General features: G+C 37.7%; 5 protein-coding genes and 1 long non-coding RNA gene across 13 annotated transcripts; 5 read left to right on the plus strand and 1 right to left on the minus strand.

Annotated features, from left to right (window-relative positions):
- The first annotated feature begins 8,168 nt into the window (after positions 1–8,168).
- On the plus strand, positions 8,169–66,946 carry LOC116718960 (ephrin type-A receptor 6-like). Its single transcript, XM_032561271.1, has 20 exons — positions 8,169–8,712; positions 23,433–23,497; positions 33,015–33,143; positions 33,632–33,781; positions 33,869–34,030; positions 34,141–34,369; positions 42,204–42,359; positions 43,503–43,847; positions 55,201–55,325; positions 55,491–55,653; positions 57,125–57,230; positions 58,296–58,363; positions 62,711–62,836; positions 63,506–63,691; positions 63,919–63,980; positions 64,094–64,303; positions 64,392–64,541; positions 64,656–64,849; positions 65,473–65,622; positions 66,160–66,946. Exons 1-20 carry the CDS (start codon positions 8,544–8,546, stop codon positions 66,272–66,274), a joined length of 3,060 nt encoding a protein of 1,019 aa, XP_032417162.1. The 5' UTR covers positions 8,169–8,543; the 3' UTR covers positions 66,275–66,946.
- LOC116718961 (uncharacterized) lies at positions 16,565–17,230 on the plus strand. Its single transcript, XR_004339038.1, has 2 exons — positions 16,565–16,755; positions 16,846–17,230. It is a non-coding gene; the product is annotated as an uncharacterized LOC116718961 (long non-coding RNA).
- An 877-nt stretch (positions 66,947–67,823) lies between the features above and the next one.
- Positions 67,824–74,776, plus strand: arl6 (ARF like GTPase 6). Its single transcript, XM_032561120.1, has 8 exons — positions 67,824–68,027; positions 69,292–69,440; positions 69,715–69,776; positions 69,936–70,004; positions 70,079–70,173; positions 70,499–70,628; positions 70,845–70,900; positions 72,503–74,776. The coding sequence occupies exons 2-8, from the start codon at positions 69,321–69,323 to the stop codon at positions 72,526–72,528; spliced, it is 558 nt and encodes a 185-aa protein (XP_032417011.1). The 5' UTR covers positions 67,824–68,027; positions 69,292–69,320; the 3' UTR covers positions 72,529–74,776.
- Positions 74,777–76,675: 1,899 nt separating this feature from the next.
- On the plus strand, positions 76,676–83,606 carry LOC116718866 (high-affinity choline transporter 1-like). Its single transcript, XM_032561119.1, has 9 exons — positions 76,676–76,980; positions 77,649–77,874; positions 78,120–78,233; positions 78,524–78,679; positions 78,798–78,946; positions 79,142–79,285; positions 79,760–79,913; positions 81,390–81,607; positions 81,702–83,606. The coding sequence occupies exons 2-9, from the start codon at positions 77,691–77,693 to the stop codon at positions 82,371–82,373; spliced, it is 1,791 nt and encodes a 596-aa protein (XP_032417010.1). The 5' UTR covers positions 76,676–76,980; positions 77,649–77,690; the 3' UTR covers positions 82,374–83,606.
- A 9,070-nt stretch (positions 83,607–92,676) lies between these two features.
- Positions 92,677–94,167, plus strand: LOC116719035 (BTB/POZ domain-containing protein KCTD12-like). Its single transcript, XM_032561391.1, has one exon. The coding sequence runs from the start codon at positions 92,762–92,764 to the stop codon at positions 93,548–93,550; it is 789 nt and encodes a 262-aa protein (XP_032417282.1). The 5' UTR covers positions 92,677–92,761; the 3' UTR covers positions 93,551–94,167.
- Positions 94,168–107,897: 13,730 nt separating this feature from the next.
- Positions 107,898–131,613, minus strand: LOC116718991 (LIM domain only protein 7-like). 8 transcript variants are annotated; one of them, XM_032561312.1, is made up of 32 exons: positions 131,474–131,612; positions 131,204–131,304; positions 128,761–128,831; positions 128,332–128,401; positions 125,953–126,059; positions 125,569–125,599; positions 125,081–125,194; positions 124,813–124,978; positions 123,619–123,760; positions 120,742–120,801; positions 119,622–119,790; positions 119,157–119,305; positions 118,869–119,022; positions 118,163–118,792; positions 116,730–117,011; positions 114,677–114,791; positions 113,885–114,046; positions 113,568–113,743; positions 113,415–113,478; positions 113,280–113,339; positions 112,700–112,735; positions 112,063–112,088; positions 111,833–111,940; positions 111,669–111,752; positions 110,538–110,725; positions 110,333–110,377; positions 110,030–110,082; positions 109,784–109,961; positions 109,512–109,700; positions 109,297–109,405; positions 108,607–108,709; positions 107,898–108,387 (listed from the first exon to the last, which is right to left on the minus strand). In XM_032561312.1, exons 2-32 carry the CDS (start codon positions 131,270–131,272, stop codon positions 108,368–108,370), a joined length of 3,930 nt encoding a protein of 1,309 aa, XP_032417203.1. In that variant the 5' UTR covers positions 131,273–131,304; positions 131,474–131,612; the 3' UTR covers positions 107,898–108,367. The 8 variants fall into 8 exon arrangements, with proteins under 8 accessions (XP_032417203.1, XP_032417202.1, XP_032417205.1 ...); XM_032561311.1 differs by having other exon boundaries at positions 107,898–108,709; positions 131,474–131,613; XM_032561314.1 differs by lacking the exon at positions 112,700–112,735.
- Between the last annotated feature and the right edge of the window lie 2,784 nt (positions 131,614–134,397).

The following is a 134,397-nucleotide window of genomic DNA, read 5'->3' on the forward strand; positions in this document are numbered from 1 at the left end:
TATCACAAATCAGAGGTTCCTATGCTTGTGCTATACTGTTACCCACCCAACTTTACTTTTCCCATTTTCTCCTGAGTTCTTGAGGTCATTCTGCATACTTACAGCATTGATTGCCTTCCCAAGAGTTTCATCCAGAACTGTTCAGCAAATTTGTTTTAGGGTGCTGCTTTGAATGCAATAAACTAAATAGATCTTTAAAAAATAAAATAAAGTACATAAAACAGGCTGAAGTGTAGAAGAGAAGCACCAAGCAGCAAAACGAGAAGCAGAAACAAATATCATGATCACCTCTGAGTCCCTTGTTGACTAAGTGTGTAACTAAAGCCCTCACAGAGATATCCTCATGTTGCAGTGATACATTTATCAGAGTTTTTCTGTTATCAGAGTAAGAGAAAAAAAGAGCACCAGAACTGTCTCCCAGAAATGAGATGCAAGGCCTTCATCATCTCATCTTCAAATTGAGCCATAAGCCTAATCCTTGTCTGGACTGAAATTGACGTAAGATGGAGAAAAAGCTGCTGTGAGAACTTTTCATTACTGCATTCTGTCATTACTTACTACAGCTATTTGGAGTTTTATTAACTCTTGTGTCTCTTCACATAGACACACACTGTATTCTGCAGTATCAGAGCTTTAAACACAGGTTCTTTTCTTTTTTTAAAATTTGTAGTTTAGATGATGTCTGTGGGCCTTACTGGGATTAGTGTGAGCAGAGCTGTTGCTATCAAATACTTTTGAAGGGCATGAATCCTTTCACATCCCTTAATCACTGCGAGGATCCTGCCTCCCACTGGGCCTCTTAGGCACAGCTTCAATCCAATTCCTCAACCGCAAATCTGGGTTTCCCCTCCTGCCACCGAGATCGATCTTTTAACAACAGGTGCTCAGGTGTTCAAATGTGTCCATGCATCGACGGAAAGCTTTTCTGAGCTTTAGAACAAAGGAAATCGGCTCAGTAGGCAGCAGGAGAGGAAGAATCACAGTTTATGAGATGTCCTTTGTAAATGTTTGATGTGTCACCTTCTCTTTGACCCTGAGATGTTGGATTGAATATCTAACATGTCAGCTGATGTGACCGTTTCACACGGTTTTGGCCTTGTCGAGTCAAGCTCAATGTCTTCACAAATGAGGTTGTTTCTGTCGGTGCTCAGAAATCCATTTAAAAATGTTTTCACATTACTAATGCAAAAGGAAAAGTGTATGTGCAGCAATTAAAACCCAATAATCTGCAGCCCAGTAGTCTGAAGACTAAAGCTTCCGCTCTGAGATTATTAATCTTGTCATGGCTTTACCTTAAATCTTACAAGGTCACACACGTTTGCATTAAAAAAAGGTTTGAATTAACTTTGTTCAAACTTTTAGATGTTTTTAAAGTGTTTTAATAGTTTAATGATAGTGTGTGATGCCTTCATGAAGCATGTCCTGCTTTGCATATCCGTCAGAAGATTGAAATGTATGTTATCTGTGTTGTTTAGTGTGTATCTATTTATTTGCCATGGTTATAACTATTCTTCCCAGGGATCACAAAAGAACATTAACAAAATGTTAATTGTGACCTTTTTCAAACTTGCCCCTGAAGGGAAAAAAGATTTATCAATCAAGTACTACAAGCTTGCAAAAGGGCAGAACAAGACTAGAATGGATATTAAACTTAACATATATATGCATTCATATGGCAAATGCCATATTTTCTTTCTTTTTAAGTTTAATCATGTTCACTTTGCCATTTAACTGAAAAGTGGTCGCTTAAATGGTTGTGGAGCTTTGCTAAAGTTTTGTTAAATAGTAACAGGAAAGATGGATTTGTTTTCTCTATATTCTTTCTGTTTCCACTACAGCTGTTTTTGTTTTGTAAATTTTCAGGTAACAAGAAAATGTTCAGGTTTTTTTAACTTAAAATTCAAACCTGTAATTTACAACAATCTCCACATTTGAGACACACACTTAAAGGGGGCGTATTGTGCAAAATAACAACAAATATTGAATTAACATTAACAGTCCCCTCATATGGATCAGCTCTTCTCTCTTCGCGGTGCAGGATGGATGATTGCAGTGCAGCCAATTTCCCGTAAGCTTCCGAACGTCGAACTGGTGCATTACGTACGTCAGAAGTAAACATTAGCAATTGGGTAAAATTTAAGACCTCAACACACTCCACGCCACCAGGAAGCAATTGTTTCTCAATAACAGAGAGCCCAGACCCTCTGTAGGAAGCAAAATGTAGTAAAATAGGTTGTTTTGTTACCAGTCTATGTTGATACATACAGCATTTTAAACCATTGAAGGCAACTTAATTACTTGATTGTGCTATAAAGTGGCACTATGTGCCTGGGAAATACCTAATACTGCTCTTTAAGAGTCAGTGAAGTGAGGCTTTTCATTAAAAATGTTTTATTTACCTCTTATAGCAGTAATACTTCCAGTGTTTCAATCTAATAGTAATCTGAATAGTTGTGCTTACATTTAAATGCTCAGGCAACAATGTCTTCAGAATGTGTGGGTGTGGAAACTACACAGCACTCTTTCATTTACACCTCGAAAAAGAGCACTTCACAAATTTCAAGTTATTTTTCACTTCTCAACCTTATTCTTTATCTTGAAGAGGTTTCTACACCACTCGCACTATTATGATAGTAAACTGATTCACCCAACAAAGTCATTACAAACCCACATATAACATTTCACTCTTAAAATTTACATAAACCTGTTAATTCTAATTATACAATTTCAAGTATTTCCAGGTAGTGACAACCACTGAGAAAACAAACATGTCTTTCTCTTTCTGTTTTCAGACGCCTTGCTGCCTGTCCTCCACTGAGCACTTCTCCTCCTTCCAGTTCCTCTTCTTCTTCCTGTGTCCTCGCTCTTCTGCATGACCAGCCCCATGTCAGCCCTTAATTGTGTTTTGATGTTCTTCCAGACCTGCAATTGAGCTCCACTCTTGGCAGCCAAAACAGAGGAGACATTTGCAAATGTAAAACAGTGTCTATCTATCTATCTATCTATCTATCTATCTATCTATCTATCTATCTATCTATCTATCTATCTATCTATCTATCTATCTATCTATCTATCTATCTATCTATCTATCTATCTATCTATCTATCTATCTATCTATCTATCTATCTATCTATCTATCTATCTATCTATCTATCTATCTATCTATCTATCTATCTATCTATCTATCTATCTATCTATCTATCTATGCTGCAAACAGGGAGTAACATCAATGTAGGCTACAATGAAAGACGTCCCTCACGCTCTGGGGCCAGTGTCACATGTAATCACTGTGACTTATAAGGCAAACACACCCCCACACGCACACACACACAATGTTAGCCTTTTCTAACGCTCAACTAAGCTCAGCTCGGGGAGTAAATATTTGTGCAGTGCGAGCTCTAGACTGTGGAAGGTTCCTCACCTCAGCAGTGTGCCACCATATCATGAAATATTCAGAAAGAGGATGGTGGGAGCAAGGAGAGAGGGAAAGGGAAGAGTTGAAAAGAGAAGAGAATGAGAGGAGGAGGAGGAGAGAGGTCACATAACAGGACAAGGCAGATAAGTTAGTGGCTGGGTGACTCTAAAAACAGCAGAAGATATGAAGGGCGATTTGTGCTGAGAAAGAGAAGAGAAACAGAGACGCTGTTCAGGAAGTTAGAGGGATGAACAACAGAGCTGAAGGCTAATGAGATACAGAAAGGAAAGATGCTACAGAGTGTGACAGGATGAAGAAATGATCAAAAAGGAAGATAGGACAAATGTGGATGGCAAGCAAAGATTGGGATCGACAAGGCAAACTACATTAGGAACAATCAGGCATGTTTGTCTGACAAAATCTGTGTTGTCCCACAGCAATTTGAGTAAATTGACTAGAGCAACGATGCTCTGAAGCTCTTAATGGTCCCAGTCAGTCTGCAAGTGGAGAGTGATAATCCCTGCCCGCAGCTTAATGAGGGTTTATTCTTTCACAGGTCATACAATCCTGTGATGCTGGAAGATCACAGGACTGTATTTATTATTTGTCTGCTGCAGCCACTTACTTTTACCTACAACTTCAAAAGACCTAAGTGCATTTCAAAGTATTCTGCTCTGTGTAATAGTCAGGTTTTAACCAGGCTTTTAAAGTCAGGAGCAACCATGACAATTAGTTGCTACGTAGGTATAGATTTGAAATATTTCTTTTTTTTTTTTTTTTAGTTTTTCAAAGGTCTTAGGTTAATTTATCCATTTGATTATTTATTGTGTGATTTTGTGTGTACCTTCTCTGGTCCAGTGTTTGTACCACTGCACAGCAATTTGTATTACACCTGACTGTATGAAAAATAAAATCGCTGAGATTGGGAACAATCTTAATAATGTGACACACACGCATTATTTTTGATATGACTGACTTAAATTGTAGAGAAAAGGACTTACCCTTCTTTCAAATGTTGTCTTATATTTTAGCAGGAGTTACAAAACCATTGTTAATAAAGTTAATATCCTTAAAAGCTCTAGTTAACTTTCCTTCATAAGAGTCCCTCAGCAGTGATCAATGACAGTGACATTACTTAATCATATCCTTTCAAGGATGATTAAGACCTAAAGCTACACATTATTCAATTCAATCTCTATTACGTTTCGAAAACACCCGCAGTGCAGCCAATAGCAAGATGTTAATCATTTACATTTAATTTAACCTTTAATCTTTCTGTGGGCATATTTTTGTCAAATATGACTTATTGTAAGAAATGGTATCTGTAATGCTTTTGCTTGAAGATAAGGGATTGCGTGCTATTTTTAAAAGAAAAAAAAGTTAGTTTAAATGTTACTAATGTTACTAGCAGAAAAAGTAAAGAATGAAATATGGTGGAAATATAAAGATTACAGCCATGTTGAAAAAGTACATTTTCTCTCAATCTTACACACATGTAAGTTGTGTAGGTCTTACCAGGCTGTAAAAAAACCCTAACTTCAAGTGCATAAAACCACACACTAATGATTACAGCTATTTATTAAAAAACAATCAAGCTCAACTAAAACACTTGTGAAAAAATGGTGTACGTTTTTTAAACATTCACTTCAAATTTCAATTTGTAGCAAAAAGATTCAGACAAAGGTGTTGCCTGTATATTGAGATAGAAAAAAAAGGGAAGTTTATTTTGTAGCAATCACCTCAAAAGTTCAACAACTCTATTTCACTGCTCTCTGCTATAATACATTATGCACAACAAGATTAAGGGAACCTGTTACTAACAGTATACACTCAGTGATTTATTTATTTGTGTGTGTGTGATAATATGACATGATTAAATTTCAATTTTCAACCAGTTTAATGTTTCAAGAATGAAGCTTAAAGCTGAACATAAAGCCTGGTTAGGTTGGTTATGTTTGGGATTAAACAATGTCATTTTCACAGACTGAATGATTAGTTGCAGTTAAAATGATAAATGGTATTTCAGCATAAATCCCCACTTTGTTTTATAAACATCTTTATAACGCATCTTTGCCCCATAGCTAGAAATAATTCACTGGAAAAACTACAAATACTATACAGTGTTTCTCAGAACCTTTCAGGGCATTATCAGGGCATTGTGCTTTAAACAATGCCACGTCTACGACAAATAGACGGCGCTTAAAGATCAAAAATAGTACAAACACATCTGCAGAAACTGTTCTCCTTTCTCTTTCTGTTGCAGAAAAAGATCCACTGTTGACCACAGGAATCAATAGCCTTTTACTTGGAGTTTTTCAAACAGTCAAAAATGATTATATAGAGTGAGAAAGATGAAACGGAAAGAAGAATATTAAACAAAAACCAGGTCTCTGGGTTAATTATATTTGCACTATCGAGATATAGTTTTATATGAAGAGAATGTTTGATATAGACATGAAAGATTTAACATAATCCCTTAAAACCTGAAGTGGGAAACTGTAATTTAGTTAGCCAACTCAAATATTTGCAAGTGGAGCACATACAGCTGCAATCTTTGGCAACTGTCACTGGAAGGAGAGTGAATGTAATACATACTGATAATTTTAGGGAAATCTATTAGTCTTATTTAAACAAAGAATTTTCTCTATTCCACTGAGGATAGAGTGAAACTTGCAGAGGCAAAGCAGCTTGAAGGTCGATGTAACTGTCCTTGGTGCTGAAGCATATTCTGTTCCCACTGAATGACATGGAGAGAAGAGGAGGGATTGTTTTATCTGAAAATCTCCATTGAGCTGTGTACAGGGCTGTGTCGAAACTAGAGATGTACAGAAACAGGGTGGCATGACGGTGGGAATATATTGCGTAATTGTGCTATTAATTTTAACCTTAAGATTATTGTGAAGAGAAGCCAAGAGTTCAAATGGCATTCACAAGGCGTCTCAATAGCCTTATAGTGCACAAAGATGCATCCAGGACACAAGCTACAACTGTCATGTCAAACCACTTCTGAACTACAGACAACATCAGAAACATCTTAACTGAGATAAGGAGGAAAGAAAAGATTGAACTGCTGCTCAGTGATCCAACTTAATCTTTTCAGATGAAAGTAGATTTTCAGTTTTTGTTGTAAAATCCAGGTGTGGAGCGGAGAGACACAGAATCGAAGTTGCTTGAGACCCAATGAGAAGCTTCCACTGTTAGTGAGGATTTGGGCAGCCTGCTGGTTTTGGTCAACTAATGTCCAAAGTAGGACATTTTGATTTATTATTTTTAATCTTTTGATTGATTTCACTATTCAGCTCTAATTTTTTAGATGCAAATTGGCAAATAAATATTGTCAAGTAGTGTTTAAATAAAATATTCTAGATTATTTATAATTCCATCCAAGGCGTATTTTGTCATGGTGATTTTGCTCACACTGGAACTGTGATGATGACTGTGATATATTGCATAGCTATATTTGGAACGGTTTTATCAACCATCAAGGAACTGCATATGTGAATTAGCAATAGTTTCCTGGTGCAACACTTCAATTGGTGATATTTATGTTTGGGTTTTAGATAGCCCCTGTTTAAATAAAGCCAAAGTTCAAGTTCAGGCAGAAAAAGCAGCTCATGCGGGGGTTTTTTTTTAATTGAGTTTCATAATGATTAGAATAGGTTTGTGATTACATGTTTGCTTTCATCTAAAATGGCTAAATTGTCAACAACCACAGATAAAGGTCAATGCAAAGCCTGACACAAAACCAAGAAATCCATTTAATTTCTCTTTTTATGTCTTTGACCTTTATTTAACCAGGAATCCAACTGAGACTCAACATTTCTGTCTTTTTTTTATTTTTTATAAACTCACCAAGATAGCAATGCAGCAGCTTGACTTCAACAAGAAGCCAAGAAAAACCTTGCCAAGTACATGTTATGTTTGTTTTCTTTCGTGAATTCTTTGTGAGTGCGCTTTTCCCAACTTCAGAGCAACCAGCAATTTCACCCCCCTCTCAGCCAAACAGAGGAGAGTGACTAATGTGACCCCCAGCACCTTATCAGCTGAGCTCTTACTTTGGAGTCCAAAAGGTCACTGCATCTCCTCCCTGACTGGGGATCTCAGTTGACTTTTATAAAGAGCCACCTCTGGTTTTGCGAAAGCTTGTGGGGTAATCAGCCAGGACTGGTTGAAGAGAAGATAAAAACTGGTCTTTGTTTCGACTAATCCTTAAACCAAACTCAAAAATGTTGGTCGTTTCCCCACTGCTCTGTGTGCACCCTGAACCCACCGTCGAATTAGTTGCAACCCATCTGCCTCGTCTGCCTCCCTTCCTCTTCCACCACCACAAATAGAAAGTGCCCCAGACACATTACTATTCCTACAACATAATTCAATGCAGGTAAAACCCAGAACACAGGCTTGATATGTCAGTGTAATAACGGCTTCATATTTCCCCACCCCCCCTCCTTCATCTCTGCAGCCGCTGTGCCCTGCTCAAATCAATAACCCCGCAGACTTTCCGTCTGATGGAAACAACGCGTTTTCAGCGACGAACAGTGAGAAATATCGCTAAGGACAAATTATTTTTGCACGTCTGGACTTGGCTCCAGAATCTCTGGCTGTGGAGTGAGGGGTAGAGGGAGGGGGGACGAGTTGTTAGCCTGCGCAGGAGCATTTCTCCCATCCTGAGAAGAGAGAGGGAGAGAGAGAGAGAGAAATAAAGAGAGTGAGAGAAAGAGAGAGAGAAAGAGAGAGAGATGCAAGAATTGATACAGAGCCACAGCGAGGGATGCACTGGCCGAAAGTGAGGCGGAAAGTCCGGATTTTTCCCTCCTCATGTCTTCCAATTTATAACATATTTTGAAATAATAATAATAAAAACCAAATTAGTAAAGTGACTCTTCATAGCCTTTGTTGACATCAACTCTAGAGTGTTTTTCTTAGGTTTAAATTGATCTGTTTTTATAACTTACTGCAACTCAAGCAGCCATTTTTGCACTTATTTTTTTGGGGGGGGGGGGGTCATTTGTCAGGGGAATCCGGGATGCCCGACAGAAGAAGAAGAAGAAGAAGAAGACAAGTCCTGTGGATTCAGCCGTGACTTCCCGACTCTGGATATTGGAAAGCTATTTTCACCCCGCTCTTTATGAAACCCCCATCAACTTTTCATTTCGTGGATCTATTCGGGAGATTGTGCGACGGTGTAGTTCAAAGCGCGCTTGTGTCTGACTCAACGATGCGCTCCGCTGGGAAATACTGCGTGTTTCTCCTCCTGCTTAAAAGTGTCCTGGCGGACCCGGGAGCCTCTAACCAAGGTGAGTGGTGCCGTGCAACAACAGCGCACTCAGAGCGAGGCTGTAAGCCAGATGTAACCATTTAAAGTAATTAAAGACTTTTCAACTATGCGCAGACACGTCAAAATAGAAGCAGACTACAGTTTGTTGATCAAGCTCGATCACGAATCGGGACTCTGTCACGCAACAAAGCATGGAGTGCCGCAGAAATACAAATATCTGCACCCTGGTGGAACACGTGCTTTGTTATTATTAAATGCAATGTTTGTCTAATTTCGGTGTATCTCAGTTTTATTTTATGTATTTTTTGTAGTATTTTCCAGGAATTAATAAACAAACAAACAAAAAAGCAATTACAGTCTCAGCTCACAAAATAGACCAGGATAATGTAAAAACACTGATACATTATCAGAATAATCAAATCAGACGTACTCCTTCACCTCCACAGTCTGAGAGCAGTAAACATCCCCACTGCAATAGGGGCCACTGAATGCTACAGTAGATGTAAGCCTCTGGCAAACTCTGTCAGCTGGTGCTGTGGAGGTGCATCTGTCTTCCTCCTGATGAGTTCATAGAGAGAATAAAAATATCAGAGGTTTCTCCCAGTCTGAAGAGGATTGCTCATACATGAAGACACACCATCTGACTCTGTTTTTACTTCTTTATGTTTGCCTACTTTTGACAAAATTCACTTGAGCAATCTCTCACCCGCCTCCCCTGCTGTCTCTTGGATGTAGCTTGTGCAGCTGCATATGCATGAGAAACACAGGACATAATAATGTTATCCCTCCTCATCCGCAGCGTCACACGGGCAAAAAAAGTTGCCGTAATGTAATCTGTTCTCGACATCTTCCACTTTGCACATTTGCGAGGGTGAGTTCAGCATTCCTCCTTTGAATGCTTAATTTTTAGGACACACATTTTCCAAGACGACATGAGCCTTCTCACTACAGCCAAATGTCAAAGTCTCTTTTACTTGTTTTCTTTTTTTCTTGTGAGTGTATGTGTATTTTCCCACCAGGACGCCTGTCTGCCGGTGACAGGTTGGAAGAAGAGCAGGTACACTCAGGGGAAACTTGGAAAAAAAAAAAAAAAAGACAACGTGAGATGTTTAAAATGAAGTGAGAAAGAGTCAATATGTGCCACTTAGCTTTGTAATGAATGCGATTTCCTCCTCGTGATTTGAGGAGTTGAGGGAGGAGAATCATTTGTTTTTATATAACCGGTTATTTATAGGTGGTTTAGATTTTTGAGGTCAGGAACACTTTAGGTGGTTTTACCGTGTATAAATAAATGTTGAACCTGAAATTGTCTTTGTAATAATAGCAGCCTACTTCAAGGTCAAGATGGGACATTTGAAAACACACTCATTTCTGGAGTTTATGTTATTATGTCAAACCAGTATAAATAGGTCATACATCCCTTTGCTTCTGCACATTTGAAATATTGGCTATAAAAGCATGATCTAACGCAGCATATTCTGGCTAAAAAGTTTGTGTTTTCATTAATCAAGTCTCCGTAATGCCAAACCACAGAAAAGCAGTTTTTTATAGTTATGCAACAGATCCATTAAGAATTTACGTACTGGTCTGCTCAAGTCACCTACCTGTTCTAAGGGCTTTTCGCCGTGTTTTTGCATTGTACTGCAAATGGACTCTTAAAAAGCATTTTGTCAGCGGGAATGGTTCTGAGTGTCTTTGTGTTTAAACGACGTTGTCTAAAAGCCCAAGGTTCTGGCCTTAAACATTGGTAGACCTCATTGTTATTCATACATGTTGACCCAAAGTTCATTTCCCCTCTACAGCACTCCACGCATTTCGGTATAAGATTAAAAAAAAGGCTGCATAGCCACAACACAAGATTTTTGCATTGTTATTTTGTTAACGACAAACGTATTTCAGCTAAGACGCTCAACCTTTCATGTTCTAAGCCCTTTCAGTCATTCTCTTTTACATTTGCAGAACAACGCTGCAGTCATCTCTAATTCATTTTTACATGATAGTAATTAACATCTTCTGTTTCTAAAGGTTAGCATTTTATTCATGGATTTCCCCTATTTCTGATTTTTTGGGTTTATGACGCAGAAAATAGGCATCTGCGATGACTCTGAAAGGCTCCTGAGGGACCCAGTGTCTTGAAATTCACTCCTTTTAAACTTTTTCACATTTTATTAGAACACTTCACTTTATTTTATTGAGATTGTATGTGAAAGACCAACAAAGACCTGTAATTAGTGTGGTCTATGATTGGTCCACTCTTGTGTTAATCCTTTGTAGAATCACCTTTTCCTTATAGGTTCAGTTCTTTTGGGGTTTGTCTCTGCCAGGTTAGCATTTTAACAAACACAAATCTTTGTCTTTTACAGCTCAGTTTCAGTCAAACTGGATGAAGAGTTCATGTAGGTCTAGAACTTCTGTCTTATTTTATCACATAGTTATGGTGTTATCTAAAGCCTTCAATCGTTGCTCTGACTTTATGTTAAAGGTTCATATTTTACTGTCTTTCATAAACTTAAACACTAATATATTTTCTCTTCCAAGATTACATCACAGACCAACTCCCCTGTCTCTGCTGCAAGGGTTGACATGATGCAGCCACTACCATGTTTCACTGACTGACTGGAGCTCAAGCTGATGCTTAGTGTTTCTTTATCCCCATGGCATTTGGCGTGAATCTTGTGCAGCTTTTCTATTCAAGCAGCTTTAATCGGTCCGGTTCTGTTCCAGTCCATCCCAGCCAGATTCATTACTATCCTCAGGGCTAGGAGATGCCGAACCAAAACATGCTCTTGATTGACAATAAACTTCATTTGATGACTGACCCTTGATTTATGTCCCTGCAAACTACAAACAACATTTCAGCCACTGCATTGCATTGGCAGACATGCCATCTGCCATCAGAGAGCTGCTCAGTGTGGAGGAGCGTAATTATGAGTTTAATCTTAAGCAGCGCCAGGAACAAATGCGTCAACTTTTGCAGCAGAATGACTGTGATTTCAAAGCCCTGCAAGCAGCACTTCTCTCTGAACAACAGGCGTGCAACGGAGAAGTGAGGAACTGTGCAGCTCCGGCCAACTTTCTGTCAGATTTATAATTTTGCGCCTACCAGTGTGAAACTCAGGAACTACATAATATTAGTTTGGTGTGCAGTTTGGATTTCACCTGACAGTTCTTGGTAAAATAGTTTTTTTTCCACAACACTATTCTTTGGAATTTTCTTTTAAATAAAGTTCATTTATGAATATTGGTTTACGTCTTTTGACATTGTATAAATCAAAGGTTGCATGTTGAAAAACAATAAAGTGTTGCAGCCTGGATATATTTATATCTACAGCAACATAATCAACTAATCTGAAATGTTTTCATTATGTTTGAGCCATCACTGAACTTCTTTTGGGCAAGTTGATAATGTTTAGTTTGCTGAGTGTTGCTGCTAAGATCATCAACTAATAGACCAAAACTCCTGCGTGATCCCGACCCGCCGACATTACACGCCCACAGTAGTGAGGAACAGAATATAACGAAGATGCTCAGAACTGGGACCAAACCAGACATTAACTGGTTAGAGTGAGATTTGACAATGGAGAAGCAACTTTAATCTGACAAGTTCCCATTTTCCCACATTTGATGTGTTCCCCTACATGGCCGTTGTCACGGCTTTCCTCTCAACGTTGGCTCACTTCCTGCCTCTCTTCTGTAAAGGTCATATTTATGAACTGCATGACTAATAGTTGTCCTGCAATCAGATTCTCCCACCTGAGCTTTAGGTCTGTGCAGCTCAACCAGTTACCATTGGTCTCTTGATGTCTTTAATTAATGCCCAATCTGTCGGTTTGGGTGGACAATCATGCATAAGTAGGTTTACAAATATGTTATATTCTTTCCATTTTCAAGTTATAGACTGAACATTGATCAGTGAGATAATCAAAGATTTGTATATTGTTTGAACATCTAAACCTGCTTTAAACTTACATTGTTTAAGTCACAGCTTGACCTCTGACCTGGGTGTGTGCTTGTTGTGCTCTTTTGTCTTGATGCCATATGTTTACCCATGTTCTCCAACAATAGAGTGTAATTAAGTGAGACGCAGGTGGATTGTATTTATCAGTTAGATGACATCTGAAAGCATTTGGTTGTGCTGGATTTTATTAGTAAAATGGCTGAATACTTACCTACTACACAATTTTTACATTTTTATTTTTTATTTCACTTCAAAATTGAGGTCTATATCAAATTACAATGAAACAAGTTGGAGATCGCTGTTACAACATGCCAAAATGTGACGTTGTGCAGGAATGTGAATACTTCTGCAAGTCACTGTACACAGCTTAACTGACTAAAAGATGTTGCCTTAAATAAAAAATAAATTAAACTGAAGACCTGATGCATAAGTCAAAAAGTCTTCAGGTCCTTAGTTTGTCTCTTAATAGTGTAACCCACTTCACATGTGAACTTTTCCTTCTGGCTCAGCCTGTGGCTCAGTGTTCAACTGCTACACTTCAGTTAGTTTTAACACCTCAAAAATAAAACCTTCAATGTGTATAAAGTCTCACCTTACAGCTTGTGGTTAAAGGTGTGATGCTGTAAACACTGCAGATATGTTCTTCATCGCTGATTTGGGGGAAAGAGTTTTCTTTTAATAAGCGTTGTGTTAATCAGTCAGAAAATAAAATGATAAGGGGATTTTGAAATTTTCAAAACATTACCTTTGTCTTGGCTTGTAACGTTTTAGGTTTCCCTTGCTGTTAAGCTTAGAAAGTAAAGAGTATTTCCTAAATTTACAAAAAAAAACCTAAATCCGGTTATATATCTGTAGACTGCTGAGGTTAAAACATCCACTCCAAACTCATTAACATATACTTTTTGATTGATTACTTTTGTTTTCTGCAGAACAGGAAACAAAACACAGATCAAATTATTTTAACCTGTTTTACTTAAAAAAGTTGTGTTTAAAAAATATAAAATGCATGAGAGGCTGTTGTTTTTTTAATTGTGTAAAACAATGCGTTAAAGGAATTTCTGTAATTTATCACTTCCTGTCAGCTCTTTTTAAAAAAGTTTATTTTTATAAACTCATGAAGCTAAGCTCATTTTAAATGCACATGTAATATTTCATAATTTAACCACTTACAAGTCTTATACTTATCTTAATAAGTATAAGACTTTAATTATACTTATTACAAAAACTAATCGTGTTTTTTTTGTTGATCACATCCTAAATTATGTTGACACTTAATTGAATATAGCACCAATAAAATACAAATATAAAAAATTGTGTTTTTATATTTGTATCCAAATTGGTAATGTAATAATTGTGTGCACTAAATGGTGGTAAAGTTCTGCATATGTGTATGTGTAGAATATACATGAAGAGGCATTATACATAAATGCCACCTGGTTGGTTTGAATACAAATTCAAGACAATCATCTATAAGGGATTAAACCAATTTAGATAACTTTTCTCGATCTGTTCTTTAGCTGTTTACATCATACATCATCTGCATGATGTAGATTCTTTATGAGGATACAACATGTCTACTGGAAAACAACATGAAGCAAGACAGTGTTAATTTTGAAAGTTATATGGTCAGACACAAAATGTTTTATTTTTATATTCTGTTCATTACCAGCTGTAAAAATTAGGGAGAATAAATGTGAAACCAATCAGAATCAATTAAACTTGGGAGTCTGTTTATATAAATGCCTTTATATGAATTCATAGGACTGTTTGTACTGTTTCACGTTGTGATTTAATAACAGTAACAGACAATGGGGTGATAATTTACAGGCAGGTAGAGGCAATGTAAAATATGTGGCCTTTGACAAACTACCACCAAAATGAAATATCCAGTGAATCAGAAAATATTTTGACTATGAGGATTTAATCTACAGTACAAGCTCACACTGGACATCCCAGTACATCCTGTTGTACGTCCAAGAGTAAAAGATTTTTTGAGCATACCACTGTTTCCAAAACACTTAGTAAACCTCTGAAGAGACAGTGGCAGAAACTTATTCTTCCAGATAAAATACTCAGAAGAAACTAACGTGACTTAGCCTCTTGCTGTATTATGTGTGTCTGTGATCACTTTAAAAAGTCTGTGCATTATATGTACCACTTCAGTCTTGCTTCATTATTTCTTGGCTCCATAGATATTTTCTGTATTAAATAATTTTCTGACTGCATTGCTGTGCAAGTATATTGGTATATATTTGAGTAGGAAAAGGATGTACAAAGAGAATAAGTGGAAAAATTTGCTACTGTCAAACATGTCATGGGACATTGCTCCTGATTATGAAAGATTGTTCTAATTTGGTCAAGAAATCAATATGATTGTGTCTCTCTGTCTGTCTCTCCCTCCCCTGTCTCTCTTTTTGTCCTCCTTTCAACATAGGGAAGGAAATCTTATTATTATTCACTACTTAATTACCAGCAGGGAATTCAGGTTAAGTGAAGTCTCTGTAAATACTAAAGTGGTTAATTTAGTCTCTCACTGCGTTTATCTTCTCTGGTTATCTAGGCGGTTCTTAAAACAGCCCGGCCCCCATTAAAGAATCTGGGTTTGCCAAAGTCTGTGGTGCACCGGAGCGACGGGTCATCTGAAGATGTGACTCTTTGGTCTATAATGTCGACCACTGAAGTGGGACATACTTTATTGATAGAGATTGTAATTAACTGGCTGTGGGGAGACAAAGGAAATTGCACATTCATCACATCAAATTGGCTCAGGGGGCTTATAGCAGGGGCCCTATAATGGTTCTCCTCATGCCGGAGCCGTGACCAGAGTGCAGACAGCTACAGGCGTTATGTTTGTATGTACGCCATGCCAGTTTGGATTCAAGAGAACAGACGCTAGTTAACATGCTCATGCGAAAACACCGGCAGGCATTAATACTGAGATCAGACTCTGCTGTTTGTGCCTTTTTGAAATGATCAGCGTGTCAGATTAGCTTTGAGAGGCATGAATTATTGGCATGGCTGTACGGTGGTTAATGATGCCACCCCAGAGCACCAACTGATGTTCGTGTTTGTGATCACAGCGTCATGAATAAAAGCAAGACACAAGGTAAGCCTGTAGCTGTGGGGCTTTAATATGCACTCACAGCAGGTAAAGGCGCACCCACAGGTGTGATTTAATGGATTAATTTTCCCAACTGGCGGGTAATACTGTCACACAGATTTGTTAGATGCTAAACAAAGCCAATCTCCTTTTTTATTATTATAGCACACTACACCTAATTGTCCTGCTATGGGTTATCAATGAAATCAATAAAAATAATGTCAGATATCATTAATAAGCGTTTTTTTTTATCTTTAAGCATAAAATTTTTGTCATCTTTTTTGTTTTCCTCTAATCAAAATCACCAGTGTAATTAGATTATGTTGCAGGAACCCGCTGCTTTTAGTTCATTCTCAAGTTTGACAAATTTTTCTGCCTCTTCCATCTCATGAAACAATCTACAGTCAAACTTTGACATGAGTGTTATTTATTTTTAAATGTTTTAATCTAATCTGTTTAATAGTCTTTGCGTAGTATCTTCATTATGGCTTAAAATGATATATTAATTTATAATTTATCATCTGTTAAGTGTTTAATTTATATTTTTTCTTTGGTCTGTTGTACCAAAGTCTTTGTATCTCTTCTATCTGTAGTAAATTCGAATTAAGTCACAACTTGGTGTTTACATTGTAATTAGAAAGAGGTTTTGCATGAGTTTTAAAGATTCATTTAAAGGTGAAGAGCTGGCAGGTTTATAGAAGGTTTGGATATTTGACAATAACTATAGTTGGTTAAAACCATGTATTCTTTGTAAAACATTTAAAGCTTTAGTGGAGTTAGCTTTTTTATTTCAGGGTAGCCTACCTTCTGTTATGTTCCGGGGTTCTGGCTGCATGGTGGGAGTTCCTGTGCACCCTTATTACCTTTTACCACCAGATGGCGACAGGTTCCGGCTGGAGTGCGGTGCATTATTATCCGCAGCTGTTCGTGATCATCCTCATCAGCGGCGCAGACTTAAGGAGTTGGCCGCCAGTCCAGCGTCGCCTGAGTGTTAGCCAGTCACGGTACCTCTGAGCCCCCCTGAGCCTGTCTCTGTGTTTCTAGTTGTCTTGAACATTCTAGTAATTATCTTTATCTACTCCGTTGCCTTTTAGGTGATCCTTTGATGAGATCCCGGTTGAATTCCTGGCTTTTGAACCATCCTCGTGACGCCGTGGAAAGTATCCACAGGTTGCCCGAGTTCCCAGACTTACCTCTCCGTTGTTTTGGCAATTATCTCCTGGACCCCACGGCTGGCGGCCGTACCACTCCTCCGTCTCCCCGCTGCTCTCGTGCCTACCTGTCCGCTGCCCACCGCACTCCTCCGTTGTTCCTGGACCCACCAAGAACCGAGACCCCGGACATACTCGGTTTCCCCTCCAAGACTCTGTTCATCAGCAACAATGAACCATTGTTGCCGTCCCTGTTTTTGCCCCTGGACCAGACCATCCTGATTCTCACTGATAATTGTGTGATCTTTATTAAATCATTTAACACTGATCCTACCTCTCCTGTCTTGTGTTCTGCATGTGGGCTTGTTAAAAACTACCATCATGACAGAACACTCAGGCCAACAAATCAGCCCAGCAGACGCAATCCGGAGAGCCTTAGCCGAACAACAATCTACATTGCAAACTCATGAAAACGCACTAAGAGAGTTAAGTAGAACCCAAACTGAAACGAACCAACAACTGTCTGAATTAACCCGATTCCTTCGAGGTTCAGCCCCTCAAACTTCTCCTCCAGATCCCGCTCCAGCTTCAAACCCAGCTCCGGAGATCCAATCCACGTTTTCTGAGATCCGTCCACCTACACCCGAAAGATTCACAGGTGATCGGAGAAAATGTAATGGTTTTCTCCTTCAATGCTCAATAATGTTTAATCACTCCCCGAGGAGCTTCCCTTACGACAGCTCCAAGATAGCATACGTCCTGTCCTCATTGTCGGGACAAGCTTTGTTATGGGCCGAAGCTCGTTTCCCAGATCCAGCACGCTATGGCTGTTCATTTGATGAATTCATAAAAGAGTTCAGACAGGTGTTTTGCCAAGATGCTGACCAGTCATTTAATTCCAGAGAGTTGTGGAATATTAAACAAGGAAATAGAACTGTGGCAGAATTTTCCGTTGATTTTCGTATCAAGGCTGCAGCAACAGGCTGGAACCCAGCCGCGCTTAAGAGCGCATATTATAACGCGTTAAATGAAAACATTAAGGATGAGCTGGCTACTTTCGAAGAACCTAGGACCCTAGAGGAATTAATTAGCCAGACCATCCGACTGGATCACAGAATCCGGTCCCGAAGGAGAGATTGGGGTCGTAGGAGCCAACCGTTTAGACACCTCGGTGGCTCCGCTTCTCCCTCGGCAGTTTCTCCGCCCCGAGCCTTTCAGGAACCCGAGCCCATGCAGTTAGGTCGGACTCGCCTGACTCCTGAGGAGCGCCAGCGGCGCATTTCAGCCCGCCTTTGCATTTATTGTGGTTCCCCGGGTCATTTTTTGGCCAACTGTCCGGTTCGTTTAAACCTCCCGGTCCGCCCGTAGTAGCGAGGAGGTTGGCGGACCATCCCAGCGAAAAAGACTCTCCTCGCTTACTGTTGCCCGCAACCATTTTGATTCAGACCCAGTCATTTTCTTTATCCGCCCTGGTCGACTCTGGTTGCGAACAAGATTTGATCGACGACTCCCTGGTGAAACAGATGAAAATAGAGACCGAACCACTACCTGTTCCACTGCGAGTCACAGCATTAGATGGGAAAACACTGCCACACATCACACATAAAACCAAACCACTCCACCTCATCATTTCGGGTAACCACAGTGAGTTTATTTCATTTTTTGTATTCTCATCAGCCAATTCCCCCATAATTTTAGGGTTCCACTGGTTACAACTTCACAACCCACAAATAAACTGGACCGAAAAACACCTAGAGTCCTGGTCCGCTTCGTGTCACTCATCTTGTCTCCGCTCAGCTGTTCCCCCAGGTCCTCCGCCGGCTGAGCCTCAGGAGGCGGACCCGGTCGATCTCTCCACAATCCCCTCTGCATACCACGACCTCGCTCCGGTGTTCAGTAAGTCCAAGGCTCTTTCTCTCCCTCCTCACCGCCCATATGATTGTTCCATAGACCTCCTGCCGGGGGCTCCGTTACCCACCAGTCGCTTATACAACATTTCTCGACCTGAAAGAGACACTATGGACAAATATATAAGGGAGTCTTTGGCAGCCGGTGTAATCCGCACCTCATCTTCCCCTCTGGGAGCTGGATTTTTTTTTGTGGGGAAGAAAGATGGGTCTCTGAGGCCCTGCATAGACTATAGAGGGTTAAACAATATTACGGTTAAGAATAAGTATCCCCTGCCATTATTATCATCTGCCTTCGAACCGGTGCACGGTGCTACAGTTTTTTCCAAACTCGACCTGCGAAACGCTTACCATCTTCTGCGCATACGCGAGGGTGACGAGTGGAAGACTGCGTTTAAGACACCTACTGGCCATTTTGAGTACTGCGTGATGCCTTTTGGCTTATCCAATGCGCCTGCATTTTTTCAAGCCCTGGTCAACGATGTTTTAAGAGACTTTCTGAACATCTTTGTTTTCGTGTACCTGGATGACATTCTCATTTATTCGCAGACTCTAGAGACACACAGACGCCACGTTCGCATGGTTCTCCAAAGACTGCTCGAGAACAAACTCTTTGTCAAAGCTGAGAAGTGTGAGTTCCACAAGCCGTCAATTTCTTTCTTGGGTTTCATGTTAGGGGGCGGACAGGTACGGCCTACGGAGGAAAAGATCCAGGCAGTACTGCAATGGCCCGCACCCGAAACCCGCAAGCAGCTCCAACGCTTCCTCGGATTTGCAAACTTTTACCGCCGTTTTATCAGAAACTACAGTCAGACAGCTTTACCACTAACTGCACTAACCTCTTCCAAGATCCCTTTTAGTTGGACTCCGGAGGCTGAAGCGGCGTTCTCACGCCTCAAGACCCTCTTCGCCAACGCTCCCATCCTGATTCAGCCAGACCCGTCCCGACAGTTCATTGTCGAGGTCGACGCCTCGGACACCGGAGTTGGTGCGGTCTTATCCCAGATCTCTCCTGGCGACAATAAAACTCACCCATGTGCCTTTTTTTCCCGCAGATTATCACCCCCAGAGAGAAACTATGATGTGGGGGATCGGGAGCTGCTGGCTGTGAAATTAGCCCTGGAAGAATGGAGACATTGGCTGGAGGGAGCGGAGCATCCGGTGCTGGTCTGGACCGATCACAAGAACTTGTCCTACCTTCAGTCTGCCCGGAGGCTCAACCCACGCCAGTCACGCTGGTCGCTATTTTTCTCTCGATTCAATCTCTCCATCTCATATCGCCCTGGTTCCCGTAACATCAAGCCTGACGCACTTTCCCGCCTGTATTCGTCTGATGATTCCGAGAAGGCCCCTGCCCCTATTCTTCCTCCCAGTTGTACAGTCGCCACCGTTACCTGGGAGATCGAAGACATCATTACTCAAGCTCAGTTGACGGAACCTGCACCCGACACCTGTCCTCCCAACAAGCTCTATGTTCCTGTCTCTGTCCGAGCCCGTTTCCTCCACTGGATCCATGCCTCAAAATTCTCTGCACATCCCGGAATAAGCCGTACCATTGCACTCGTCCTCCGCAAGTTTTGGTGGCCTTCTGTCCATAAGGATGTCAGTGAGTATGTCCAAGCCTGCACCACCTGTTCCAGAAATAAGACCTCTCACCAACCTCCATCTGGTCTCCTGCAACCTCTCCCCGTCCCCAAACGACCATGGTCTCACATATCTATAGATTTTGTTACCGGCCTACCTCCTTCCAAGGGCATGACCGCCGTCCTCTCCATCGTCGACCGTTTCTCCAAGACCTGCCACTTCGTTCCTCTCCGTAAGTTGCCCACGGCTTTTCAAACCGCTCAACTTCTGATCAAACACGTTTTCCGACTCCATGGCATCCCACAGGACATCCTCTCTGACCGAGGTCCTCAGTTCGTCTCTCAGGTTTGGAAAAGTTTCTGTTCGGCTCTCAACGCATCTGTCTCACTCTCTTCCGGCTTTCACCCCCAGACCAACGGTCAAACCGAACGGCTCAACCAGGACCTGGAAACCACTCTCCGCTGCTTCACCTCCACCAACCCCTCTGACTGGTCCCAATTCCTCCCTTGGGTGGAGTACGCTCACAACAGCCACATCTCGGCAGCTACCGGTATGTCCCCGTTCGAGGCTTCCATTGGTTATCAACCCCCTCTTCTTTCCTCAGAGGAAAAGGATATCTCGGTCACCTCAGTCCGTCATCACATCCGCCGTTGTCGGAAGGTCTGGAACACTGTTATCAGTAACCTCAACCACACTGCGGATAGAAATAAGCGCCTGGCTGACCGGAAGAGGAGACCAGCACCCATATACGTCCCTGGTCAACAGGTTTGGCTTTCTTCACGTGACGTTCCGCTCAAATCCATTTCCAGAAAGCTCTCTCCCCGATACATTGGTCCCTTCCCCATTGAAACCGTACTCAGTCCGTCGGCTGTCCGTCTCCGTCTGCCCGCCTCCCTCCGCTCCCACCCCACCTTCCATGTGTCCCAGATCAAACCGGTCCAGACCAGCACGCTCTGCCCTCCAGCCGCACCCCCCCCACCCCCCCGTGACATTGATGGCCATCCTGCATACACCGTCCGTCGGATCGTGGACTCCCGTCGGCGAGGTCGCGGCTGGCAGTACCTCGTCGATTGGGAGGGCTACGGTCCGGAGGACAGGTCCTGGATCTCTGGTTCTTCCATCCTGGACCCTTCCCTTATCTCCGACTATCGTTCCTCGTTGCCTTCCAGTTCGTCTAGGCCGCCAGGTGGCGACCGTTGAGGGGGGGGGTACTGTTATGTTCCGGGGTTCTGGCTGCATGGTGGGAGTTCCTGTGCACCCTTATTACCTTTTACCACCAGATGGCGACAGGTTCCGGCTGGAGTGCGGTGCATTATTATCCGCAGCTGTTCGTGATCATCCTCATCAGCGGCGCAGACTTAAGGAGTTGGCCGCCAGTCCAGCGTCGCCTGAGTGTTAGCCAGTCATGGTACCTCTGAGCCCCCCTGAGCCTGTCTCTGTGTTTCTAGTTGTCTTGAACATTCTAGTAATTATCTTTATCTACTCCGTTGCCTTTTAGGTGATCCTTTGATGAGATCCCGGTTGAATTCCTGGCTTTTGAACCATCCTCGTGACGCCGTGGAAAGTATCCACAGGTTGCCCGAGTTCCCAGACTTACCTCTCCGTTGTTTTGGCAATTATCTCCTGGACCCCACGGCTGGCGGCCGTACCACTCCTCCGTCTCCCCGCTGCTCTCGTGCCTACCTGTCCGCTGCCCACCGCACTCCTCCGTTGTTCCTGGACCCACCAAGAACCGAGACCCCGGACATACTCGGTTTCCCCTCCAAGACTCTGTTCATCAGCAACAATGAACCATTGTTGCCGTCCCTGTTTTTGCCCCTGGACCAGACCATCCTGATTCTCACTGATAATTGTGTGATCTTTATTAAATCATTTAACACTGATCCTACCTCTCCTGTCTTGTGTTCTGCATGTGGGCTTGTTAAAAACTACCATCATGACACCTTCATTTACTAAAAACATATGTTTGTTTGATTAGCTTGTAATTGTAAATGTGTTAATCCATCTCTTAATGCAGTAACACTTTAACTCAAACTCTCAGTGGCACTACATGGTAAAAAAAACCCATAACATACAAACACATTATCTTTAAAGAAGAAACTACTCTACATCTGTACTTTCTTTGTTGATTAGGACAGATTATGCCAAATCCTGACAGAAATTGTGACTCGTTCACATGTGTTTGTCTTTTGTTAGTGTTTAATGTAGCAAAAAGAGCAAAATTCATTTTCCCACCTTAAGAAAAAAAAGATGAGACTAGAGGTACTTTACTTGTTACAAATGACAGCTGTTTAATATCACTTTGTGACAGAACCAAATTCTGTTTTCTTTTCACTGTGTGAAAGCTGCCACTCGTCAACACACTGGAGCTCTCTTTACTAGTTTTTAAATGCACAACCCTTCCTGCTCAGGTGAAGACTGGCTTAATGCAAGCGTATAATCCCAGAATGTCAGCCTGAGCAGATTTTAGACATAAATTAATCACTTTTCTTCACTACCAGAAAAAGCTGTAAAAGGGTTGTGTTTATTTTTTATATTATTTGCAATTGCTTCCATTTTTCACAGTGAAAACCTCTGTATTTTCTTAATTTTACTTTTATTGTCTCTCTAGTGCTTCTGTCTTTCCCCATTATTTCTGTATTGTTTGTTTTTGATATGTTGCAAAAAAAGCTTGACCTTTGAAAAGGAAAGTACTAATTTTCTAAGCTTCAGCCAGAAAGAGGATAGATCTGTGTTAGAGTTGTCCTGGACTTTCTTGAAAGCTGTTATTTCATAGGTGGTTGAATCTGTTAAGAGCTTTGCAGCTTATGTAAGCTTCTCATTGACAGCTTGATAACTACTGTGTGCTCTCTTCCTCTTTTGTCACCTTCATTTCTCCCCTTCCTTAAATTCACTGTACAACCTCTCCTGCACTTACTCTATTCTCTTTTACTTTGCCCACTGTCATTTTTTCTTCTTACTCGGTTGTTCTTCTGCTCCACCAACACATCTCCCCCATTTTGCTTTGCGTTTCTCCCCTCACCTCTTTTCTATCTACAGTGGTTTTACTGGACACCACAACAGTACTGGGAGAATTGGATTGGAAGACGTTTCCAGTTAATGGGGTGAGTGAAATTACCTCTCAGAGTTTTTCTATCATTTTTTTTTTCTTTGGACTGAACAAGAAAAAATCTTTAAAAATATAAAGATAAATACGGCAATCAAGATTAGTACAACATTTATTTAATTTCTGTCTCGTGAAGCTTGATTCAAACACGATGCTACAGACTAGAGCAATACATGGGATAATCTTCCTCATATGAAATATTTTAAAGCTATTATTTTAAAAAAAAGTATTTTCTACTATAAATTATCTGGAGATCTTGAATGGTGTTCTAGGTTCAATATCATTGTTACCTTTATATTAGGAATCTACATTTCTCTATTTATTCTTCTATTAGGGTCTCAAGATTGTCACTTCCACATGCCAAAAGACATCAGAGAAAATGTATATCACATTATCATTGATATGTTGTGGTGATGCCATTCCTCCTCTAAACATGGCGCGTACACTGAGATCCGAAAAGCTAAATTCTGGTCTCATCTGACCCCGACGTTATTTTTCCTGTATTTTACAGGTTTGTCCAAAGGTTTTGTCACAAACATTTATTGAAGTTTAACGTAAACTTCAACATGCTTTTTCTTCAGCAGTGGAGTCTTGTGAAAAACTGTCTCTATCCCCACTAACACCGGTGCTAAAGGATGACTTTAAGGCTGTTCTTTTAAAATGGAAACATAGCTTATCTTTGTTAAATAGACTATATACCATGCTGGTGTTTGGAATCTGGGCCCTGACCTTTTCAGCATAAGTGAACACGAAGCACAGGACAGCAGGGAGTGAAGAGTAACAGCACTAATTTCCCCCGAGGGAAAGGCAGACTCAGAATCCGGGATGGATGTGGGGCTTTTGAATGTCTTTGTGAACCGTGAGCAAAGAGAGCAGCAGCCGCACACGAGCTTTCAGTTCAGGTGTGTTGCAGATTCCATGTTATAAATGCAGCAGTGTTGTGTTATTTCTTGCCTGACTTGAAGAAGTCCCAAGTGGGGTGTCCGCAGATATTAAGTGCTTTATTAAAATTGGTGTGCTCCTTTTCTTCTTCTTGTGCCTTAGCTGGGACATGCTCTGCCTTGGGCTTTGGGGTTTTCATGCCTCCCCACCGAGCCTTTCATATTTTTAGGGGACAGTGGGAGTATAAAAGCAGGTGATGGCTTGTGTGTGTGTATTTCTATAAACTTCGGTGTTTACCTGAATGTCCGCAATGTGCTGAGCGCAGCACAAAAAGGCAGCCTGTTCCCCTGGCATCCTCTCTTGTGAAGTTGATGCTACTGTCCACGGAGTTGATGTGCTTTGTGAAGTTTTCTGCTTCTTGGGTTTTGATTTTGACCCAGCTGTCATCTTGTATCTGCACCACTAGCTGGTTGTTGTTTCCCTAGAGAACTGCACGTTGTTTTCACTTCCCCTAAAGTTAGAGGGTGGTGGCATAAAAAATTGTTGGTTAAAGCATATTTTGTATTTGTGTAAGCAGCATGTGCTTGAAAATATATTAGGAAGAGAAACAAAAGTAAGTAGATGTCATAGAAATCTTAATTATAGCCAGGTGTTTGATGTTGAGCATGCTAATTAGTCAGGTGAATGCAGTTTTATTTAAAACTTATTTAAACAAAGCTTGATTTTCCAAAAGATATGAGCGCACACAATATTTTTGCCCCATGATCTAGAAATACTACAGCACTAATAGGGGTGTAATTTTACATGCGTTCATTCCAAAAAAATTCTTCCTGTGTTTGGTCTGTGCATGTACCAAACAAGTAGAGTGTGATTTTATACGTGAAAACATTCAAAATGTTTATGTGTGGAACTAAAGGCACAATCCCACATTCCCACAAAGTGACAAAACCAGGACAGAGAGACGACTTCCAGCTATCACTAAACTCTGCTGTTAGAGAATGTTATAGTTTCTCATGCAATTACAGATAAAAAATGTGGAAAGTCAAAACATAGAGTACCTCACTATACATATTTTTCAACAGCAATAATATATTTTGGCTCACTCTGCACTTTTTCTCTTGAAACAGCATCCAGCTGAATGTAAACTTCACTAGTAAATCAGCTAATGTCCAAATTCAGCTGCCTGCAGTATTCACACAGTCCATAATGCTGCACGGCATAAGAGGCGACAACACATAGGTCCCTTTGTCCAGAAGAGAATTCCCAACACTGAAGTATTACTTTAAAACCAAAGAACATGCCTAATTGGTTAATGTGTACAATTTTAAAGATGCACGTGTAATTTTTTTCTAAACATGTGGATGTACTTTCGCAATGCAAAGCGTAGACTCTTAGCAGCTATGTCACCTAATCGCATTGCGGCAAAATTACACACATTTGAAGTGAGGGACGAGAGTATTTAGCAGCGTGATTAAATGGTCTGTGTAAGTAGCACACTTAGTTCAGATCATAAAAGCAATATTTACAAAAATTGGAAGTACCTAGCATAAAACATAGCATGTTTGTTGATTTGATCAAATTGCCAACTTTACCTGAATTCACACCACATAATCTATACCACTGACATAAAAATGCTGATTTCCCCTCATACCGGAACAGACTTAAACGTATACAAAGCTCTAGATTTTTACCTTTGTTTTGTACATTGTAGACTGGATGATGATGAGGTAGAGTTAATCATTTTACCTCATGAAAAGCTTTTGCTGCAAATGTGCATTAAGGGCTGCCAGTCCTTTTGATTGATGGCTGCTAACAATCATATTATTTCCTCAACAAAAGGATTATGATAAAAGTTTTTACAAGTCAATTGTGCACAATTGTCCAAATGTGTAGCTGAGTGCACAGCACCCTATTATAATTTCTGCAGTGAAATAAAGTTAATAAAAGCAGTATTAGGCCACCAACAAGCTTTACAGGAGTGAATGCACATATAGGTTGTTTTGACTTCCCTCATGGTGGAGTGGGCCACTTTCTGAAGATTGACATCATATGCAAAGGGTCAATAACTATAATCATTGACAGATTTGCTTCAAGGATTAACCACAACATGTTAACTTTATTCTATGTTAATCTTTTTCTGCGTGGTGAGGCTCTTTGGAGACAGACTTGATAAGATAAAAATCCAGTTTTAGTTTGAGATGACAGACAAGTTGGAACCATGTTTGTGACTTTACAAACTTTTCCAAAAGAAAAGAACACTTTTTGTTTGAGGTGGCTGATAACAAACTAAATTGAATTTGTTATGTGGTCATTTTTGTAGCATTAAAACAATTAAATGCCCTCAAGAAAATAGCCTATTTTTTCCTCCTCAAAACACCTGAAATACAGAAGCATTGAGCATGTGCAGGTAAAAACTAATAGTAATACCTTAAGCTTTAGATTAGAACACGTAAGACAGTATAAAACCACTCATGCATTTTCTATATTTACCTATTCACCACAATTTTTTGATCGGGATGGTGCTAATCTAATGTGGTCAGATGGAAAAGGTGTGGAGTAGACACTGGACAAACTACAAGACCTCTACAGAGCGACATGTTGACATATGGCACATCACTCACAAACATACTCTGTATTTGAACAGAGCATCTCTTTACTACAAGAAAATAGAAAATAAAACCAGTAAAAATCCAACATAAACGACTAAGAGAACACAAAAAATGTCTGAAATCATGTGAGATTAAACTAAGCATGTCTTTTAGGTACAGCAAGTCTAGTCCATAACTCTCTTTGTTATCAAGTATAAAAATAAAAAATTGCTTTAAATATAAGTAAAAATGTTAAATCAGGCTTAAAAAGCAAAGCAAACACATCCTGCAAACATTATCACTTGTATATCTGCTTTTATAGAAGCAATGACAATGTTAATATGTTGTACAAGCATAACTGAAAGAGCTAGTAAAATATCCAGAGATTAAACTAATTTGATTGTATCATATTATAATAAGCCTAAAGGGAAACAGAAAAAAAATCTGTGAAGTTCATTCTTACAAATATTTCACCTGGGACTGAGAAACCATAGCAACAGCAGTGATTTTTTTTGGCAATCTGTATAGTCTAACACAAAGTAATGTGTGTGTGAGAGAGAGTTTTGGGGTAAATGTTGGTGTTTTTAATCTTTTATTAAAAGCTTAATAAATCAATTAAGCAAGACCAATAAACACAAACATGTTTTGTAGATCTTTTAAAAGTGAAAACACCTCTACGGACGAATCTACTTGTTTCTCTATAAACAGACTTTATTGCAGTGGGGACCAACAAGAGTATTAAGTGATTGAAGAAAAGCACAGCACGATGCCACCCAGATTCATATCAAATCAATAATTCATCAAAACTACACAGATTTAATGATATTTCCATAACAACTACTCTCTTTCTTCCCTTTAGTCTGACGAAGACAAATTGCTTTGTTTTAATCAAAACCTCAAACCTCTGCAAAGGGATGAGAGCCCCCACCTTTGTTGCTCAAGCAACGCAGCATGTCCGCATTATTGGTTGGATGGTGTGTGTGTATATGTGCGTCTCTAATTTTCTCAACATCCAAATGTCTTAATATGAAATATTTAAACCCTTACAGGAATGTCTCCAAAAATGTTGAATTTTTTAAAATTACTTTTCCAGTTTCTTTATGTCCCCTTCTTGTTGTTGTTGTTGTCTTTGATGATGTTGTGTTAAAGAGCAACAACAGCAGATTAAGATGTTCCACAATACTGTTAATCTGAGGATGGGTGAAGATGGCTGTAGACATGTTTTAGCTCAACAGCACAAAACATTTTAGCGTTCTGCTGCAGTGATATGCAGACAGATCTGCAGTGGTAGATAAGGAGTTTGTGCCACTGAGCATTTATGTGGGAACACACAAAAAAACAGGAATCCAAACACACCTTAAGGACTTAATTCTTGCTAGATACATCATGGTTTTTAAATTTTGGATTCTGTGATTGACAAGAGACAAACAAAAACGCCTGATCATCTGTGACTACGAACACAACTTTATCAACAGCCTCGACTTAAATCCTGACTGTGAACCTAGAGACATTTAGTTGCATAGCGTCATTGAACACATGGGTCTCCCTCATGTCTGATGTGGTTCTTAGCAGTGTCCTTAGGAATCTGTGAGACAAAGTTGCGTCTGAACTTTAATAACTTTAGACAGAATAAATTCAGTGGCTGTCAAAGGCACCCGTCAGAAACTGAGAATATAGACCTTATACTGCTGGTAAACATGATGAAAGAAAAAAATGTATTTGTAGGAATGTCTGAACATCTCTGCACAATGATGTGGCTTTGTGCATCAAGAAGTCAAGGAGAGAATCTGAAGGAAAGTTATTCAGGAGGTGATATAAGATGTGTATGTTACCTAAGATGTTAAGTGCCCTTTCTGGAGTCCTGGGTATAACATTAGGATTTATTGTATACACACAATGTGCTGTTTGATTCTTGTCTAGTTGGTTTAGTTATTGTCTTTTTTCTGCCAGTCCATCTTAATGTTAAAATTGACAAAACAGAACCAAATAAGTGCTATACATGAACAAATCAAGGTTTATAAATTCAATGAGCAAGACTGAGAAATGCATAAGCTTTTCAAAAACATCACTTGGCATGGTCACGACATAACACAATCTGTAATTCTTTGTATAGGTATGACAGATAGACAAATAATCAAATGTTTGAAAAAAGCCCGATAAGCTGTGTTCCCAAGGACTTTTGTCTCAAGGTTGTACGTCTTATACAGAAGTTGAAAAACTAAAAAAACGCTGAACAATGCAAAGTTATGATGGAAACCGAGCTGCATCGCAAAACAGCTTTTTCTATTTTCAACTTTTGAACCCTTAAGTTTTTTTTTAATTCTCTGAGACTTATGTGTTTTGACTAACTGTTGTATTATGTTTCACCCTTCTTCAAAAAATGAATGCAAACAGTAAAATTAATTGCTGTGCTGCAAGCATGAATAAATCTAGTATGGTCTTGAAAATATTTCAAATGAATAACCACAAGACAACACAAGCATGGGTACAGAAAGCGTCCTTACGGTAGTTTTGATCTTAGTTTCGTGTTTTGTGATGAACTCAAATGGAACAATCACAAGTTAAGTTTCAGTGTTTCATCACATTACCAATGCAAAGTAACCTGTAGGAATGAAAGTCTCAAAATATTGTACTGAACCATCCTATTCCAACTTTATTACGAGCCTCTGTACATTAATTTGTTCTCCTCTTGCTCTTAAAATCCGTGTTACTGTCTGCTGAGTTTGTTACTAATAGTCAAAGCGACTAGTAAGCGCAGATCTGATCGCTTCTTAGAGTCTGAGCTGCAGCTCATCTTTCATACTCATCGCATTTGTTTTATCTGCTCTGAACCATGTTTCATCCCAGGGGTACATTTTCAAAGGCTGGGGCAAATGCAGTGACAAATCACCATTTTTGCTTGTTTGTATGCATCATGGAACTCTAATTACTTAATGCTGATCATATGCAAAACAATTCTTTTTAGATCCTCAGTTTTCTTTTCAAGTTCTCCAAAGGAGGCACTGAAATGAGAGAATAGGCTCCTCTTACATAAAACGTGGGAGCTGTGCAATGAGGCCCGATTCGGTTTTATTATTTCTATTTGAAATTTAATTTTATTCAGTAAATGCATCCTGGTATTGTAAAAAACAATAACAATGTTTTTTTAATATGGAATATGAAAGTAGATAAAGTAAAGCTGAAATAATGAAAAATCTATCATTGGATGAATTGGTACAAATCATTACAGACTGATAAAATGTCAGGCTTCAATCAGTCATCCTCAAATAGTTTTTGTTATATTAGCTTCATTCTTGCTTGTGAACAAATTAAAAGCTAAAGTAACACTACTAATGTCACAGCAACACTTTTAACGCCTGTAATCTAATAATCTCTCTAACACTTTCAATTATTTGTAATCAGGACAAATCACCCAGTTTTAACCCGAGTTTCATGCAATTCCCTTTTGGTTGCTGTCACTCCACTTCCCAAAGACACGTGTTAAAAAAGTTTGGTATTTTTGACCTTCTGGTGACTTTATTTTCATTCAACAGTGGTAATACAGAAAATGACAAAGAATGCTCCAGTTAGTTATTACAAACTGCTTATGTATTTTTTGTATATTGTATATTTTGATTATTTCCTAAACCTTATTAAGATCTTTTGTATTTAAGCTGCCAATATATATATGTTTTTGTTTTAGAGTTTGCATTTCTGAAATACAAGCGGTAACTTGAGTTTTCCAGTAACTTTTGTTTAAGACACTGCTGAAAATAAATGTAACCATAACAGGTCCAAATCAGTTTGTCTCCATATTTTGCATTGTAGTGTTCCACATTTGTCCCTGAGAACATGAATGTTTTTTGAAAACGTAAACAAACCATTTTACAGAGCAAAATGACAAAATTGCAAAAGTATGAAATGGTGAACTGGCATAAAGACCAGATTCCTTCTAAAACAGCTTACATCCCTGCAGGCATCAGATTATTTAGTGAGGGGAAAAACAGTTGAGTTAAACACATTTGATGCATTTTTAATGGTTTGAATTAATGAATTGTATATAAAGGGTGTATTCATGCAGAAAATATTGTGAAGCATGAACACTGCAAAACCAAACATACTCTTATTTTTAAGTTAACACCACAAAGAACTGCACATAATTACAGTCTAACAAGTTTACTAAACATTATTAAGGGACAGGAACAGCATTGTTAGATGACCAGAGGACCAAGTGAAAGAGAAAATGAGTATGATTGATTAATCATTTGGCCTGGGGGTGTCACATAGAGATAATTTACATAGCTTAATTAATATAAGATTAATTGCTTTTGGCGCACTCCAGTCAAGGTTAAAGTGTTATTCAATAATTTATAATTGAGAACACTCTACCTCAGTTGTCTAATTTCCTGTTTGATTCCCAGAGTTTCCTTGCTCAGCTTTAAATATTGTCTTTTAATTTATTTTGAGGCTATGATAAACTGATATTAGTCATACTGTATTTTAAAATTTACCTGAGGTACTCTGAATGTATCTTTTATGGCTTACTGTATTTTTAATAATTTTCTCTCCTTCTACATCCATGATTGGCTTAATGCCTGATCACTGAAATTTACAGGAAATTTTATTACATAAAAATATGTAGATGTTTTTTTTTAATAGGCTTTAATAGATTAGGGAAATTTGCTGGGCACAAATACCCATAAATTCTGGTATTTCTTTTTTATTGAATATATTGTGAATGCATCCTTGTCATCCATGACAACACAGTATAAGATTTGATCATTGTAATTTTCATTTTGATGAAATAAGGTTTAATCATTCAGAGGAAAAACTAACTTATTTATATCTTCTGGATTGCAGACTGTGAATGGTATAAGTGAGAAATTGAGGAACTGATCAAATTCTCCCATATTTTGTAAGCTTGTAATGGAATCCTAAAGCCCATCTGACAACATGAATAAAACCATCTTGGAGAAACATTTCCCCAGCTTTTATTTAAAATACCTTAAGTTGTACTAACAAAACCACATTTTACAATTTTATTTATGTAAATTTATTCTGCATATGTATGTATATGTGTGTTATGTTGCTATGTTGTTCAAAGCATGGAAGTGAATATGATTTTGTGGGACACCAGGTGTTGTTACATCTTTAAAGTCTGTGTGTTGCTGTTCATAAACACCCCCAGATAGAAGGTGTGTGTTGGTGTAGCAGGAACAAACTGTCAGGTGGTGGTTACTTTCCCTATCTCATCACGCTGATTCTTTTTCTCAAAGACTTAAAGGTACGATAAATAAAATGTTTCACGACTTCAGGGTTGGGATAGTGGATGGGTGAGCTTCCTCAAACAGATCATGAGTTTATAACATGTCCAACACAGAAACCCCTCTTCCCTCCACAGGTTAATTTGAGTCACCAATTAATCTAATTAACCATGCTTGATGATCTGTGGAAGAACACCTACTGAAAATGCCCTGAGAAAAATGTTGCAGTGTAGACTTCACTCTGTAGGCTATGAAAGTAAAGACGAATAATAAAGAGTTTAAGTTGCATACACAAAGATTTTTAGCTTGAAATTAAAATATAATTCCCCTTAAAATGTGTTTAAAATTAAATTCCAGAAACTTAAAGTTGCATGAAAACTGTCATTGTGATGTTTAATATTGCCATTCTCTCTCCGCAAATAGAAACAAAAACATCTTCATACAGCTGGACATTATTGCTCAAAAGTCTTGGGTACAAAAAGCGAATGTTCTTGAGCAATAATGTTCTGTACAAGTGGCACAATATCAGCTGCTGTATTACTAATGGATGAGTCTTGCCGATGTTTCAGGGCTTTTCGAGCTCTGATTGTTAAAGAGGAGAAAACAAATGAGTTTGAATGTTTGATGTTTAATTGAAAACTTTAGCAAAACTGATTCATGCTCTCTCAATTGTCATGATTTTCTGTATATATATACAGTATATGTACATATAAAAGTTATGTTGGACATTTAAGAAGACTCACAAGTTGAACATTGCATTAACTACTTATATGTGTCTGTTTTGTCTGATGCTTGTCTGCAGTGGGATGCCATCACAGAAATGGATGAACAGAACAGACCCATTCACACCTTTCAGGTTTGCCATGTGATGGAGCCAAACCAGAACAACTGGTTGCGATCCGGATGGATCCAGCGACAAGCTGCTCAGCGGGTCTGGACCATATTGCTACACTAGACATTTTCTTGTGAAATCCATTTGGAATCAAGTTATGCAAGTGCAGGGTTTTGCTTGTCACAGCTTAGACTGAGGACATGTCTTAATCCCCGGAGGGAATTTACTTTTTGACATGTCGTACAAGAAAAATGATGGGCAAATTTTAGAATAAGAAAATGTTGCTCTTGAAAGAATGCTGCATCAAAATAAGTAGGAGCAAGGATATTATTGTAGACTTTCGAGTGCTTCCTATTTGTTTTGCACATTTATAAAATTAAATAATTGTCTCCCGAGATGTTTGCGCACAGTTAATTATTGCACAGTTTATGCCAACATTCTAAATGCAGCCAATTAAATAGTAGAATTACAGGAAGCCAAATCTGTTCTTGAGCCAAAGCAGACATGTTTACCCAAACTAAAATGATGAAAAAGATGCTCACAAATTATTATTTTTTTTTTCTGTTTCTGAAAACGTTTCTACTCAGGTATATGTAGAGCTACGTTTCACACTAAGAGACTGTAACTCCATTCCCTGGGTGTCTGGCACGTGTAAGGAAACCTTCAACCTCTTTTATCTGCAGACGGATGAACCGCTTCCTGGAGGAACGCGGTTTCGCCCTACTGACTATGCCAAGGTTAGCTGATCAACGATGTTATATTTCTAAGGTACACTGCTGTCATATCTGAAAACCAAGCACAAAGTATTTGTTGTTGGGTTTAAGGTGGACACTATTGCAGCAGATGAAAGCTTCACACAGACAGATCTTGGAGATCGTGTACTTCGTCTCAATACAGAGGTCAGGGAGGTGGGGCCCGTGACAAAGAAGGGCTTCTACTTGGCATTTCAAGACGTAGGGGCTTGTATTGCCCTTGTCTCTGTCAAGGTCTGTTGAACTGGACTGTGTGACATTTATTTGCATAAGTGACTCTCATCAAATTTTCCAATGATTGTCAAATCCCTCTCAAAAACTCAATTTGTGCTGTTTTGCTTAAGGTGTTCTACAAACGCTGCCCATCGACTTTAAGAAACCTGGCAGCATTTCCTGACACCGTGCCACACATGGACTCATCTTCTCTAGTGGAAGTGAGAGGGACTTGTGTGGAGAACGCAGAGGAAAGGGACACGCCCAAACTTTACTGTGGCGCTGACGGAGACTGGCTTGTCCCATTGGGTCGCTGCATCTGTAGCATTGGCCACGAGGAGGTGGACGACCACTGCCGAGGTAAGGAGTTGCATTTTGCGCTCTTCTGAAAGCGTTTGTGATCATTTTAGAGCAGTTCAATTTTTAAACAGTATGCAAAACTGTAAACAGAAGGAAACTAATGAGAAAGGAAAGCCTTACGTCACACTATCAGGTCTTCAGAGCCCTTTTGGAAATTAGGAGAAGTGGGAGCTCATAGTCTCCCCTCTCATCTGAGATTAGGCACCCTTCCTTGTGTGTTCCTTTCAATCCAAATTTCTGTTCATTTCATTTTTCATCATCTTCCCTCCTTTCTTGTCCACTTTGTTTACTCTCCATTTTCCCCTTTTGTTATAATTGTCCTTCAGTTGCTCCTTGATGAGTCAAACTCTCACACTTTTCCTTCAGGAGATAAACACTACAACACACACACCATTACTTTAGCAGGAATCAGTTAGAATTCAATGTACACACAGACGTCCACATGTAAAAAGCGGTGATGAACGCCACAACGTTTCAGCAAATGGCTTTTTAGGGTGCTTGTTCTCTAATGAGTACTCTCAGCATCACCTGAAAGTAGCGCATTATGAACTGAACACATTAATGAAAAGTTAAAGAAACCATTTGCTTGTTCCAGATAGTCTTTTGGCCTGGTTTTTCATTTCGACTGTGCAGCCAGACTGGGAGCTAGCTGGCTAATTGCCTTCATTTGTTAGTTTCACAGATAATTTAGCTTGCACCTAGTCTTTTCTAAAACTCCCCCATCCCCCTCTTTCATCCCTGCCTGACTCTTGTAATTAAGGCAGTAGCTAAATTGAGCCACACTGCGTGATTACAATTACAGTGCCCTCCCTGTTTCTTACTGCATTTCTGCAGACTTACAGCAGTCTCGGCTGGCTGGGGTGAAATTCATGTTGTACCCCTGTGGAGATGTAGTTGCTCAGGGTCTTGCAGCTCAAACACTCATTAGTAGCTGATATGTAGGACAGTCTGTAATATCTTCTTTATTTGCTCCTCGGGTGTAATTTTTCTTCTTATCTTCGTCTCTTTTATCTGCTTTTTATTTATTTTTTCACTCACTTTCACACTCAATCATACCAAGTTAAACAATGCTGAAGTCTGTCAGGAGAGATTACCAGTGAGACGGAGGCTTAGAAGCAGCCGTCTCATGAAGTCTCCTGTATACGTCCCAAATCTATGCTCTCCCTGTTCACTCTTTTGCTGACAGTGGTGGCTTCTCCTGATAGTTCAGTAGTTGCAACACCCTAGGCTGCCTTAGCAGCTATATGCCCGTAAATTGTGCAGTTGTGACCCACTTAGCACTGTGAAAACAATGTGACAGATACCTCAGGCAATTGCTGAAGTGTTGTCAGTATACACTGCAAAGCTGACTTATGTTTATAGTGATAAACTGTACTTTCCAAAAATTATTTACTTTTTTGCCCCAGATGGATGTAACAGCAAAACAAATGGTCAGTTTTCATTAAAACCATAGTTGGTTGATTTAAGTTTAATAAATTAAACTGCTGGTGTCATTCCAACAACTTTCAGATGTTTCCCTTCTACATACTTGCATTAAATGGCTGAAGTGCCTCACTAGCATGTAGTTTAGCTCTACAGAGCTCTGCTAATGAGCCAATATTGGAGCCAGATGTGCTGAAGCAGAGAGACATCTTGATGATCCTTTTCCACAGCCTCTGCTCTACCTGGCTCCATTCTACCCGACCTGCTTAGCGAGCGTTTTCCTTTTACACTCTCTGCTCTGGAGAGGGGCCTGCCGGAGATGAGTATGTACTTTATTGTCACGTAAACTTACTGCTGTTCACTGATTGGCCGTGGAGGCGTGGTCAGATATAGAAGCAAAGAGAGAAGAAACTCCTTTATTTAAAAATGCTCCAAGAGTCTTGTTTCTGGTTCAAAACAAGACAGCAGCCTCTCAAAATGTGATAGAGCATGAAAAAGAGGTGTCACTTTTGAAAAATAAAAATGTGTATTTGTTCACATCTTCATAAAAATGTGTAAACATTATTTATACCTATCACAAGAATCAGTGATTTACAATTTGTCTTTGATTGTGAGCTGTAAGTCCCTGCCATTACCATGTCACCTTGTTTACCTCCTCCACAGATTCAGCACAGAATTCAAAATGTTAACATTACTTCCAATAAGAAAAATGTTAGTTAAATAAATTAAAAGATTAAAAGATAAGATATAAGCCTCAAAAGATTTTCAACACCTGAGTAAAGGACCATTTTAGATCATTGTTCATTTTGCTGAAAAACCTCAGAAATACGCTCAAAGGAAACACATTTTTCCTAACGAATCTTAGTTCTCATATTTCACTACACTAGGGTCACAATCAGAGGTTTTTTTTACTGAATTCTCAGTTATTTGTCTGAACAATATTTATTAAAGTATTCAATAACCAATATATTTAAAAAAATCTGTTGTGGAATTTGCAAACAGCATCCTCCAACTCACTGTAATTAGTCAAAAGGACCGGTGTGTAGTAACAACACCAACACAGCATGGCCCTATGATCAATTATTTACTGCCTTAACGGTTTATGTCCAATCTTTTTTTTTTTCTTCTTTGGATGAATAATTTCTATATTCCTGTCAGGGCTTATGCTGTTATAAAGATATGCACTTCAACAGTAGTTGCAGGAAGTTTAGGCGTGAACTTTCGATGACTTCTGCTTTCTCCTCGTTTTCATTTTGGAACACTGCTTCAAAGGGTGCTGTGATCAAAGCTGTCTGAGAGGCAGCATGGGGAAAAAAGCAAAAGAGGGAGAGAGGGAGCGAGAGGATGAGAGAGTCAGAGAGAGAATAGGGAAAACCCCAACGCTCTCAAATATAAGCAGAACTCGGCACTAACATGTCCATCTTTCCCTCCCAGCTGCCTAAACAAAGGCGTTGGGGCTTATCAAACTTGGCTTTCCACCCCAACAGCATTCTACCAGACTGTTCTGACATCTCAATCATGCACTTTATTATTCTATTGCTTTCCTTCAGTGTCAGTCACAAGAGGATTACTCAGAGATAGGCTGGTTATATCATGACCTAGATAAGGCAACATCATAGAGCTGATTCTATTTGTTCCACATCCTTTCGTCACAGCACCACATTCAAAAGGATGCAGCGAAATACATTCAAAAGGATGCAGCGAAATGCGGGGGGAAGCTAATAGAGATGTCTTTTCAAATTCCATTTGAATCAGCGCAGATACTCTGCAAAAAATCAAAAACCCACCAGTGGCTTATGAGACCAGACCAAGCAGAGACGTTCTGATGTTTTGGGATTAAACGTAGCAGTTCTGAGCTACTGTATCTTGATTGTAATTCATACATGTGCCTGATAGATATCCTGTTAATGTTCATTTAATGGTATTTGATTTGAGGGTGACACAATAAAATGTGTATATTTTGGCCTGAAATTGAATACATAGAAGGCATACAATGCTGCCTTCTGATCTTAAATTTAAGGTAAAATGGAATAGGAAATGAGGGAATCGATAAGGTCTTGGTTATGTTTGAGCTGCTGTGCCCCTCTTAGGTCCATTAAGGATTGTTTACTCGGGCCTGTAACTCAGCACAGGCAGGCAACCTAGAACATATCTCATTCTGTGTGAACTTCCCATCTGCATATCAAAGCTGAGAGACCAGGCAGGGTAAACATACTCTCTGGCACCATCTGTTTCTGACAACGTAAAGCAAAGAGACAGCTTATAACCTTGGACAGTAAACTCAAAATTACCTACAATGCATTCTTGATAAATACACAACTGATGTTCTTTGATGGACCACTTCTTTGCAGGGCGACCTGCTGAAACTGAAGTTTTAGTAGAAATACTCAAGCTGTAGTCAAAAGATGAGCTTGATGACTGTGTAATCCTTCCTAATTTTATTTATGTGGATTCCTCATTGAAAAGGAAAGAATTTGTGGAGGAAAATGAAGTTTTCTTTGCATCCTGGAATGTGTTTTAAAATTAAACACCAGAGGAAATTAGTTGTTGATTTCATCATGTGCAGAAAAAAGAAGCTTGAGGTCAGCAGATCTGGAGCAAATGAGATTCCACAAGCTTTAGCATAAATTCAAAATTAATTTACCAACATTTATTGTTACAAGATGTGGATGTAGAGCAGAGCTTATATGGCTTTTACTTCATCTAGACTTTTATTTGCAACAGAATCAGAATGAACACCAACATCTGGGGATGTGTCTGAGTGTTTCATGGAATGTTTCCCAGTGTTTTGTTAACATTTGTTGATGAGAAATTAATTCTGTGGAGACACCTTCTTGGCAACATTTTCTGGCAGAGTTTCAATCATCTTTACTGACTGACAAGTTCTATAAAAAAATATGAATATGGCTAGGCATGCAAGAAAGCCCTAAACAAGATACGTGATTTTTAAAATCATGTGTGGTGTCAGAAAAATAGTCCTCTTTGTTTTTTCAGCCCGTTTAATCAGCAGTGGTTTCTTTTGTTTCATGCCAATATTTGTTAGATGTATAAAGAAGTACATGTCTTATCAACTGTATTAAAAATAATTTTCAATATTTGCAATTATGTTTCTTGTATGTCTTTTGGCTAAACGTTCAGCTAAAAATGCTGATTTCTTACAGTTTCTCTCATACATCTTGTGAATTTATAAACACAATTCATTACACAGTACACTGTGAGTACAGACATGTTGATCAAAATGAGTCACAGTGGTCCAAATATTCTGCCTCTTCAGTCAGATACCTTGATGCTTTCTTTGTGACAGTGGAGCCTGATTCTGTGCGTTGCTTTTTCCCCCCGAGTGTGGAGAATAGTTTGCACAACCTGAGTTTTCCAGTCCATACCTCCGAGGAGTTTGAGTTCCTGGTACTTTGGTCTGCATCATGTTTCAGAGAACTCATTCAGCCAAAATATAATTTATTTTGATTAACGTTAGTTTGTATTATTGTACTACTTTGAGGAGGTAAAGCCTGTGATTTTATAATGGTTTGTTTAGAAGTTATTGATTCTGGAGGTAAGAATTTGTCTAGCTTTTAAAACTAACTGAGCCCAAACAATGATACCTTACTTGAACTCTTTTAAAATATTTTTGTAGCTTCTTTTCCATTTTTAGTTAAATAACTAACATATGCAAGTCTCAATAGATGGATGAAAGAAGTATTTTTAAAAAAAGTTTCGTTCTTTGTATATGTGTACTCAAAGTTCTGCAATAAACAAGCTACTGATGGTGCTTGACTGTGAAAACTGCTTCTTCCTTCTTTATGCTTAAGTGTTGGTCTGATTCCAGACCCTTCGTTTGTTCATTTGTGCTTTTCTTGTTTTATCCAGAGGTGGTGTTCATCGGCTTGCTATGGGGTGCTTTGTTTTTTTTTTTTCACAGAGATGGTTAGTGCTTAGATCAGCTGAAGGCACACTGTGTGGACTGTCCCCCAAGGGAACAAGGATAAATTTCTGTTCCTGTGACCCTGTACATGAAGCAGCTGTAGAAAATAAATCAATGGATGTTTTTAAACCATAGATTTGATCTTCTGGATGAATGTGTATGTTAGGATTACGCCCAAAAATATAAAATCTACAGTGATTCAAAGTTTCAGTACTAATTACTCAGGGTGGATTTTACTGTAATTTCCATTATAATAGCTACCTACTTCATATCAGGGGAGGGGGGACAGCTGGAGATATTTTAGTGCTGTTTGTTAACTTATGGAAGGTAAAAGGAGATTGGCTAAATCCAGGAGCCATACCTCCCGTATAAAGCTTGTTACTATGTCACTTAGTTGTTTTCCAATTTTTGAATCTGGTTTTATTAAATTGCACCTTGAGATTTAAACCTAAGGCAGATGTTTTGTGTCATTTTCCACAAGTTGACATTGTAAAATGCAACACATTTAAGATTTTGGATTTTAGATTTGTACATTTGATTCTGAGGCAATCTGTGCCTCACCAGTCATGAAAATCATAATGCAAGATTTGCCTAAGGTCCCATATCACTCTTCCGTTACATTTAGAGTTCTCTGTTGTTTATTCAACCAGCTACAAAACGGTTTACTACACAGACCTTGCTTACTTCAGAAAGACAAGGAAAGTGTAGATTTACACAAATGATAAATCTTTTTGGGGTAATTTCTCAATCATTGTTCAAAAGGTTCTACATGTCTAAGAAAAGACTAAGCCTACTCCTCTCTGATTAAAGGAAATAAATTAGGACATCCAGGAAGAACTTAGGAAGAATCACCAAATGTCAAAGCTGCCATGAGCAAAAAGCTGCTGGAGCACCACTGTCTAGGTTTAGACTGTGCACAAAGTAATTTTCAAGTTCATGCTGATTGTATGTCTACTTCTGAATAAAGCTGGGTGTAGATATTGCACACATCAGTTATTTTCTAACCTGAAATCTTATTAATTGCCTGTATTTTGTTGTATTTTATTTAGCTTTAATTTAACATGTAAATTTTAATTAGAAGTTTCTTGCATAACATACAAGATGTGTCATGATTAATGAATATATGTGAGGCAGAGTGAGAGAAAACAATTCATGTGACCCACACCCTGTTTTCTGGGTGTTAATTTTTTTGCTCTATCATTTCATTTCCTGTCCAGTAGCAGGCATATGTACTCGCTAATTTTGTAATTGTTATCCTTCCCAGGAGCATACAATGTTTTCCCATGCAAATCGTCCTGAAAAATAAATTCCTAGAAATTAAATAACCACTGTTATTGCTTTACTTTTCATTCAAGGAAGTTAGGTAAGATAGGAGTAAATGTGTAATGGCTATTTCCATCTTCTGATAAGTTTTGAAAAAAAGGCAACAGAGAGTAAAGCAGGGAGGCAAATGGAAGAGGAAATGTATTGGAAGAAAGATGACAAACAAGAAAAGGTGAAAACGGAATAGCTACATATGAAATATTGCAAATATAGGAAATATTGATAGAAAAATAGAAATGGGAAGGTAGAATTTTAATTTGGAAATTCAACAACCAAGCTGTGTAAGGATGAAAATTTGAGAATACCTTGGCCATTCTCACACAGCATAGTAACACAGCTATTACTATGTTCATAATAGCTGAACATTATGAAGTTCAGCTGTAATTATTTTTATTCGTTTTAGTATTTTAATAGCACTCAGTTATAAATGGACTTGCTTTGTCTGTTTTCAAGGTATTCTCAGTGTGAAAAATCTTGTAATCCAATTTAATGAAAATAAATGAGCTCCTCACAGCCATCATTATTACTATTCAAACTTGGTCTGTGGCTTTTGATCTGCCATTTGTCATCATTGTTATTGTATTTTTTTCACACAGTTCACGGGGTTTCATCAATTCAGTACATCAATTCAGTGTGTAGCGGTAAAGAAAGAGAGTCAAAATACAAAGCTCTTGATTCGAAAGAGTGTTGATAAAGAAATATGATAAGAAGCCTGCACTTTCATTACACCTAAGCAGTGCCACGGGCTGATAATAGGGAAATATGAGCTGAATGAAATCGTTGGTACATGCAGCTAGAATGAGCTTCCCTGGAGATGAGTAGGAAATCCAGAGGTTGTAGGTGTCTTAACAATCTCATAGTGTCTTTGTTTTCTTTTCACTTCAAAACATGTTAGTGAACTGTGAATTGAATTTTGAACAGAACCTTACAAGCACAGCTTCAAAAATCCGAATGTGATGAAAATGAGCCATGAGTTTCACGTTCTGAAATGAGTGACAAAAAGTGCTGAAGCTTTAAAAAAAAGATCAAATTTTTTGGAGCTGCGCTTGTACAGCTTTGTGCCATCGTCTTGGTGAGCAAATAAGTAGGTGCTCTTCAACCACGGTACTTTACCTTTGGATGCTAAATTTTCCCAACCGTTTTGTTTTGTCTTTTTCTGCTCTCCAGCTTGTAAACCTGGCTACTTCAAGGCGTTTGCTGGGAACACTAAATGCTCCAAATGCCCTCAGCACAGCTCCAGCCATGACCAGGCTGCCACAATCTGTCACTGCGATAAAGGCTTCTACAGAGGTATCAAAGATCCTTCATCAATGGCCTGTACCAGTAAGTAGAACTATAAATGAAGGAAACATTTCAAGTTGCAGCCATTTTAGTTTTTAGAAGGAAACAGAGAATCCCACAGACGGGTAAAGATAGCATCCACAGTATGAATCCAGAAGGTTGAATTTTCCCTTGGATATCTCAAGTTTACATTTTATGAACTATGATATATTTTATTGCATTTTCAATATTTTTTTAATTTTCTGTTATCAGTGGTCATCATGATCTCATTAACTTTTGCTATAATCAGGACTGTGGGAATCCATTTCCCTACTGTAGTCATTTGTATGTTAATGTATCCTACTTCCTACAGTAGCCACATTTATGTATGTCCTTATAAACACTTTAAGCTTTCTTATCATACTCACTTGACATTGAAGGGGCAGTATTATGTAAAATCAAATTTTTTGAGCTTTACATGACGTTATAAAGTTTTTTTCTCATCAAAAACATACCTGGGGTGTTGTCTTGATTCTTTAATCCATGTTCGAGAAATCCTTTAATCTCCAGTGGCGGCCATTTGGCTGCGCAAAACGAGCGGTGCAACCACTCCAAGGCAGCGCTTCGACGAAGCTGCAGTTTCCAAGCTTTGAGCAATGTTTTAATTCATTTAAAATCCTATTTCATTATAATTTGTGATCCTCAGTTTAAACATGGTTTTACGGTGATTTTCATTACAGTCTAAGTTGTATTTTTTGGTTTCAAAAGCAGTTAAAAACAAAGTACTCCATAACAGGCATGGAAATTTCAGATATTTGTGTGCGAGAGATTGACAAGTCGGATGCTAGAACAAAACATTTAAAACTCTGTGAAAACCTACCACCCACACAACTTCACACAGACATTTAAGGACATGCTCACAAAACTTCACATTTCTTTGCCAAATGATATCATGGACAGCTTTGAAAGCTAAAATAAAGACGAGGAGCGGCTGATTTCTATCCAGGACCAAAGATATATTTATCCTCAACAACCTACACACTCACTCTCATTGCACATTATTTGCCTAAGTTTTCAACAACACTCACTGCCCCCCCACTTGTCATATGAGGAGCGAATTTAGGATAAGGTTTTTGTTTAAAAAAATATGTTTTATTTTTATTTTTATATGAATTCCTGTGTTCTACTGTTTGCGCTTCTCTTCAGGGCCCCCATCAGCTCCAAGAAATCTGATCTCGCTAATCAATGACACTGCTCTCTTCTTGCAATGGATGCCTCCAATCAACACAGGAGGAAGAAGCGACATCACCTACAACGTTCTGTGCCAACGATGTGATGGTGGTGATGTTGGTGTGAGCCAATGTGAGCCATGTGAACCAGACCTGAGATTTATCCCCCGACCGCTCGGTATAACCGGTACCTCTGTGGCGATACTGGATTATGCGATGCATACCAATTATACCTTCCACGTTGAAGCTGTGAATGGCGTCTCTGGACTGGGCGTGGCTCCGCGATCACTGGCAAATGTTACCGTCAATACACACCAAGTCGGTGAGTGAGCTGTTGTCGCAAAATCGCATATTCTGAGAATAAAGCTCTCATCAAAGCGCTTTTGAATATTTTACAGACTTCATGTTTTGAGTAGGGTTAGGGTTAAATTTGAATGATGTAAACACACTGCTGCATTCTTGTATGTGATTATTCTTATGTACTTTATTTATAAGATGTGTGAATAATTGGAAACTATCTTTAAACTGAAGTTGGTTTTACTTCTGGGATGCCCAGCAATTGGTGGGTCACTGGTTCAATTGCCACCCTGTTTGCCTCTGCTGTTGTGCCCTGGGACAAGATATTTACCGCCTTGGCTGCTGGTATTGGTCAGAAGAACCAATGGTGCAACATGGCTGCCTCGTTTCTGTCGGACTGCCCCAGAGTGATTGTGGCTACTATGTAGTAGCTTACCATCATCTGTGTGTGAATGGGAATGACTGATTTCTTTGTAAATGGTCTTTGAGGTTCCTGAAAAGTGCTATACAAGTCGGAAGTCATTTTATTTTATAAAATTATTACACATTGTGTCTTTTGTATCGCGGGTTATGATCTCAATCATAGTTCCTCTTTTTGACTTTTTTCTGCAGTTTGGTTTTGTGCAGTTTATTTTTAAAAAGTCTTCCACCTTTACATTTCAGCACATTTTGGATGGTAGTCTATTACGTACTTTAAACCATAATAACTAGGTGCGAACAAATTTTTCTATTTGTGTATGTATGTCCAGCATTTGTTTCATCAGAGACAGACAAGTTACTGTTTTCTAAATGAGGTGGATGTGAAGGGTCAAAAGCACATGCATATTTTTATGCAAGCCAAAATCACAGCTCCATTTAGTGTCCTGGCATAACAACTACACCAGGTTCAAGGTCAGATGACTCTGAAACGTCAACGTCTGAAAATACTGGCAGTTTCCAGACAACAGTCTCATCACATAAGTTCTGGGAAAATGTGCCACTAAAAAATCCTTGTTTTTAGGCTCACAATGTCATAACTATTTTCTTACTACTAAAACAATGGTATAAGTAGAACTTCCTGTGCCCTAGCATGAATGTGCAAAAGGTAAAGTTCAGACTAAGAATGAGGGAGAGACGGTGAAGAGGTATTTGGTTAATTTGCTTGCAATAGTCCCAGTGGGTTATCCTGCCTGTCCAGCCATGTGAAGACAAATTAAAATTTTTCCAGATTTTAATTGCTGAAACTGATTTAAAACAGTTTCTTGTTTTAGGTACTTTATATACAGATGCCTTCACAAAGTTAAATTTCATGCACTAGATTTACTTAAACTTTACTTTTCTTTTTTGGGTCAATACTGAATTGGCCTTTAATTACTTTGTACGTATTAATATGTAAATGTATGTGCTTCATTATGATTCATACTTAAATAATGTTCAGTTTGCAGCTCGTAGTGATACACTAGAAAATTAGCAGTTTTGCTTCCTGAGCACCATTCTCCCACTTGACCAGCCTCGTAGTCCAACTTAATGAGTCAATGTGTGACGCATACTTGTGACCCTCGAAGAGCTGACAGAGCCTCTCTGAGCTGAACCTAATTCTAATTAGCAGAACCCAGCTGACCTGAAGTTTGCTGCGCCACGGGTTCACAAGGGATCATTGTCTTGGACTTGAATGAGCAAAAATAAAAACACCTGAGGTCTAACCTCAAACTTAAATTTCAAGGGCAGAAATACTGAAGGAATAGCTGATTAATAAGGTCAAAATGAAGGTGGAATGGGATAGGTTAATACATTATTCCAGTGTATTTGTTTTCCACTAGCAGCATATTACAATCTGATCAGTTCTCCATTTGCACCAAAAATGTATACAGTACATCTGTGATAAATACTATGACTGTCTTGTAACAGATCATATGAATTTCCTCATATTTAGCCTATTGTTTTTTAATAACACAGCTTATAAGGATGACAAATGTCTCCAGTGGTGGAACACAATCTGATATTATTATTATTATTATTATTATTATTATTATTATTATTATTATTATTATTATTATTATTATTATTATTATTATTATATTTTCCAGTAATAAGCAGTGATGCCTCTTTAATATCATACGTTTTATAATGTGGCATGTGTGTTTTAATTTTTTCCGGGAGAATGTTTTATTTTGTATTCTTTAAAACGTTAATTTGTGACATTTGATGCGATTCTCCTAACTTATTAAGCGCTAATGATGGAAGTGATTATTAGCTCCAGGCAACAATAGAAACGACCCACTGAATGTGTTATTTTCCAATGAGGAACACTCACACCACAGTGAGCCTCTAGTGGGACAAAATAATTTTTCAGACTCACACAGTGTAATTTCTTCTCATATTCTGTGAGAAGCTTACTATGAATAATAAATGCCTGAAGAACATCCACCTCTTGTACATTGATCCCGTTCATCAGGGTTTTATTATACAGCTATAGCCATGTGGTCTCTGAGGATGGAGTCAAGTATATATATATATATATATATATATATATATATATATAGATAGATAGATAGATAGATAGATAGATAGATAGATAGATAGATAGATAGATAGATAGATAGATAGATAGATATCTAAAGATATAAATATATATATTGTGCAACATTCAAAGCTTTTATGTTTTAAACTCAATGTAGATCCTATAATTATATCTCTTACAATGCTTCAGAGTTTTCACTCTAAGTATACTCACCAATATCAGTCATATCTTATAGTTAATGTTGTAATAAATACCTACAATAATCATTAGTGCATTCAAAATCAAGCTTTAGCTTGTTGCTGTGACTTTGGATTGCAATTTGTGGCAGTGCGTTTCGTTTTTCCTTCAGTTTTATTCACTATGCTGGCTTGAGCTTTTCATGACCCCACGGATGTGTTTTGCTTGTCAGCCCTCTTTGTTCACAGACTCTTTGGTGCCACAATGTCAATGTCAGATTGCCTCTGGCCAAGTTTTCACCTTTCCACATAAAACAGTCTTTTACAAAAAAAAATAAATAAAAATTGTCCATGCATATGGATTGAACCATTGAAAAGTCCAATTTATACAAAATTAACTTAACTTTATATAGAGTGAAAATGATTTGTTTTCTTTTTCTGAAAGTTTAATTTAGTTTAGTTTAGTCCTCTGGCAACTTTGACAGGTAAACTACAAACAACTGACATCCCTGTTGTCTCTTAAGGGAGAGAAATCTTCCATTATTCTTCAGGAATAGTGATCTTGATCAGAGCGTTCATCTGCACAATGCAGGTCTGACAGGGTCCAAAACAAGCAAAAAATAACTCTGAGTTTTTCAGTTTAATTTAATCCTGTTTCTTTCCAGTCTATTCTAATTCAATATTACAACCCAAAACAATCCGAGTTATAATCTAATTCAGTTCAGTACTGCCAATTTCAATAAATCAGTGGTTATAAAACACGAGTTTGTGAAATAGTTGTGTGTACGAAGAAAAGAACAGACAACACTTCAACTTTACTTTGAGCTTTTTTGATGTCACATTGGCATAAACCACATTACCATTTTAGTCTCCTTGTATTGCTTCCAGTTGTCTACTGAGAAGTACCTCTGTAATTTTTAGAAGAGTTTGAGAAAATTTGTTTTTTTTTTTAAACTTAAATTTGGCCTCCAAAACTTCAGAATACCAGTAACTGCACCTTATAGTTTATTGAGCAAATGTGAAAATAAACCTAAATAAATAAATAATAAAATAAATAAAGCCATGTTTCAATTGTCAGTGAATGCATGTTGTTGAACGAGTAACATTGCAGCACAGTGTGCCGTTCAGTTGTTATACCATTAGTAAGTTCCTACTGGCAGGGAAAATGCGATCCTTCAGGACTTTATTAGTACAATCTCAGAAAGCCATTGGACCTGTTTGTTCCAAAACATGCATCATCAGTTCAAGTTGTAGCAATTTCACTAAAGGAATCCATAGCAATATCCATAAGTGGAAAAGTGGAGGATTTTGCTGTTACGTGACTCAAGTAAGATGCATTGCAAATAATTAAGTCATTATATTTTTAAATAGAAATTTGACCAATTGGAAAAATATTGTTTTGTTTTTTTTCACTGTCATGAATTAAGCCTCTGGACATATTTAGATTGTGTTTTCATATAGGAAAAGCTAATCGTAAGATTTTTTCTAATAATTTATTGTCATGTTTACCCAACTTTCATTTATCCAGCCGTGTAGGTTTTAATTAAATTGCTTGACTAAGCTGATGTAGGGTCCACTGGTGCTAACATAATACCAGATTTTGTCACTGTATCTCTACCTAATTGCCTTCTAATGCATAGAGAACAATAATTTACAAAGCTGTTTTTAGAGTAGATATGCTGCGAAACATTCATCTTTCTGTAAAAGCAGATGTCGGCCGTATGTGTGTCACCACATTCCAGTCTCCCTGGCAAAAGCTGCTAGACTGATGGGAGGATGTCAGAATGCAAAGTAATCTCCACAGAGGAGAACAGGCAGCCTGTGGGGATGTTCCTATTAGGATGTTTAGGCTGGATTAAGTTGTCAAACTGCTTTTCTTCAGCAGACATACTGTATGCATGCACAACGAGTAAACAAACAAGATTCATAAAAATGACATTTGCACACAATTACCTCCTACAGATATGCATATTGTTTTTCCAAAGATTTTTTCAGTGCCATCTTTGGATTTCTAGCATTTTCCTCCTCCTATCAAGATGCAATTTTTTTTTTCCTGTGGCTTTAAATCTTGTTCTTTAAACCCGATTAACAAAATTTGCATATACTCACTACAATTATTATTTTCATTGTTTAACTTTAGATCTCTAAAGCTAAAGCTCTTCATATATATTGTAGGTAATCCATCATACAAAATACATAATTCGATATTTTGGATTTTGTAGACTAATCAGATTACAGTCATCTCTGTTAAGCTACTACAGTAATTCTCAACAGACTTTACAAGCTGCTTGTGCATCTGTGGCTGCATAACTAGTTTTATGGTGAGCCAAGATTCTTCCCGGCCAATGATGGTCAGCTGTCATCCTGACGTTTCTCAAAGTAGTGGCGCAGCGCTGGGAGAGCTGGATGATCTCTCTATTTATGAAGACTGAGCTGCGCTCTGCCCAGAACACGCTGTGGGCTAGTTGTTGCTCAGCAGAGCATTTGTCACTGAAGATTCCTCCCACTTATTTCACTGCAGCGCTCTTTGAAGAAGCATAGAGAAGTGAGTGCAAATTGGTGCAAGGGGTTTGCTGCACAGTTCAGAAATGTGCAGCACCAACAGGAATTCACCAACATAGCCTCCCTCTGTAGAAGCATATCAGAACAAATATGATCTAGTTTGTTGTGCATTTGTGTTCACCCCCCTTTACTCTCATATCTCTGAATATAATAGAGTGCAAACAATTACTTTCCTGAATCACTTTAGTAGTAAAGCTGTTCTGGGAAAGCCTCCATGGTTTGTTACAGAATATTAGTGAACAAACAACATAATTAAGATTTTAAAAAAAACAACAACAGATAAATCAAGGGAAATGTTGAACTAAAGCTTAGAGCAGACTTAATAAAAAAAATATATATATACTGTATATACTGTATATATACAGTATATATATACAGTATAAACACAATATCTCAAGCTTCTGACACCTCAATCACTGTTCAATCAATAGAGCATTAATCTAAGAAGCAACCAAGACATCCATGGTGTTGACTGGAACACTATTGGTCTCTGTTATGCCTTTAGAGAGGAATGGCCAGAAAAAAGCCATGCTTGTTTCAGGTATGTGATTGTACAAGACCCAGCAGGCATTTCAAAGATAGTCTCCTGATCACATGAGACCAAAATAAATCTTTCTGAGCAAATGGAAATCACTAAGACTAACATTGGACTTTGCCTTGAGCACAGCATCCTCACAAAGAAGCACAGTGGTGGTAGCATCATGCTGGGGTATGCTTTTATTCAGCAGCAACAGGAAATGTGGTTGGAATTATTGGGAAGGTAGATGAAGCTAAAACCAGGCAATCCTATAAGTTAACATGTTACAGGCTGCAAAAAGACCTGAGAAAACAGAACAGCAATGATGCACTACACAGAGGCAGACGTACAATAGAACAGTTTAATTTAGAGGATATATGTGCTGGGTCCATAGGGAAAGTGGCAAAGGTTGAACACTGATGTTCACAGACAGCATCTGTTCAGTTGCTGAGTGTAATCTATTTTGTAAAGAAGAGTAATTAAAAACTTTGAGTCTAAATGTGTAAAAATGGTAAAGAAATAACCCAAATAACTTGCAGCTGTAATTGCAGCAAAAGTTGGCTCCAAAGTATTTACACTAAAGCATTTAAAACCTACAGCTCCCACACCTCACAGAGATGTAAAAACCAGGTTATTTTTCTTCCATATAGTGTATTATTATGATCTATCTCAAAAAATTCCAACAAAACACATTGACATTGGAGTATGAATACTTTTTAAAGGCACTGCATATTTTTTGCGTAAATAATATAAAAACTGTTGCGTAAATGCACTGTTACCAGGATGAATTTTTAAAGTTTTATACTTTTTTATTTAGATTATTTATCTAAAAGAACATCCTAGACTCTAACCATAAGTGCACAAAACCATGCAAGAGAACCCACCTGTATTTGTTTATTAAACTAAAGCAAAGCCAAAATGGAGATGCAGTAAAAACCTGAGAATACCTTTGCTGCTTCCATCTCATTTAAAATGCTAAGCAGCAGCCAAGTTGTGCTAATGAAAGCAATTCATTTATCATTAGCAGCTCTAAAACCGTCTATTAAACTAGACATTTTGTCTGGAGTGAATAAATGTGTTTTAGAGCAATGCCAGGAAGGATGGGCATCAGCACTGATCTAAGAGAAGCATTGATTCTGTCTATCAATCTGTTAAAAGTTATAAGGCCTTTTTCAAACATTTTGAAGTCCATCGTTCTACAGTGAAACAGCGTCATTCACAAGTGGAAAAAATTTCAGGGAAGTTGTCAACCTTAACGTTACAGTGCCTTGTGAAAGTATTCACCCCTTGCCATTTTGTGTGTTAAAGTATAATGCATCTGCATTATATACAGTATTCTAGGTTGGTGAATTGAAATGAAAAATACAAACACATGAAAATTGTTTTAATGAAATAACTGTAAATTGTCATGTGCTTATGTATTCACCCCTTTTCCTATGAAGTCTCTTAAAAGTTCTGGTGCAACCAATGAACTTAAGAAGTCACATGCTTAGTGAACTAAGATCCACCTGTGTGCAATCTAAGTGTCACGTGATCTTCGGTAAATACACACCTTTTCTGAAAGACCCCAAATGTTGCAACGCCATCACTAACCAAACAACACCGTGAAGACCAAAGACATCTAAAAACAAGCCAGGAACATAGTTGTTCTGAAGCAATATAAGGTTTGGGTTTTAAAAATCATATCTAAATCTATGATGATCCGCAGATTATCACAGATTTAGATATCACAAATCCATTAGATATCATAATACCACAATTCCATTATCGTCTGATGTATGGTGGAAGGTGCTTTGGTCAGATGAGACCAAAATTACATTTTTCAGCTACCAAGAAAACTGTTTGGTGCAAAGTCAACACAACTCATCACCCCAAGAAAACCATCGTCACAATGAGATATGGTGGTGACAGAATCATGCTGTGGGGACATTTTTCCGCAGCAAGCACTGGGAAACCATTCAGATTCAAGGGGAAGATGAATATCCTTGATAAAAAACGGTTTCAGTCTGTTCTGTCTGTCTGTCTGTGATTTAAGCTTTGGATGAAGGTTCATCTTCCAACATGACAGTGACCCACAGATTTTGCCACAGCAACACTTGAGTAGGAAGCATGTAAATGTATTGGAGAGGCCTACTCAAAGCACAGACTATAATCAAATTGAGAACCAGTGGTCAGACTTGAAGAATGCTGTTCACCAGTGGAAACCGTTTAACTTGAAGGAGCAGTGTGACTTTGAGGAATGGGGATAAATCACAGTGGTAAGATGCGGCGAACTCATTGAGAATTATTCAGAAACTTGCAGCTGTAATCGCTGCAAACTGCAGCTCTAAAAAGTACCAAATTTAGGGGGGTGAATAGATATACACGTGAAAGTCCTATTTTGTCCTATTTGTTATTTGCTTTACAATAGAAAAATTACCTGTTCAAAATTGTCTGCATGTTCTGTAAAAGAACAAAAGCTTTATGTCTGTGACACTCAGTGAATGTTTGGTTTGAGCCATATATGTCAAAGTAGTAATGAAGCATTACTCCTTCATTACAGTAAAGATTTGGGCTTGTTTAGTAGCACCAGAATCAAGTTTTAGGACACTTTCCAAACGACTGACTCTTTTCTAATGTTGGATTATGCAAACAATGAAATGTTGTAAAGTAGACTGGCCCATGTGAGATTCACAATTTCATACTGAAAACAAAACATACTTTTTCTTTTCCTTTTGTTTAATAAACAAATCCAGTGTGCAATCTCACATGTTGAGTTAGGTTTATATATTTTCAGTGCATGGTGAAAATCCGCTCAGTTTTATTATGATCTGATGCATAAAACTTTAGAAATGATAAAGTGTGACTGTACATGCATAATGCATCTAATTTATTCTTAGTAAATTATCTTGACTTGTAAACTTTATTGCTCTGCTGCTCCCATTAGAGTGATCTATCCTTTTGTGGAACAACTGGTCTCGTGAACGTTTTCCACTGTTTTGGTGTCCTGATTCAGTGGAGGATTCTCACTCTATGCTTTCCCCCCCGTTCCCTTCAGTTGATTCTCCTCTGTTTTCACCCCCATGCTCTGGGAAAAAAAAAAAAAAACTGTCTTCTATTTTTATGCTCAGATGCTGGGGAGATGCAACCTCATGGGATTTTTTGCAGCTCTCCCTGTTCACTCATTCGCTCTCTCCTCTTGGCTTCCTTTCCTTCGTTTTCTTCATCTTGTTTAGCATCTGCTAAGGTCTAACCCATTTTCACATGTTTTCAGATTTTCTATTACTTTAGGCTGAGAGTTCTGTAAATAAATTAAAGCAATTTTCCTAGAGAATCTCATAGATAGAGGTACCTTGAAAGGCAATTGCTTTGAGCCAAACTAAAATAGGTTATTGCATAAGAAGGTATGGGATTTTTCCAAATATTCAAATTAGTTTTTTTAATCTTGATGCACATAAAGAATTTTTTTCTGTTGGTTTTGAGCCTAAATAATACACTGTGCAAAAAGCATGCTGAGAACGTATGTCTTTTGTGGCTTTAACTGCTACTAACAACTAATTTTCTATTCTTATTCAAAGTTTCTGAGCGCTACTGAGTTTAAGATATTTTTCAACAGATCCTTTCAAATCACAAGAATTAATCTCCTATTATTTCATGCAAGAAGTCCCTGAAGGCCTTAGAGCCCAAGCATTATGCGTCTCCATCACGAAAGCTGACAAACTGTCACCACGTAAAGAAAAGCCTCCTTTCTGCATGTGGATGTTCTGCCTCTGTGGGTTAAAGTTAACCCTTTATATTCCCTGCTAAAGTTTTATGGATTTCCTAGGCAATGCAGAAGTAAAAACATTCAGTGTTTCATTTTCAAGAATTTGAAACGTGAAATTATAAAATAAACATAGTGGACAGGACTATATATTTTCATTTAACTGAAAACCATAATTTGGTCACAGAACGGCAAACTGAATTTGTTTGCTTTCGAACTTTGAGTCATGAAACAAATGTTTTTTTTTAATTATTATTATTATTCTTTTACTTTTGTCAATAATAGCAGCAATACTGGTCAAAAGAGTTGGTGCTTTTGACAGAATGTGATCCTGTTGTCATGTATACCAATTAGAGCAACGTAGCATTTTCACCTCATGATAAGCTGAAACCAAATATTTTCATACACTGTGTGAAAAAATATAACCTTTTTCTCTGTGTCTGACTTTATATAAAACTAAATTCTTCTTAATTCAAGTCTGTTGGGATTAAGAAAATTATTTTCTTTTTTCCATATACCAGAATGGGAGAGACTTCTTATTCAATTTTATTTTTTACTTGCAACAAAACACCCCCACAACATAATGCTGCCAATCCCCTTCTTTAGGATGGTTTCTTAGGGATACACAAGCCTGTCTCCTAAAATGTAGGTATTTGCCTCGGAGTACATTTGTAAGCTTTAATCTGACTTTTGAGCCATTACTCTTTTGGAGAAATTGTTGTGGCATTTAGCAAATAGAAATAATTTTGCTCGTTTTAAATAGCTCCAATCTTTTCTAATGTCAGACAGTGAGGGTAAAAAAAAGTTTATGTAACCTTTTATAGCTTATAAATAAAAATCTGTTTTCGACTGTATGAAACCAGACTTGTATCAAAAGTCAGAATTTATGTGTGCTTATATGAAAAACTGATATTTTTGCAAGTGTCAGCATTCGATTCCTGCTTTCGGCGAGCTCCACTTCTCCTCTGCTTCTTTTTTAAATGTGAGTGTTTGAGCTGCTGAACTGTGAAGTGTTCTGTCTGAGCCGAGAAAATCTTGGCTTCACGACAAGATGGGAAAGTTGGGTCTGCAACACAAGCACAAGTGAATGAATGTAGCGACATGTCGCAGTCTTTAAGAGCCCTGTCCACTCTGAGTCTGCGGCCATCTGTCTGGACCAGGTTATCTGCTTCTCTGAGCGTGAGAACCCTTTAGGAAACATGTCTGGTCCTGAATTAGTATTCCAGTGATAATCCTTCAAACAGTAAGCTCAGCAACAGAGCTCTATTAGTTTGTTGAATCTTACCGCAGCAGCTCTGAGGATAATTGGTGGTAAATATTTGAACTTCTGATTGATGATTTGATCATGTTTGTAGAATCCTTTTGCACAAATTCAAAGGTGATGCAACCATTTTCAACAGCATGCTGTATGTGTGGCGATAGGGAAAAAAAGACTTTTCTGCTTTGAATCTGCACATTATACAAGAGTTTGGTGGTAAAATAAGTGCTTGTTCATCTTTTTTACTTTTAGCTTTTCTTGAAATCTGGTAAATTGCTTTGAAGTTGTTACATCATTTTATAAAGATTTTCTTCTACAAGTTTTGAAGTGACGATCTACAGGACCCGGCATTTCCCAAAATCACTACTTTACCTTCTTGTTGTGCTATTTTAGCTCTTAGAAGTTTTGAAAGGTTTTATTTAGTCATCAGAACACAGACACTGTGTTCTGATGACATGAACTCTTTTAGGTCATTAGTTTCTATAGTCTGCTGTTCTTCTTAAGAAGGACTCTTCTTGAGTCAGCTCCAAACTTGTTAAGACTAAGGAGCATTTCTTCAGTTTTTTTGTCTTTCATGTAATATTTCAATTCTCTGAATTCCCTTCTTTTCTGCCTTGACTTAGGTCCTGCCTTCGTGGGAATAGTAAGGAAAGACTGGGCCACCCACAACAGCATCGCCCTCTCCTGGTCAGAAGTAGAACAGCCGCCTTCAGACATTGTGGACTATGAAGTCAAATACTATGAAAAGGTAAAATTATTAAATATCAGTGATACTTTATTACTTTTATCGTCTGATTTTAAAGATATTCAGATAAAAAATGATGTGTCTTGGTCTCTGATAACAAGCAGGAGTACAACCCAGTTATCTAATTCTTGTTTAGCATTTACTCATTATCTGTTCACGCCCGTCCAGGAGCAGGAGCAACTGAGCTACTCGTCAACCCGGACCAAACCCACCAGAGTGGTAGTCACAGGCCTCAGACCCTCGACTGTTTACGTCTTTCATGTGCGGGCTCGTACTTCAGCCGGCTACACAGCTTACAGCCCCAACTTTGAGTTTGCAACTGCTCCTGAGGGTATGAGGGTGAATGTTGGAGTTTGTGTTCATAAAGGCTCGGTCTGAGGTAGAAAGATGGCATGTTTTCAAGTCACAAGCTTTTCAAGCAATCCATTGGATGCTCAAATCATTATCATCAGCTAAATCCTTACAGAAATTTGTGGTCTTTCTTTGCCGCAGATCAATAAAACTAATTACTGTTGTTCAGCTGTGAGCTATACCACAAGCTCAAAACGTCTTCAAATCTGCTTTTGATTTCGTTAGAAATATAATTTAATATAACATAATATAATAATATAATGTAATATGACTCTTCAGAAGTTTAAACAATAAACTCAAACATATAATTTTGGAGATTTTCATATTTGTTTTTACATAAAAAATTTTTACACCAATTGTCTGCAAAACCTATTTCTAGCAACCGCATCTGAACATTTTTCTTTATGTTAATTGTAAGATTACCCTTTGGTGTATGTTATTTGCTGTTGCAGCCCCTCCTCAGGGAAGTGATCAAATCAATGCAATGATCTATAAACTGTACTGCTATCTATCATGGGCAGATCACCCTAAATTGACAGAAGCTACCTTAAGAATTTCTGTCAACAACTGCAGCTGAATTCAAGATCAGCTGGGATCCACCAGTATAGATACAAATCAAAGTAGAAACTCTAGAAAGGAGAAGACAGCCTGGATATGTACAAGTAAAGCTCCAAAAATGTGAACATTGTGAAAGATGTGGGCTATGCTCTGAAGGTTGAGTGGAAGGAAGAAAAGTCATACAAAATGGTTCACCAGTAACGGCGATAACCACAACCTTAAGAGCCTTTCAAGAATGTTGAGGAGCTTTACAAGGAGTCACCTGAGCCTGGAATCAGCTTATTAGGAACTGATATGCAAAGATGATGCCTATTTGTGAGTTATAAATATTGCATTTCTTGTGTTAAGCCAGTACAGAGGGAACATCAGAGGTATCGTACAGGGGCTAAGGAGAAAAAGGGCTGCACTGAAGCTGAGTGGTCCAAAGTTTTCTTTTCAGATGAAAGGAAAGTTGGCGTTGCATTTGGAAATCAAGATCTCATTTGGAGAGAGAGTGGAGAGGCACAGAATCCATGTTGCTTAAAGTCCAGTGTAAAGTTTCCACAGATAGTGATGGTTCTAGTTGCCATAACATCTACTGGTGTTGGTTCACTGTTTTTTTTTTCTTTTCTGAAATGACACTTGTGTTTAAAATATCCAATTGTAATTGGTCTTATTTATTATTCAAATTATCTAAGACTTTTTGAATATTGGGTTTTTATTGTAAGCTACAAGGTTATGAAATATCTCAGTTTAGGTGTAAATAAATCAACACAATATTTAACTTTCACTTCCTGAAATAAGTGACAAAATGTTTTACTTTTTTCATGATATTTCCATTTTTTGTGTGTTGTGCTTGAAAACGGCTTGATCATTTTTCCATCATCACCTTTTACTTTCCTTTCTTTCTGTAGATTCAGACATTGCTGATCAGGGTCAGGTTCTGGTCGTTGTCACAGCTTCTGTTGGCGGCTTCTCCCTCCTGGTCATCCTTACTCTCTTCCTCCTCATCACAGGACGGTGAGGCTTCTTCGTTTTCTTTCTGCACCGACTGCTCACACATTTGCCGTTCTGCACAAACACCATTCCTTCTCCAACTCTACAAAGTAATGCTTCAGAAATCTGTTAATGGACTCTTCTTTTTTTTTGCCACTGAGCAGACACTCTTATTTTCCAAATGGCTGAACCCATTTTCTGCCTAATTACCCAGCATGTAACACACGTACCAGCAGTTTGCTCCATTCCATTAACCTCCACAGGTTTGCCCAGACTGTTGTCGTCTCTTCACCTCTCGTTAACAGGGATTTACCTTTAGTAGCTCATGTTAAAAAAAACCCTATAAAAATGAAGAAAAAAATAAATAAATCACAGCTGTAGTTCTAATAATTATCTACTCAGTTTACCTCTGGGCAGCGATGTAAACTGAAACTATATGAACTCAGAAAATTGTTGTCCTTCACAAATGGTGTGGCTATTTTTTAATATGCTAACCTTTGTTCCTGACTGTAGTCAATAAAATGTCCATTCCAATTTTACTTGAAATTCATTGTATTTGAGTGGTAAAACGTTTATGGTAACATTTCTGTTTCAGTGCATATTACTAACCAAATAGGAATGAAAGCTGTTTTGTTGTACTTTGTACTCTGGGAGAGATTCAGTACCAGTTTTTATGAGTAGGTGTCAGAAAATGTATAGCATGAAAATGACCTTTACAATCCATTATATTTTACCTGTATTTAAGCATCAGTGACTCAATAAAAGTATGGTAAAACTATTTACATATATGGTCACAGCAATAATAAAAAGTCCTGCTGCATTTTAAATCATGACATTTTCAAAGAGCAAGCTTCCACTTTTACTTAAAAAAATGCCTCCTTTAGTTTTATTGCTTATTTTGTATCAATTTATACCAAATAAGGAATGTGCTATAAGTACAGATTCTAGGTAGAATGCTAGCTGTATTAGCAATTTAACTATGTGGTTCTGAAAAATCCAAAGTTCTCATTAGCAAAAACATCTCTTGAAAGTTATTCTTATCAGATTTAGGCCAAATTACACTTTTCTTCATTTGGTTCTTCTGTGCAGGTGTCAGGGGTACATTAAAGCCAGGATGAAGTCAGAGGATAAAAGAACTCGTTTCCACAGTGGACATGGTACTGTATATAAAGTTGTGTTTTTTCTCTCTCTCTCTTTCCCTTGCACAAGTGTGTTTTTTAGTCTTAGTTTGCCTCACACTGGTTAGTATAGTAGCCAGAACCTTTAATTTCCACATAAATTTGTGCAAGAGACTCTAGTTTGGAAAAGATGCATTCTTTATCTTTTCAATTTAAAAGCAGGTGCTCTTATTTGCACTCTCAAATATTTTACTTGTCTCTCTCAAACGTCCGTCCTCTCATTAAAAAACCATGTTTGCTTGCAAATTTGTCCTGTCTTTCTGGACTCGTACTGAGTTCCTCATGCATAAATATTCTTTCTTACTGCTTTCCTCCTGTTCTTCACACTCAAACCTGCCCTCCTCAGATTTAACCTAGGTTAAATCTGAGGAGGGCTCGATACAATCAATGTCATGTGGCTGTATAAACACCCCAAAGAAGACAGTGGTGTCTCAGGTCTACCATTTTGGTCCCACAGACCCAATTTGCACTGTCAAAGAACCCAGACTGTTACTCTGCCTGGTTGTCCCAACTAACAGAATGACAGCATGAAAGTAACATCACTTATTTCGTTTGGATGTTCTTGTGACAAAGCTCACAACAGCAAACTGACTGAATTCGGGTGCTTTGTACTGACGACTGTGGACACTTACTCATGAGAAAAATATTTATGATTTAAATATTTTTATATTTACATAAAAAAACTATATGCACAATATTTTCAATTAAAGAATACTGAATGGTGTTGTTTTAGATTTTCATCTAAATGGAGGAATGGAGGTTTGTCTGTCCCACCTGTAAAGACAATTTGTAAAAGATCACATTGAAATTCTGCAACAAAAGATGGGTTCGTTGAAGTTGTTAAAAAGGTTTATATTTAAATGAATATTTACATGCAAATATTACCAGTTTATACAATCAAAGTTATTTAATTATGTAGCATAAACAGTCCAAAGAAGGCAGTGATGTCTTAGTCACCACTACAAATGCGCAATATTTGTGCATTTCTACATGAGGATATGGATTTGAGAGAGATATATACAATATCTGAGTGCCGAAATGGAAATGTTGCTGTTAGATTTAACATGTAATGAAAGCTTATATCCTTTAATACATGTTGTCTTTATTTATCTTTGTTTGCTGTTTGTTGGAACATAAGTAAACCAGAAATATATATTTTAAGTCACTCTGAAGCCACAATCCCTTCTTTCATGCAGCACTTGTTGGAAAAAGTTAAAATATTGAAAAGAAATACGATTGTTTTGAGCTGAGTGACATTTTAGTTGAAATGATTTTTGAGGTAACATTGACAACTAAGGAGAAAAGGATACAGACAGTCTCAAAAAGCTTGAAGGAATTACTGCTTACAAGAATAACTAAACTGAATTTATTCAGAATCCTTGAGAAAATGCCTAAATTTCTCAAACATCATTCACGTAATTTCAAGTGATAATCAGAATAATATTTCTAAAGATTCCCAATAACAATATTGATGGAAGCAGGGGTTGATTAGCTCTATGAAGGCTGGCAAAATAAGTTTATATGCGAGTCTTGGCATACAAATAGAGAAAGACATGTTGCTTTATAGTTTGAGAAAGCTAAGTGACTGAAGAAGAAAGAGAATTGATCAGCAGCTGTCTTTGTTCACCTTATAGAATCAGAGAAAAATCTGAGGAAAAAAGAAAGTGAAGGAACACATTAGCAAAATGGGCAAATTACCAAAGGATACATCAGATGAAGAGTAGTAGTTGTGTAGAAAGACTGAACAAATCCAACTCGCTTTCAGATTGTTGCAAAGTGGAGTTTAAAATATTATATAATGAAATGTAAATTACATCAGCTGCAGTATGTGCCTTGTATGGTTAATTTAGAAGCATATCCAAGAAAACTGCAATGAGACACATCCGCTTTGCAGAGCTTTTGTCTTTTTCCTACCTTTCAAACATCATAGTAAACTCCTTTTATTGGATTTTTACAAAATACGCTCTTTCCTTTGAGAATTGCTGCACTGGCCATATTATGGGGCTAAAATTACAGATAACTGAGAGTTATTGATTTCCCTGAAGGAACAATGTATCTTTCTTTGGGAACTAAGTGATCCTCCGTGTTATACTGAAACCATTTGTGCCGTGGATTTTCAATTTGATTCCATCGGGGGGGCTAGTCAGGCTCTTGAGAAAGCTGTTCTGTCTTGTTTGGGCCGGATGGCGAGATATTTGATTGATCTGAAACAAACAAGCAGGACAGTGAAGATTAATACTACAATACAGGAAATTAACCAATATATTCACAGATCTGCTGTGCTGTTGCATTAACCTACCACAGTTTCTGTTTGAACTTGCGATTATTGTCTGTGTTCAGTTTTTCTTCTCTTACTGAATAAAAAAATCAACTGTTTTTTTTTCTTCTTGGTTGACGATGATTCCAAAGATTAAAGTTATTTAAATTTATTCACTAATTTGTTAATTGCATAGTGTCGAGGCCTTTCATCAAGTATTGCACATTCATGATTTTGCCTGCAGTAGATTATGTAGGCTGATTTAGATTCAGTTTGGCACATTAAACATACATTGTTGAAGGCAAACATTTTATTTGTTGTATGGTTATGCTTTCTTTTGCAGTTGGCACTTTGAATTTCTCAAAGAATAAAACACAAATTATAAAACATGACATATAATTTATTAGATACTTTTATATCATTTTATTTAAGCTATTGCTTACAAGTCTGAGTTAAACAGTAATACCAACATTGATTTATTTTGTTTCATAATTGCTAAATGTTTTTGCAAGTAGACACTTTTTTAATTTGATGAAAACATAATTATCATATTTAAAGAATAAAGTCTTTGACAATAAAGAAATATGTTTTGATTGCATTTTATTTATGTTGTGAAATTCAACCAAGAAATTAAGTATCGTAATATAAATTCTTGTGATAAATTAGATCTATGCTAACCTACTGTGATGTGCTGCGAGCTGTCCAGGGAGTAGCCCATTGCCCAATGACTGCTGGATAGGCGCAACGATAGACAGTGAATGGATGGATAGCTCAATGTTAAACTACATTTAGCTCAGAAAGTGGAATGATATTGTTTCCATTTATTTGCTGAAATCCCTGAAAGAATTTAATGTTATTTTGATAACTGTAATTCTTGCCTTCCCTGGTATTTCCTTGCTTGTTCTTTCCTGTTGTTTTTACTGGAGGCTCAGCCAGGCAGGTAGTGCCAGCAGGCTCAACAAACTAGTAAAAAACAGCTTCTTCTACTTCTTCTTCTACAGACACCCCAGAGGCAGAGGTGCAATTCAGACTCCAGACTTGAATCTGTCTCAAACAAAGCTTTCAACTTTCTGCAATGTGAGCTGACAAAGCTATAAAGTACATATTGTCCCAACCTCTCCTGCTAGAGGTGTCCCATGGTCTCCTTCCAGTTAGCGTTTGTGCCAGTCATCATCTACCCTGCTCTGCAGCAACATCCCAAGGCTCGCCCAAACAGCAGGTTGCTGGAGTCTGGCTGCCTCTAGTATTGGGGTTATAACTTTGGGGATTTTTCTCACCTTCATACTTCATATTTATTCCACAGGATTTTTTTCCATTTCTTGACAGAAATACAGCAAAGTTAAAAGATAATAGAAACAAGTACTCCACCAGTTATTGGCTTACAAATTTCTTTGGGACTTTCCCTGACAGCGTTTGAAAAAAGATGTCTAGGTTGAAAAAGCCTTGTCTCTTAAGAAAAATTAGCCCACATATAATGAGCAGCTATGAGCTGCTATAAGCCAATCTTTGAGAAGTTTTCTACATCATACTTTGAAAGTTGTTGGGAGATCTTAAGGTTCAAGATTTGGCACATACTGCTCAGTGTGATTAAAAAATATATATATTGAAACTAACCCAAGGCTCAAAACAGGGAGACAGAGTCAAATTAAAAGATATGTATCTATAAGATTTAAAAAAGTAATTTAAGTGTACAAATTTGTGATAGTTACTATATATATTTTCATGTGCAGACAAACCAAAGCAAATGACAAACTCTAGTGGAAAGTGGACACTAAAGAAACTCATGATGTATAAATATCAATATCAAAAGTACATGTACTGAAACAGTATCAGAAAACAATTGCTTGTCAGCTTGTGATTTAAACACACATTTACAGATTGATTAAGGAATGAAATATGATGTGCAGCTCATGTAAGTGGTTCTGTGTTATTACAGAATGTCTCTACTTTTCATGTATATATTGCATAGTTTTTTCATACCAACATTTCCATGATAAACATCCACGGAAAGTTTGAAAGAAATATCTAATATCATGTTGTAATGTTCATGTATGTCTTTTATGCATCAGTCCCATTTTCTGGAATAAAGACGTACGTGGATCCAGACACATATGAAGACCCGACACAGGCTGTGGAAGAATTCGCAAAGGAGATAGACCCTTCATACATATGCATTGACAGAGTGATTGGTGCTGGTGAGATTATTACTAATCCTTATCAGTAGATTGCTACAATTTGTGAACTTCTACAGTGCCTGGAAGTTTGAGAGCATTTTCAAAGTGTGGTGTCACCTTAAATTAGGTGCTGTTTTCTAAAAATATTACACAAGTCTGCCTCAGCTGTCTCAGTTATTGTTATTGGGCGCTTGAGAAAGAGACATGATCTCATTTTATGTCAAGGAAGATAGTAAAAATTAATGATTAATACTATAAACTTGTCATTGAAGGTTTTTATGGGGTCTAATTGCAGCTGTTTTTAAGGAAATTTATGGTTTTGTGGCTTAGACATGAAAAGTTGAAACTGCGGACTGCAATCAACACCTTTCATTAAACTGAACAGATGGTCCCTGCACTAAATACCAAGGGTTTCTGCCATTTGATGATTTCCTGTCACACAGTCTCCATCTAGTGGACAAGAAGCGCAATTACCAATATTCAGGATAAAGTCGAAATGAGAAAGTTCTGTTACAGTTTTACATGAAACATTTAATATTCAAATATTTTTTTTATTACTCTAATATGTAAAGTTGTGTCTGCTAAAGCTCAATATAAAGAGTTCATTAATATCAGAAGGAAAATAACTATAATACATTACTAAAGAGTCTGATACAGTACACAGGAGTTGGTCTTGATTTGTTTTAACAGGTGAGTTTGGAGAGGTGTGTAGTGGGCGCCTGCGTATTCCTGGAAGAAAGGACGTTGCTGTGGCAATAAAGACCCTTAAAGGTGGCTATATGGAAGAGCAGAGACGGGAGTTTCTGCGCGAGGCCTCCATCATAGGACAGTTCAACAACTCTAACATCATCAGGCTGGAGGGAGTTGTCACTAAGAGTGAGCTGAATTCATTTTTTTTGTGTAAAACCATTGTATTTTATTTTTATTCTTAAAAACAATGGTTTTATTATCTTCTGGTATTTTACATATCTTACCGGCAGTCCACTTATGTTTATTTGTAATTACCTTTCAATAGAGGCTCGTTTTTAAAATCCAATCCCCTTTTCTTTCCTTCATGCATCTTTCAAATCGTTTTACACAAGTACTTTTCTCCATTCTCTCAGGTAGACCAGTGATGATAGTAGTGGAATACATGGAAAATGGAGCACTTGACGCTTTCCTGCGGGTATTGAGTTTTTTTTATTATTCACATATTTATTTGTACATCATCATAGTGTAAAGAAAAAACACTCACTTATTTATCTTGTTTTCTCTGTTGTCTGCATCTCCAAACTCCAGACCCGTGAGGGCCAGTTCACTGTGCTCCAGCTGATTGGCATGCTGCGAGGCATCGCAGTCGGCATGTCATACCTTTCAGACATGGGCTACGTTCACAGAGACCTGGCTGCTCGCAACATCTTGGTGGATGAAAACCTGGTGTGTAAAGTGTCAGATTTTGGCATGTCTAGGATCCTTGAAGAGGACTCTGAATCCACTTACACAGCTACAGTGAGTGTGGAAATGGCAGCTCAAAAATAATTTTATGGTTAAACAAACTCTGAGCGTCAAAGGATGATTCTGTGTTACTTTGAATCAGGGAGGAAAAATACCAATACGCTGGACAGCACCAGAGGCTATTGCTTATGGAAAGTTTTCTTCAGCTAGCGACATATGGAGCTATGCCATTGTTATGTGGGAAGTGATGTCATATGGTGAAAGGCCCTACTGGGAAATGTCCAATCAAGATGTAAGATTCTATTTACATACAATCAATAAAAGCTGCAAGATTATCAAACTGATGTCATTTTAAGAATAAAAAAAATCTAATCCAGTAGTTGTTTTTTGCTGACATTTCTCTTAGGTTATTTTATCAATTGAAGAAGGGTATCGTCTGCCAGCACCAATTGGCTGTCCTGTGACCCTACACCAGTTGATGCTGCACTGCTGGCAGAAGGAGTACAGCCAACGCCCAAGCTTTAACGATGTGGTTTCTTTCCTTGACAAACTCATAATTAATCCCAGTAGTATGCTGACTCTGGTCAATGACGCTCTAAGGTAAATGGCAGTTTATTATAAATGTCTGTGCCTGCGTTCAAACCACAAACAAAGACGGAGTACTACGACCATACTAAGAAAGAAATGAAAAAATTAATTACAAGAATAAAGTCATAACATTTTGAGAATAAAGTTATAATATTAAAAGAATAAGGTTGTATTATGAGAATAAAAGTCATAATATTACAAGAACAAAGTCATATGTGAATAAAGTGGAGATAATATGAGAATAAGATCATCATATTTTTTATATATAATATAATAAAGTATAAAGTCATAATAAAGTCATAATACTATGACTTTATTCTTGTAATATTTTTTTTTTCTTAGCATAGCCCTAAGAGCAAAAATTACAATTACACTTTTACAAAAAGTAGTTATTTTTCAGTTTGTTTTTGTTCTTTATTAATAATAATTGGAATATATTTTAAGAAGTGAAATAATGAAAAATACAGTATATCCCGTACCTGAAAGTGAAAGAAGAGTAGCATTTCTGAAGTGTATTTATTATTATTTTTTTTAAATCATTTTGCACTATTAACCAGCCAAATAAAATCAACCATTCAGTTTGTTGGCATGCCAACTTGACGTTGTATCAGCTAATATGCTGTTTGTCTTCTCAGTTTTTCAGACTCTCCTGAGGAGATGCCAGACTACCCTCTTTTCATCTCTATCGGCGACTGGCTAGACTCCATCAAAATGAGCCAGTATAAGAGCAACTTCCTTGCAGCAGGATACACTACATTGGATTCTATTGCAACTATGAGTATAGAGTAAGTGGAGCTAAATTATAAAGAGTGATGCTACACACAAATAGAATAAAAATTTGCATTAAACTCAAAGAAAAACGGGAACACTGTCAAAGCATTGCATCAAGAACTGTGAGGATTGTGCAAAGTGCTGTATATGAGAAGGCATGTATTTGATACAAAAGGTTAAAGTAGGATGCTAGTGGTTTTCGTCATACCAAACAAATGTATGGAGGTCTGGTTTGAGTTCACATTAAAAGCAGCTAAATATACAACTTCATCACATTTTCAGGATCCTTAATATTTTTATATAAAATTTTATTTTGATGTTTGTTTTTGTTCACCCTTGTCCCCATGACACCCTTGACAAGGGTGAACAGAAAATGGATGGATGGATGGATGTTTGTTTTTATTACACCACTCCTGCTATACTAAATATGTAAACATTTTAGACCTACCTTTCTTCAACGTTTCTTGATTTCAGCTCTTAAAGTTCAAGTTTCTGTCCAAGCAAAAGTTTTGTCTTATGCTCTTATTTAAAATTCTCCTTCTCCTCTTCAGAGACATCAAACGCATTGGAGTCTGTTTGATTGGCCACCAGAGGAGAATCATAAGCAGCATACAGTCTCTTCGACTGCAACTTCATCACATCCATCAGAGTGGATTTCAAGTTTGAGACCATTTCACAAAACCAGACTGTGTTTTTACACATCCAGCTGCCGATCCTTGGCATCGTCATCCAACCAATTGCACAAACACTGGACTGTTAGGTGTTGCCAGTACCACATGCTGCTCATGAGGGAGGGGTCTTGGTACTAGACCCATGGCTGCCCAGATAAGTTGCACTCATAATCCCAACTATCATCTCTTCGGACAGCTTCCACAACAATCAACCTCTGTCAGCATTGGCCAAACCAGGTCTTTTTATTATCTCAGCAAGTACTAGCATTCACTTGAATTTAGGACTTCATGTCTCTAGTGTCTATTCAAGTGTTCACCAATACCTCTTATCTTTCCGAGTGACAATCCAATGGTTTCTATTGACTTTGAAAGGTGTCAAGTCAGTTACCTCATGACCAGGGAAGATGAGGAGAGGATATATACCATCTGGTGATGTATGAGAAACAATGTGGTTCTAAGATTTCCAACTGGTTTTAAACAAAAAAAAATTCCACAATGATTTTTGAACTGAAGACCACTGAATGTCAAACGATTTTTTTTTTTTTTTTTTTTAGAAATGTATGTTCTCTCCTCATGATAATGCAGTATGTCTTGTACAAAAAAAGTCTTGTGAAAGTCGTATGTTTTATTCTGTAAGTTTCTTCCTTAATAAACAACTATATTTTAATGCTGCTTTTTGCTCAAACTCTAAAAAACATCTTTGTGCCACGCTGGCTTTGTGGTTAATGCACAACAATAAACGGGAAACTTTAAGCACCTGTAGCCGATCATCTTCATGTGAACAGTCTCCAAGGCATGAAGTCTTATCAGGTATGTAAAAGACATACCTGGTCATAAAAGGTCATAGTCCTTTTTTGCTTATTGATCAGTCACATGGTGCAATCTGTTTTTGACTAGATGTAAAATCATTTCATATGTTAAATATTTTCATCTTAAACAAACAGGCGGGTAAAAGATGAAAATCAGGAAAGGATGCATAAATTTCACCCAATATCACTCTCTTCTCAATTTGTTTTAAATCTTGATTTACATGGACATTTTAACCTTACAAGAAACTCGTTTCTGTATGCCATGAAAACAGGTTTGGTTAGTAATGTTAGCAATTTTACTATAATAAAGTATATTTTAACAACAATTAAATCACATTGCAGAACCCCTGCTCTAACCCTACCACCACCCCATAAGCACCTCGAGACTAGTAGTCACACAATTTTAATTCACTTTTCATTTTTTTATTTTGTGTGATTTAGTCCTAGCTGACAACAGAAGGGGAAAATTGCATGTTTTCCAAGTTTTAGATATGTGCTTTGCAGGCTTTTTAAAAATAACAAGCGGGCAATAAATAATAAAACTCAATTTGCTCCTTTATAGTCATTACGATTAAAGGTTTTAAATTGTGGGTTTGCCAAACATTACTGCACCTCTATCCATGGATGTGATTACCCCGCTATCAATGTAATCACAGCAGAGTAGACCAATCGTTGCCGAGCAACACAATGACCAATTACGGTAGACCCCTGTGCGGCTGACGTAGAAAACCAGTACGTGCTTTCCGTTGCCCCGGTGATCCAACCTAGCGGCAAGACAGTGGTCTCCCAGCAACGTAGTGTAAATGTCCAGTTATATTTTTATTCCAGGTAGTATTAGAGAGCATCAGAGAAATGAATGAAACATCAGTTAGTTAAATACAAAGACTGGGACTGCACTAGCTGACCCAATACTAGCAACATAGCACGGGCGATTTACAGGTAAGGTGCAGCTCTACTTAACAATCTGCGACAGGATAATACGGGCTAAAGTTAGCGATATCGTAGCTAGGCTAACAGCGGTGTTGGTATTAGCTACAATTGCATAACTACATTTGGATTATTTAGAGTGGAAAGATACTGTGAATTTTTTGTAGAAAGACCACGGAAAGCACTGTTTATGTCGTATTGAAATGATTGAAGTAGTTAACTTTCAAACAGCTAACGGTTAGCAGTGGCTTGCTAGCGACTATCTTAACAGATTAAATAGCTGTTAGCGTGTAGTAAATGCGACCAAAGCTGGGTAGAGCCACCAAACACCTATGTGTGTAGATAATGCTCTTATATTCTTTTTTTGTTATTACTGATATGATCATAATTACATGTAGATTTAAATACAATTGTGTGCTAAATGTTAGTTTGATGTTCATAGAAAATAAAGTGGTTGCTGTTTAAAAGAAACGAATTCCTTGTACGTTCATTATTAATCAAAGCATTATTTTGCTCTGCATGATATGTTTTGTGAAAGATTCTTAGCACCATGAACATATTTTCTGAATGGGTCAGCTAATATGAGGGATATGGACTACTGAACGTAACAGTACCAGAGATTTCTCGTTTTTTAGTTAATTTCTATTCCACATTGATCTTTGCTCTGTTTTAGGATACACTGGGCTTTTCTAAACGTAAAGGAGGCTGTAGTTTTCCTTAAAACATTTTAGCTAGCAACCAGATCAGTGTGATGCATCTTTTTTTTGCACTTGCACAGTACATGTTAATTTTAATCAGAGCTGGTTGCAGGTGTCATTGATTGTAATATCAAAATTAGACAACTTCCATTCTTAAAGTGTGACTGGATGAATGTAGCCGTTGAGTAGCCGTAATGAATGGAAAGGCCCTATATTAATTCATTTTGGTAGTTGAATAGGACTCTTATAAGGTAGTGTATATAATATGCTATAATATTAGTAGCCAAGGATCCACTTTCTTCAAAGCATCAATATATTTAGCCTGTTGGATAGACATTACCCACCTACATCTTATTTAAATCTCAGTGTTTGAGATACTAAAGGTCACAAGAGGGGAAGGCGCATAATGATAGCTGAAAACAAAAAAGAAAAGAGAAAAATATGAGTTCATTAAAACTCATATCATCATTGCAGCTGGGAAAATGTGATCAACTTGTGTCTATTACAGATTTATTTTCTGTTCCTTACCTCTTATTTGTAATTTTAACCTACTAACTTTCTTTTTTTTTTCATTGAAGGCTCACAGCCGATGGTTGCTTGCTAGCCAATGGGACTATTTGACAAGTTGGTCGGATGGCTGGGCTTAAAGAAGGAGGTGAATGTTCTCTGCCTGGGCCTGGACAACAGTGGCAAAACCACCATCATCAACAAACTCAAGCCTTCCAATGTAAGTTAATGATCTAGTGAAATGTGTGCACTTGTTGCATTTAATACAGCTCGCACTGACATATGCTGTGCATGTTCTATTTGTGTTTTAAAAAGACACAAAAAGTGTCTTTTTGCAAAAAGACTGTCTTGTAGTTATGTTGATCTGCTGTTGCTCAACATTATTTACAATGGAATTAAGTAAAAAACAAAAATCCTTTCTTACATGACAATAAAATGAACATTGCCTGTTTGAGCCTGCCTTTGAGCAATTCCTGAAAGTCTTTTTCTTTTAGGCCCAGGTGCAAGACATTGTTCCAACAATTGGCTTCAGTATAGAGAAGTTCAAGACATCCAGGTAGATACTTAATGCCATATAGTAAAAATGTAATGTGTTATTGTTTTACCACCTTGTTTTTATTTGAACATTTCATCTAATAAGTGATAGAATATTTGCTCCTTGTGATAACTTTTAGGTTTCCAACTTTATTTGTTTTATTTTTTTTCTATTCTCCAGTCTTTCATTTACCGTCTTTGACATGTCCGGTCAAGGCAGATACAGGAATCTTTGGGAACATTACTACAAGTGAGTGCACACATACAATCTTTTGCCTTTTTGGTGATTATACATGCATTTTATTCTCATTACTCTCTTCTCAGGGAAGGGCAGGCTATAATATTTGTCATTGATAGTGCAGACAAGCTAAGAATGGTTGTAGCCAAAGAAGAATTGGACACATTATTAAATCATCCCGGTAAGCTCTTTCTTATTTGTCTACACAGTTTTTTATACTGTTCTGTGTCTAAACCATACAAATATGAATGCAGATTTTTGGTTTATATTTTATAAAAAGATACAAACATCAATGACTCCAAACCCATTTTATGTTTCTTTGTATGTATGTGTGTGTGAATGGAAAACAATGTATTCCACGAGTGAGAAACACAGTGAACCACTTTGCAGAACACATACTAAGCGATATTGTGTCAAATATTAAGCAGTAGTGTCAAAATATTGTTCTTTTTTATTCAGCATCACAACTGTGGGTTGTTTACACTTTGCTCACCGTTTTGCTGCAGATATTAAACACAGGAGGATCCCCATCCTTTTCTTTGCTAACAAGATGGATGTCAGAGATGCTCTGTCTTCTGTCAAGGTCTCACAGCTGCTCTGTTTGGAGAACATCAAAGACAAGCCCTGGTACATCTGGTATGAACAGATTAAAACTCTTTGAAGTACTTGTCTCATAAACTGTACTCTACTAATAATAATCTAACATAACTATTAAACCACATGACTGTAGTCATAGATATTTGTAAAATTTTTTGGGATTTCTTAAAAGTGTTTTTTTTTTCTGCATGGTTGGTAGAAATGCCTGGGTGGCTGCAGGTTTTTGCTTTTCAGAACAAATTTGTTGTTTTCCAGTGCCACTGATGCTATCAGAGGAGACGGTTTACAAGAAGGAGTCGACTGGCTGCAAGGTAAGAGACCTAATGTGCATAATTGAAGACTAAAATGCTGTATGATTGTTTTTTCCCCCTAGATTAATATGAAGTTTACTCTGCTATCTACTTTATTCTTACATGATTACTTTTTAGCCCATTTGAGACCAGAATATCATTCAAAATCTAATAAAATAACAAAAACACACATTTGGTCATATTCCACGTTTTTGTTTTTGTTTTTTAGACTTTGTTGAAGTTTTAAAATATCGAATCTGATTTTACCCAGTGGCTAACGTTTGGCTGTGACAATAAGGCCACGACATATTTTCCAGCAATAAAGTGTCTTGTACATTTTTCTTGCTCCAACTTTAATTCCTCAAAATTTGAAAGTTTGACCAATAAGAACTGAATGGCTTTTTTCACTTCCTCTGTTGTCATTACCAAACTACAGTCACAACTCCTCCTTCTGTTTTCTTGATTGATAAGGTTAAAACTCAACCGGAGAAATCCCAGTGGCTCACTGAAGGCAGATGATAATTAAGTAGAATTGCATAGAAAGGCAATGGTCAGGCTAATTAGGCTCCAAAGCTGAGGAAAAACTTCTCACAGCTGGTTTTCATACACAGAACAGAGTTAGAAAGTTTGGGAAGTGCTTTTATTTATTTGGTTAATTAATATACCAGACTGCCAATTTATTCGAAGCAGCTGTTCTAATATCAAATTAACCCACCACTACTGTTATTGCCTATTTTCTAATGTAACTGCAGCTGTTCAGATTAGTTTCCTATCCACAGTAATACTCCAGTTTTACTTTTTCCAACCTAGTTAGAGTTCTGTTAAGAAATGGTTATAATATCAGGTTAAGTAGGTGGAGTGGTTGTGGGTTGAGGAAGAGATAAAACAATGAGACATTTAGTTCTAACCTCAATAACAGGGAGCAGCCATGTGAATGAGGATTATTACACAATTTTTGTCTTATCATTTATTGAAGTGTCTTTGTTTCTGCCATTTTCTCATTGGTATCTTGACCTATAGATATCTAAAATTTCAAGATGTCTTTATCTCTTAACAAGACGGAGTTATTTCTCCAAAGCATGTTCATAACAAATGTGTTTCATTGTCCAAGAATGTCCATGTCTTTTTTTCTGTTATGTTTAATGCCCTCATTCAAATCCTTCCATAGATCAAATTATACAGTGAGTACTGGTTGCTTTTTAATACTACTTTTGTTGAATTGTATTTGTTTAGGATTTATAACTGGTTCCCTTTCCTATGTTGTTGTATCCTAAGTACATGAGTTTACATGAAGCAATGTATTTAAGCGAGAAACCTAATAGTATCAAACAATTTGATCTTAGTCTTATTGGCTCTTGCTAATAGGAAATCCATGAAGGGATTGTGGTACCTGAAGAGTATCGTTACTGAAATGAATATTACTTAAACACATACTGTAGATATTATTTTATGCAGTACATTCAGCATTAGATTTAAATTAAACCCACCATGTAAACTCTTCATCCTGACCCATCTTTGTCCAGTTTTCATTTGGTAATCCTGAGAATTCAAAGAAACATCTGTCTGTTATTAAAATACATATGTGTTAAATTTTGCTGAATAACCATTTTCCTCCTTTTCTAGATCAAATCAAAACAATGAAAACATGAGCGCATGAGGAGCAACCACCAGAATAACACCAGGATTCACAGATATTTTTTAAAATAATTGTTTTGCTGTTTTTGAGGCACCAATTGAAGCACATGCTGTTTCTGATGATATATCAGTGTTAAAACAAAAAAATGCAAATGTCCAAAAAGCAAGTGGAGCAGAGTTTCACTTGGTTAGAGAAGTGCACAAAAAGCAGCAGGTGAATGTGGTAAATGCTTCCTATAAAATGTTTAAGATTTGTTAAGATGCATTGTTGTTTTAGTAAATTTGACTTCAGTGTAAAATCATTGGGAATCAGAAGAAGAAAGAGGCAAAATGTGTTCATATTCCTGCCTTTTTCAAAACTACATTGGCTGTTTTGTGCTTACACTAATAACAGGCATTTTGTCCTCACTTCACATAATTTAGAATGGAGCTCTGCTCAATTTTAAGCAAAGTTTCTCTAGGATAATAAACAAAAAAATAAATAAAAAATGAAAAAGAAATTGTAACAAATTTACCTATTTTAAAGAAAATATAATATGTGTAATAATACCAATTGTAATGTGCCCTTTTAAATACAACATAGTTAGCTGTAATTGTCATATACAAATATTAAGTTGGTATATGTACAGATGTGAAATAAGTAGGTGAAAACTGCAAATGTAAGTCAAAATGAGTCTCTACAAAGCTAAATTCCAGCCACTGTTCTTTTTGGCTTGATTCCATTTCTACTGAACAAGATGTAATCATTCAAAAAGGCTGCTTTCAGTTCACTCTCAGTACTTCAATGAATCAAAGGCAGACCAGAAAGCATAAAATTACAGTCTATACAAAAGATAGTTTTTTTTTGTTGTTTGTTTTTTTAAGGCTTTGATCTTTTTATATAGACTGACCTAGAGCTTGCCATAAAAGCAGCTTGTTTCGTCCATGTTAGCCTATGCTACTTCAGCCCTGCTTTCTAGAAATGTTTTCTGTGTTTTTAATCCTTTTTTGGTTAGAATTAATCAGTATTATAGATAGATAGATAGATAGATAGATAGATAGATAGATAGATAGATAGATAGATAGATAGATAGATAGATAGATAGATAGATAGATAGATAGATAGATAGATAGATAGATAGATAGATAGATAGATAGATAGATAGATAGATAGATAGATAGATAGATAGATAGATAGATAGATAGAAAGGCTTAACAGCTCATAGATTTAAAAGTGGCAGCTACAAAGGCTTTAGGTTGCATTTATTTCTAGGAAATAATTGACTTTAATGCACTAAATTAAAATCAACACATTTCTTTATTTTAATCCTTTATCTATGCTCTGTCAAAAGTTTGTGAATTGTGGCTAAATAAGGTTTAGCAGCAAAAGCCAAACAGAAACGGAAACAACTTTTTCTATCATCATTTTTAATGTTGCCCTCCTGCAACAACTCAGAAAGTAACTGTTCCAAAAGCAAGACTTTATTTAACTAATTACAGCTTGTGGTCTGTCAAAGATGTTTTCCTTAATGTGAATGACATGTAACTAAAATGGTGCAGATGGAGGTAGCTGTTTCAGTAACAATCATTTCGAAGAGTTATTGAGGTATTTGTAAAACATAATGGTAGATGTGAAGTAGCTCGTACTTGTATAGCTAATAAAGTTCAGAGAACCCCAAAGCTCTTCACCCATCCTCACACACTTAGAACATACTCTAAACTATTAACAAAACCTTATCAATTTGTTTAGATAGTTAGGGAACATATGCTAAAACGTCTGTGATATTTTCCAGGAAAGCATAGCAAAATATGTTGTAATTTATGTTAGTTATTTAAAATGTTATATCTGACCCTCTGATGCTGTTTTTGTTGTGAAAAGCTGGAGCACATTAGTCTCATATATCAGCAGGCAATGTTTTTTCTTCAGCACTTCAGCTGTGAAACAACCAAATCAAGAAAACTCCTGCTTACTATAACAGTGGAAACCATGTGGATTTGGAATATTTCTGTGATTGTAAAATATCTTGACTTGCTGTAAGGAGTTTAGTCAGTATCTTGTAGAGATCTCAGATCATTTCTGAAGGTCAACTGTCCTTGATTAATAATGTTTTATATTTTAAACTGATATCATTTCTAGATTATTTGCTGAAACTGCATTTTTTTCAAAGGCCTGTTTCTATTCTATTCCATTCTGTGTTTTAATTTTCAAATAATAAATTTTGTGGAAATCCAACATTTCTTCATGTTCAGGTGTAATGTTCATATATCAGATGTTATCCCAAATCTTGCGTCTCTTTCCGTCTCTCTTCCTTTTATTCAGGCTTTTTTTTTTAGAGATCTTGTGGAGCTGCCAGCAACAGCTGCTCATTAAACCTCCAGTCCTATGACTCCGAACAAATTATTTGGTTGAATGTAATCAGTGAAGTTACAGATGTTGAAAAGTTTTCTATGAACACAATATCATTTTTTTTTGTTTTACAATAGTTGTGCTCAGAAATGCACTAGGCATTTACATTATATCTAATGGGATTCTTAATATAAACAAATCACACGAATGCCAAAGCTAAGATTCAGTGTTTGATTTAAAAGTGCCTCCAGGTTCTGCATCAACCATCTGTCCAACATGCAGTTAGCAGATTTTCCAGCTGTCTGCCGGATCTTTTATTTTTTGGCATAAATATTTCCCAGAATCATTCAGCTCTCAAAAGTTATCGCATTTAATTTTATTTTGATCCAAAAACTGGTTTGTATGTAACGCATGTATTAATGTTAGTAATAGATTTTAAATATGCGGCCATACAAAAACATATAATGTAGTTCGCCAGTGCAGAATGTTTTCTTACTGTGCGTATTAACTGCTAACTAGAAACATGAGTTAAGGCTTCATTTCAATAGTTTTGGAATTAGTGACAAACTTTAAGAAAAGCTTAATATTTATAAACATATAGCTCAAATCTATTTTTTATCATCTACATGAATATTTTTGTTGTAAAAGTTTTGATCTAAATGTCCATATGTAATATAGTTTTTAATGATGCATAAAAGCAATATGAAATATCAACATAGATGTCCTGTATCATCACTCCCACACACAGGGTGGGCCATAAGTTTCCATACATAGAAAAAATAAACATTTTATATTGGACAACCGCTTTTATTTTTGTGGGACTCTGTGTAATCGCTGCACGTCTTGGACCACTTTGTGGTTGATCTGCAACATTTCCAGTTTTCTGAAACTTGGAAATAAGTTTTCCCACAGTGTCGTGTGTGATGCTTGTTCATTTTCTGTTAAAGTTTCGTGCACCCATGCGACTGCTTCCCGATCCAGCCATCAGTATAATTTCTATTCTTTGCTCTTTTGTCAAACGCATCTTCTTGGGTATCTGAAATATAAAATAAATATACATGTTACATTCTCCTATGTATTTAAACTTATGGCCCACCCTGTATAACCTGTCCTACATATTTTGGTCTCTCTCCATGGTGCTGAATCGCTCTGTTTGACTGCTAAGAGAGTCCTGCTCATTTGCCACCATTTACCATGACGAATAAGCATCTTCTCCAAGACAGTTTTCTTTTTCTCCTGTGTATGTGTGTAAGGATTTTTAAAAAGTCAGATTGTATCATTAAACCTCACTGCATGCTCGGGACCCTTCCTAATTGGATGCCTGCCAGTTTCGACAAGTCTTGTTCAGATAAACGGAGTGCAAGTTGAAGTGGCCATTAAGTAGACGCAGCTCAAAGATATATATCCTGAAGGGAAGAGGCAGACACACACTTAAGACTGGTCTAATTGCTTAAATGTGGGGAGTGTTTTATCCACGATTTCGTTTGATCACAGGAAAAAAAAGAGGAAATTGAATTTTTCTCCTTGAGAGGGTGTTCGTAATTCCTGGCTATATGTTTTAATAATAACATATTCATCCCTCCAGAGTTTCTTGATGGTGTGTTCTCAGCATCCTTCAGATGAACAAAGGAAAGCAAATAGTGTTACTGACTAACAGAAGGTACTCTGAACTGTGTTGCTTACGAGTTGTTTGCACTGAGTATAAAGAAGAAGCATCAGAAGCGGACAAAACAAAAATCCTTCACAAATTTGTAATTATTCGAAGCGTGATGCGACGCGTTTAACAACCTTCTTTTCGTGACCCATCCGGTGAGTAAAGAGTGTTATTGGGTAAAGGAATTTCGGCCCTCTTCCAGTAACATCAGCCGGGACATCGTGACGCTTTTTATTAGTTTTTTTTTTTTTTTCTTCCAGGTGCTCATTAAGAGGGACGGGTGGTTTCTCTGACGCGTGTCTCGGTCCTCTGACGGCATCTGCCCCCTTTATAAGCCTCAGCAAGTCACCCGAGAGACCCCCACCGCCGTTTCGCTTTACAGTTGCCCACCGTTCAAAGAGGGACGCGTATTTCAATGCTGCTGGAACTGTGATGCTCGTTTTCTTTGCTCATCTGCCCACACGCATGACTCTGGAAAGACTTTTGGTAAGTTCTGGAGTCCTTTATATATGGAAAAGAAACTAAGAAAGAAAGACACAAAGAAGGGATCTTTCTATCATAATCTGTGCTTCTTTGGATTTAGTATTTCTGTGCGTAATAGGGCTTTTACGCACACACATCCTCCACAAAGAGCCAAATGAAATTAACAAAAAGAACATGACTTATTTAACAGAGCAAAAATATAGTAATGCGGAGTTAATTGTTTTGTTTAAATATAGTTTATATTAGATTTTTTGGGGGGGATTAATTGAATCTTTCAGTTATTTGTATTGGGAATTTGTACCAACAAGAAAAAAAACTAATATTCAAGGTTTCTTATGAAAACATTTCCGTCTTATTTGTAATGATAGGATCACCACATTTTATGAGTAATTTTACAAGATATATCAAAGTTCAATTTAATATTTAAATCCATGTAATTTACGTAGTGGTTAAAGAAAATTATTCATTGGTCTTTCTCAGACCCGTATTTATTTTTCAACCAGGTTTCAGCGTGTCTGGTCAGTATTTCAAATCGGACCAAAAAGAAAAAAACCAAAACACAACAACAAAAAAACTAACTGTGTTTCCACCCCAAACTATGTTGATAATTCACTTGCCACAAACACAAAGGCGCACATAACATCATAACTATGTTTTCTGCTCCTCTGCAGGTCTTCATGTCCTCCCGTTCCTAGCAGAAGACCACTGCGACAATGACCATCCATGCAGAGGGGCTTGTGGCTATCGCGGTCTTCTATCTCCTCATTCTGTTCGTGGGCATCTGGGCGGCATGGAAGAACAAACACTCCGGGGAGGCTGAGGGCACCGACCGCAGCGAAACCATCATGGTCGGAGGGAGAGACATCGGACTATTTGTCGGTGGATTCACAATGACAGGTGGAGTTTGTGTTAACTAAACACTAAAACTGGCTTGTTGTGTTAGTTCTGGTATATAGTTTTAAAGAGCGACTTTTTTCGATGCAAACTTTGTTTGAATTGTATAAAAAATATGTAACATTTTGTTTTTAGTTTATACTAGAATTATTCCTTACCTCTGAGAGTTTATTTTTTTATTATTATTTTTCGGTCCAAAATAAATGTAATTTAAGTTACGTTCAGTGACGTGTTTGTGTAATTTGCAGCGACCTGGGTGGGTGGAGGATACATCAATGGCACAGCTGAGTATGTGTATCTTCCCGACTACGGCTTGGCTTGGGCTCAAGCCCCATTTGGATATGCTCTCAGTCTGGTTGTTGGTGAGTTTTCTTAAGTAGTATATTGTTCTTAAATGGCAAAATGTATTATGTGGAAGAAATACAAAGCAAAGCACTACTTTATAGGCTAAACATGTTATTAGAATAAGAGTTTTAGACTGACTGTCTCAAGTGCTCTTCTGTTCACCTTTCAGTGATAACATTTAAACACATATCAAATAATAATAAAGTAATAATAATTTTTATTTCATTGAGATCCAGTTTTTGTTTAGAATCTTTGAAGACATGGGCTCTGAAATGTATTTCCATCAAGTTCTCCCTCTTTATCCCAGGTGGTCTTTTCTTTGCTAAGCCCATGCGCTCCAGGGGTTATGTCACCATGCTGGACCCCTTCCAGCAACTTTATGGGAAACGCATGGGTGGTCTTCTCTTCATACCTGCATTCATGGGTGAGATTTTTTGGTCTGCTGCCATCCTGTCCGCCCTCGGTAAGTCCACGTGTTTTGCACACAGCAGAACAAAAATGTTCTTGGAAATACCTCAAAATGTATCTGAATTTCTGACACTACAAGGGCTGTGATGTCCTTTGACCTGCTCTTGACCTAGGTGCTACTCTGAGTGTCATTGTGGACATCAACATCAAGATGTCAGTGGTTATCTCTGCACTCATAGCAATCTTCTACACCCTGGTTGGAGGACTGTACTCTGTGGCCTACACGGATGTCGTGCAGCTGTTTTGTATCTTTATTGGCCTTGTAAGTTCAGGACTTGTATATGATTAATTTTGTGCATTGGTCAATCTCTCTCAGAATTATAGACAGAAATGGACAGAAATGCATTGATGTTAAGTTCATGTTTCCCTAGAAAGAAATTCAATGTGTTTTAAAACTCTTCTGTTCCTAGTTTGTGTTGTTTTTCCTGTGTATTTACTGACGTCTGTTTGCTTGCAGTGGATCAGCGTCCCTTTTGCTTTGACTAATGCTGCGGTGTCAGACATCACCGTCACTGCAGTGAAGAGGGTTTATCAGTCGCCGTGGAGAGGCAGCATCAAGAAGGAAGACACCTGGATGTGGGTTGACAACTTCTGTCTTCTGGTACTGTCTCTACATGTTTATTCGTCTCACAATATTAGACCTTAAAACTCTAGAATACAGGCAAAAACTGATTTTATCAACAACTTTTTTTAATGTGTTGATTAATCTTGTTGGGTTTAGCTTAAAAGTAGATGAACTTAATTGACTTTATTCATTTGTTAATCTAGAAGTTATTCAGTAAATAAATTTGTGACATTGTTAGACACTTGGCCAAGTAAAGAATTAATTAATTCCGACACAATCATTCCCTTATGAAATTACTTAATTGTTCCTTTACACTTAAGAAATCTGCTCTGTCCTCCCCTCCATATTTTGAACTTTAAATACTGTCTCTCAGCATATTCATTTTCTCTTTCTTTTAAAATCTACAGAACAGGATGGATTTGTGACTTTGGTGCTTTCAGATTCAGATTTTACAATCCTGGACCTGATTTTAAATATGTTTTTTTTTTCCTGGTGGTCATTATGCTGCAGATGCTGGGAGGAATACCTTGGCAAGTGTATTTCCAAAGGGTGTTATCTGCCTCCTCCGCCACCTATGCACAGGTTCTCTCTTTCCTGGCCGCGTTTGGATGCCTTGTCATGGCCGTGCCCTCCGTTCTCATCGGAGCCATTGGGGCCTCCACAGGTTAGAGACATCCACATACACACTCTGTGGTTGTGTTCACCTGTGTGTTTGTTTTGCTGGGGAAGACTCTGGGTGGGTTCTTGTTGCCCTTAGATCTAAGAAAACCTGGTAAATAGCAGCTGGTTCACCTCATCCATAATGAAGCAGCAATCCGTTTAATAACCGTGCTGGATTGTAAATATTGCATTAGAGCGAGGCAAGGGACCAAATTAGTGCTGTGATCTCCAGATTTTTAGGTGTCAGATTCTTCCACGGAGAAGTGATGACACAAATGTGTTCTATCATGTTCTATGAATTTGCTCAATATGTGCAGCTTAATGCCATAAGACGACCCAAATAACGTAATGTTCTGCTGCGTCCAGATTTGACCCTTCACACACGTTGGTATCCCAATATGTTCCTTGTTTTCACAACCCTAACATGTATTCATATTTTATTACAATAACAATCTTACACAGAAAAAAATCTTGCAGTTAAAAATGTAATAGTTTTTTTGCAACAAAATTAATTGTATAGCACAACTGTACAAAGGCACAGAGAATGCAGGAGTTGCTAAGTTTCTACAGAGTCAATAGCTACTGACCTTCAAAGCTCATGTGGCTCTCAGATTGGCTTGAGATCTTAGCCTGCACAGCTTTATGGTTTGGTTTTTGTTTCTACAGCGCCAAGCCACACATTCCCAAATTCGATGCAAAATGTTTGATTCAGTGGGGTAAAGTACCAACAGGCTCTTCAGCAATAGATACATGTTGTCTGGAGAGATGTATCTGAGATTTAGGATCATTTTATCCTTTCATCTTTGGGACCGGTTTGGTCCCCTTTCATTTCAATCATCACTGCACTTCAGTTCACAAAACAAGAGCTGTCAAGACATGCCAGAGTGAGTTTGGTTTCAGTGAACTCCACAGATTCCAGACCATAACCCAAAAGAACATTTGTAGGATGAATAAATGTCCAGATTGTAAGCTAGGCGTTCTTGTCCAGCATCAGTGTTTGACCTTAGAAATGATCAGACAGCATTTAGCATCCTTTCACGGGCATCTAAGACCCTGAACAATCTTATTTAATCTTATAAAAAATCTGTTTTGAGCTGAAGAGAAATAAACATAAGAGAGGAACCGGGCTCTGGATCATTTAGAGAGATTGTACTAAGAAGAATGGTACATATCTTTCTCTACATGCTCAAACCATGTGCCTGATATTCTGCTAAAAGTAAATATTGTAATGGGATTTTTTTCCCCATCTCAATATGCTGAAATATAATTCTGGATTTCACCAAACTGTTCAATAAGAGATTACTGCAGTAGATTGTCTCTACCAGGGATAAAGGGATAAAGGATGTTTTAGATTATATACTGAAAATGCATTAAATTAGATTATAATTTTAAATAAGTTTTTTCCTGTTTTTTAATCTACAAAAATTGAAACAGAGCATGTCTTTGTCCATTAGAACTAATGATTATTTCTCTTACTCAGACTGGAACAAGACCAGTTATGGTGGTGAAGCTCCTAAAGACAAAGATGAAGCAGCAATGATTCTCCCCATTGTGCTGCAGCACCTTTGTCCGCCATTTGTTTCTTTCTTCGGTTTGGGCGCTGTGTCTGCCGCTGTCATGTCCTCTGCAGACTCCTCCATTCTGTCTGCAAGCTCCATGTTTGCAAGAAACATCTACCAGCTTGCCTTCAGACAGTCAGTAAGTTCAGGAACATAAACAAGGATTTCGTTACTAATTTCCTCTTTCTGAAGTTGTCTATCTAGTTGCTTATGTCTATTTTCTGTCTTCCAAGGCATCCGACCGTGAAATTGTGTGGGTGATGCGAATCACAATCTTTGTATTTGGCGGGCTTGCCACCCTGATGGCCCTGGGCGCTGGCACGGTTTATGGCCTCTGGTACCTGAGCTCAGATCTGGTTTATGTCATCATCTTCCCGCAGCTCCTCAGCGTGCTCTTCGTCAAAGGTACAAACACGTACGGCTCGGTGGCTGCGTACATGTTTGGCCTGGTGCTGCGCATAGGCGGGGGTGAGCCCTACCTGCACCTGCCTCCTTTCATTTATTACCCAGGCTGGACGACCGAGCAGCGGAAGCACCAGGACTCAGATGAAATGGAGGAAATTATCATACAGAGGTTCCCCTTTAAGACTGTCTCTATGTTGGCCTCCTTTTTCGGCAACTTTGTTTTCTCTTACCTGGCGAAGTACTTGTTCGAGAGCGGAAAGATTTCACACAAATATGACTTTCTGGATGCCGTGGTGTCCAGCCGCAGTGGGGAGATAATGGATAAAACTACTCTTGTTACCCGAGGCAACAACATCGGGCTGTCGGAGTTAGCGCCTGTCAAACCGCGGCTGAGTGTGACCTTGGCAGCCGCCTTTACCCGCCGTGACACGCTGCCAGAGGAAACAGTTGAAGAGGAAGAGGAAGAGTCCAGCCCTGACTTCTCACATAACGAAGAATAATAAAACCTGGATTTCATAAAAATGTAAAGACAGAATACCTGACTGAACTGGCAGGAGGCCAAGAGACAAGAAGAAAATATCCTCTTTCTGGACTTTAAAGTACTCGGACATCCCACTTAATTGGATAAGAGCCACATGTCAGGATATTAGACTCTAATTATAGCCGCTTTCTGATTATCACACCTACATATTTAAATATATACATAGAAAGCACTTATACATTGTCACCTTGCATACCTCATGCCTTTTTAACTGGGTTAGAGGTATATGATAAGTCCAATTTATTTGACTATTCAGCACTAAAGAAAAGAAAGTCTTCAGATTTCTGTTTATCATCCAAAATCATGTAAAACAATTGACAAATACTTTATAAGAATTGACAGCACAACTACTGTTTGGAAGGGAATTAATAAAAAGCAATAATATATACAGCTTCACACACATGCAGCAATTGCAATGTAACCTGATGATAACTATAGCAGTAGAATAGATCAGCTGTAGGTAATTATGAAAAAATGCATCTATTCTTCATTATGTCAGTTGTTCACAGTGAAATCTGAAGCTGGTGATTTAAAAAGGAAGTGTTTCTTTGAATGGAAACACCACTATATTTCCTATTATTATTTTATACTCTTACTAAAGAACAAACAGTGATTTGAAAAAAATGCAATGAAGTGAATCAAAAATACCCAAGCAGAAATTACTGTAGTTGGCTGAAGCATTTGCTTTTGCTCTCATTAATGTTGGCCGTAGAAACAGTTTAGTCAAAAAAAAAAAAGCTTGGTGTTTTAAATGAACTTGTATTCAACTGCCTTAAAGATGCTCCTAAAAGAGATATTTTGCTTTCACTGTTCTGACCAGATTCATGAGACACTGGAGTAAGAAAGACTTTACAATGAATGTAAAATCTGCAGTAGATCTGGTTTAAATTAAATGGGACACTTCTTCTCCTTCTTCATGTTGCAGAGCGTTGTGTTTGCAGGCTCTGACTTACCTTCTGCCGGTTACTTGTTTTTGCAGAAGCAATGAATAGATTATTTTCTTGTGACATGTGTATTTGTATACATGCTGTATAAGGATAAAACATATATATGAGTAACAATTATCGCTGTTTGAATTATCCATATGCGACAAAAAAAAACATTCATTATAAATGTTTATTTATTTTTGATGTGATACAAAATAATAAAGACTCAAAAGGGTGAAGATGACGATAAAATATGCCAAAGTAAATTCTTTGTAGCTGCTTTATTGGTCTATGATTTATAAAAAGACAAACAAACAAACAAAAAAAACAGAGACCATCTGCATTTTTGATCCTTTTGAAAAACCAAATTAACTGAAAAAGTCCAAGACTCACCATATTTTTGTTTAATGTGTGCATAGTGTTTTTGTTGTTGGTATATACTTACGAGGTTGTGATAAAAAGTTTCAGAACTCCTTGTTAGTATATAAAGTTTAAATCTTCTTCTTAAAAGCAAAGGGAAAGCTGTAGAATGTTTTTGACAGAAAGTTTCCAAAACATGTACATTTTCTATAAAAACCTTCTTGTTAAAAAAAAGAAAAATACTGACTCAAATGGCCAAATACCTAAGGTAAAGGCTTATTTTAAATTCTTTGATTTCATTCAACAATATTTAGAAAAATGTCAAATATTTGCATAATTGCTGATGTGTCTTGGAATCCAGGAAATCTTCAAGCTTGATGGGAAGCTCAACTAACAGAATGCACCCAAGTCTTTATGCCATAACAGTGTATTTAATCTAAACCAAAGATGTTAACCTCAGACTCAGTTTTGTGAAGCAGAACTTCTTCACATATTTTATTTAGTTGCTTTCTGATTGAATCATCTCTCTCAAGCGTCACCTATTGTTGTTTGTGTTTATCTTTAGGTCTAAAGTTGATAGATATAAGGCTTGATTTCCAGTAGTGCCAATTGCCTTGGTCTTTTAAAATCTGTATTTTCATTTTTTTTCCTGTTCGAAACGGGACAAATATGTTGTTCCAAGCTCTTTCATGTCTGTTGGGCCGTTCAGCGAGTAGGACTGAGGAAGACTACATGTCGAAAGACGTGACTAAAATTACAATCGCATGGCTTGCATCTTTGTCCCCCTCCTTGTCCACAGTAAAAGACAGTATCTTAAAATAGCTCTCCTTGCTGCTTATTTACTTTAAGTGCTGTACTCTCTCTGGCTTTGGACAAGGGGAGGAGCCAGGGAGGGATGGGTGGGGTCGCTGTTGCTCAGGCAGGGAAAATGGATGAAAGGCGGAGGCAAGAAGCCCACCAACGACCATTTTCATGGAATTCGCCAACCTGGATGCAAGGAAATGACGCAAGTCTTTGACGCATTCCCTGAGTCTCCTCCCCCATAGTCATTGACCTCTTTGATGTCCTTGAGAACTTAGACCAATCCCATAAAAAGGAGAGATGGTGGGGGTGAGAAAGATTCCTGCCTCCATTCAGAGAAAGTGACTCTCAGAGCACTCATGATAATTAACAATTATGAAACTAAACTGTCGCTTGTCCAACAGGCGATCCATTTTTCTTTAGCGCTTCACAGAAGGAGAGGAGACTGATGGGGGATGGTTTGTGTGGAACGTTTAGATACAAACCAAAACATTTTTGTTACAGCCACAGTTATGTTCATAATATCCTACAATGTTATTGTGTTTTATGCGGGCAAAATACTTTAAAATGTTGGATTTAGTAATGGGGAGGGTAAGGTTCTTGTAAGAACATCCTAAGTATCTCTTATCAGTCAGGCTTGAAGATGGTCAGATATCTGAAAATCAAAAGAAGCTCAAGGAGGGGTCAAACTGAGTCAAACTGAGCAGGCGGCATGATTAGAGAAATTAAATGAAAGCACTTTTCTTTGCTGTGCATGATCTGACCCTGTCTTTCCTAATTTGTTACAGTCCTTTTTTCTTCCATAAAAATGAAAAGAAAGGGATTTCTGTGATGAGATAACCAGCAGTGGATGATACATTTGGGTAAACATCTGATGTGTTGTAACTGGAGATGACTTTGGAGAGATGGCTCGAGGCAAACTGGATGTCCAGGTAGCAAAGCACTTGTTCAAATGGATTATTGTGATGAGCATGCAGTTTTAGTTGAACTGTAAAAGTTTTGAAGCAGATTAAAATTTTGTATGGACTGATCTATGCACTAAGATAGCCACACTTGTCAAGAAAAGCTAATTTGTTTAAAGTTTAAATCATTGGGCTTCACTAAATTGTTCCTGAGATCATACTTTAGTTTCACAATCATGTTCTATTTATCAATAACATAACACTTAACACACCAAGTATAAAATTGTAGTCCATTAAGTTTCCCGAGTTCTGAACAGCAAAGGTTCAACATGTTGTGTTTACAGTTATAACTAAATGGGACTGCATTCAAACCACTGGGTGTGGTCTCTGCATCTCCTTTCAGGACAATGCGTCACAAGACCTTCCATATCTCAAATAAGGATAAGGAACAATGATCATGATGGCAGGTTTCTATTTATGTCTTTCATAAGTAATGTCCCCTGTAATTTAATTGGAAGTCAGGTCAATGAAAGATTGGGAAAGGGTGGGGAAGCAGGAGAGGTAAAAAAAATAAATAAAAATGTAAAAATGTGCCTCCATCTTATATTGATGTAAATGAGAGCAAAAATTGTCTTTTGGGATGAACGTGCAGCTTTTTAATAGTATGCATGGTGTTGGACACCCACACACACATACATTGCGATAATGTCATGCCTGATTGTTTCCCATATATCTCTCTATCTCCTCCATTAGTCCCTTCAAGGAGCAGAGGAGCATCTACAGCAAAACGAACACAGCGACTGCTGAAATCAAATCAGCCAGGGGAACCTGATTATAGAGCCAGCCTTGCTCCACTCGGGTCGGCTGCAGGTGCACACAGTCTGGAGCTCACCGCAGGAACGAGACAGGTTTCTAACAATCTGCAAGTTCAGTAATTCTTAATAAGTCAGAGCTGTGAATCAGCTTCACTCAGGATCACTGACACTTTGTCAGTGATGTCACCTCCAGTAGGTGGTTGCGAATACTTTTTTTTATTGTATTATGGTCAGTATGTGGATAATGGGTAAAAGAAATAAACCAAAAGAAAATCTTAATGTAGATGATCACTGTGTTATGTGGAGATTCCTGTCAAAGTTACATCAATGCAAATGTCCACTTTAAGAGATTATTCCAGTGTGTTGGGTTAAGATGAGCTGATTTATTTGACCTCTCAGTCATCTATTACTTCAACTGATTTGAGTAGGCACATCAACAAAAGCGATGTAAGTCCAACACACTGCTGTCTGTTGTTTTGGGTTTCCAGTTAGATTTGCCATTAATTCTTTATTATTATTTTTCAGAAACTCTATAGTAAAATTGTAGGGTAAGTCTTTACAGTTTTACATCTGTTCTAAGTTTGGAAGAAGAATATAAGATTCAGACCAACAGCATCACAGATCCACACATTTATATCTATTCATGGCAATGTTTCAAATAGTTGTCTGTTAGATCCACACTGAATGTGTGGAAAAGCTCAATCTGAATTTCAGCTGATCAAAAACTGTGGTTCTAGTTTGTGACGGCAAGATTGAAAATACTTTTTTTCTGTCATGTCTTTCTAACAAAATAGTGTCTAAAGGTTATTATGGAGACTCAGTGACCCCAACATACCACTCATTCTTGCGGTTATCTTAGCTCTAACTATAAGTGGTTTGGGTGGGATTTTTATCTACCCATCATGATCTCTGGCAAAATAAACAGGGGTCCTCATCTGGCCTCTTTCTCATAAATCCAGTTATTTTAAGTATCGCTTACACTGTAATGAATCCAAATTTGGGGACGTTGCTATTTTTGTAGCCATTCCCTGACTTATGAAGATGAAGACACATTTGCCATGACTGACTGCCAGTTTCTATTTTTCAACTTAAAGAGTGTTAGGAGAAGCAGATCTCTGTTTCACACTGAATTGGTACCACAGGGAAACAAAGTCAGGAGTTTTGAATTAAAAATGCTGACACATGAATTATCTTAAAAATCAAAGTATTAATCCTAAAAGTGTTTTTTTTTTTTTTTTTACATGTTTTCTCTAGGAATTATAGCAAATGTAAAATTGCAACACCAATAATTTTGTTGCAAATAATTTTGGGTTAATGTGTTTTGTTGTTTATTTAATCTGAGATCATTATCTTTCAAAAAAGTATAATCCATTTTTAAGCATTTAGCGGATTTTAATTTGCAGGTATAATTGTGGATTGTTGACATCTGCATAAAATACCATTCATGTCAAATGGTTTTTGGTTTTGCAGTACAGTTTGTCTGCTATGAAACATGCTATTGAGGAAAGTAAATCACTGAAATATTAATTGTTTGACAGTCTTTGGATTTACACAAAACAGGAAAAAAGACTAAATCTGTCCAAAAACATCTGAAGTTTCCCAGTATTCCTCAACTTTGAATCCAGTAGTGTTGCCCTGCTTTGCAGCATGTCTGTAAAGCAGGGCCATCTCTTTTATTAACACAGAAAGGAGGATAGTGCCTTGGATGGACTGTCATTTTTCTTATACCATTGAAAATCAGTGGAGAGAATAATCGAGCGGCCATGTACACACTCCTTTACACACACTTAGGAAAGCACACATTATCCCCAGAGGACCTGCTCACCCTCTGAATGGAGCCGCTAAGAAAAGCAGGGTGGATCGGCCGCTGTGATGCGGTCACATACACACAGCTACTCCGAAGGTCCCTGATGAGGAGGCTGATAGGGAGTGACAAAAGGAAGGAAGATGGACCATTTGAAACAATAAACCTTATATTTTACATAGTTTTCAGCTGGTAATCATGAACCTTTAGAACATTTTTAAGATGAAAGCCAAGGCTCAAGTGGACTTGAATGACAATTGTCATTTCATCTATTCCATTTAATTAGCTAATGTAAAATTAAAGTGTAGAACAGAAGAACTGTAGGGAAGTGCAGGTGAAGTAACAAAGGACAAAGACTTGGGGAAATGCTCAAAGGGTCATTTTACCTCTTAGCTCATCCCGACGTACATAAGCTTTGAGCCACGCCCAGTCTTACTTTGCACAATGTGTGCGCATTTACGTGTGTGTATTTGAGTGTCTTTTGGATCACAATCAGAGTCCCGGTTGAGTCTGAGCCAGAAGGTCCATTAGGGCTGATTGAAGAGCACAGGGATGCAGATGTAACCCTGAGAAGAGGTGACAAGAACGCTCTCTACCGTGCTTTCTCTCTCACTCTGCCTAACACACTCACCCAAAGACACAAAGCAATGTCCACTCTCATAAAGAATGAGTTCAAATGGGCCAACAAGCAGCTACGTCATGTGAAAGACCCACATAAACAGCGGTCATGTGATCAGTTTGTGTGCATGAACATGCAATGTTTCAGGTAACAGTTGTGAAGAAAATTACATGTTTGTGATGCTTTAAAACAATTTCTCAGTCAGAGCACAGTAGTTTATTCAGTTCAGATACAGGATTATGATTTAAAATCAACATTATTCTGAAGTGGAGACTGACATGTTTCCTTTCTGCAGAAATAAACTGCAACTGCTAGATCAGAGGTGGGCAATATGGCAGAAATAGTATCATAATAATTTCTTATAGTGAAATTGTCCTGATTTTATCACAATTTCTTGACATAAAATATAGATTTTAAAGAAAGCAATTGTCAGGTTCAACCTTAAAAGACATTGACAAAAAGAAGAGAGAGACAAATACATTGGATTTTACTTGCGAGGAGAGCAGGAGGAGGGTCTGATTTTCAGTCTCCAAACTCGCTCTAAAAATCCTCTCTTGCTTCTCCTCCTTTTATTGATCATTGGGGAAACCCTGGTTACACAGACAAGTTACCAGATGATGAAGGAGGGAGGGGCAGATAAAAAACCCAACTGCTAACACACAGTCATAAATCTTTTCTATACAATGAATCTCCTGTCTTAATGCATGTGAGGTCTCAAGCAGTTCTCATGTCCCTAGGTCATAACCGTTGACCTTTAGCCTTTCGGTGTTTTACTAAGAGCAGCTCTTAGTTATGGCTCCAGAGTGACTGGTATCTGCTTCCAATCTGGCACGCTTATCAGTTTCCTGCAGACATCTCTCACAAAAACACACATAGGAGAAGTAAATAAAAGAATCTCACAGTTCTTAAAGTTAAGGATGAGTATATATGGGAAAAAAGATATTTACAGTTCTAACAGTAATAGAGCATTTATACCAAGGGACATTTCTTAAATGATTAGTCTGAAATGTACATATGATATTTGAAGCTCAAGAGGAAAATATATGTCAATACAAAGTCCTAATACGGGTAGAAATAGAAACTTGTGTGCTTATAGGATTTCTCACCTAAAAACTGCCATTTTTCCAACAAATACTAAAATAGTGAGGACTTATTGCTCCTTATGGGGCCCAAAGCCCAGAACCCATTACAAGAAAATTAAAGCCATTTTGGAGTTAGGTTTTGGATGAAGGCATGAATTGATTTTAGGTTAGGTTTAAGGTTTAGCATGTACTAGTAATGGTTAGGAGTAAGGAGTAAGTTAGGCCATATAAATGAATGATAAATGAATGGAAGTCAATGCAAAGTCCCTATGAAGATAAAAAAAAATGGCATAATGTGTATGTAAATCAAACCTTAAAAATCTAAAGCTCAATTAAAGACCATTGGGCTGGTTACATGAGCTGTTGAATCCCAGAAATGACAGCCATTAGAGATAGAGACAGACAGAACTTTCTTATGAGGTCCATGAATGAGTTGAAACTTTCCTTCCTTTCCTTCAGGAGGTGGCTAAGTTTTACAACCTCTTTCATCTAATTATCTTGTTTCAGCCTGCAATAAAAAGGCCACATCTTATCAAAAATGACACTTCCAAGAGATTAAGACTGGCCAAAGGAAACTTTTTTGATTTTGAGGTGCAGGTAGAGGGTCTGGAAGTTTTACTTTCTTTAATCACTTTGTGCCTGTTTTCAGACATTACTGCAACTAACTTTTTGTTTTGCTATTCACTTAGAGAATGACAGAGTGTCATGGTAAGTCCATTTAATATCTCCCACAAGCCCTACAGGAAATATGTGGAAGAAGATGTTCTGGGTAATTGAGGCAAATATTAAACACACAATCAGAACAGTGAAACAATGCTGCTGGTAGTCTCGGGGTCCATCAGCTCATTAGCACCAGATGTACTCAGTGTAGTTGCCATATGAGCAGATCCCCCTGGAGCTGCAGCCCACCACGAGGAAGCCAGCAGGACCAGAGAAGCTGGTCAAAGTTATTGGGAGAATATCTGTTAAAATCAAGAAAAGCCTTAAGGCTGGTATGGGGGTTTACTTTCTAGCAGAACAACTCTAAAACAGAATAAGCTAGCGCTAGTTCATATCCAAGCAAATTCAGGGGTTTTAATGTCTCAGTTGTTAATATTGTCTGCTCACAGACATGCTATGTGAATATGATTAAGGTTATTTTGCAAAATGGACTGTGCAAAAATGTCAGTGTTGAGATGCCCAGCTACTCTAGACATTTACTGAAATTGCAGCAAAAAGTGGTAATATGACACATTGAGTCAGAGGGGCTACATAAAAATGCACAAAACACTTTCAGGTTAGTTTAAAAACATTTGAACTAAATATTGTTTCACATCCACTAAAACTATTTTGCACTACTTTGTGTTTATCTATCAAACAATAGTCCAATAAAGCACACTGATGTGAATGGGTGTAATCTTACAAAGTGTAAAAAGGTGAAATAAGTAAAAATTATTTTAACAGTTTTGTTTTTTTACTGTACATTTAAAACAAACATACATATTAGCATAAAGCCACTTTAAAGTAGTGCTTCCAAACTTGTAAAATGTCACCAATCGCAACATCTGCAGACAATGCCACCAGAAGACAAACAAAATGTTTCTTTGGATTCTGTCCACTAGATGTCAGTGTAATCCAGATAAAGTGGACCAGGACATCGCCAGAAAAAAATAACTCAATGTTTATGAAGACTGAACAACTCAAAAACTTTGTTGCGATGGAAAAGATGAACATTTGAAAATGTATTTTGTTTTCCTTTTGCTTAAAATATATCCACTTAACATTGGACAGTCAACTTTTTCTGTCTATGTTTATTATGTTAACCTTTTGCTTCAATACTAAATTAGAAATAAATGACCGATGTCTTCTTCAATCTCATGCTCACGTCTTTACCGACTTCAGTGATTTTTTTAGTGCTGCTAAGGAATCGTTGTTCTGTATCAGTAAAACTTGTTTCAAGATGGATGTTTTTTCCTTTTTTTATCTCTGAAGAACGTGCAGAAAAATCTTTGCATATCTAACATCTGACATGTGGACCAACTACATATTTTGTTTAAAAATTTTGAAGATGATGCCATTGGCTGAGAATCTGGCATTCAGTTGTAAATCTTACTTGGGAAATGAACACATAGCTTTCTGTACTGTAAGTTTAGATCATGGATTGAAAAGGAGAATTTAGCTTAATTATACCTTAGGCCTTGGAAAGCTGAAAACAAGCCAATGTTAAGGATTTTTGTGGTCTTTGTACCATTTCCTCTTTTTAGGTTTTTTGGAAACATGGTGGTAACATGAGTTTTCTATATGCCATCTTTTACAGTTTAGCATTTTTGAAAAAAGCACATTTACAGTATTTTAGAAAAGTTGGGGGAAAATAAACTATGTACAGTGTCACACTGTGCTCATTGATGTCCACTTTATAATCATTTTAAACACTTGAGATGAAAGATTAAATGTTATCTCTGGGTGAGGTTCTTGAAAGACTCAGAACCAAAATATGAACAAATTCCCCTGATGGGTTTCATGTAATATGATCAAAAGTTTCAGTTGTGTTATGAGACTTCTGCTAAGTGGTTCAAGGAATGGCCTTTGCAACAATACAGACCTTAGGAATTACAGCAGACATGACCCAGTTTATGTCTTACCATAAAGATGTTACAGCAAGCAACAAAAATGTCTATAAATCAGCTGCATGCAAAAATCACAAATCTTTATTCTGGGAGGATTGACTCATACATTTGCAATTCTAGATAATTGATCTTTCGGTTTGTTTATTTATAACTTAAAGACTGCGACACGGAGAAAAGCTCCTATGTGCTGCTGAGAATTACATATGAAACATATGAAAATAACGTTGAGGATTACAGACGACCCCTGAATGCAGCAGGATTTTTTTCACTGAGCTTTCCACTAAACAGTTAATGTCTCTGCTGGCCGTCCTTCTCCTTCTCCTCCTCCCACACAGCCTCAGCCACTATAAACATTACTGTACTCTGAAGATCCTCCCCAATTATCCGTCCTGAGGTCAGCAACTGGGACCCTGTAGGGAGAGGGAGGCAGAGATGGCTCAAAGTTCAACTTTCCCTGAAGTAGTGGAGCTCAACGTGGGTGGTCAGGTGTATGTGACCCGTTTCGAGACTCTCACCGCGGTGCCCAGATCGCTCCTGTGGACCAAGTTCACCCAATGCACTCCAGCCGACCTGCCTAAAGACAGCAAGGGCCGCTTCTTCTTTGACCGGGACGGCTTTCTGTTCCGCTACATTCTGGACTACTTACGGGACTCGGAGCTTTTTCTGCCGGAGTTTTTCAAAGAGAGAAAGAGGCTGCAGAAAGAGGCGGACTTTTTCCAGCTACCGGAGCTGTCGAGGCGGCTGGCGGTGGCCAGTAAAGACAGCTCCTCCGCGGAGGACAGCGGGGAGCCGGAGGAGGCTGAACTCACCAGCCCGGTCACCTCCTCCTCCTCCTCGGATAGACCTCTGCGCTCTCCGGGAGGAAACTCCGGCTACATCACCATCGGGTACAGAGGCACCTACACCATCGGCAGAGACATCCAGGCGGACGCCAAATTCCGCAGGGTTGCCAGGATAACAGTGTGCGGAAAGATCTCTCTGGCCAAGGAGGTTTTCGGGGAAACCCTGAATGAGAGCCGCGACCCGGACCGGCCCCCGGACAAATACACGGCCCGCTACTACCTGAAGTATAACTTTTTAGAGCAAGCGTTTGACCGGCTGGCGGAGACTGGCTTCCACATGGTGGCCTGCAACTCCACCGGGACTTGCTCTTACGGCAGCAACGACCCATCGGAGGACAAACTGTGGACCAGCTACACTGAGTACGTCTTCTGCCGATGAGCTGGTGGACCCCGCGACTACCGACAGCATTGGGAGAAATAACAAAGCTGTTATTACATACAGTAACAGAAAGTTAATTAACATAATACCAGTGCCAACTTTGTCTTTAGATTCAGGTTCTTGGTCTGCAGAGTAGGGTCAGTCAGATTCTCTGCAGCAAGAAACTTCAAACTCCTTCATAAATCTCTCCGCTACAAGCAACGACAAGCGTGACTTTTCAGATAATATCACTGGGTTATTTTTATGGCTACTGGCCTCATGACCTTTATGGCTTTTAGAGAAGCTGCTTTGTTCTTAAATCCATGACAAGTTTTCTCCCCAGAGTGGCAGAAATGTTAGGAACCACCCCAGCATTCTCATCGTCGGTGTTTTACTCTGTAATGTCGCTGTGGAGATGCTTGAGGAACATACTCACTAGAATGTGCACTGTGTTCAGTCTGGGTTTTCACTTGTATGCTATCAAGTCTTACATGTTGTGTGTTGCCTTATTACATTGTTTTTTCTATCGTTCCATGTTGCTTTTTATGACACTTTGATATGTTTTCTTTTGTGCTTTGAGATCATGTAAAGTTACTTTATTCAAAACACAGCAAATAAAGTGTGACACTTTAACACTATCCGCCATATTGTTGTTCTTACTCCTCCTTCCAAACTATAAAATATCAAGAACTCAGATTATGTTTGGAAATTCAGTTGAATCAAATATTTTCAACTTCATTTTGATATTTAGAGCTGATGACAACTCGATACATGCTGTCAGAAAAAAATACATATTTTAGGACAGAAACTGATTTTTAAATACTGAAATTTCAGCCTTTTGGAAGGTAGGTCTATGTACTGCATAGTATATGAGCTCAGTACTTGGTCTGGACTCCTTTTGCGTGACTCACTGCAGAATAGAGATTATCACCCTGTTTCCCAGGTTGGTTTATTTTCAGCCTTAGCTTTGTTTACATTGTTGGACCTGGTGTCTTCTTCTTCAGGAAGTACTCCACAGATTCTCAGTCCGGATCCCAAATCAATATTGGCCTGACATGAATGTGTGTGGCAGCTCTTAAAGCACCAACTCCAGCCACAGTTTATTCTTTGTTAATCATTACCAAATACTTGAATGGATGAATTGTATCCCAGTTGCTTCCACTCAACTTTCCATTAATAGTTTTTAATAAAGCCCTCTGAACAACCAACTTCTCTAACAAACCCTCTGTTGAGGGTCTCACTATCTGTATATTGGACATCAGTCAGCTAAACAATTAAACAGTCCCCCCCTTGATTAGTTCAAGTTGTGTTTCTGTATTAAAATCATTGTGTTATGAGATTATAAAAATGTTTTATTAGGGGAAAATGACTAATGTATTTTCCATTAGCTGTAAGCCATAATCAACTAAATGAAGTGAAATAATCATATAGAATACTCAATCATAAACATGAGTCATTTTATTAATTATTGAAATACATTAAGTCTTCTGTGCCATTCCAATCTACTGAGGTGAACCGACTGTATCATCATCTGTTCCTTTAAAAACAGTCAGATCCTTTTTACTCCTACGCTGATCTATTCATCCCTCATCTTTTTTTCCCTGCAACCAAGAAAAACAACAATTTCATGCACAGAGGTAAGTAATCAGTGACCACTAATGCCAGCTGAGCATTTGCTGAAATATTGGCTGAAATAAATTAAAGGCACAACGGTTTTGTAGCAGCCAACGGTTGAAAGGTCAAGAAGAAAGGAAGTTAGAGTGACCGTTTTGGATCTAGATATAAATAATCTGGCAAAGAATCATCCGTGTTTGTGTTTCCTGTGTTTCACTTACATTTCAAATCAGCTGCTAAATGATGAAATTGTTTTAACTGAAAAGCTGTTTTTATGATTTTTTTTGCACACTTAGCAGAATTTAAACCAAGCTCAGAAAAATGCCCCGGTAGCTTCTCCCAATCAAGGCTCATTGAATTCAAGTGATTCATATTGAATGTCCACATAAAGCTAACATTACATCAACTTGCTGGAAAAAGAGAACTTGGTTGCTGTTTTTCAAAAGCAGCATAACACAGAAGTCTTTTTTATCTCCCCTGGGCAGGGAAGCGAAGGGGGAGGACGAGGAGAGGGACTTCTCTTTGGCTGACAAGTACAGTAATCAAATGTCTTTTCTCTTGTGGGATCCTGGGGCAGAAATCCAAGCTGTCCCAGGATCAAGTCTAATACAAAAAAGGATTTGTGTGTGAGAGTGGACGTAAATACAAACGTGCAATAAAAATATATATTAGAGAAGCTGCAGAGTGAATCATTCACAGAGAAGCATTTGAAGCTGCCGTTGTAAAATACATTGTTTTTAAAGACGGCCCATGTTCCCTAAATTTCTGGCACACCAACACACACCGTTACTTTACTTTACCAACCCTCATGCATATTTACAGTACTGAGAAGCTTCAAAGACTGACATGTCTAAAGAAGAGACTTTCTCTATCTGCTGTCAGCTGATGCTGCCATCTGGACAGGAAGAAGGAAGGATGGACCACAACTCTTCCCCCAATGTCAGCTCCAGAAACAGGATATAGTACACTCTATTTTCTACTAGATAGAAGAAAAAAAAAACAAGGCTAAGCAAGTTTTCTCTAAATTTGAATATACTATGGAAAAAAATCATAGTTAAACCTGTCTCAGAAATGTTTGATTGTTCTAAATCTAGTCATAAATGCTGGTTAAAATATTTCAAAGGCTTAATTTCCTTGGTTTAAATTTTCCTGTTTTCTTCTTATGCTCACATGAAGCAATAGAGTTTCTCCCACAATCACATTTTCTGTCCCCTGTGAAAGAGATTTGTGTCGCTGCCGATAAAACACCTCCCAAGCACATTTCACTCACTGCATGCTATTTTCTCTTTTGAAGAAAACTCTTATCACCAAATGCTATTAATGTTCTCGCACATATACACATGCACACACACACTTCTGCGTACACAAAGCGCAGGAGGGAGACAGAAGAAGGGAGCCAAATTAGCCAAATTACAGAGCTGCAGATAACGCCAGCCTGCTGGCCTTCTTTATATCAGCAGTGTGCTAAATCCTTCACACTTTCCCTCCCAGTCTCCATCTAGAGCACATGGTGACCTGCTTGTGTTCAACTCTGTTTGCATTTTTTAATTCCAACTCCTTCAGTATACAGACTCAGCATGCTGTTCACACAGAGAGGTGCACATGAATAAATAATTCAAGCTCTGTTTGTCTTTGTATAGATCAGGTGTGTGGGAGCAGAAGAGAAACTAGGATGGATGCTGAATGTGAAAACATTCTTTCATTTCATCTAAAATTGCCTTTTCACAGTCAAAGTTTTTGGTTCATGTCAACTGTATTGTTGCTGTTTTACAAATAAGTTAATCAAATTAAAACAGGCATAGTTTTCCACTTTTTTAGTTTTGTTTTACAAGCCAAAGCCTCACAACACCAGCACAACAAGTTCAATGTTGTACATGATACTTTCAAGTGTGTGACACAGCAAATGAGTACTTAATGTAACATAAAGATGTATTTAAGAGAGAAAAAATAAACTATTTCTTGAAGTTTTGTTTTCTTGTGAAGTGGTTAATCTGACTATTTACCTACTCTCAAAAGTGGTTCAGAAAGTATTCAGATCTCAAACAACTGAACATTTTGTCTCAGTAATACGTTTTAATATAAAGCATAAATGACTCAGGTCTCGTCCTCCAGTCCTCCCACCCTTCAACTTGTAGCTGTTACTCAGCTCTGCAGAGCTAAAGAGCCATTCATTTGATCCAGGTGTGTTGGAGAAATGATCCATCTAAAAGTTTCTGGGTGGTAGCTCTTGAGAACTGGACTTGGACACCCCTGACAAAAGCTTCAAGTAACACACCAAAAGTAAAAAAAAACAACAAAAAAACAGAAAAAGTTTGATTCACCTAACTTATGGTTGATTGTATTAATAAGCTACTTTAACAGTCCTCAGGATGTTTGGATTCAAGGTCCTCGAGATAGAGCTAGTTTATCTAAAGCGAGCATTAATTAAACTAATAGGTTCTTCTACCCATATTTGTTTTTTTTCTTCTCTTAAGTTTCTGTCACCGTTTTCCTTATCTTGTCACATATGCTGCTCTGTCTAAAAATACTTTTTACGTAGGCGTAACACGAAAAGTTGTTGTGAAATATCAAGTCTCGTAATATTTGAAAAATGTGTCTATATATTTATGTTGCCTAGTTACACATCTTACATATTCATTGGGAGGAAAAGTGAAAATAGTGCAACTCTTTAAACAAATGTGATCATTTCAGCACAAGCGTAGTCAAATCCCAACACAATAATGTGTCTATATAACACATTTTGTGTTAAATTTGACAGCTACTGTGCTAATTATTCAAACTGCTATGTTAAAATTATTCAGCACAAATACTGTTGCTTTACACAGAACATGCATGCATATCCTTAGCATACAGGTTAAAGGCACTAGTCACATGTTTGTCTTGATTTTTAAGTCTTCATTTTCAAGGATTGCCTGCTGAAAGTTCATGGCTACACTCAGTCTGTGAGTGCCCTAGAAGGACAGATTATTAACTTCATCTAGAAATCCAACTTCTGTTGCTTTGGAAATCTGGCAAATCATCATGAAGGAAACTTCATCAGTGCAGACAGAACACTGGCATAACATGGCATATCAGGAGACTGAGTAAATCTATCATTTGCTATGATAGATATAAATCATAGCGTTTCTGATTTGTGACATCCTAGAGAACTTTTCATCATGTATATAAAGTGTGTGGCAGATCTGACAATCGGAGATTACATCCATTTGCTACTGTACCAGATGTTTAGAACAGTGATACTTGAGTTTATTTTTTAGTTTGTTTTTTTTTTAAACTTAATGCCACATATATTCAAAACAACGCAAAAATGACAAGCTGTTGCTTGGTACACACTAGGCTAGCAGTGCCCAAAGTCGGTCTTGGAGGGCCGGCATCCTGCATGTCTTAGTTCTCTCCCTGGTGGTAGCAACAACCTTCTCAGCAAGTCAATGTTCTTCTTAGGTCTTCTGATGAGCCATCATTTGATCCAGGTGCATTAAACCAGGGAGAGAACTAAAACATGCAGGATGCCAGAGTTTGTACATTCTCCCTGTTCCTATCGGGGCTCTCTCTGGATACTCCAGCTTCCTCCCACAGTCCAAAACCAGGACTGTTGGGTGAACTGCTCTCTATGTTACTATTGTAATTTAAATTAGGAATGAGTGCATGACTGTGTATGTCAATGTTGTCCTGTGATAGACAGGTGACCTGTCCAGAGTGTAACCTGCCTCTCACCCAATAACCACTGGAAAGGGGCACTACCTTCCTTGTATATAAAAAAGTTGTATTTAATTTTCTTCTATTTTTTATTGATGTCAGTAGTTAAAGGGGGTTAACTCTGAATTGAATTGAATCTCAGACAGGAACAGAAAAGACATGTGATGTTGAAACATGTTCTTGGCCCACAACCATTCGAAGATCTGCTGTTGTGAGAAAGCAGGAAAAACTACTCTTGGTACATCTTGGTCTTCAGCCAAAGAAGTCTTTTTTTCAACCATTGCAATCTTGACATCTCATTTGCTCAACGTCATTCATGTACGCTAACTCAAGGCAGGAAATTAGCTCAACATGCTCATTCATTTCTGTTTATTTAAGGCTCAAAATGCAACTATTTATTGAAAATCATGAGAACTTAGTCATGAAATGTGATTGAATGCAAAGTATGACCCTTCAGTTTAATTTAGAGTGCTGTGAAAAAGTATTTGCTCTTTTAGAGATTTCATCTGGTTTTGAGTGCCGTCACTCTGAAACTGTTCAGATCATCAAACTGATTATAATATTGAACATAGTTAATCAGAGTAACTACAGAAAACATTTTTTAAATGATTTAAATCAAGGTAAGAAGATATCCAAACCAACTAGGTCCCTGGAAAATGACAATGGTCCCCCTTGTTAAATTATGTCTTGCAATTAAAGTATATTTTGTAGGAAGCTGAGCTTAATTTTACGAGCTAAACCCATGCCTGATCACCAAAGCAACACTTCAGAAAAATATTCAGAGAACATTAGAAAAACAAGGATTGTGAGCCATCGGTCCAGAAAAGTTTACAAAACTATTTCTAACACTTTGAGACTACAGAGGCTCACAGTAAGAGCCATAAACCTCAACTGTAGAAAACATCCAGCAGTGGTGAAACTTCCCAAGAAAGGTTGACCAAAAGCACCCCAAGAGAGCAGCAACGATTTGACCAGAAAGTCAGAAAACAACCCAGATGAGCGAGAAAGATAGACTGGCTGAAACAGCCCCAGATGGCAGAGCTCCAAGGTGAAAGTCACAGCTAACCACGAAGAGCATAAAGTCCTATTTCCCAAAACACATCGACAATCCCCATGACATTAGAGAACATTTTCTGTAGACTGATGAGACAAAAGTGGACCTTTCTGGAAGACATGTGTCTCATTACATCTGACCTAAAACAGAAAGACCATCATGCAGTGCAAGACTTTAAGGGTCTTTGCTTTCTCAAGACCTGGATGACTTTCCATAAGTGTTGGAAAAAAAACTAATATTCGCTCCATCAGAAAATCTTGACAAACTTTTCAGCTATTAGGAACTAAAGCTCCATCACACTTTGGTCTGCAGCAGGATGAGGATCCAAAGAATAGTAGCAATTCACCATAATTAAAACATTGACCAACATCTTGATGTGCAACGATGGCACTTGACAAATGTAATGTTTACTGCTTTTCTCAGTTTTGACTGTGTGGTGTCTTCTATGACTTTGAAATTTTATGATGTGAAGCGCTTCGAATGGTAAACCTTGTTACAGAAATGTGATAAATAAACCTGATTGATAGAATGACGAAGAAAATTAATTTTGGAGTGCCACAATCAGAGTCTCAACTTAAATACGACATATACTGTAGTATTAACCATATTGAAACCCTCCAGCATGGGGGAATTAAAACATTTCCCCAAAGGATAGTGTGCTTGTCTCATTTCTTTAAATTCAGATTTTGACAAATCACTGTAGTCAAAAAGCAACAAAAAAAAAGAAATACAAAATACATTGAAGGTTAGCAAAGACATACATAAAAAACAAACAAACAAAAACTGTTTGCCACCCAGATTTATTCTAGTGACAGATATATTTTGGAGATCTTCTCAGTAGTTATCCAATAGTTGGTCATCAGAGATACTTTGAAATGGAAAACATGATCCACTTTAGTTCTTGTAAAGCCTTTTAAAAAGATATTTGTCCTGATTCCAGAGTAAACACTTCACTGTTTGATTAAAGCATGACAAGAGTCTCGTCTTGCCTAATGCAAAGCACACATTCTGTAGCATCACAGTGCAGGCCGACAGTGCTTGGTTACCACCTGAACACATAACAGTTTGTGTTTCCAAGCAAACAAAGTATTATTGCTGATTTTAAATCATTAACACTTCTTAGAACTGTGCACTACTAAAGAGTAACTCTCCATATGAATGCCTGTTTTGCTATTGTGAAAAGTTATGCATCGTTAAATTGTTCTAGTTCTGCAAATTGTACCGACATCTTCATAAGAAAACAGGCTCCCTCCATTCCTCTTGTCTAAACCCACCTATGGATTAGAAATCTCACAGAACCCTGTTTTTTTTTTTTTGTTTTTTTTTAACGTCACAATACATCATTCAAAAAAATTCAGTCTTGTGAGCTGTGACACTCTGGGATTTCAGTTGTTGGCATCTGTGACACATTTCACTGACTTTTTTACAGACTGGCTCATGTGTTACAGTCAGAGTGGTTTGCTGGTATAATTTCCTGGTCTTAAACCAGAAATGACAGATTATCTAGCCAGTACATGTTTGTGTTAGACAAAAGGAATTCAGTGAATGTACAGAGGCAGAATATAATAACACATTCCAGCTAAAACCCAATTCTCTATGGAAAACTGACCATAATGTAGCTTGTTTCACATTAAAACCCACCAAGATAATTTTTTGCATTCATAGGTTTTTTTAAGAAGGAAAAAACATCAGAACTCTTATTGCATGGCATTTTGTGAATGATTCTTTAAAGAAACTAAGCAGGAATCAGTTAATAAAGGAGTAAACAGTGATGAGGCGAAATAGCTAAAAATGTCAAATTGTCATTTTCTGATTGTCATCTTTATTGCTTTGACTGACAAAAGCAAACACAATTTGGAAACACTTGAAAACTGCATGACATACTAGCAGCCAGGAGTAGCTATAAACTGGGAACCTCGACTCACTGTCTCTCTCCTGCAAGGACTTTACTTCGACATCTGACCAAAAAGCTTTTTTCTGTCTGCTGTGGTTTTAGTTGTTGTTGAGGGAGCATGTAAATGTCGTCAGTCTCTGCTGAGCTGCTCTCAGCGCCCAGCAGCAGACCGGAGATTGGTGCAGCTCCCAGTGACAAAGCTGAGCCTTGCACTGAGCCGGTGTACTAAAAGGTAAAAGGCTGCCAGCATCAATCAGCGGCAGGGAATAGAGAGGAAGAGAGGGAGCATCCTCCTCCCCTGCTGTTGCTGCAGCAGGCTTCCTTTCACAAGAAGTGCAGCTCCTTTCTCCCTCCCTCTCAAGACTGTTTAAAAGAGCAAGAAGTGAAATACCCAATTCAAAGTCCCATCAATGAGCCATCTTATCCTCCGTGAGTGTGAGTGGGCCTATAGGACTTTGACTAATGTCACATTAATTTCAGCTGTTATACGATGTCGTGAATTATAAGTATGTACTTTGTTCAGCATATTTCAAAGGAAAAACGGCTCCCATCAGGAAAGGACCCTGGAGGTTAGATAGGATTCATACTCCTGGTTCATTGCTGGAGTGCAATTGCCTTTTAAATATTGGTGTTTAGCATAAGCTTTCAGGAATATAAAGACAATATGCCATGTTGGGTTTTGTGAACCTATTCAATAGTAAGAGTTGATTCAAAATGAATGTACAGACTTTTATGAATAAAGTAAAAAAAATAAAAATAAATAAATAAATGTCCCTGAAGAACAAAACAGTGATTTAAAGAATCAAAGATACATTTTGATAGAGCAAGATGGCGAGAGATTGTTCAACCTCTAGATGAGCCTTCTTGTACTCTTACACATTTCTTCTGTTTTTAATCAAACAAGAGGCTCTGGTCAAGTTTAATATGAATATATTAACTTGATCAGAGTTTAATATATTTTAACATGAAAGGACAAACTGTAACCTTCAAATAATGAGTGCATTAATGACAGTGGGGTAGGTGAGCCATCCATACCAACTCAGTTATTAGCCTCACAGTTGACCAGTTTTCACAAAGACAAGCTTAACTTTACCAGTCGTACCCATGCCTGATGAAAGCCAAAGTTGGAGGATCAAGAAATATTACAACCTCTCTGAAGCAAAAACAAACAAAAAAAAATTAAATAAATAAATCTATAAAAGTGTCACATCACACTGTGTCACAAAGAAAGTCGAAAACGTGAGAAACTAACTTACTGGCATCTATTCATTTGGTTACAACACCGTTTAAGGTATAAAAATACAGTGCGATTCATTATCCAGAGATGAAGATGAAAGGGGACAAAAAACTTGCCATTGTATCAAACTATCCCATGAATGACCCAACAAAATATATTGCTGTCTCAAAGATGTCACTGAAGAACATGGAACGATATCTAAATCTAATTTACTTAAAGTTGGGGATTCTGTAGCATGACAATGATCTACAGCACAACACAAAGAAAACTTCTGAATGGTCTAAAAACAAAACAAACAAAAAAGGTCGAGGAGAGGCACAGTCTATCTATACAGACAAATGCAAATAAAAATGCTGTTGTTGCTGCTACCAAGAGTGGCGCAAGGTTGACTTGGATACCATTCCACTCATAAATATAATCTAAAAGCTACATTTTGTAATTTATGATAAAATTGTCAGATATTACACATTTTTCAGTTTCTTGTAACGGAAGGAATGAGTGAAAGAAGCACTTCGGTGCCAATACGGAGATTTATGAAAAGCTGTTGCCTTTTTTATTTTTTTTGCAAAATGTTAGAGGTATTCCAAGATGTCTTTCTAGGGTATTTTATTATGTTAAAGAATCAGGACATAAGTTAGAAGCATTCAATTCAGAGGTGCAGATAGCTGTCAGAGCCTATATAGATAAACAGCAGTTACTTTGTCTGGCTTAATAGCAGCTTCTCCATAAAAACATCACAATACTGGATGGATTTCTACTTTTGGAAAGACATCAAATGATTCGAGTCAACATGCAAAATGAGGCACCGCTCAGCAAAGCACATTTAAAGGACATAAACCATCCAAGCCTGGCCACAGTACAGCCTCAGTGAGCCAACTGAAGGTTTTGAAAAGTACTCCACTTCTCTAACCTGGAAATAAACACTAAACTTCAGATTCAGTTATGATCACAACTCAAGTGAGGATTCATAACACATTCCACATTAGCCTGTCTATTTTTTCTGGAGCTAGGAGTGTTTTGGGCTCTGGTTAATGTTAGTGATGTTTCCCTTGCACGACACGGATAGCTGCAAGGCAAAGCCCCGCCTATTTTTTCTTCCTAGGACAGCCACATGTTGGTTCATGAATCAAGAGATGAATGATAGGCATGGTTTCAACCACATTCACGGTTTTAAACTGTTCTCTCATGTCATCATACTTTTCTTTCATAAGCCGAGCAAAGTCAAAAAGCCACATTGGTAGCATTTTTATATCAAACTGCTTTCCCTTTCATTCTGCAGCCCATGCATACATGATCAAAGTCTGGTGCTAAAATCTCTTAGGAAATCTTTGAATGGATTGTGAGAAAGTCAAAAAGACGACGCTCCTGAATAAAAATTTACTGCAGAGCTGCCCATGATAAAATCAACCCAAAATGAGGTTTCTTCACAGACATGGATAAGAGGTTTGACAGAAGTCTGCATTGCCCGTGGCCAGTCACACAAAGAAGTTCTCACATTAGAGTTAAGGACAAACTTTCTACATATGAAAAAAAAAATAAATAAACATTTTTCATCTAGTAAACAACTTTAGGGCATCTCTAAGGGTCTCCTGTGTAAAATAACCAAGTTGAACTGCCTTATACCCAAAGGAAGAAATGAGTTTTAAACATTTTTCAGATTCTTCAGTGAAGACCAAGGTCAAGATTTTCCACTCAGCAACAGAAACCCTTAGAAAATACATACTTCCATATATATCCCAGCACTACTTCAAACCACTTGAAAGATTCAAAAACACTACTGGCTGGCTACTGCTTTGGAGTTTCCTCCATAACTAACAGATTTGATGTTGCATGCGGTTGTCAGCCTTTAACTAAGTGTTTCAGGATAATTTTGTTTTCCCAAGCAGTAAAGATATTTATATTCTTGTGAACTAAAGGGCAAATGAACATCTGACAAGTCAATGGAAAATTTAATGATGATTTAAATAAACAGGATAAAAAGATTTAGGTTGAGTGGGAAAGACCAGCCATTACACTGTAAGGAATGTTTGATACTGCGGCTCTGTAAACAGTGTCCCACACAATCGTTCAGTTTCTTTCAGCTCAAGTTAAATATAAACAAATGCCTTTTAGCCCCGTGGAACCTGCAGATTTAGTTTGCCCTTCTACCGTTTCCACCTTACTTCACTTGTGGTATTTAAATAGGTCATGCTGGATCTGCCCTGCCAAACAGATGGAGGATGTCACAAACTGAAATGTTTCCACTGTGCCTTTGGGGAAGTGAACTCTCTCTTACAAAAGACCAGGGACACAGTGAACCGTAAAATAATGATTAGGCAAGGGGCGATGAAAGTTATACAACTAAAACTGCCTCTTGCCTATGACCTAGATTGTACCTTTGTAAAAAATATTCTCCAAGCTGTTTTTCCCTCCGTCTACATGTCAAATTGTGGCAGAGTGAAAGCAAAGCCAGCTGGGTGAGACAAAGTGGGAAGTTCTGTGTAATTTACCACAGATGTGTACATTTGCATGAACAACTTCCTCATCGAGACAAAAATACTGCTGTAAAGGACTCCTTTGTGCACTTCCAGTACCGAGTGTCCTTGTATAATTACCACACTGGGGTAAATTAGTCCCCAGCATCCAACATCACCTGTAAATATGAAGCTGAATTACAAATGGATGAACTTAACCCTCCTGTTATGTTCCGGGTCAAATTGACCCGTTTTAAAGTTTAAAATTTATTTTAAAATAGTTGGAAGTATTTTTTTGCATGCAACTTTTTCTATTTGTCTTAATAGGTGCATTCTACATATAAATTGAAAATTTATTCACTTTACACATTTGTACCAACCCCTAGGTCTACTTTTTACATAGATACTGTTTGGGTCAATTTGACCCGGCAGTCAGGTTAAAGTGCAAAAAAAGATTTAAAAATGTCCAATTCTATGTTTCCTTCCAGCTATGAACCATATTTCACCACACACACACAAACACAACACACCAGACACATACATGCACACGTGCACGCCCACGAACCCACTTTCTCACTATTCTCTTTACTTCACTAGGAAACTGCGAGAAAGCAGGTGTTCATACAACGTTTGACGGGAATCTTTTCTGTTCCCCTGGACAAACTCCACCCACACAGAGTGACACTCAGCAGAAGTGGATGAAAACATAAATACTCTCTGCATGACTCATTTATCTTGATTTTAATCAGCGGGTCAATTTGACCCTGAACAGTAGGTGTGTCTCAAATTCAATTATAAAGATCACCCTTTGAAAAAAAAAAAAAAGTGTAATATAAAAAAAATTACCAAAGATCAATTTCAAGGAAATTATTGCTTTTTTTGTGTGTCTAGGTTTTTTTCAGTGGACGTTAAAAATGTAAATTCCATTTTTTATGTCCAAATGAGTAAATGAGTAAGTTGTCGTCATTGATCCTTAATTTCTGAGAAATAAATAAACATCCTTGCACAAATATTGATTGAAATGGTTAGTATTGGAGTTAATAATCAGATACAAAAATGTTTTGGAGGAATTTTTTGGTCTCTGACACTATTGCATGATTAAACACTCCCCGGGTCAAATTGACCCACGAACATTTTGCCGTACACCTAGAAACGAACATAACAGGCGGGTTAAGGTGAAATTTGTTAACCAAAAACCAGATAAGTCAAGTTGCAGAGAGAGCTTTAATCCAGCATGTTCCAGAAAAGCCTTTCTATGCTGAAGAGCCAAGGCAAAGAAACACTTCCTTTTTGTACTTTAATACAGCCTCAATATTTTCCTATTAATCCGTTACCCAAAATAATGTAAAACCTTTACATTTTCTCTGAAAACTTCTTAATAGAAGCCAGCTTTAAACTTATGACCAAAACCCTTATTCATCATCATAATGGAAGAGTTATGGATGCATAGTAACAATCAGAACCGTAGACCCCATTTTCAAGGGAAATACACAACCGTTTCTAAAGTTGGATAAGTTTGCTAGATGGATGCATATTTCATTGGCTTATTGTGGATTTGTACAATATTTAAGAATTATTTGTAAATTCCTGTCCTGCCATTTTACAGCTTTTCCAGTCTTAAATGCTGAAAGGAGTTTTACACTACAAACCACACACACAAAGCCTGGGTCAGGGGCAACGCACGGTTCAGAGCTTTGTTCAGGGACACTTCTATGTGTAGTGGGGGGAAACTGGAGCAACTCAAATGGTAGATTACTGCTCTTCCTCCTGAGACACTAAAACACTCATTCATAGTCATTTCTAAAATTTTTGTTTTATAATGCTGTTGACAATTATTTCCCAATTTCCCAGAAGCAATCATGATTAGATAAGAAAATCCTTTTAGTAGTGGAATTTAGCAGACCAAGTTATTTGCTCAATATTTCTCTGTGCCATTTACTGATTCAGTTGAAGCTTCTTACTCACACACACACACATCACCAAGGTAAATAAGCAGAAACTAATCTTGTAATAGTTCTTAGAAATGTTGATGCATTACACAGTATTGTTGTATATACAACAAAGTGGAAGAAAAACAAAATGGGGACACTTCTTCCCTATGTCAGGTCAGACATCTTTAGAAATTTAAGCAACTGTACATTTCCTTATTTTGGTCTAGTTTCCTTTGCTAACTTTTCACTCTTTGGTGACAATAATAAATCCCATTGTGCACAGATGCACCTATTAACACAAACCATGAATCCGTTTAGTAAATCACACTACAAATGGGACACATTTCAAAGTCTTCCACTGCTTCACCAGTGATTAAATAATTTTGCAAATATTCAGAAGAAATGGACATTTCTACTAACCGTAAGACTCATTTCAAGACCAACAGCGCCACCATGTGGATATAAGACAACATGAAAAACTCAGATGGATTATGTTTAGTGTACTTTTATTCACATTTTAATCAAGATAACACATATCCCATCATGCACCATGTGGCCTTACATGTTAAAGTGTTTCAGTACGTTGTTAAAATGTGCCACATTTGACAGCCTCTTAAATATCCGATACATTTACAGCACTGTCGGGAAAACGGTAGACACAGCACACAGATGTGATAAACAACATAGACGTCACAAAAATCAAGTAATTAGACAGCTGTAACTCAATTCTTTAATTATATATTAAATCTACATTTTTATAATTAAGTCAGCAGGGATACAGTTGAGCCCAATGGCATCTATAAGATAAAAATCAGCTAGCAGGAATCTAATTTGGTTGTTTGTCCCAAAAACTAATAAATCTCAGTTTATTGCATAAATGATAACCAAAAAAAAGTAAATTTGTTATGGTCACACTATTTTCCACAGTTTATTCTTGTGTCTGGGGCACAGTGTGTTGGTCACATGTGGAAGGCAGTGTCTAAAATAGAACAGAGAAAATTAGGTTTCATTTTCAAAATGACGCTGCTCTACAGGATTATTCTTTTCTTTACAGAAAGAAAATTAATCTCGAAGACCGAATATTTCTTATATACAGAAGCTTATATACGCTTCTGTATATAAGCTGTGAGGTTTTTTATTTTCCTTATCTTGGGTGAATCAGTCAGGGTCAGTCAGTCTTGCAAAGTCCAACACTCACACTTCAGTTGGAAATAGCAGTAGTCACAGTAGGGCTTCCTGTTTCGGATGCGAACCTGGACTCCAGTTTCTGTTCCTCCGATGTGTCGGTGGCAGCCCACACACTGAGAGAATGGAGAAGTGAGAAATGGATCAGAGTTGATTTAAGATTCCAGCTGATGTGTAACGTCTCAAATTCACTTCAAACTGTCCACCACCTGAGCACAAAGCAGATTGTTGTTTCTGTATGAACCTTACAGAAATGCATGTTTGTCTGGGAACTCTCAACAGCAGAAAGTGAAGTTATTTTACATCTACTTTCTAATGAACCACTGTCGTCAAAATCCCATGCCAGTGAGAACGTTAACAATTGGCACCTAAGAGCGAAGCATGACAGAGTAGTGTTGTCACCCAATCAGCTAATAAATGTGCTTAAAATAGAAACTGGAGCAGAAAGAGCACATCTCACTACTTCTGGGAGAGCAGACACCAATCCAGATGCTTTAAAGATCAAACCTCAGAAATCTTCATGCAGGCAAAGCATAATTAAAACAGACTAAACAGAACTTCTTCTGACCTTATTGGAAAGAAAAATAAAAAACCCTTCCCAATGCAAGCATCAAAAAAGAAAGCAGGAAGTGTTTCTGGTGACAATTATTTAAAGCAAATAAGGGCTTTATGACCACACCCTAACCAGGTCATGACCTCTCACCTGGAAACAGGTCAGGTGGAAACAGAGACTAAGGGCATCTATGACCATGGCTGCCCCACTACCCAGGGCACGTTCACACATACAGCAAGTCCTCCTGCCACTGATCATCCTGGGGCGCCACATGTTAACAGTGTAAGGCAATCATGTGGGAAGAAGATTGAGGAAAAACTCTTGCACACAAAAAAAGTTGGAAAATACATCTATGAATTGTGTACCTGGCATGATGAGAGGACTCCATGTTTGCATTTCTCTGAAATGATATTGATCCAGTGCTGTAGCGTGTGGAGGCATTCCTACTCTGATAATTGTAAACTGCAGCAGCTGAATTGGGGCGAGGGTAAGTAAATGTTGCAGCAGAATCTGGGGCCTGATGCAAAATATCCAGGTTGTCCAGAGACTCATATCTGTGGGAGGTTACAAAAAAACAAACATTTAATAAAAAGACAGCCTATATGCGATATGAGCTTATAGCCTATTTTTGAGTTACCTCTTCATGAACGTGCCAACCTCGATTGGCTCCTTGTGAAAACTGCCACTGCGCTGACGTATCCAGCTGTTGTCAGTCAGAAGCTGAGTCCTTTTCTTCATCTCCTCCAAAATCTGCAGTCTCTCTCTCTCAGCCTTTGACATAGTCAGTGCTCTTCCCTTCCTTGGATCAACTAAACCTATTCAAATTTTTTAGTTAGCCCAGTGCATTATTAGAGGAAAATAATCGAGAGTAGGGTAAGCTAACCTCTTGTTTGTCTGTATGGTCCAGATAGAGATGGAGTTGACATGGACATTGCCCTGTTAGAAAAATGAAAAAGTAATTTCTAAATTCAACTCCACTTTTTTGGCAGAAGTTTGCTCGTTTTTCATTGTACTTGATCTTAAAAAAAATTATACAATCAAATTAAGCCAAGCCAATTCTTTATTACAACTTAAAAGGAAAAAACCTGCAGCAAAAGCAATTAAAGTTACATAAATTAAAGCAAATATCAGTCGGATGAAGCCAGAGTACAATAATAAATGGAAACTGAGCTAAGCTTGTTCAGACCTGTGCGCATGGGACAGCTGAGCAAAACCATGGGAGCCCTCAGCCCTGATGTTCAGCATTAGGAGCAAAAATAGGCCCAGCCAAAGCACAAGATGACCCAGCAGCAATGAAAGAGGGGAAAAAAAACAAACATCTTAGATCATGCAATGTGTGTACTTCATAAACTCTTGAGCCCACAAGAACCCTTGAAGAAAAGCTGGTTTACCAATCATTTTCAGTATTCGTGTTATTCTGCACTCTGTGTGCATCATTGGAACGTTTTAGTTCTGCATCTTTTCCATCATCTCTGTTGAGGTTCAGCTTCTCATCTTTTGTTTCTTTCATCAGTCCATTCACACAAAGCTGTGAACTGACAAACTTCTCGCGGCCACTCGCCTGCTCAGCTGTGTTCCCCTATAAACATGAAAATATATCTTGTAGATGAAGTGCATCAATAGATTTTGATTCTCTGAAATGTGTTCAGAGAATCGTAAAACCGCTGTGGTGCTTGTAATTTATGATCTCAAAAGCCACAAATTTTAAGTCACATCTGTTCATTGGTTTAAATCAGGGGTCTCAAACTCCAGTCCTCGAGGGCCGCAGTCCTGCAACTTTTAGATGTGCCTCTGCTGCACCACACCTGAACAGAATAATTAGGTCATTAAGGCTCTGGAAAACTGATCTACACAAGGAGGAGGTCATTAAGTCATTTCATTCCAGTGTTTTGTACCTGTGGCACATCTAAAAACTGCAGGACTGCGGCCCTCGAGGCCTGGAGTTTGAGACCCCTGGTTTAAAATAAGACTTATGTTTCAGATGTTTTTTGTTCAGTGATAAACAGCATAAGGTGGTGAAACTCTACCCCACACCTCTATTCCAGCTTTTGGGAGGAAAAGATTGAAAAATTATAAAGACCCAAGTCACCCATTTTTCTAAACACAATCAAAGATGATCAGCTTGGATACCAGAGGCGCAATATCTACCTCTAGTAGCACAACTACTACTAGAATCTCACACCAGCATATGCCAACCTGTAATAATGGAAGAAGGGGAAATTTATTTAAATAAGGTAATATATAGGCATGCCAGGAAGCTTGGGACTAAATTCCATTTAGTGGAAATAGTTACTCTATATGATTGTGGGGGGAGGGGGAATCCCCCCGTCGATCAAAAAGAAATTTCTTCATTTTAGATGAGAGAAAGTTTAATATTTTTGTTTCTTTTTAGTGCATAAAAATGACATCTACTGGATCTTGCAAAACAAAAAAAAGCCCTCCTAACTCAGAGTGATGGTATAGTGAGAGTATACAGCCTTGATTTTTATAAAAACACAAATTACACTGCATCAAGACAATACCTTCAGCATCCCCCCTTCTATTGCAGCCTGTTGTGCCCTTTGCCACTCTGCCTCCAGCCTCTCTTGATCTCGCTGGTATTGTTCCTAAAGGATAAAAACACATGCAGTTTTTCTTCACCATCACTAAACTACTTGTGTTATCCTGACTGCATACCAGCATTTACCTGTAGGAGGCGTTCTTGCTCTTCCTGCCACTTCTCCTGACGCCTACGATCCTCCTCTCGGTCCCAAGACCAGCTGGATGAGGATGGGTTAAGGGAGGGCACCTGAATCTAGAATTGAACAAATGTATTGTTTCTAATTACCTGGAATTTTACATAAACTAAGCATAAATCAAATCTGGCCATCCCAATAATAAATAAAAATAACACCTTCATGAAGTTCAGTAACTTACATCAGATATTGCCGATTCTGAGCCTCCTGCATGAGAGTATAAGAGATCAGCAGAAACACCACACATTTATTTCAGATGGCAAAAGAAAGTAGAGCATTATATTCAGTAGATTGAACAGACACCACACGAACTGGGGATACATTAAGGCTGCTGAATTTATATTTTACACTGCATACACTCCCTTTGTTACTCCCTTAGGCTGCATCTAAGGCACACATTCAAAATGAAAACAGAACAGTTTTTCTTTGTGCTGCAGTGACTTCTGAAGGCCAAAACACAAACATGGACTCTAAAGTAAATAGAAGATTTTTTTTTCTTTATGTACATCTTTACCAGGAGAAATGTGTGAAATAACTTGTTCCAAGTTAACTGGACCCAAATCATGAACGCACAGTTGCTTTTAAATCAGCACACTGATGTTTCCCCAGCCTAACATGGCACAGTGAAAACACTCAAATAGAGACTGTTCAAGCACAGAACAAAAACGGCAAAAAATAAAGGCATTCATCTGTCATTCTGACAAATTCCAAACCATTTGGTTTACTTGCTGATGCTCAACAAATGGCGGTTTTGCAGATTTTAGCATCCAGCAAGCTGCTCAAAACAAACATGAACTCCACACAGAGCAAACATTTACCACACAAGTAAACTGATGAGCTGATTCCTGCAAAGCCTGGGGAGAGAAGCCATTGCAGAAGAAATGTCAGGTAAAGCAACAACCACATAAGATGGCCACATGGTCAGTTTACATAACCAGAATCTGGCCATAAAAAACATGGCACATTTTTTCATTTAATGTGAAATAAAGCTACAGAACACTCACTACAGCATCTACGAGTCAACATATCCTGTAAGACTCATTAGCAGGTTATTTTATGTAAAAAGGACAGGACCAGTGGTACCAGTTCTATGGTCATTGGGTTGCATCAAGTGCAAAGACCTGAACAATTTTACTTAAATTTGCATTAACTTTTTCATAAGTAAATATATTAAAGTTCTCCAAATCAAAACTTTAAATTTTTTTGCAATGACTCTTAAAGATTTGAAAGCAGATTGTGTAAATCTATCTTTAAGCCTGACATGTTGTCCATGTAGCCATTAACGTACACAAACAGCAGTTGAGTGTATTTTTTGTGCAGACAGTTTAAAAGCTAAACAAGCAAAGCAAAGGCCTTCCAGGCTGTGATACAAGAAGCCTTTAGTAATACTAGCGTTACCTTTCTGTGTGAAAAATTCTGTCCTCTTTTTCTGATTTTCTGTAGTTATACTATTGTTTTCTACATGGAAAGAAAGAGTGAATTATATAGGGAACAATCTGTCTGCCTTTAAAATAGTTTGTGTAGAAAATCTACCTTTACGTCCGACATTAGTGGCATTGCCAGAGAACAGCGCACCGATGGCCTTCTCTTGGGTTTCCTGGAGCGATGAAAAAACCTTTTACAGCAAGTGAAAATAACAGGAAGGTTTAGGGTCTAAATTGTGGGAGATTTTAACAATAGACTCACATCATCTGTCTGCCCATTAAATTGGGATTCTTGTGTGTCTGTCATTTCTGTAGAGGCTGCATTGTTGGCATGGTGATTGGAGCGACCTATTAAAACAGGTGCTGCAGAAGTCAGGTTGAGGGTCAACATGCTCTGTCCTGGCCGGTTTAGATTACTTCCTTTATTCATGCTCCAATCTGAAACCCCCCCCCCCCCCCCGCCAAAAAAAACAACAATAAGCGGCCATAAAAACAAATCTCTTGGAAACAAATGCAATACAGAAATCACAATTTCTTGTAGGAATCAAAATATGAATTACTACTGCTGGCATATTTTACCCTTGATACCATAACGCCGAATGTCCATGGTTAGACTACCGGTTTGCAGAGAGGACGCCATTTTATCCTTCCATTGACTGTAGGTCATGTATGCAAGTGCAACACCGTCAACTGCCACAACCTCATCATCCACACACAGCTGGCAGTGCTCCGCTGGACTGCCTGCAGGATGAATGACATCAGGAAAATGAGCGAAAGAACGAACAAAATACATGGAATGACTTTGTAATACCCATTAATAAATATTTTGACTATAAAGGAGTAGGAAGCTGTAGCTGCTTCCTACTCCTTTAAGTTGACAAGTAGGCAGGAAAGCCAAACTACAAAGCAACAAGTAAATGACACCTGTGTTGCATCTTAATTATTCATGAAGAAGCTTTAAAATCAGGAGATACATTTTGAAGTTTTTCACAGAAAAGCTGTATATCTGCTGAGGGAAGAGTTGGAACACACCGATTATCAGAATCTGCCATTTTTAACATTTTGGAAAATAAATACTGAAAACTACTCTTTCAGCAATATTATATTTTGTCCCAAATTGACCCAGAAATTTCCCAACACGGTGAAAATGTTTTCTCAATCCTGAGATCTGACTAAAGCAGTTATGTTCAGTTTGGTCTTAAAAAACTATTGTGCAATCAAGCTGAGAAGGAAATAAGGAACTCGCTAAACTCAATGTAGAATCTGTCATGCCCCAAACTCAAAATCTAATCTGAAAATCATTTGACTCCAACTGTAATGTATTACTCTGGCAATAATTTAACAAGGCACAATAGATTTAAAATGCCTTACCTGGTTGAATAGATTTTATTTTTACTCCTGTGGAGTCCCACTGAGTTTGGAAGCCAAAGTCTGGTACACTGTTCGGTTTAAGAGTCAAGCTCACTCTCATGTCACTGTGATCAACCTACAAACACACATACACACATGTACGTACGTAGGTAAAGGTGACACCCTGTGATCCAGTGTCCTGCACTTCCAGGTAGAAATAAGAAACCTGCTACACAAGTGTAGTAATGGATACCCTGAACACCAAATTTGTTTTTGGTGCTTTTCCCCCCCTATACTTAAGCACCATGTCTATAAATTTGATTTATGCTAACATTGCATTACAAAGAAATGTTTGCTAAGCCAACATTTACTCTAATGATGAAGGAAAATATATATACATATGTCAAAAACAAATCTCTGACAAGATTAAAGTCAAGCCAACCAATAACAGTGTTTTAAGAAATTGATCTGAACAAATTTAACAACCTAATTAGCCTTTATTTAACATAATGTGCTTTAATATACTGCTACTACAAAAACTCAGCTCAAGCATAACTTGTTAATGATGAATCCCTTCCTTCAAGGGTCTAGAGGTAGTAAGTTAATTATAAATTGTAATTCACTGGATCCCCAAACCTCTATAGGCCTTAAAAATATGCAGCTTATATGAAAGCAAAGAACAGTGGAAGATTAAATATTATACCGATACATTGCTTTTAAGGCTCAATGCACAAACTCATCCAGGGTAGATAAGAATACTGAGCAGCATCCTTTGGTGGAAAAACACTAAACATAAATAAGGCGGTAAAGATACAGATGAGAAGTATTTCTGCCTCTGACATTTTAGCTACAGAATTTCTCTTGAAGTTATCGGGCATCTGCAATGATGTTAAAATCCAAATGAGCCTACAGGAGGTTAAATAAATCTCAGATAATGTCTTAAGATGCTAAAATGTGTTTATTAAAAAATAAATAAAAGTAAGGCGCCTTGAGATAAACAGTTTGTGGACATAATTATCCACTTAGGTGCCATTAAACTATAACAGTCAGGGAGGCACAGCAAGAATTAAAAGAACTGCTGTCAAGTTTTCAGTGTTTAACAACATTTCTCTGCAAACACGCGGGCAAAGATGCCGTTTATAGAGTGCACTAGCTGTCCAAATTTAAAATAACATTAATGCACATTAACTCTGCCTTTAAGCTCTACAGATTTAAATGCAATTTAACTTCTTTATGCTCAATTGAACTTTTGTCCAAGGTTTGAAGACATTAAATTATTTTAAACAATTAATCATATTCATTTTAGGATACTTTACAGCAAGAATCACTTTTCTTTTTTTTTTTCTTTTTTTTTTAAATGGAGCAATAGTTCTATCACCAAGTGCACACTATTAGCACTGCATGTACGCAATTAATATAAGAGTATGGATTTTAGTATCAAACATTAAGAGCAGTAATTACATAAGAATTGCATTATGAATGTAAATGAATTGCAGTGGTATGGCAAATAATTACACTCAAGCCTTTTTTGTTCACCTAAAAATCCCAAAATTACAAAAGAAAAAAAGTTCTCAACTCCAAAGTTAAAAAGATGTTGTTGGTTTTTTTTATTTAAAAAAAAAACAAAAAAACATCTAAATTATCTAATTTGACTCAATTACTAACTGAATAAATTTGTACCTCAAACATGTAAACCTCAGCATCACAACCTCAAGTTTCCTTTAAAAAAATATTTTGGTAGGTTGCATTTTTGATACATCATGCTTTAGTGGGCTGCAAAATTTTATTTGGGCGTGATGCATTTATGCTTGCTAAAACATTTTTGCCATGTTCATTTACCATTTCATTTTAGTGCCATTTTTTTCCAGACAGTACTTCACAGTGAATTATGTAATTAAATTAAAGTTGCACCTACTGAGTTACCATTTCTCCAACTCGTAAAAAGAATCTAAAGATGCCTCAATCAACATTAACTCAACATTACTAAGCCTTGACTTGTTAATTAATTTTATATTTTCAGTGTTGACTGCATGCTGAAGTACATTTGACTTTGTACTAAAATAATACAACATACCTTTGAGAGGTCAGCACTGGCATTATACGCAAGAACCAAGCTTTTGTTGTGGCGAGATTGTTGTTTTGCAGAAGGTTGAGGTTGTAGGTGGGTGGAGGGCTGACTGTTCACTTCCTCTTTCTGTGCGGTAGCAGTCTGCCTCACCTGGTTGGACTTCTTCTGCCTAATTGAGGCCTGGTACTGACCCCTCAGGTGAGCTGCAGCAGTCTGTCTTTTAAGAGATGGTCTGGTGAATGAGGAATGTGAATCCTCAGTGTTTGACATCAAACTCTGACCATCAACCTAGAGATAAAAACATGATCACAGCGGATCGGGTACATATCAGACTATGTCAAACCATTTTTGATTATGTAAAAAAAAAACAAAAAAGAAAGTAATTGCAATGAATACTACTAAGGTCTCATGAGATATAGCAGAAACAGTGCAAACTGCTCTTATGAAACAAAATTTCAATCATTTGAATGATTTAAAAAAAAAAAGCCATATTCCAGGTTATCTTTACTTCATGCAATAAATCAACTGGTTGACAAAATACATTTTCTTTGCCGATGCCAAGCACGTTGTTCTGCTACAGACTCGTTTGATGTTCTTGGATGACTGAAGTTTAAGAAACCAATCCATGGCAATACAACTATTTATGCAATAAGTTGGGGCGTCAAGCAGTGGGTTGAAGAATCGAACACAACAACAGCAGCCTGGCACCTCAAGCTGGTCACCAGCTTCACCACACACTTTAGAGGGATGGCATCCAATTCTTGAGTCAGCATTTACTGACTGTCAGCCAGTCTGGTTATGTTCGTCACACAACAGCTTATCCAGGCTGATCCCACAAATGTTTAGTGGAATTCAAGTCAGGACTGCAGGTGGATTATTCAATTTCTCCCTTCCCAAAGTGTGGAAATGGTGTGTAATAAATCTCGCTGTGTATTGACACAGGTATTGACATCTTGGCAGATGGTCCATAAAGAGAGGCGATATAAGATTGCTATTAATTGTGCAAGTTTATCTTGACATCTTCTCTGCATTGAGATTGCCTACAATGAAGACGAGCCCAATTTTCCAGTGGGAAGATGTCTTCCCAAACCATCACACTGCCTCCATCAAAAGCTGCTTGGAACTTAAAGCGATTTAGTAGGTTTTTCACAGACACATCCACAGTCTGCTCTACTCAATACACCAATGCATTTCCTAGTGTATCTGGGACCATTTAATAGGGAAATGAACAGGCTTTCCTGTGGTACAGGAACTAACAACAAAATCATTTTTACAAATGTAACTGACATTTGTAAAACATTTTCTCTTAGGTTTATTGGTGAGTTTATTCAGTTAAGAGCACATTCACTAGCTTTATGCTTAGTATAAAACTAATACTGTAAATCCATCTAAAGAAAAACACTTTAATTTTTCAGGGTTTTTTGAAATCGTGAACTCACATTGGATTGTCTTGGTAGTGAGTGTCTGGATGGCTTTGTCCCAAAAGGTCTGGCTGTGATTGCAGAAGAGAGACGAGTGGAACCCTCAGACCGACGGTACCCACGAGGAAGGCTGGCAGAACTGGACCATGTTGTACTTCTGGACAAATACTTCGAGACCCCTGCAGACTCCTGCTGACAAGTTACTCCATCCTCAGCTGAATCAATGATTTTGGGAGTTTCTTGAGATTTCTTGATCCGATTCGTCAGATCCTCTGTTACAGTAACTCCTGATTCACCAGCTACATCTGGAGAACAAATTCTCCCTTTTGGCTCAGTGCTAAAGGAATGTTTGTACAAAGCAGCGTTGCAGCTTCTCGTGGATTCTTTACTATCAAATAGTCCTGGTTTTGTGAATTTCGCAAGAGAGGAGTTCTGGTATGGCAAAACACACTCTGGTTGTGTTTGCTCAGATGTGGAAGGAAAGGTAAACTGGTTGCCCAGAGATTTTACTTGGGTTTGAGTGGTGAAAGTTTGGTATAGAGAAGGGGTGGTAACTCTGTCTCTTCCATCTGCAGCCAAAGAGGCAAAGTAAGTTTCCTCTCCTCTGATGGACCCGCCAGATTCAGGCTTGCCTCCAAGTTGAGACTCCTGCATAGACATGTTGAAATAGGTTGTAATAGATTTTAAGATCAAAGATAAAAATAAAAGCTCTCTGTAATCTCACCCGAGAATGGCTTTGAGAGCTGAAAGCTGCTTCAGTAGTGTAGCTGCGGGTCAAAATAACTTTAGTATGTGGTCTGAGATCAGAGCTCAGAGGTTTGGATGGAGAAACAGAGTAAGGACGGGGAGAGGAGCTGTGTCGCCATGGCGACTGGTCTCTGAATTAAAAAGTAGAATGAAAATAAGGGATCAAAAGCATGAATTTGCATTTAGTTTATATAAAGCTCAATATCATTGCAATGTAATTGACAATTAGACAATATTTCTTACTGCATATATAGCATTCACATACCTCTTTATGGGCCCTCCTGGTGCTTCATTACCATCAGAATTGGTTACAGTCCCATTGGTCAAATGGTTGAAGACATGATCCCTTTCAAATGACCTCCTGTACAGTTCAGGCTTTGAGCTCTTGCGTCGATTCTTCCACCTCGTCAAATCCTGAACCAAACACGCAAGTCAAACACCACATTTGCTGCATGCAATCAACCACAATTTCATTGTGACCAGTATTTTATGAAAACTTCAGTGCCTTATTACACCATTTTATTTTGGCAAGGCCACATTTAAGTTAGCCTAGTCTCTGAATAGGTAGACAAGTCTTGTTGGGAAACCAACATAAGAATATTCTTACTTCCATGCAACCTTTCAAACATCCAACAGTTCTATTTATCCAGCATGTGAAAAGAAAACTACACAGTAAAATACATTCAATGACTACTAAAGACCTGATTATGAATTGTCGAATTTGACTTACATCCTGCCACTGAGCTTCGCTGTCCCTGGCACCTATGCTATATTTTCTTTCAATTTCTAGATTCCAGTCCCTCGGCAGGCTGGTGTCTTGGCCTTTATCAGAAATGGCATTTCCATTTGAAACTTTACGCGCAGGATACACCATAGGGATGTCACTGAGGGATTTGCTCCTGGTTCAGAAAGACAAAAAGAAAAAAAAAAAAAGAGTCTGAAATATTAATGACAAAAAAAAAAACATTGGTTGTCATGCTGGCCATGAACAGCTGGAAGGTTTCAGAAAATGTTCACTGTTGTACTTGAGACAAATTTCAGTATTTTACAAAGACTTAGATGTTTAGACAATGTTTCCTGTAATGTTTCAGAGTGTATATATACTATATAAGTTCAGTTCATTTACCATTTACCATTTATATGAAATCTAATTTTCTAAAAGGCTGTTTGCCTTTTGTGTATTTCTGGCCCACCACATTACATAAACAAGTTTGCTACTGAATAAGAAGTGACCAACATGATGCAGCAGAGCAAGAATAATGCAATTTTATTACACAACAATAAGCATGGGCACAACCAACATATTCGACAGCCGCTCTTAAAAAACAAATCGCATTCATTCCAGCTGTAAAAACATTTTGAGCATACAAACGTCACACAAATCAGTAGCAAAGTGCAAGCGCAAGCAAAGGAGGAGCATGCCAGTCAAAAACTGCAGGCGCTTAACAGATGCTGCCATCTGCATAACACAACAAACATAACTTGTACAGTAACAAGTTATGGCATGGCTGTAGAAAACAGAGGATGTCAGATGCAAGATCTAAATAAGTTACAGCAGCATTTAGCAGGTGGTGTAATCAAAACAGCAGTGCAAGTTTATAGGAGAAAGCGAGACTGATTACAAGCAATTCTGAAGTCTGGCATAAATCCTGCTGTCAATTCTCTGTCTTGAAAATTAACAACAAGGATGTAAACCCAACACTTCATCTTATGAAGAGGCAAATAAAATTTGCAACTAAATGCCGCTGGCAAGGCACAACAGAGACAAAAAACGTATCCAGATGAAGCGGCAATGAAATCTGAAAACAAATGGGCATGGTTGTGTCTATACAACCATAATTATAACTCACCAAATCCAGCCAGGGTTGACCTGAACTGGTGTCTCAGGCCTGATTTGGGTTTGATACGCTCTACAGAACCAGAAAGAAGATTAGTGAAGACCAATTTGCACCCAGATGTGAGGAAACTGTAACTAAAATCCTAAAAGTGAAACGACTTATGAAAAGAGGCTTAAAGGGTAAGTTGTACATACCACATGTTTAGAATGCAAATAAAGCCAAAATATGATGAAAAAAAAATGAGCCAGTTTAATATATTGTGTAAATATTATTCTGAGTTTTTTAACCCACATTTTATTTCCACGCAACAGCAAACTGGAGAACAGTGCTGACATAAAGGTGTTAGTTTTAACATGTTTCTGTTATGGCTAAACAGAAGAGGCAATGCATGATTCATGTTCAATGGTTATTAAATGACTACATCATCAACATGCTGTAAAACTTCCTCATCAGTTACATAGAGAGCAAAAGTCACAGAATATCACAAAATGCAGCACAACACAATCATAGTCCAATCTTTAATGTGCTACACAAGGGAGGCCACAATATTAAGTTAGTATGTCAAAGTTGAACCCAGATGTTTAATGTAGCATGCAATTAGGGATGGGTGTGAATCTGAGTCGAAGCTCAGGTTTGAAAAAGTTTGTCTTCATTGACATTCAGACGCTTTCCAGAAATGGCAGAGACATCATCCACCATAGCAGGTGTCAGACGCTGGGAGGTGTTGTCCAACTCTTCAGCAAAAGCTAAAGCTTTCCTGCTACAAACAAACAAAAGAAATTTCATGAAATGATTTTAAAACAATTAATAGCAGATGAAAACCAATTACATCAAATATAATTTCCAGAGCACATTTGTTTAGGCTATATCCACAGTTTTGCTTCTGTTTGGCAAACTACTGATGATCTGCATTGCTCTGCAAGTATGGCAAACACTTTAGCATAAGGGATTATATCAGCATGAAAAAGAAAAGGTTAAATACAGCTTCACGCTCAATCACAACAGATTAATTTAATCCGAATACCCTTCAAAAGGTAGCAATACTTGTTAATGCAAAGTCATTATCAAGGAAAACCATACAAGTGTAATAATACCTTTGGCAAGGTATATGTTTGACTGTATTTTAATGGGATTTTATATGCCAGATAAACAAAGTAATAATTGTAAGACAAATGGAAAAGTACAATTTATTTTATAAGATACAAGATGTGTGGCATGCAACTTCCCATCACTGCAATTACAGCTGCAAGTTGGTATGGCTAATTATTTTACAACTCTCTTTGCAAAATAGCTCAAGCCCAGATTGTGATGATTAAACACTTAAATATCCAAAACATCCAAAAACATTATTTTCACTTCTAAATTCTGTAAAATTTTGTGCTGGTCTGTTATATGAAATCCCAATGAAATACACTCAAATCATTGCTGCAATATTAACAATCGAAGCGCAAGATGTAAGCATACTGTTCTAGAACCTGAGTTGTACTGAAATATAGCTCAAGCTATCAATTTAAAATAAAAACAGACCTTAGGGCAAGCATTTCACGATACCAGGGTCGTTTCTGTGAGCCCAGGTGGATCCTATGGACGTGAATCTCCTCTTCAGGTGTCCAGTATCGAGGCAAGAAGCGATCATAATGGGGATTGGATGAGGTCTGATGTAAAGTCTGCTTCAGTCTTCGCAAATACAAATCATCATGGACAGGGTCTGCTTCGCTAAAATTATCTTCCGAGTCATCCTCGTTTTGAGCTTGAAGAGAAACTTGTTCACTCTCATTCTCAGCCGGAGACCCAGAGAAGTGTGGTTGTTGGGACAATACGGTATCTACATCACTGCAGTAAAGAGTAGAATACCCAAGACTGATCAGAGTGCTGGGAGTCTTCCCAAGGTCACACCATGTTAGGAAATGTCAGGAAATGGCAAAGTTAGACTTACGCAATGCTTTTCAACCTTGAGAGTTCTTGTGAGTTTTAGTTTAGCAATTCCAGTTAAGGAAAGCTCAGACACATAGCAGGTGTTAAGGAAAATATATTAATTACATAAAAGTTGTGAGAACATCCAGCATCCCTGTGCAGCTGATTTAAATGTACAGCAGTCAGAAAGTGTTAAAAAGTACTACAGATTTACTTAACAGGTTTTCACAACATTCAATGTTTACAGAGTTATTTTACTTGTGGTTAATATTTTGGAAATCTGTAATTTGTAGAACAATTACAACTAGTGGCTTAAGTATTAGATAGCAGTTTTGATAAAACTGTTAAAAAAAAAAGGTTTACCCTAGCCATGACAAGTAACCATAGGTAGTACTTACCTATGGTTACCTGTAACCATAGGTAAGCACCATAGTGCTTACTGAAATTTTATTTTCAGTAAGCACCAAAAATAAAATTAAAATGTTTTCATTCAGTGTGTTTCATTCAATAAGCTAATAATTTATAAAACGGGTTAGGGAAATCGCTTGTTATCCCTTTTATTTGCAATTCTACGTGTTGAGAAGCTCCAGCAGTTTTCCCCGTTATGGTCAATGTTGTGTACAGTTGAATGAAGACAAATTAGTGTATATACATATTGACCTCGCATCAAATATTTGATGAAAACTTTTTTTTCCAGTTTTTTTTCCTCTTTACTGATAATTTACTTCAACCAAACAAGGATGAAGACTCAATTACAACCATTACAAGATCAAATATCCACATATGGTTAAACTATTGCATCAATCCCAATACCACAACTTTAAATATGCTGTTAAAACAGAAAATCCAGTACTGGTAGTGAAGAGGAATGCAAATAACAGTAGGCTGTTCTCTTGTGCAAGGCCAGCTATAGATAAGCAAGTTTTTAGCAGTGTGTGAACTTTCTGTTAGAAGCAGCAAACACATTGACATTACCTTGGGATTTGGCCCACCATGCTCTCTTCCCGTTCCTGTTTTCTACGAAGCGGTGGTGGGATATGTCCTTTGTCCAGGTGGGCTGAGACCTTCGTGCTGTCCATCTTGTACACTTGCTCTGCTTCAGCGTCACTTTCAAAACCTGGAGATTTTACACACAAAAATTATCCAAATGAAAATACAGTTAAAAGTTGATAAAGCAAAATGTTTGGTGAAGAAAACCAAAAAGTTTTTTAAAGCTGAAAACAAACAGGCAGAAGACCATGAAGAAGAGGGAAACCTTTGGAGGAGAACTGTGTTCACACAGCCTCTGGGGTGCATTAATCAAATAATTATACTGCCTTCCATTACACAAACTTTTATCACCAGAGTGTTGAACTTGTCACTATGCAACACTGACGTACGTCGATCCAGACAGCCACATGCAGATCATTTTTTTATACTGAATTAAAAGGGCAGCAGTTGGGTAACTAAATGTGTAAATGAACACAGTATATCATATTTTTCAAATGTACATTAAAATGTTGGCAACACCATGAATTGCATTTAAAAAATAACCTTTAAAAGGTTCTGTTTGCACAGTGAAATGCCATGACAAAGCCAGGAACAAATTGCCAGAGAAGAAATGGAGAAAAAAAACAAAAAAAAAAGACAGCCATTTAAGTTTCAGAGTTAGGGAAAACCACAGATTATCTGTATCTAATAGCCGTGACACCAAAATAAAATTTGCATCTGGATTTCTGAAAGAAAACAGTCAACATGTTGTATTTAAGCATGGTTTGATTCCACTAAAGTTCAGGGTTTACAAAACACACCAGGACAAACGCTCTCAAGACAGAATCTCACAAACCTTATTAGAAAATGGCACAAAAACTGAAAATTTCTGAATATATGCGTTTCTTAGTAGAGAGGCTGGACAAAAGCTCACTTTTGTCTGCACACCTTCAGAGTCATACCTGTTAAAGCCATTTTCTCACTAATCTTGTTTGCAGAGAGCCAAAATTCAAATTGCCATATCTGTCTTTTTTATGCATTTGACATTAGAGAGGTTAGGATCCACTTTTTTCTGAATCTGTAAATAAACTCAAAACTCCACCCAAACTTGCATAATACAATTCATGTGACATTGCAGGAATGGAGTGTGAAATACGGCAACTTATCGATGAGGGCATTGAATGGAGTACAAATACGTGCCTTCTTCATTTAGGCGGACGGCTTGGGGATCCACACACTCAAAGCCATCCACTGAATTTCCTCTATCATAATTCTGTCTTGTTTGCAGACTTTGCTCTCCCTCTGAGTAGTGGCACTCCTTGTAAACCCCATCTTTCACAGATGTATTACTGCCTTCTTCTAGAGCCTGGTTTTAGAAAGGACAAGGTTACTATGGATCAGGGGGTCTTAAAAAAAAAAAAGCTGACAGAAATATCAAAAACACCCTACAGTTGAACAAGCAGCTTACCTTGGACAAGGCCAATCCTAAAAGCCCCTCAAAAGCCTTGAAATTTAGCTGAGGACCACTGTAGTATGTGTCAAACTGAGCCTTGCGACCCAGCCAGTATATTGTGATAAGAACCTAAAAAGGTAGACATTTGAAAACACAGTGAGCCACACATAACAACTGACATCTCATCTGCAGTTCTGCAGGGAAGTTTGTTTGCCCATTAAGGTATAAAAAAAATCATCAGTTCAGCCTGAAAAATGCAAATAAAAAACACTACATTCAAGACATTTCTAACATTAACACTAGTATTTCTGAATCAGCAGCTGCATCCAGTGCAAATATAGTACTAGCTGTAACTGGTGGACCAACTTCATGTGCAGGCAGTTAAATTTACAGGGATTATGTTTTGAGAAGCACCACAATTGATTTTCAAGTTTTGTCACTTACAAATATTACCAATTAACAAAAAACATTCAAATTGAAAAGTAGAATAAATGTAAACTTACATTCTTCAGCCTTCTCTGGCTTTCATCACGCCTAGAAACAAATTATATTTACACAGACTTCAAAGATGTGAAAAAACAGCTGAAAGACATCAATGCCTCTCATTTGCCTCTCATTTAATCAGCTACTTATCAGGTTTTTATTGAGAACAGGGTATCAACATACACAAATGAAAAGTTAGGCAGCTATTGCGCCAGACATTATCAATGCAAAGTAGCCCTCCATTTACCTTCTGAGTACATCGGTTGTAAAAATGCTAATGCTGAAAGAACCGAATGTAGCCATAGACAAACTTTTAGACTTCAATTAATTGCAGGACTGTGCAGGGAAGAGAGTTACAAAGTACTGCTTTGAAAGAAGTGAAATTCTTCAAAAAACAACTTCACCTGAGTGTCACCCGAGTGGAAAGATCCTGAAGGTCACCAGGATGGAACAGCTGGGACTCATTTAGTCCAAGTTTTCCACAGGCTTTCAGAAAAACATTCACATTATCCTGAAATAATAATTAAAAAACAAACAAACGTCAAATTAAAAAAGAGGTAGAACTTACTTTGGTGAACTTGTTCAGTCACCAACTGAGACAAGTATCAATGCAAAAGCAAAATAAAAAAAAAAAAAAAAAAAAGTTTAATTCAGTCAGTAAAAGAAGGTTGCAATTAAAAGAAAAAAAAAATTTGTAATTTGAAGAATGCCATTTCCATCTAAACTTAAGTACATAAAAAACATGTCATATTAATGGGCCAATGATGCAACAGGAAATTTATGTGAATCAACGGCTCACAGAGGATTCAAACAAGTTTTGTCATTATAATTTTCTTACTTTTTGTTCCCCATAAGGTGCAACACTTCTGAGGTGTTGCACCTTAAAAGTCAAATAGGAAAAAGAAAATTCAGACTAAAGTGTCTGTTGTAATTTGTGTCAAGTCAGAGCCCCACATCTCCATCTCATAAGCAAGCCACCCAATGTGAGAAGCAGGTCACTTTTTTCTTTCAAACAGCAGCTAAAAGTTATAATCATTACTACAGCAGGATACATGAAAATCTCTAACATGCAAACTGAGAAATTACTAAACAACTTAAGATGAATAAAAATGGTATTAAATGCAGCCCTTCATCAGTAATGTTTTAAATAGTATATCTCTACTTTCGGCCTTTTCCATGACTTTTACCATCTGTATCTGTACCTAGGGGGATCTACATCATCCGCCCAACATGCTAAATATCTTATTGGCATAAAAAAATAAAAATAAAAAAGTTCAAGACACTTGGTCTATAATAATCATTTCATTCCAAATATTTACAATTTATTGTGCTGCTCTATTACAAAATAACCAGTGCATTATTTTTCACCCAATTTAGATATTTAGGCACCATCAAAGGCACAATTTGTGCAATGAGTCCATCTTAAAAAAAATATCCAGGATAATTTTACACAAAAGCATTTGAGCACCATTAACAAATCCAAAAGAGCTTTCAGCTTAACACTTGGAATAGTTTATGCTTAAATGACAGAAGGTGCACACCTCAAATCCTGTTAAATACATTTTTTTTCTGAATTTGTTTTACATGTTGTTGAGGTCAAGTCTCAAGACACGTCAGACAATGAATGAAAAAGTCCAAAGCCCTCATCAAGTGAAATGTTTTCTGTGGATGGTACAGAAAGTAGGAGCTCATGTTTAGATGGGTGAAGGAAAATAAAATATTCTGCATCTATGTATTTGCTTTAGGTTGAAGTGAGAGCAGATTTCAAGATTATGCTTTTAAAATGTAGAGTAGTGCATGGCCTTGCACCACAATCCTAGGAAGACCTTGTGATCTCTTTTACACCTGCATGTGCTTTCCATTCCAGGATACACTTGTTTTGAGCATCCTTAAGGCTCTCAAAAGGAAGTTTGAGGGAGCTTTTTCAGTCCTTGCACCAACATTATCAAATAGTCTGTATAAACCAGGCAGATGTCCTTAAGACAAAGCTAAATATTGTGTATAACTTTTGAATTGTCTGTTAATCTGTATGCATTTTGCATCTTCACTGTTTTAATTCAACAATATTAAATCAATTCCAAACAGTTTAAGACACTTTAAAATAGTAAAAAAGATTATCTAAATCTTTGCATAGTGTTGCATGTTATAGCATGCTGGTGCTTTTAGTGACTGGTGAAGTTAAACTGAATTTAAGAGACATTCAATCTGCAATCACTTAATTTACTTATTTTAAAGTGGAAAATAACAAATTGACATATGTCACATAAACAACCATCATGTTAACAACATTATAAAGATTGAAACATGCAGTCCATCAGTGAGGTCTCTAAAGCTGTGAAAGCCACAGGGAGATCTCTGATGTATCTGTAGATTACTCCACAACCACCTCTCCTGCATCAATTGTTATGGTCTGGCAGTGTGTTGGCCTCTGTTGAAAGGGTGAAATTGATATTTCTATGCTTTTGCTTTGGGCAGTTATGGCAATCACACTTGTATTGAGGCTGCCTGGAGCCAAAACAAGCAGCCTCAAAACAAACAAACAAAAAAAAAAATCCCCATTTGCATTGATGGCTAATGAAACTTAACATATTCCTGCTCGATTACTGCTTCAAAATGCAGTTTCAGGTACATTCAGATTTTTTTTTAAAAAGTCCCTCAACAGGAAAACCACACAACTTGACAACACTTCCTGGCTGGCAGGTGCTTATTTTTTTTTGTGCAATTTGATCATATTCACACTGACACTTGCACCAGATGGCTGAAGTGTGAAGTCTAACACTTACCAGGCCAGCAATGGGTGTGGAAAGTCTGTTCATCCGTTTGATAATCCCAGGTTTCAACTGGTTGATTAAGCTTTGAAAAGAAAAATAGCAAAGAGAAATGTATTGCAGATCCAAATAATGTTTACCAATTACCAAGTCTGACCTTCAACTACAATTAAAAGGAAAAGAAAATCTCATTGGACAGCTTAACACTTATAAAAAGTAAATGAAATTGGATGGTTCATGTCACAAAAGACTACATTTATGCATTTTAAAATCCAAAGTGAGCCAAATCCTAATTTTAGTAAAAAGTAAAACTTAACTTGCAATGTCCATTTACACAACCAAATTGTTGATATCCATGATAATTACATTTCCATTTCAAGAATTAGGTTAAAGTGAATACCTCAGATATGAGTTACAATAATCCACTTGAGCATCAATACTTACTCGCAAAGCAGAACTCCATTTTCTAGGGCAGACCGGAAGTCGCTGCAGCCAAAAGATTTTCCAGTCACCTCCTAATTGTAGAAGAAACAAAAACATTAAAATTTAGTGAAAACAGCATTTTGCTTTCCACAACATGTAATCCTCAATAATCTATTGGACTATTAATGAGTGTACAAATATAAACACAATGCTGTCACTTTTTGCTTCATTGATACAACTACTTGTTGAGGTGATTGCCAGAAAGCAGAACTTGAAGAGGCGTTGCTCCACACACAGGGAAAAGTAAACTACATCGTACATTTAAAAAAAAATACATTAAAACTCAAATCCAGCATATCTGAAGATTTTAACTTTACTGCAAATTTGCAAGAATGATTCTATGGTAAGGAAACATGTAGGCAACTCAGACATTTCCAATGTTGAAGTTTTTATTTTATGTACATATAGCAAACTGGCTCAAAATGTGCCAGTAAAATAGTCCATAATGCATATGATCATGCATTACCAAAATAACTTCAAATAAATAAGTCAGAGACAAGTAATTCAGAGACCAAATCTACACTCTAAATTTAAAAGATACATATAACTGTCAGTCAAAAACTATATGAAATCTACTGTCAATGATAAAAAGAAAAAAAATCTTCTCTAATCTCAATTTAAACCTGAAGCAGAGTACAAGAAAATCTGTAGAACAAAATATTTCAAAGTTACATAATCAATAGTGCCAACACATTCAAAATGTTTAAGTAAAAAAAAAAAAAAAAAATGCTGTGATTTCAAAGGCCAGGGGGATGAAAAGGGCAAGGGGTGTTTTCATAATGAGGACATAAAAATGGGCCTATTAAAGTCTGCCTCTATAACTAACAGAGGGCCCCCAAAAGGCTGCTTCTCTCACTAATTAGTCCCCCCACAGGAATCCACAATCCCAATTCATTTATAGCTGAACCGGCTACTGCGTAGAGTGCGAATGTTTCTCAGCAGAGTCAGACAAAACAATGCAGTGCAAGGTCAATGCGGAAAGACACAATGAGCCACTGTGGGGCACGTTAATCTCACATTTCAGTAAGAGTCCACAAAATAAAAAATTAAATAAAAAAACAACTGTGTAGAAGAACTTCTCAAACTATAGTTCATTTGATTGGTTTCTGCAATCCTCAAAGAGTAATACAGTAAATATTTGTCTGGAAATTTGCTCTGATACTAGCTTAAGCTTTTCAATGTGCCATAAAAATATTTTTACACAGAAATAATTAAAAGGTCATTATTTAAGTTGCCCAGAGAGGTCACTGCAAGAACTGTCAATCTAATAGGAGTAGGTTACTCAGGCTCACAAGGTGAATTTGCTTCAGCTTCACTCAATGCCAAATGATCCCCGGTATGTTGATGCATTCACATTGACCAATAAGCACTAAGCAAACATCCACATGGAGCTGGAACCATAAAACAGCAACATACAGACACTGGAAGCTTATCTTGCAGCACAGTATATTAGCGAGACCACATTTACATTGTGACTTGACACAAAAAGAATGCATGACAATTTGCTATTTGAAAATCTGCACACTTTGCTTCACTGCAGTCTACCACACACACACACACAGCTCATCATTGTTCAGCATCCTTTCATCTGTCAGTGCAGGCCAAAAGACGAGTAAAATTGGCACGGGCTTCCTGCCAAGAGAGCTCGGGACAAAATTCTCATAATGATCTACTCAGACACAAGTGACATTAATGGTCCCATTTACAGTTGATTGACATTCAGCACCCACAATCCACATGTTATGACTTGGGAATTATGGTTTACAAAATGAATGGACACAAGTGAGGCAGAAATATCAAGGTTATGTTTTGCTGTAAAAACCACATCCTCCACCGTGCGTGGCAAAGCGGGCCAACCATGTGTGGCACAATAGCGTGCAAAGATCTTTTTATCACCTCCCTTTGCAAGTTTACCACGCTCCTCTCAGACATTATGCTGAAATTAAACCTCACATGGCATAAAGACATGTTGTTGCATATTGGCCTGTCCTATTTAAAATGTGACCAGTTATCTCTTCATTTAAATGCTGCATTCAAATTATTATTTTTTTATCTAAGAAGGGGAGGATTTCAAACAATGTTTTCTTTTGCAGGGGATAACTTGTGCCCGAGTTTTATCAAGGTATGCTTTGCATTTAGATAAGTCTGTAAAGCGACGCCAGGTTAAATGTAACAGTGTTAAGGAAAAAAAAGGCAGCAGCATGAGTTAAAGGTGAGACTTAATGTCACAAACGTGCACAGGTGAATTTTAATTAATGAAATTCCTTCTCTGTTCTCACTGTAGTTTTAGATAACTTTGGACCCAAGTATTGTGTATACTTGTAAAAGATAGAGAGAGAAAAATATTAAGTTATTAAGTTTCAGCAGTAAATAGACAGTTAACGTGTGATGTAAGTAGACCGACCTCAATCCAGCGCCGAGCCTCGGTGAAGGCGTCTTTACAGCTGACGCTGCTCTGCTGGCGCCACTCCATCTTAATATTCAGAACAAGCGAAAGGTGCAGCTCTAATTGAAGGGCAAAACAGGCAACATTTCATTAGTTACGGAGCGCGGCCATCACCGAGCATACAACCCGCAGCAAGCATTTTAACCAAGTCCAATTAACGACACCAAACATGAGTCGAAGTCGCAACACAGAAGAGGGGAAAAAGTTAAATGAGAAATGAACCGCTACCTGAGGAAGTCTCTCTGGTTAACCTGGGCCACGGTTAAATGCTCGCCGGCCAAAGTTCCCTGATAATTGATGTCCAGTTTAATACTAGAGACACTTCTACTGACTTTCCCTCTGTGACAAGTTTCAGTCATTAAGTGAGACTGACAGGAAAGTCTCCGCCCACCAAAAAACTTCAAGCAAAGTTTTTGAAGGGAAGTCCCACCACGAGGAAGAAAAGTTTACCGCCCCCCTAGCGGTCGATTGGTGCATAACATCAAGGTCAGAGATGATTTGTGTGGCACCTAGTGAGCGTCCCGTCATTGGAGCAAATGGGACTTGGGGTTTTTGTTTTGTTTTGCTTTGCACAGTCATAATACTAAAGACGGGTGTTGGACTGTAGTTTTTTTGACATAGACAACAGTGTAAGTAGTCTGTTAATTGGAGGGTTCAGCATGTACCAGAGACTGACTGTCCCAGTTCTGAATGCTAGACTGGTGGATCAGAGCATCTCCAAATGTGCCACTATCTAAGTTAGCACATTTATATAGCCTATATTTATTTTTGTATTTTTTATATGTATATCTTTGCCCCCTAAAGGTAAAATTTGTAATTCTCTTTTACACTTTAGGTAATGCTGTGCTATCTGGTTGCAACAGCAAAATAGTAAAGACATGAACATTTTAGTGACCTGCCTGTTTGAAACTATACTTACTTCTATCTTTGAGACATTTGCATTTTGCATAATCAATGACAAACCTCCTGTAACATGCCCCATTTCACAATCTTCTAATTGTTGGTTGTTATGGGTTGATACATGAATCGAGTATGAGCTCACAGCTAGCAATTGGGTTTTGAAAATAAAAGTCACGAAATTCCATCAATTTCAGAGTGTTCTGAGCAATGTAATATCTAGAAAGAGTCAAATAAAATATCTGAAAATACAGATATAGGTCCAATATGCTTCTTTTATTAATTTTATTTTCCCCATATTCTCTAGCTGTCTCTGTAAAGATAGCTGCGGTTTGATGCAGTGCTTTGGAAATGACAGCACATTTCGAGGGCAGATCTCTTCACCGACTCGTCTTTTATACTGATGTGATAAAGGACGGCCTGTGACAATTTCATTTCCACACATGGACCAAGTTGCTAGCAAAAGAAAATTGTTTTTATCTTACATTTTCACTTACCTGAAAGGCATAATGAGAGCCTGCTGAATGGGTCTCATCCTGTATTACAGCTCATGCTTACTGCAAACCAATTTCCTGCCAAATGCCTAAGGATTTGCACTGCAAAAAGAAACAAGAGCAATGATGGAATCACATAATTGTAAAGTAAAATTAGGTGCAGGGGTGTAAGAGACTGCTGGAAATGCAATGAATAATCAATATTCTTTGTGTAGCTACTATTAGAAAAAAGGGGAAAAAGAGAAGATTTAAGTTCTCAAACTTTTTTGCTGTTTCGGTCTATTTTCAGTCTAAATAGTTTGTCATGTCAATATGCACAATGTTCTGAAATCTGAAGGTGTCCTAGACTTCACTAGAAGTTGTTTTCAGAAAAACTAATGAACAGATTATTCTTATTTTCTTCATATTTATGAACAAAGCTGCCTTCACACAGTTGGCTGTGATTTAAACTGAATGTGTGAAAACCCCACTTGCTCATCTTCGACACAGCTAGAAATTTAACGTGGTCCGTAAGTGTGATCTTTATTCCTGGACCGTATAGTTTTAATGATGCTTGATTTTAAGTGTCTCCAATGCTATACTTTTGCTGGAGCCTTAATATTACTTTTCAGTCTGTGTTGGCAAGCTGCTTTTTCTTAGTGTGAATTACATATTTTATCAGATCTAAATTAGTGGTCTTAAGCATGAGGGCTACAAATGGATTTCAAAAGATAAAAGATGCCATTAAACAGACCAGTTCATCATCTCTATATTGAAGGATGCTACACACTTATCTATTGATTAGATAAGAAGCTGGATTACTATCAGTATTACCTCATCACAAGAAAGCTCAGAACCTGCAGTAATTACAGGAGCTGAGATGGTTCATCCTGATTGTACATAAAGTGATGTAATATCTGTTCATTGTGCTTATTTGAGATGAAAGATATTAATCTGAAAACCAGAAAGAGATTTTTTTTAATCTGATGTGCTGACTGCATATTTACTTCCCAGTTAAATCCATTGTGCATTTTAAATGACTGGTTTAACATAAGACTCTAAACACATTTGGACTCTAGGTAACCAACATGTAGGACGAAACCATAATCACACAAACTGCATCTTTTGCAGAAATATTCAGGAATTTTTCTGAAGAGAATATATATATTTATTATTTGCTAGGAAAAGCCCCATTTTTATATTAACATGCCCTGTCCATTTCCTTTTTGATAAGGAACAACTCCAACAAAGGGGACGAACAGCAGAAAGAAATTAAACATAAAAAAACCCAAACATCAGAATACATATGAAATGTATTTCATTTTACTTGTGGCAGGGTTTCCTATGAATACATAATCTTATCAGAGGTGGGGAATTAATCTTTTTGTTGCACTTGAGTGCCAGCAGGGGTTGCTGTATCATTGCATGTGCATGCATTACTTGAGAGAATGGGAAGAAGGAGCGTGTGAGGAGAGTTTGCAGGCAGAGTGAAATGAACAATGACGACAATCTGATTTGCCTCCACATGAAGCAGTTCTCTCCCATGTTTTCCATCTCTGCGTTCCCCCGGGCCCAGTCCACAGTAAGGTGAAGAGTAATGCAAAGCTGCTTACTCAAGAATACTCAGTTTTCAATTATATCCACTATCATTTCTGCTGTCAGCAGTGGCAACATCAACAACTAATCAGCTTTCCATTATACTCCAGATAACATTTGAAATGAAAAACAAAACAAAACAAAACGAGACTGACATAAAAACACTCTAAACATATGATGTCTGAA

This window comes from Xiphophorus hellerii, chromosome 4 (genome assembly GCF_003331165.1).
Source record: "Xiphophorus hellerii strain 12219 chromosome 4, Xiphophorus_hellerii-4.1, whole genome shotgun sequence".
Lineage (NCBI taxonomy): Eukaryota > Metazoa > Chordata > Actinopteri > Cyprinodontiformes > Poeciliidae > Xiphophorus > Xiphophorus hellerii.

Coding starts and splice junctions, on each gene's coding strand:
- LOC116718960 (XM_032561271.1), top strand. CDS start 8,544: ATGAAACCCCCATCAACTTTTCATTTCGTGGATCTATTCGGGAGATTG. Junction 34,031..34,140: donor TTGCCCTTGTCTCTGTCAAG/GTCTGTTGAACT, acceptor GTTTTGCTTAAG/GTGTTCTACAAACGCTGCCC. Junction 64,850..65,472: donor CTGGTCAATGACGCTCTAAG/GTAAATGGCAGT, acceptor TTGTCTTCTCAG/TTTTTCAGACTCTCCTGAGG.
- arl6 (XM_032561120.1), top strand. CDS start 69,321: ATGGGACTATTTGACAAGTTGGTCGGATGGCTGGGCTTAAAGAAGGAG. Junction 70,005..70,078: donor CTTTGGGAACATTACTACAA/GTGAGTGCACAC, acceptor CTCTCTTCTCAG/GGAAGGGCAGGCTATAATAT. Junction 70,901..72,502: donor AGGAGTCGACTGGCTGCAAG/GTAAGAGACCTA, acceptor CTCCTTTTCTAG/ATCAAATCAAAACAATGAAA.
- LOC116718866 (XM_032561119.1), top strand. CDS start 77,691: ATGACCATCCATGCAGAGGGGCTTGTGGCTATCGCGGTCTTCTATCTC. Junction 78,234..78,523: donor TGCTCTCAGTCTGGTTGTTG/GTGAGTTTTCTT, acceptor TCTTTATCCCAG/GTGGTCTTTTCTTTGCTAAG. Junction 79,914..81,389: donor AGCCATTGGGGCCTCCACAG/GTTAGAGACATC, acceptor TCTCTTACTCAG/ACTGGAACAAGACCAGTTAT.
- LOC116719035 (XM_032561391.1), top strand. CDS start 92,762: ATGGCTCAAAGTTCAACTTTCCCTGAAGTAGTGGAGCTCAACGTGGGT.
- LOC116718991 (XM_032561311.1), bottom strand. CDS start 131,272: ATGGAGTGGCGCCAGCAGAGCAGCGTCAGCTGTAAAGACGCCTTCACC. Junction 128,832..131,203: donor AGGCTCGGCGCTGGATTGAG/GTCGGTCTACTT, acceptor TTCTACAATTAG/GAGGTGACTGGAAAATCTTT. Junction 110,378..110,537: donor ACGAATACTGAAAATGATTG/GTAAACCAGCTT, acceptor GCTGAACATCAG/GGCTGAGGGCTCCCATGGTT.